This window comes from Peromyscus eremicus, unplaced genomic scaffold (assembly GCF_949786415.1).
Source record: "Peromyscus eremicus unplaced genomic scaffold, PerEre_H2_v1 PerEre#2#unplaced_590, whole genome shotgun sequence".
NCBI lineage: Eukaryota > Metazoa > Chordata > Mammalia > Rodentia > Cricetidae > Peromyscus > Peromyscus eremicus.
This window is the reverse complement of record NW_026734826.1, coordinates 115958-223957: the sequence shown is the minus strand read 5'-3', so window position 1 is coordinate 223957 and position 108000 is coordinate 115958. Positions and strand designations below refer to the sequence as shown.

Here is a 108000-nt window from a genome sequence, read left to right as displayed (position 1 = left end):
TACAGGGTGGTCCTTGACTTCACTATCAGGACAGAAGTCACCAGAGCACAGTGGAGAGTCACCAAGGGCACCGACTGCAGAGGCAGGCAGAACCTGGAGGTATGGGGAGTGCACAGGACTTGGGGTCTCTTTCTGAGTGGAAATAGCCTTGCCAAGAAAATGAGGTGGACATCTGGATTCCATAAATTTTAAAGGATTAAATACAATGATTTAGCTTAATGACTGTCACAAATTATGAAAAGAGTGGTGGCCAGTGGGTACGGGATATCCAAAGACACTAGGAAATAATTTTTAAATTTTGTAGAGTGGAGTAATAACATACTAGATATGCAGAATAAGTGATCTTGATCTTTGCAAGTGGCTGATCTCTGAGTTTTAAGCCAGTCTGGTCTAGAGACCCAGTTTCAGAAGACCCAAGCTTAGGCAGTGAAGGACAGAAAGCCAGGAAAGATTTCAATTGAACAAGTGGGTCATGTTCCAGCTCCAGTAAGCAGCAGATCTTGGCAAATTTGGCCATGTGGCTCTGGCTTTAGAGTTAAGGATAGAAGAAATGGCATGTGTCAGGATGTCCCTGAATGGAGGCCTAGGAGAGAGGCCATTGTGTGAAGCTGGGAAGTTGAAGCCTGGATTTCCTTGGAGAACCCAATGTTAGAGATGCCAGTGTCATGGGATACCTGCAGAGGAGAGCTGCTGATGGAGAATGGAACCAGCTCAGGAGAGAGAGAAATGTGTTGCACTCAACAAAGTTGAACAAAGTTGGGCATCTGAAGAACTTTCTAACATCAGACATTGAAATGCAGCATTTGGAGTTTGTCTGGCTGATTTTCAGTCTTGCTTTGATCCAGTTTTCCTCACTATGCTCCCTTCACTACATTTTGGAATGTTAATGTACATCCTGTGCTATTATATGTTGGAAGTATGTGATCTGGTTGTTTTATTTTGATTTTATAGGGGATTACATTTAAGAGACTTATGAATTTCAGAAAAGTCCTTGAACTTTGGACTTTAAAACATTGTTGAGATTGTGATAGACAATGGAGACTTTTGAAGTTGACTGTATTCATTTTGCATTATGATATTTTTACAAGTTTATGGGTACAGGGGAGTGGAATGTGGTAGTTTGAATGTAACTGACCCCCATAGTTTCATAGGGAGTGACTATTAGGAGGTATGGTTTAGTTGGAGCGGACATGACCTTTTTTGAGCAAATGTGTCACTGTGAGTGTGGGCTTTGAGGTTTCCCATGCTCAGGACACCACTGAGTGTCTTAGTTGACTTCCCACTGCCTGCAAGATATAGGAGGCTCAGCTACTGCTCCAGCACCATGTCTGTCTGCATGCTGCCATGCTCCCCATCATGATGATAATGGAGTGAACTTCTGAAAGTGTAAGGGAGCTCCATCAATTAAATGTTGTCCTTCTAAGAGTTGCTGTGGTCATGGTGTCTCTTTACAGCAATGGAAACCCTAACTAAGGCAAATATGCATGAGGGTGAGGTCTAAAGTGCCATGGACACGCTAGGATGCTGGCGATGCAAGGAATGTGGGATGTATGTAAGCACGCTCACATTTAAAAAGTGGAATGAGCCTGAGAGAGGCCAGATGTACTGCAGGAGTTAAGGCTGAAAAGGGCCTCTCTATGTCCTTTGGAGTTCATTTCTTGTAATCATATTCCCCACTTTCTTGTGCTGGAGCTGCAAGCTTTGGTATTTTTCTCACTTGTATTTGGTCTCGCTCTTTTTAAGATTTTTGTGTACCATTACCTACACTTTCCTTTTAGAATGCTGGTCTTTAATTTGTGACTTTGTATGTTTAAAGACTCAATATTCATTCTGATTTTGCAAAGGATTAAAGCTTTGAGACTCAGAAGAGCCTTTGGATTTCAGACTTTTTTACATTGTTTGAATTGTGAATCATATGGGGACATTCCAAGTTGCAATAAATGCAGTTTACATTATGAGAAATTCATGAGCCTCATGTATGGAATATTCTTATTTATTTGTGAAGTGTCTTCCAGAGAGCCATCCAATAAATTCCTTCCCCAAAAATAGAGGTGCATTTTTTTTAAAGTTGTGGGATCTTTAAAAGTTAAGGAATGCCCTGTACAGTAGATCGCTAGAGCCACCCCTTTGAGGGATTATCCTCAATCTTTAGTTTCAGAAGTGCTCAGCTTATAGGTCAACCATAACCGGAACATCTGCCGCCTCACAGTTCAGCCACCTTCCACTGATTTCCTACACCATGCCTTCTTCATTCACATGGACTTAAACTCTCTAAAGTGATGTGCCAAAACCATGCTTTGTTTCTCAAATGGTGTTTGTCACACGACTTAAAGAAGTAATATAGTATCATGGAACAGACAACATTTCATAGTAAATTTTCTTTCTCCTCCTGTCCTTTTCACCAATGAAAGAATGAATTCTACTGAGCAAACATTGTCCAAAATAAATTCCCATCAGGGCTTGGTTCTGAGGCTTAAAGTATCTTAAAAACAAATATTGACATATCACATATATTTTTTCACATATAAGACTGTTTTTGAAACAGAAAATTCCTGCATTTATATTTATCTCAAACTATAAATAAGGACATAGAAAAGTGTTCCAATGCAGCAGTTTAACTAAAGCAGTGCTTCAGTCTTGATGGACAGGGAAGGAGCTTGGCCCTATCTCAACTTGGCATATCATGCTTTGTTGACTCCCATGGGAGGCTTCATCCTTTCTGAGGAGTGGGTTGGGGAATAGAAATGAGGTTGGAGAGGGAATAGGATGAGAGAGGAAGGGGTGTGTGTGTGAACTGTGGTTGGTATGTAAAATAAACAAAATATTTAATGAAAAAAAAGCAAAAAACAAAGTAACAAGAGAGGGACCAATATTTGCTGATTGCCTTGTATGGGACACTCAACAGTCAACAGAAAAGGCTTCAGTAGGTTTTATTTTACCCAGAATCACTGGAATGGCAGTAAAAAAGACATTGCAAAAGCAATTAGGATAGCTACTATACATAAAAGGAAGAAGTGTCAGAAAGGGTGTGAGAAATTGTAACCTTTGTGCATTGCTGATAGGTATGGAGAGTGATGTAGGAGCTGGGGGATACAGTATGGCGCCTCCTCACAAACCTAAATGGGGAATTACCATATGATTTTTTTATACATATTTATATTTACTTCACATCTATATTTATTCCCCAAAGAATTTCATTTCAGGCCTCAGATACTCATGTACTTCTGAGAAAACACACTTCTGCATTGCTCATTATAATTGCAAGATACCAAGAAGAAATCCATTCATGGGTAAAAGAATAAACAATAGATAAACTAAAAAAACTAAAACAGTGCTCATTTACATAAAGAAGGTATGGATGAACCATCAATGACCATCATCAAATACTGTATAGCTGCATTAGTAACTAGAAGAGCTAAAGGGAAATATAGCAATCAAATGGACTCGAACAACTTTGAATGGGTAATTAAATTATTATTTAATTATTATTAATTATTAATTATTCAATAACTTTGTACATTCAAAAATGATATCTTCTAAAAATATATTACAAAGCACATAAACATATATACATATAAACATATATACATATATACATATATACACATATACATAAACTATTTACATCAAGGGAAGGAAGGTAAATATAAAATAAACACTGAAGATAGCATAGCATATTAACATAATATAACATAATCTAATAAAACAAGATAAACATATGGAAATAAAAACTGAAGATAATATAATAGTGTAATATAGTATAACATAATAAAACAAAATAAATAGGTGAAAATAACACTGAAGATTATGTAATATTATTCTAAAACATAAAATAAAAATATGCTTTTTTTTGAAGCAATTATTGGCGAAGAGACAGATTTTCTCCTGAGTTGTCTTATTGTGGATGGTCGGAGAAGTTGTCAGGCAATTGTCGAGGCTTGTCCAAGTTCTAGGATGAGAATAATTCATTTTAAATGCACAGTGTTCTCTTCTGCTTTATAAACTATATGGTGAAAAGAGCTAGTTAGAGCATTCATAAAATGCATTTCTAGAACATGTGTGCCAACAGAGACGTTTTTGTAAAGTTCACCTTTCATCCATCATGAACATTCCATTGAATACTTCACTTTCACGACAGATCGATATGCTCTATGACATTTGTGAACCTTAATGCTAACACCTAACTCTAACCTTAAATCTACTCTAACTATATAACAGGAAGCCTAATCGTAAAACTCAACCGAGCCTTAAACTCTAAATTGGGTCCTAACTCTAGTATGTAACAACAGTGAGGAAAACATGGAAGATGGTTAGGAATACCTTTTCTTCTTATGAATGAAACCTTTGTGTTAGAAATCGATTTATGTTCTTTTTACATTTTCAACACCATACTATTCCTCTTCTAAAGAATTTATTCTCTCCCTGACCACCAGACACACTGCCCCATTTTCCTCCTCTATGTCCAGTATTTGAAACTGTTCATATTCTTTAGCTCCCAGCTTTCTCTCTTCAGCTTTATTTCCTAATATTCCTGAACATTTGAAATGTGACCAAAACATACACACACACATTCTATCTATCTATCTATCTATCTATCTATCTATCTATCTATCTATCTATCTTACTATCTATATCTATATAATCTATCTAAATAACTGTATATATATATGTATATATATATATATATATATATATATATATATATATATATGCGATTGATGACAATCTTGATTTAGCCAGTTGTTGACTCATGAGATAATCATTCCACTGACAGTTAACTCTTTTTATCCCCCATGCTGCACTGAAATACTTATACTCCTGAGCTGGAAAACTGAGTATATATTTTAGATAAACATTCTTTCTAATACATTTAAAAAATATAACTCTTACCATCACTTTTTTATGTTTTCTCTTCTATTTCTTGTAGTGGGAAGAAGAGCTCCGTTTTTTGGTGAAACATGCACAAAAGCATGCTCTTATAGCATCAATCTGAAAGAGATTATGTAAAATAAGGAGTTTTTAAACTGAAAATTAAAACAATGTCACCAAAGATTTGAACCATCCATTCAACTAAAAATGGCAACTATGGCTGATTGCATATTTTACGTACATTCACAATTTTAGAATAAGTTACAATAGTATGAGAATTAAGTACTAGGACTCCTTCAGAAAGGGAGGGACTCTGAGTTCCAGGCTTAGGCTACCTCTGATGTTCCAGAAACTCCAGAACCAGATGAAAGATTCTGACTTCCCTTTAGGACCACATAAGATACCCATGAACTTTGTCCTGGGGCCTGACTTGCATGATCTCCTACAACAACATAAGGTCCAGGGATTTTCCTCCAGAATCCCAGGCAGTATGACTTCCTACACCAAGTGAGGGACCCTGCCTTCTAGATGTTAGGCCCACTGATGAACTAGGCAAACTCCATGACCAGTTGAGAGGCTCTCACTGCTTTGATTCAACCTATGTATTCTGCTCAGGACCATTCCCACAGGTGACTATGTTTCACCTGCCAGGCACCACCTGTATTGACACATGAACCCTGCTCTAGGCTTAAACAGAGGCTGACTCCCAGAAGAAGGATATCCTTCAAATCACAAACATATTTAAAAATCTCCTTTGAATGTAATTCTAAAATCTAAAAGAAATGGATGTATTTCTAGATTCATTGTATGTAATGAAATTAAGTCAGGAGGAATGATATATATATATATATATATATATATATATATATATATATATATATGCACTATTGAGATTGAAGAAGGAACAAAATACTTTTCAACTAAAAACTGACCAGGACCAGATGGAGTATTTGAAGAATTTTACTGAATACCAAAGAAAAATGAATATCATTGCTACTCAGATCATTTCATGAAATAGTAAAACAAAGGATTTCTCCGAAATTTTTATGATGCCAGTAATACCTTGATACCCAAACTAGAGAAAGATTCATACGAAAAGAATTAAAACCACAGACTGATTTTCATGATGAGAACAGATACAAAACTTCTAAATGTGAGATTGACAAGCTGGGGTTTGAGAAATGCCCCAGCATTGACAAGCAATGCCTATTCTTCCAGAGGACCCACTTTCAATGCCCAGCATCCACACCATATCTCACAGCTGTCTGCAACTCCAGTTCCAGGGAATTGGATGCTCTTTTCTGGCCTCTGAGTATACCAAGCACACATATCATGCACAAGAATACATGTAGGCAAATAACCATATATATAAAATTAAAAATGATATTGGCAAAGAGAATTTAAGACCATAACAAAAAGATTATCCATGATGGCCCTTTTGGTTTCATCCAAGAATGCAGGGTAAGAAAAATGTATGTAAATCAATCAATACAACAAATCAAATAAATGGAATAAAGAAATTCACATGATCATCCCAATATATGCATGAACGACCACTAACACAATTGAACATTTGGACCTTAATGATAAAAGTCAGGAGAGGCTAGGTATGGGTAGAGAATATGTCACAATTATACAAGCAATAAACAACAAGCCTACCATCTACATATTCTAAAATGGAGAAAAAATATTAATCTAACCATAATGATGAGAAAAAAAGGCAATCATTGTTCACTGTCTCTATTCTTTTTAATAAAGAGCTGAAGTTCTAGACAGACCCAATAAGGTAAGAAGGATATTAAAGCATACAAAGTGTGAGAGAACTCAGAATGCCCCTACTTAAGGATGGTAGGATTTTATCAGCTGTAAAAGGGTTGAGGCTCCACAAAAAGTCTTTCAGCTGATAAACACTACAACAAATTAACATTTCACAAATTTAACACCAAATTCAGTGATAACAAACTGAATAAAAAAAATCAATGAAAGAATCCCACTCACCTGCCCTAGGATATAGAATCAACCTTGATAGCCATCAGCAGATGAATGGATAGGGAAAATGTGGTATATACACACAATGGAATATTACTCAATAAAGAAAAATAAAATAGTAAAAATTGCAAGTAAATTAATAGAACTAGAAGAAGTTTTACTCAATGAGGACAGCTAGGATTAAAAAAGCAAATGTGATATGCTGCCCTCATGTGTAGATATTAGACTTTTGTATGTTCAAATAGGATTACACGAGGAAACCTAGAAATTAGACGTGGTCTATTATAGATGGACCCATTGAAAGGGAGGTAGTAAAATATATGTAAAATTAAGTCAGAGAAGGAGAATACTGGATGTTGACAGTTTCAATCACGGAAGGATTGGAGGATAAAGGACAGAATGATGAGTGCCAAATAAAAATGAAGGTCTATGAATAAAGCCTTATAGGAACCAAGATCTTGCAAATTAAGTAAAATATAATTTAAGGGGAGGTAGAACACAGGTGACAAGAAATAACACTGGAGCGATAAGTACTCTGGGCTAAGGTTTAAGTGGCAATGAAGGTAGAAGAGTAAGTCAGAGCAGGGACTAAGGTGTAACTGAACATAAACTAAGGCTGTATGAAGGCTTGTGGAAGCAACTACTTGGTCAAATAGTTTAAAAGACATACTAAAAAGAGTTAGTTCAGAGGTACCTGGAATGTGTTGACTTATCTCATAAGACATGAAATTTATATTGAAACTCCAAAACAAGGGATAGCATACCTCCCTTTGAGTTGTCTGTCAAGTAGGCCTCCATGTCATCTCAAATAACAATCTATTTCTACACATTCTGGTTGTTTGTCATAACTAAATGGTAAGACTCTTTGTTGAAGATACCACACAGTCTGGTTGCAGGGCATTTAGAATTCAATCCCTAGCAGACAAGGAATTTCTGCCTTTCATCATAATAAAAGTTGTAATTCCAGCCACTGGTCATGAAATACATCAAGAGTCTATCCAGTCTTGGACCTTTCCTATGACAACAGTGACCAGCCAGGCAAGCTGTCCACAATGGTTGTGTGGTAGTTATGTAAATAACCAACCTTGTTAGGAATGGATGGGAGACCTGCACCAAGCAATGGATTAAATGTCTGATGCTGTAAACCTTGTCAAAAGCTTATGTCTGGAATAGTCATAAGCTAGTTCAGGAGAATTAACTAGTGCTATTATTATTTACATTTATACTCATAGGTTTGTTCTGCTCTCATTGTTGGTCATATGATATTTTTTTCAGAGGGTAATGGTTAATGTTAATATTAACTAGTTAACATGATAAGGATAAGCCAGTGTGAAGGTTCATCTGCAGATGGGTCATTTGCATTGACCTTCCACTACTGAAAGCTCAAGAAACAATGAGGAAGAATGGTCTGAAAACAATGTAAGAGTTTGAAGTACACTGAAATGTTCTTTTGGGGACATGGCATAACGGATGCACAGATCAACTCAGAACAGTTGTGTCTTATACTAGACTTGCACAAGCTCAAGCCAGTCAAGATGCCAGCATGAGTGAGGAAACATCTCTCAAGGCCCCAGCACTAGATGAGGAGCAATTGGCCATGGCTGGTTGTGAAAGGAGGAGATTAATTTATCTGTGGGCTGTGGCTTAGGACAGATTGCTCATGTCCCAGAAAGTGTCTTCACACACATTCACAGATGGTCAGCCCTACTTGGACTCAGTGGGCTATTAATAGTAATTTTAAGAGCCAGGCAGTGGTGGCACACACCTTTAATCCCAGCACTCAGGAGGCAGAGACAGGCGGATCTCTGTGAGTTCGAGGCCAGCCTGGTTTACAGAGCAAGTTCCAGGATAGGTGCAAAGCTACACAGAGAAACACTGTCTCAGAAAACAAAAACAAAAGTTAATTTTAGGAGACATTAAGCAAAGAAGAGGAAGAAGAAGAAGAAGAAGAAGGAGGAGGAGGAGGAGGAGGAGGAGGAGGAGGAGGAGGAGGAGTAGTTCCACCAGCACAAGATGGAAGGAGTCAGTGGTGAATGTAGTTTTCAAAGAATAAATAATAAGAATACTTAAAAAAAATTACGTTCTATGTATTAATTCTAGAAGACATACTAAATTTAACCTTATTTGGCCTATGGAACATTACTGTGGAAACAGCATAAATGTGCAATGTAAACTGAAGTATATACTTACAAATGGCCGCTTAGTTTTTCTAGCACTGTGCTGCTTCTGCTCTTCTGAGGCATGCTCTTGGTCTTCCATGACAGATGCTGTTAAGAAGCACACATATTTCACTAAGCAAAGTACAATGAACATTTAGGGGAAAAGCTGTCCATTGCTATAATGAAGGCACATTAGGGATGATAAAATATTTATTTTCGTTTTCCCAAGCAATAGTTTGAATTAATTATAAACTGCAGTGGAAATATTTAAATTTTCTTCTCTGCTTAATAAAGGATCTCTCTCCAAAACATGTGTCTGGGTGTGGTTTTTCTCTGAACAGAGGTTTAGGAAGCAGCCCCCACTGAATGGGAGTTCCCTTCACTTATATATTCAGATTGATCTCATATATTTCTGAAGATAAAGCAAATGAAATATGGACACCTGAGAGGTGGGAGCAAGGACTCTGTCTTTGACAAACAAAATCTTATCTGTTGCTCAGATTTGATAATGTGTGTGTTATTACCATTCTACTAATCCTTTTGCTTCCTATATGTGTAGTTGTCTGTCTATTACAGATAGTGTTCTGTTCTATACACAATCATTCTATAGAACAAATATATTTTAAAATGTAGTACTTACTTCTCTCCTGATGCATTATTACATTTTTTTCTGCATCATTGTCCATTTTGGATGAGTTGGGACCTGTTGTAGAAGATTCCTGTGGTCCATTAGGGTCAGACACACTCTATCAAAAGGCGTATTGGTAACATATGTTAGAAAGGTCTTATTTGATTTCTAAGAACATACTTGAATTCCTAATTTTATGACACGTGTACTTGAAATTCTATGTAGTGTATATTGAAGACAAAGACATTTTAATAGCAAATCTATTGCGCACAGTAAAGTTTAAATCTATCCTTCATTTTTCATGGCACTTCACTATGTAAGAGGTACAAAGAAAAAAGGAAACACATTCAGAGGATTTGACCTGATGCACAATATTAACAAAACAAAAGCAACTACTTTTATATAAGAACTGTTAATGCTATTTATATTCCCAAATGAATTTGGAGATATTTATAAAATAAAGAATTGCCTACCCTATTATCAGGAAAATTTCTTTGGACAGTGTGGTACTTTGAATGCAAATGGGCCCCATAAGCTTATAGGAAGTGTCACTATCAGAAGGTTTGGCCTTGTTGGAGGTGGTGTGACCTTGTTGGGGGAAGTTTGTCTCTGTGGGGGCCATTTGAGGTCTCCTGTGCTCAAGTTACACCCAGAGTAGACACAGGCTCTTTTACTGCTTGCTGATCAGGATGAGAACTCTCAGCTCCTTATCCAGGACCATGTCTGCCTGCATGCTGCCATGTCCCACCATGATGATGGTGGACAAAACCTGTGAAACAGGAATCCATCCCAATGAAATGTTTCCCTAATAGGAGTAGCCATGGTCATGGTATCTCTTCCCAGCAATAGAAACCATAACTAATGCAAACAGTATTGATTTCTATTCTCCTATTTCTCTCCCTTTAATTTTGTTCTCCTGATTTATTGCTCCAGCTAATAGATTGAGCACAACATTGAAAAGGATTCAAGATGATAGACAAACCTGTCTCTTATCACCTCAATGCACTCATGTTTTCTTCCATTGAGGATGATGTTGGCTCTGAGTTTCTCCTTATATAATTGTTATTGTGTTGAGGTATTGTCCTTCTTGTCTTACACTCTCTGGACTGTTATCATGATGGTATATTGGATTTTGGCAAGGGCCTTATCTAAATGTATTGAGAAGTTTAGGTGACTTTTTGTCTAAGTCTGTTTCTGTGCTTTGTTAAATCTGTTGACTTGTGTATTTCAAACCATCTCTGCATCTCTGAGATAAAAACAACTTGTTCATGGTGGATCATTGTACCTAGAGTTTTTCTGCCTAGCCCACAGTCAGGACAAATCTCTCTCACCTGCCAGTCATACAGATGCTAAGACCCAACCAAGTAAACACAGAGACTTATGTTGCTTACAAACTGTATGGCCATACCAGGCTTCTTGCTAACTGTCTTACAGCTTAAATTAATCCATTTCTATAAATCTATACCTTGCCACATGGCTCATGGCTTACCGGCATCTTCACATGCTGTTTGCCATCGTGGCGGCTGGCAGTGTCTCTGACTCAGCCTTACCAACCAATCAGAGCAACACATTTGCCATACAGAACATCCCATAGCACTTCCCCTTTTCTTTCTTTTTTTTTTCAAAAAGGGAGGTTTTAACCTTAACAAAATAAAATTACATATATTTTGGGAATTTGGGTGTAGCTTCTCTTACTACTTCCTGCTGGAGGGGGCACTGTATCTTATGGGGACACAAAGAAAATTTTAGGATTATGGAATAGCCCATGATGGTGTATCGTCTGAGCCAGTTGCCTTCAAACCATTCTGGATGTTGGATCATTTGGGCCATGGTGTCATCGGAGACCTTTCAGGGGGTCTTGGCTGGTCAAACCTGATATATCTTAATCTGAAACAAATCCATAGCCTCTGGCTTTCTGTGGGAACAAAAGCAGAGCCTCCTTTCCAAAGCAACACATCCTTACATCCAAATTTTGAAGTCAAGGTATCTTTAAAATATACATATTGGTTTAACTCAACATCTTTTACAATCAAATGTTTTTCTGCAGTTAAAAATCCCAAAGACAACACAATCCAGATTCTCTGTGTAATATTCATCTTTACGTGGCTTATTTTTTATATTAATTTTATTGTCTCTTTAAAGACTTTATTTTTTAAAACTATGTATTTGTTTCTATAACTGTATATATCACCTTTTTTGTCTCTTTCAAGCCTAAGTATATTTTACACACATTGTAAACTATTACATCTGAATCTGTCTTATTGTGAATCTATTGCTTTAAACTGCAGCATTTGTAAGACTGAAACAGTGCTAAATGGCTGCTGGCTCTGCCCACCTCAGTTTCCCAACATGGTGGTGGTACATTTACCGCCAGCTCTGGGAGCTATCGTGGTTCTCTACTTTCATCCAAGCAGCGTGTAGCCCAGAAACCTCTTTTTTTGTTTTGTACTAGCAAAGGCTAAATCCACCATGCAGCTTAGTGTGCCACTTGCAGAGGCCTCATTCCTGCCATACTGCAGGTCGAGTGCGCATGTCAGGAACCCACAAGTAGCTCAAACGGGCAGGTGCTGCTCATTTAAGAGAGACTATTAGGAAGCTATTTTTAGCTCCGTTTTAGAATCTTTTCTCAGGTTTTAGGTGGAAACTCTTGCCAACTTGTTGGGCGCCATTTGTAGCTAGAGTTTTCCTGCCTGGCCCACAGTCAGGACAAATCTGTCTCACCTGCCAGTCCCACTGCCGCTCAGACCCAACCAAGTAAACACAGAGACTTATATTGCTTACAAACTGTATGGCCATACCAGGCTTCTTGCTAACTGTTCTTACAGCTTAAATTAATCCATTTCTATAAATCTATACCTTGCCACGTGGCTCATGGCTTACTGGCATCTTCACATGCTGTTTGTCATCGTGGCGGCTGGCAGTGTCTCTGACTCAGCCTTCCACTTCCCAGCTTTATTCTCCTCCTTGTCCTGCCTATACTTCCTCCTGCCTGACTACTGGCCAATCAGTGTTTTATTTAGCAACCAATCAGAGCAACACATTTGCCATGCAGAACATCCCACAGCAGATCATCATTTTGGTGTGTGTCTATTTTAGCTTTGAAAGTTATTTTATTGAGTATTTTTCAATCTCTATTCAAAGGCTCTTGTAAATTCTGTTGGTTGCTCTCCTGATCTGTAATATCCAGGGCTTAATATCACAGCATATAGTAAATATTCACTACATGTGAATTACAACTTTTTGGTTTTATTTTAAATTTATTTATTTATTTCACATCCCAACCACAGCTTTCCACCCCACCTCTACTTCTTGTGTCTCTCCCTACACTGTCCCCCATGCACTACTCAGTTTCTATTCATAAAAAGGCAGGCTTCCCATGAATATCAACAAAACATGGCATCACAAGTTCCAGTAAGACTAAGCACAAATGCTTGCTTTAAGGCTGGGCAAGGGACCCAAGTATGAAGAATAGATCCCTAAAGCCAGCAAAACAATTAGAGAAAAGTTCTGCTTTCACTTTTAAGAGTACTACAAGAAGGAAGATCTACCCAACTGCCACTTATATGCAGAGGGCCTAGGTCAGTCCATGAAGGCACTCTGGATGTCATTTCAGTCTCAATGAGCTCCTATGAGGCCAGGTTAGTGGATTCTGTGGGTTTTCATGTGATGTCCTTGACCCCTCTGACTCCTATAATCCCTCCTCCCATTATTCAGCAGGATTCCCCCAGGCTAGGCCTAAATTTTGGCTGCAGGTCTCTGTATCTGTTTCCTTCAGGTGTTGGGTGAAGCCTGTCTGATGACAATTGAGCTAGGGCACAATCAAGTTTGTATTCTGGTTCTGGGTACCTCACTCAAGATGATTTTTTCCAGTTCCACACATTTGCCTGCAAATTTCTTTCCTTTTTCTTTTTTTGGTTTGATTTTGGTTTTTGTTTGTTTTCGATTCTTTTATTTATTTGTTTGATGTTTGTTTGTTTTACATCCTAACCACAGTTTCTGCTCTCTCTTCACCTGCCTTTCAGTCCCTCACCTCCATTCACTTTCTGTTCCCACCCCCCCATCAACTCCTCCTCTCTTTCGTTTAAGAAAGGGCAAATTTTCCATGAGTATCAACAAAGCATTGCATATCAACATGACATGCCAGTTTAATGATGTCAGTTTTTTAACAGATGAGTAATACTCCATTATGTAAATGTACCACATTTTCTATATCTTTTCTTGTGTTCTTGGACATCTAGCTTGTATTGAGGTCTGGTCTGTTATGAAAAAATAACTCTGATCACAGTTGTGTAAGAGTCCTTGTGGTATGATTAAGTGTGCCTTGGAATATACCCAAGATTGTTATAGCTGCGTCTGGAGGTAGATAGATTCTCAATTTTTTGAGAAATCTCCATAGTGATGTCCAAAGTGGTTGTACAAGTTTCCACTTCCACCACCAAGAGAGAAGTGTTCCTGTTGCTCCACATCCTTTCCATCACGAGCTGTCACTTTGGTTTTAGGTCTTAGCCATCTTGATAGGTGTAAGATGGACTCTATTGTAACTGTTTCTTGGCCATTTGAGATTCTTCTACAGAGAATTCTCTGATTAGATCTGTGTCCTGTTTTTAATTGAGTTATTTGGTTTATTGATGTGTAATTTCCTGAGTGTTTGTTTATATATTTTGGAACTATTTTCTCTTTTAGAAGTGAGGTTGGTGAAGATCTTATCTCATTCTGTAGGCTGTCATTTTTTTACCACTGATGGTGCCCTTTGCCTTAGAAAAGATTTTCAGTTTCTTGAGGCTCCATTTGTTAATTATTGACCTTTGTGTCTGCTCTACTGGTATTCTATTCAAAAAGTTGTCTCATGTGCCAATGGATTCAAGATTATTTCCCAATTTCTCTTTTATCAGGTTCAGTGTAACTAGATTTATGTTGAGGTCTTTGATCCACCTGGACTTGAGTTTTGTGCAGGATGATACATAGGAATCTATTTGCATTCTTCTACATGTCAACATTCAGTTATAGCAGCACCATTTGTTGAAGATGCTTTCTTTTTTCCATTGTATTATTTTGGCTTCTTGGTTGAAATTCAATATCCATACATTTATGGATTTACCACTGAGTCTTTGAGTCCATTCCAATCAAATACTGGAGCTAAAAGACATTATGACTCACATGGACCCAACAGATCTCCTGAGACCATTTCATCCAAACACAAATGAAGACATTTCTCAGCACCTCATGGAACACTCTCCAAATTGACAACATATTCAGTCACAAAGCAAGTTTTGTCAGATACAAATAAATTGAAACACACTCCCTGCATCCTATCAAACCACATGGATTAAAGTTGAATTTCAACAACAACAGAAACAAGAGAAAGTCTAAAAATTCATGGAAACAGAACAACTCTCCAGTGAATTACCACTGGGTCAAGGCAGAGATAAGAAAGAAATTAAAGACTTCCTCAAATTCAATAAAAGTTAATGCACAACATATTCACATGTATGGAACACATTGCACGGGTTGTTAAAAGGAAAGTTCATAGCACCAACTGCCTTCATAATGAATTTTGAGAGATCTCATTTTAGAGACTTAAGAGAACACCTGAAAGCTCTGCAACAAGCACACCAAGAGGAGTAGACTGCAGGAAATAACTGAACTGAGGGCACAAACCAATAAAATAGGAAGAACTTATCTAATGAATTCAATTTAGAGGATAGCACTTTCACACCATCCATTACAGAAACAGACTCAAGGACAAATAGCACATGATTATGTCATTAGATACAGAAAGGGTCTTTGACAATATTGATTGTCACTTTATGATAAAAATCTCAGAGTCTATTAATGAAAAGGACATATTTCTGCATAATAAAGCCGATGAAAAGCAAACACACAACTAACATATTGTTAACACTCAAATCATTCCTTCTGAAATCAGGAACCTGACAAGGATGACCACGCTTCCTCCTTCTGTTCAATATAGTACTAGAAGTCTTAACTAGAAGAGTAAGACAAGACAAGATACATGAAAGAAACCAAGAGGTGAAAATATTTTCATTTGTAATAATATGATTCTATAAAAAAACATATTTTGCCCAGAAAACTCCAATGGCTGATAAATACATTTAGCAAAGTAACAGGTTTTAATCTGAGCCTCCAAATCAGTAGCCTACCTAAAAATACTGCACATACTGAGAATAAAATCAAGAAAACCATGCTATTCCAAATAATCTCAAAGTGTAATGAATTAGGATAAATGTCACCAAAAAGTGAAACTTCAACAATGAAAGCAGTAAGAAAGTGAAAATAAGAAACTGAAGATATTTCGATAACTTGCAAAGACCTTCTGTGATCATTATTGTAGGGTTAATATTGTGAAACTGGTCATCCTAATAAAAGCGATATATGAACACCACATGGTCCACATAAAATTTCCAGTTCAATGTTCATAGAAAATGAAAAAGAAATTTTAAATCCCAAACGGAAACCCAAAAGACCAAGAATAGCTGAAACAATTTTGAACCATGAAACAAAAACAAAGCAAACTAAAAAGAACAAAAACAAAAACTTATGGAAGCATCACCATTCCAGATTTCAAGTTACGATAACCAATTGAAGTAATAAATAGAGTATGGCAGTGGTCCCCAAACAAACATTGATTGGTGGTAGAAAACTAATGACCCACATATAAGCCCACAGTCCTGCAGTCTCTTAATTTTTGTAAAAGAGGCCAACGATTCACATTGTAGAAAACAAATGGTGCCAGTCACATTGGACAGATTGGACTATAGGTGGATGAATGAAGTTAGAGCCTTATCTCTCACCCTGCATAAAACTCAGCTTCCAATGATCCAGGTATCTCAACACAAGGCCCAAATGTTACAGATTAATGATTAATTCTTTGGTATAGCTAAATACTTTCTGAGCAGGTCACTGGTACAGACACTATAAACAAGTAATTACCAAAGTAATAAATGGGATCCCATGAAACTAAAAATCTTCTGTGCAGCAAAGGACACCATAAAGTGATTGACAAGGCAGCATGGAAGAATGGTTAAAAATCTTTACACATTGTACACATGAGAGAGGGTATGTAGAATATAAAGAATGCATTGTTACTTCAAAAACCAATCCATGATATTCACATTGAGTCTTGTCTTTACGCTGGTGTGTAAATACATTAAAAATAGAGCAATTACAATTATCAGAAACTTACTTACTATACATCAAAGGAAATATTTAGCAATGTCATGGCATTCTAAGAATACTTTGTAATTAAGAATAGATTAAATGTTTTCATTGTATTACTCGATTATTAATTTTTTGACTGAATAACGTGGTTTAAAATGTAGCATGTGAGTCTATGGCAAAGTCATTGAAGCAAACAATAGGAAATGAGAAATTTAAATTTAAATTTTACGTACAAATTCTTGATTTTCTGCACTCTTATCAAAACTTCTCTCATTTTCCACTTTAAATTCTGTTATTTCTTCTTCTAGTTCTTCTGAAAATATTATATCTTTTACATAAAAAATATGAACAACAATTAGGCAAAATAATACTCTATAAAAATAGAAATAATGTAAAGTTAGGGTTTTATTTTTTATATGTTATTTCAATTAACCACATGGTATAGGTGTATATTTACATCCTCAAGAAAACTTGTAATTGTAGACAAATCAACACTTGGACAGGTACTACATATTGGCCAGTTTTGAGTCATATACATGCTTCATATGATTTGTCAGGAAACTCATAAATGACCTATATGCTTACATCCACATATGAAGGAACTGTGGAAAATAACATTTTCATCCTGTAAACTATCCTTGCCTTGCAAGAGTAACTTAAGTAACTCACTGTTCACTTCCCCCAAATGGTACTTGGTTTACCACACATTTTTCTGTGAACAGGATAACATGCTTTTGCTCTGCACTGAAACTGCTCCTTTTTTTTTTTGGTTTTTTGAGACAGGGTTTCTCTGTGTAGCTTTGGAGCCTTTCCTGGAACTCGCTCTGTAGACCAGGCTGGTGTCGAACTCACAGAGATCTGCCTGCCTCTGCCTCCCAAGTGCTGGGATTAAAGGCACCACCGCCCGACAAATTGCTCTTTTATGACTCACTTTATCACATGGAGTCATTTTGTACTGTACATCCTTTTTTTCCCAAGAAAAATGGGTATTGCTGTAGCTACCCTAGCTTAAGATAATGCTTAAACTCTTCTTTTGGACTTCAACTTGAACCCACTTTGTTACGGTTGTATCCGTTTTTCTCCTTGACATGTAGAAACTATATTAAAGGTTATTCTAAGATCGGAAGATCTCATTTGCTTTTGTTTCCTGTTTTCTTTTAATTACTTTGTGTGATTCTGATAGGTTTTGACTTTTAAGTTTTGAAAGTAAGTAAGCCATGGCAGACATGGTTTCTTTACTGATATAAACACAGAGAGATGAGTTTCAGACAATAGAGTACAGAGAAATGAAAAGGTGTAAAAGCAAACAAGATGTGCATATAAGTAATGAGATTTTCAGTGACTGAACTGCCATATGTGAGTGTACCCTAATTTATTGAAATAGATTATAGATATGGTTTGAAAATGCCATTCCTATTCCTTGTAAATCAATTACAGTGCTCTGCAGATGGAGGAAGGCAGTGCACTATGAGTTATAAACAACACAAAAATTGATTTTCTTTTCTGAAGAGGTGGTATATTGCTGTTTGTCCAGCCCAGAACAGAATCTCTGAGCTCAACATGTCTCTGCCCTGACCTTTCAGGGAGCTTTACTATAGGTGTGCGTTTTGAGACCTAGGTGTCCAGAAATGATGTTCAAACTTTAGGGAAGTCACATTAGTCTCATGATTGACTTATAGAAGTCACTAATAAACAGGGAATTTGCACACTGGAAAGGTTAAGGTGAGTGAACCTGGGTATTAAACATTGAAGCTGTGCTTACATTTACTAATAATTCATATTGTCCTTGTGAATGTTTTTGAAGCATGTCTGCCACTAGTAAGATGGCATTGCTTATGTCAAACCCTATCATCACCATCATCAAGATATAATGGGCATCAGGAAGTCTGTGTGCATTTGAAATGTATTAAAATAAACTGATCAGAAGAATATGACATACGAAATTTACCTGGTTGAGATTGGTGTGGTAGAGACTCAGGTTTGGAGATTGGACGTGAATAATCCCTCAGCTGAATGGATTTTCAAATGAGATACTTAATTAATGTTTTGGAATTCAATAAATATTAATCATTTAATATAAATTTTAAAAGTCATTTACCTCTGAGTGAGGACATTTTTCAGCCCACACTAAAAGAAAAAGGATAAATTTATTAATCTCCTACACAATGGGAACTACAAAAGTAACTTTATATAGGCTTTGGATGGCAGTGAGTTCTTATTCCCTTCTTCCTAAATAAACACCTATTAGTTTACTGGTTAGGACAACAGCTGACAGAAATGACTGAAACATTCTAAAAGCAATCTATAGATTTAATGTAATTCTCATCAAAACTACGACATAATTAGTCAGAGAAATTGAAAAAAAAATAACCACACCATCATGAAAAAGCCTTTCAGCTCCACATAGAAATAAAAACAAATGAACAAAGAAAAAACCCTGGAGAGAGGTAAAACAAACCCCAATACAAAAACAGTTGGAGAAACCACCACCCCAGATTTCATGATTTTTACAGGTCTAGAGTAATAAAAACATCTTGGTTTTAGCATCACGGTATATGTGTTGATCAATGAAATCAAACTGAACACCAAACGTAAGTCCACACACCTATGGACACTATTTTTGATAAAGAAACTAGAAAGACACGCTGGAAAAAACCAGCTTCAATACATGGTGCTCACCAAACTTTATGGCTTCAAGAAGAATGCACAGAGAACTGTATTTCTAACCCTGAATAAAACTCAACTCCAAGTGGATCAAGGATCTCAAAATGAGACCAGAGACCCTGAGTAAGACAGAAGACAAAGTGTGTAATAGGCTTGAACTGACTGGTACAGGAAAAACACTTTCTGAATAGGACACCTGTGGCACAGGCACTAAGACCTACATTTAATAAATGGGACCACATGAAGCTAAAAGCTTCTTTATGGCAAGATATGTATACCAGTTATGGGATTTTAAATAATCACTCCATCATATGATAGTGTTATTGAAATAAATTATAGATATGAATTCTAAACACATTTCCTATTTCTTGTTACTAAATTACAGTGCAGTACAGATGAAGGTAAGATATACATTATAAATTCTAGAACAAAACAAAACTTGATTTTATTTTCTGAAGATGTGGTATACTGCTGGCTGTCCAGTGCAGAACAGAATCTCTGAGTTCACATATGTTTTTGCTTTGCCCTTTCTGGTAACTTTGGGTACAACAGGTGTTCATTCTGAGACCCAGGTATCAAGAAATCATAGACATTGGAGAAATCTCATTAGTCTCACGATTGACTTCTATAAGTAACTAATAAACAGAGAGCTTGCACACTGGAAAGGATAAGGCCTTAGATCATGAGTATTAAATATTAAAGCTGAGCTTATTTTGCAAATTTTTTATATTTCCAATGTAATATATTTTCCAGCATGTATGCCACTATCAGATGGCATTGCGTATGTCAAAGTCTACCATCACCATCATCAAGATATAATTGGCATCAGGAAGACTGTGTGCTTTTGAAATTTATTAAAATACCTTGATCAGGAGAATGTGACTTACAAAATTTACCTGCTTGAGATTGCTGTGTTTCAGACTTGGGTTTGGAAATTCGATGAGAATAATCCCTCTGCTGAATGGATTTTGAAATGAGATATTTAATCAATATTTTGGACTTCAATCAAGATGTAATTATTCAATATTACTATTAAAAAGCATTTACCTCTGGGTGTGGACATTTTTCAGCCCAAACTGAAAGAGAAAAATGTAGAGTCAGTCTCATGCACAACGAGATCACCAAAACTACCTTTATGTAGGCTTCAGATGGCAGTGAGATTTCATTCCCTTCTTTCATAATAAACTCCTATTATTTTACTGCTTAGGACAAAAACTGACATAAATATACCGAAACTTAGCAAAGCAACTTAAAGATTCAGTGCAAGAGCCATCAAAATTCTAATATAATTTGTCAGAAAAATTGAAAAAAAGAAAAACCAACCACAACAGCGTCTAAACACCTTTCAGGTTCATATGGAAATCCAAAAAATAAAAATAAAAAAATAAAAAACCAAACAAAAGAATGGAGAGACTCCACCAGCTCAGATTGTCCCCGTTCTCCTAGGCGCAGTTACAGGCCAGCAGGCAACACTCCTGCAGGCAGGTCTGATTCCCACCACCCCATCAGATCCTTTAATCACAAGTCCTACTCTGTCCCTCTAAGCCTACCCACTGCACCAAGACTGCAGCTGCTCCCTGAGACACACACTCTGCTAGCTCCAATTGAACCAAGAGGTGAATCATTGTTCTTCCAGCCAGTCACCCAGCCTCTAGGCCTTAGGCCCAGGGGCACAACCCATGCCCCCATTCCCCCACCCATTGCAGCCCCAATTTCAGGCCAGTTGGAAAGTCTCCTGCAGGCAGAACTAACTACCTCCACTCCACATAAGACTCTGTTATCTACAAGTCCCACTTGCTCTCCCAAATCCACCCATCCCCCAAGACCATAGCTGTTCCCTGAGACACAGACTTGGCTGGCTCCCATTGGACCAAGAGGTGACTTACTGTACTCCCAGCCGGTCACCCTGCTTCAGAGGCACAACCCAAGCCCCCTTACCCCCACCCATTGTAGCCCCAGTTGTAGACCAGCAGGCAAGACTCCTGTGGTGAGGTAACCCAGGCTCAGAAAGACAAACATGATATGTAATCACTCATCAGTGGATACCAGATGTAAAGAAAAAAAAATAATCAGACTACAACCCACAGCTCCAAAGAAGCTAGGAAACGAGGAGCCTAAGAGGGACACATGGATTGCCATGGGAAGGAGAAACAGAGGAGATCTCCATGAGTAAAGTGGGGATGGGGAGCAATAAAGGGGATGGGATAGAGGAAGAGAACATGAGGGGATGATGGGATGGCTGAGCTGGGAGAGGGACAGAGTGGGAGAGCAATGAAAGAGATATCTTGATAGAGGGAGACATTATGGGGTAAGGGAGAAACCTGGTGCTAGGGAAATTTCTAGGAATCCACAAGGATGACCCCAGATTAGAAGACTGGCAATAGTGGATAGGGTGCCTGAACTGGCCTACCCTGGTATTCAGATTGGTGAATTCCCTAACTGTCATCATAGAGCCTTCATCCAGTAATTGATGGAAGCAGATGCAGAGATCCACAACCAAGCACCAGGCTGAACTCTGGGAGTCCAGTAGAGAAGAGGGAAGAGGATTCTATGAGCAAGGGGGGCGGGGTCAAGATTTGTAGGGAAATCTACAGAGACAACTAAACCATGTTTGTAGGAACTCAGGAACTTTAGACCAACAGCTGTGGAACCAGCATGAGACTGGACTAGGCCCTCTGCATATGGGAGACAGTTGTGTAGCTTGGTCTGTTTGAAGGCCCCCTGGTAATGGGATCAGGATCTATACCTGGTGCATGTGCTGGCAATCTGGAGCCCATTACCTATAGTGGGATGCCTAGCTCAGCCTTGTTGCAGTGTGGAGGTGCTTGATCCTGCCTCAACTGAATGTACCAGGATTTGCTGACTCCCCATGGGAGACCTAACACTTTTTTGGAGGAGGGGCTGGGGGTATACTGGAGGGGAGTCGGAAGAGGGATGAGAGGGGGATCTGTGGTTGGTATGTAAAATAAAATTTTAAATTAAAAAAGAACAAAATAATGAAAGACAACACTGAATAGAGATAAAAGGATACTTAATATGAAAAGAGGATGGAGAAACCACTATCTTAGAGTTCATGTTTTGTTACAGAGGTAGACTAATAAAAACAGCATGGTTCTAGCATCACAATAGACATGTTGATCAGTGAAATCAAACTAAACACCAAATGGAGGTCCACACACCAATGGACACATGATTTTTCATATAGAAACCAGAAATATACACTGGGTAAAAAACATCTTCCACACATGGTAATGAACTAATCTTGATTGCTGCATGGAGAAAACTGCACAGAGATCTGTATTTACTACCCTAAATAAAAACTTAATTCCAAATGAATCAAGGATCTCTAAATAAGACCAGAGACACTGAATATAACAGAAGAGAAAGTGTGTAATAGGCTTGAATTCATTGGTACAGGAAAAGACTTTTTGAATAGGACACCTGTAGCACAGGCACTAAGACCCACACTTAATAAATGGGACCACATGAAGCTGAAAGTTTCCTATGGCAAGATATCTATGTAAGCTTTGGGATTGTCAATGACTGCTCCACTATATGATAGTGTATGCTGTGTTATTGAAATAGACTGTAGATAAGAATTCTAAATGCATTTCATATTCCTTGTAATTAAATTACAATGCACTATGAGTGAAGTGAAGCAGTGTACTATGAGTTCTAGAGCAACACAAAAATTGATTTTCTTTCCTGAAGATATTGTACATTGCTGTTTGTCCAGTCCAGATCAGAATCTCTGAGCTCAAATAAGTTTCTGCCTTGTCCTTACAGATAGCTATGTGTGTAGGTGTGCATTCTGAGATCCATCAAGAAATTATGGTCACACACTGGGGCAGTCTCATTAGTCTCATGATTGACTTCTACAAGTCACTAATAAACAGAGATTGCACACTGGAAATGATAAGGCAGTCCAACATGAATATTAAACATTGAAGCTGAGCTGACATTTCTAAATGTTTTATGTTGTCAATGTAATAATTTTGAAGCATGTATGCCACTAGTGAGTTGGCATTGCTTATGACAAAACCTTCCAACATTATAGTCAAGATATAATTGGCATCAGGAAGACTGTGTGTATTTGAAATGTATTAGAATAAATTGATCAGGAGAAAGTGACTTACAAAATTTACCTGTTTGAGACTGCTGTGTTTCAGGCTTGGATCTGGAGACTAGATGACAATCATCCCTCAGCTATTTTGAAAAGAGACATTTAATCAATATTTTGGATTTCAACAATATATAAATATTCAATATAAATATTAAAAGGCATTTACCTCTGGATGTGGACATTTTTCAGCCCAAACTGAAAGAAAAAGAAAGTATAGTCAATCTTATGCACAATAAGAATTCCAAACCTACCTTTATGAAGGCTTCAGAGGGCAATGAGTTCTATTCCCTTCTTTCAAAATAACCATCTATTATTTTATTGGTTAGGAAAGCAGCTGACAAGAAATATATTGAAATATATCAAAAGAAATCTATAGATTCAATTTAATTCCCATCAAAATTCAGAGAAATTTAAAAAACAACCACAACAGCATCAAAAAGCCTTTCAGGTTCATATGGAAATACAAAAAAATCTTGGATAGATTTAAGAAGATTCTCAATACTAAAATACGCTGGAGAAATCACTATCCCAGATTGCATGTTTTGTTACAGAACTAGAGTAATAAAAACATCATGATTCTATCATCAAAATAGACATGTTGATCAATGAAATCAAATTAATGTCAAAACACCTATGAATACATGATTTTTCATAAAGAAACTAGAAATACACACTGGATAAAAAAATAGCCTCCATACATGGAGATTACCAAACTTCATGGATACATGAAGGAGAATACACATACAAAACTCAACTCCAAGTGGATCATGAATCTCAAAATAAGACTAGATACCCTGAATATGACAGAAGAAAAAGTTTTTAACAGGCTTGAACTCACTGGTACAGGAAAGACTTCTGAACAGAACACCTGCAATACAGCACTAAGACCCAAATTTAGTAAATGGGACCACATGAAACCGAAAGCTTCTTTATGGCAAAGGACACCATCATCAGGCTACATAATAGGAAAAGAACTTAATCATTCAAACCTCTAATGTACAGTTAGTATCTAAAATACATAAAGAAGAAAAATTGGACTCCCAGGAAACAACTAACCCAATGATAATGGTGTTCGGGAATACAAAGACAATTTTTAAAAGATAAAACACAAACTGCTGACAAACTTTTAAAGAAATGCTCATCATCTTTCTTTATCAGGAGAATGCAAACCAAAAGTACTTTGAGATTTCATTTTTCTCCTGTCCAAAGGGCAAAGTTCAATTAAGCAAATGACAACTCATGCTTGTGAGGATATGACGAAAATGGAACACTTGCTCATTACTGATGAGAATGTAAACTTTTACAGCCATTAAGGAAATGACTCTGGCATTTTCTCAGGAAGCTGGCTACTAATCCTTCTCTAAAGCCACCTATACATCTATCTGGCATATACCCAAAGGACTCTATATCCTACTACAATAAATACCTGCTCATACATGCTCATTATTGACTATTTACAATAGCCAGATTTAGGGAACAGTTTAGATGTCCTTTAACTGGCAAATATATAATGAAAATATGGTGAACTTACACGATGGGGTGTTTTGCTTCTATCAAAAAAAAGGAAATTTACATATAAGTGTAGGAAGCTAGAAAAAAATCATCACCAATGAGGAGACCCAGATCCAAAAGTCAAATACTGTATAATTTCCCTTATATGTGAGTGTTAGCATTTAAGTCTTCAACATGTGTGCTAAAATCCATAGACTCTGCATCAAGTAAGGGACTGCTTGCGAGGATCGTTCAAGTAAAGGGAAATAGAATATATAATTGTAAAGAGACAGTGGGGGGAAGGGCGATGCAAGTGAGAGGTTAGGGTAGGAATATGGGGATGGACAATTTACTAAAGTCCACGTGAAAAACCATATGGAAACATACTGCTGTAGAATATTTCTAAATACATATGCATATAAAATAAATCCAAATGGAGTCTCCAAATAAAAGAGGAGATAAAGCCCCAATTAGACATCTTTTGCTAAACATGAAACCTTCAGTTATACCTAGTTGAGTCAATGGACAAAAGGGCAATTTAGGTATCTCAGGTAGAAGAGAACTCAGAGATCCTTCTGGGAGTATCTCAATTTTACACATCACTCATGCATATTAACATATGGGGCTTATTACCACTTTTGTTGTCTTTTATTTAAGTGTAAATTTATTCAGTGATTTCTTTTGGTAGCACAACATACCAGCATTTGTCTTACATAAAGTCTCTTCATGATGACTCTTACCTTGAATTATTTCATTTTCTTCTAGACCATTTCCTATGTTGGATGACTGGGCAGCTTTCTGCAGTGGATTAGGGTAAAAGACACTCCGTCACGTGATATTAGTAGTGTAATTTCAAAAGGTCTCATTTTCTATTTCTGAACATATCATGATATTGGACTTTAAGAAAATTGTTCATGAGAATATATGCAGTATATATCAAAAACCATGGTATTTGAATGGAGAATCTTATATACACAGTCAAGTTTAAGTCTTTCATTTCCCAATTACATACAAGAAATATAGAATAGAGGAAAAACATCCATAGACAGAGTAATGCCTGATGTGTATGTATCAATAAAAGTAATTATTTTATATTACAATGCATAAAACTAATTTGTTCTTCTTAGTAAAGTTGGAGAATGTTAATGACACAAATGTTCACATCTTTAGTAAGGCCATTCCTCTAGGACACGATTAATATTAATCATGAGGTGTTATACAATGACATTATTTGTGTGGTTAGGCTTGATAGGAGATATGTATTATGTTAAAAAGCATTCATGTTATATCATGCTGATTGTGTAGTGAAGAAGGCAGAATGTGCTTAATTTCGGTAAAAGTGAACGAACAAAACTGACATATTTCGTTAATTTCTTATAGATGGTAAATCTGGATCAAAATGATAAGCAGACAAGTTATTTCCTATGTTACCTTTAGACAATAACATTAGACCATTATGCAGTTTTAATATTTTGCAAATGTTTCTCAATGAACAGAAATCTTCCCCAAACACCATTTCACATTTTTTGCATGTTTAATAGAATCAACAAATCTTGCTTTCTCGTCATTCAAGAATTTTAAAAGTTATGAGAATATGTTGTCCACTATTCTATATGTACAGTAATGCCATCCTATTTGACAGTTACTGAGTGGACACTCCCTCATCTTCTAAAACATGTTAGGCTTCATACTTTGATCTCTGATATCAAAATACCATTCTCACTCCTACCCTGTATTAACGACAATTTTACCTAAATGTCTCTCTGTACCATATGTTTTCTTTATGACAAAATGCACCTATCTGAACTAAAACAGTTGCTTTTTACTTGTTTTGTGTTCTATTACTATAGCATATTAGGCTTCCCTCTGAAATTCTCAGTTCTTGATTTCTCAACATAGAGTAGATATTGACTATACAGATTTATGTAGGTTTAAAATATTAAAAATGTCTTCAGAACATACTCATACTTCAGTAAGTACCTAACATTGTGTAAAAGGGAAACTATAGTGTCTTGAATCTATTTGAATTCTCTACATTAACTCAACTCCCAATATATATATTAATTAAGCATATTGGACAATAATGTGGAAATAATTAATTTTCTTCATTGAATTGAGCAAAATAATTGAGTTTTTCCTTCACAATGAAGCCTCTTTTATGGAATCAAAAATTCTTTCTGTTGGCAGATTAGTTGATTATATGTCCATATTATCTTCTCAAATGAGGACCTTGAAATAACCCAATGACCATAAGGAAAAAATTTCTCCTTGACATAACTGAGTATAATCATCACATAACAAATTTAGTTTCTGCAGGAAGAATCAACTTTATGAAATAAATCCAACTCTGAAGTCACAATTTTATATCATCCACTATTTTAAATAGAGAGCCATAAGACTCTCCAGCTACGTAAAGAGCTTAACATAAAGCACAAGTAATAATCACATAATTATTTACTAAATTACTTATAAAAGACAATGATTAGCTGTGTGACTGGATTCTAAGAATACCCTGTGTTTTATAATAGGTAAAAGACTTTCACTTCAATGTTAAATCATCATTGATGGACTGAATATAGTAGCCTGAAGTGTAGTTTCTTTTGGCCTATGGTAAGATCATCAAACCAAACAGTAGTAAGTGAGAAATTTAAATTTAAATAGTTACATACCAACTTTTGATAGTCTTCATTCTTATTATAAGCATTTTCATTTTCCAGTTTTAAATCCGGTATTGTTTCTAATTCTAGTTCTTCTGACATATCCACATATTTTATTTAAAAAATAAATATAACAATTAGATACACAATTTTCTATGACAATAGACTGAAATACATTCATAATTAGAATTTAGAAAAAAATTTACTCTTATCAAATATTTCAATTAAATGTACTTTATACATGAATATTTACATGCTTAGATAAATGCCCAAGTTGTAGAAATACCTGTATATCACTTGTACAGAAACTGCATGTTGCCAGCTTCAAGACATCCAAATACTTGACTAATTCATCTAGTAGTAACACACCTCTCATAAATGACCAAGCTCTCTAAAATCTACATTTTCAGACGTCATCCATTTTTCAGAACATTTATCATGTGCTCACACCCACAAGCACATTCAAAAATGTACAAATTAAAGAAATTGGAGAAGGATTATGAAATAATTTTTTTTATTGAAACTGGCAAAATAGTTTTAGTTGTAAGGCCCTATTGCTCAAGACTCCACACTTTAGACACAGAATTTGGAGTAATTTAGCTGGACCTGACATAGAAACCTGCTCTCCTACTATGAGAACATGCTATGCAAAGTGCCAAGGGAGATAAGCAATCAGTAATCCCACCACCAAGATGTTGAAAGGCCTGGCAAGATAACGCTCATGGTAGGATAGCGACACTTTTATTTTTGGGGTAACCAACAGCTGTCCTATCGGTCCGGAGACCCACTCAATGAGAAATTCATTCCTGGTACTGGGAAACTAATCAACTATCCATGGATGGAGAAATCATAAACACTAGGAGTCATCAATTACTCCCGTTTTCTTATAACAGTATACTTACTGTGTTCTAAATATGGTTTTTATAGTCACGGTTATACCACAGAAGAATGTAGCTGTCATTTCTCCTCAAAGAATTTACTTTACACAGTACATAAAAATATTACAGTATATACAATTAATCAGACTCCAAGGAGTGACCATAATATGCCGCAACTCCACTTACAAAGTCCTAAATCTAAAGATCAGGAAAAATAGCAAGAATTGGGTAGATAGATTGTAAAATCAAAGTACCAGCACTCTTGAAGCTACACAGCATCTTCTATGCATGACTTAGATATTGCTACCACGAAATTTCAAAAGTATGATATCTGAAAAGACACCTATATAAGGACAACACTTGATGAAATGCTACTGTGGGTGAAGTGAATCTCACAATGCACAACCCCTAGATGAAGATCTGTAGGCAATCAGTGACTGATAAACAAAGAAAAATCAGGTGATTTTCCAGAGATGAGCTCATCCTAGTAGGATAATAGGTTGTGCAATTCCAGTGATCAGTCCTAAACACATGTACATACAAGCAACACACTAAACAAATACACACAAGCATGCATGCACTTACACACACTCACACACGCACAGAGACACAAACACACATGCACACACATATTCACGCATGTACGCACGCATACACACACACACAAAAAAAAAAATAGTGTGTCTTTACTAATAGTATAGAAGTCACACACATAGTTACTAAGGACTTGAGCACAGGAAAGGTTGTAGGAATAGCCAGACACCTGAAAATGATGTAAATATAGTACACAAGCATGAAATTATCAAAAGCTAAATAAAATAAAAGGCAACTCTTTTACTGACATTCTTATTTCAACCTTTGGATGAAAGTTTTTCTTGTCTACTATTACATTTTTACTTTTGTTTGATTTAATATGTATTACGTGGGTTATTTTATTTGGCTAAGGTATTTGTTGCCATGTTTTAAGCAAACCTCTCTGCCAAGTGATCTTACAAGTTAAGCATGTGCATTACCTTCTTGTTCTTCTACATTTTCATATTGTTTGGAAGCTATTGGTAAGTCATCCACACCACTTTTCAGACTATTCTCAGGAATATCTTGCTAAAATAATGAAAATAATAATGAGGATATAGTTGAATTTCCTATTTTGAATTCAACTAAACTTAAAAATAGGATAAAATATTTTCATAGATAACCTTTTGCATGCTCTTGAGATCAACCTGTCTTTTTACCCCATACAGTCACATATTCTAAAATCAAGCCTTGTAGCAGAAATAGAAAAAGATTATCTGCAGAATTCAATAAAGAACTAAACTCATAATATGAAACTTACATTCCTCACCAAAAATTAAACAGTGAAAGGATACATTTAAGTAATAATAACTGTTAATGTGCTTGCCATATCAAAGTATTTGATTTAAAAATCAATTCCTTGAGAAAATCATTTTAATATTATAATAAGGCCCTTTGGTTAGTATGAAAATACAAACTACGCCAGGTGGAGAAGAATTGAAATATTTTAGAATTAGTTTTGTTTATGAAAAGAAGGATGTACAAAAAATAGTTTTGTTAAAATCTTAGAAAGAGAGAAAATAGTTTCATAAAATTAAAAAGCAATTAGTGATTCTTCTTTGTTTACATAATGCATGTAATCTTTCAATGAAATCTTAAACTCTTTCACAGTAAAAAATGGGTATCATTAGAGCATAACAAGCATTAACATGAAGGGAAGCATCAGAACATTCATTCTATGTCTGGAATGTTCCTGGTGCTTATTTATACTTGAAATAGTAGAGAGGTCCTTATGCAATTACACACTCAGCATTTTTAGTCATTTACTTGTGAGATAGGTAAGAAAATTTAAAGTTCACATAGATTCACTATTCTCTAAATGGCATAACACTAATGGTTATCACTTCATATTTAAGTCATATGAACTGGTAGTTTTAATTCAGAAAGATTCTGTGATGAAACATCAATGTCATTATGTCAGCTGAGGATTTGTAAGTCTTCAAATACTGTTGAAATATATGTCAGTCTGGTCCCAACATTCATAAAACACGTGAAGAAAGGAATAAAAAGCCCTATTGACTATATGCTGAAATCCACATTTGAAGAATTTATGTATAGCTTATCACAATAAGACTTGAAGGACTGGGTGTGTGGTTGAGTGGTAAAGAATTTGCCTTGCATTCACTAATTTCATAGTTGATGTAATAAACGAAAAAAACAAAAAAGAAAACTACAAAACTCTAATCACAAGTGATCTAGGACACCCAGAAACAGGAAGCCTAACCTCAGAGTGATTTTGGAGATTTAAATGAGCAATGAAACCACTGTGTAGACATCCTTTAAAATTTGAAGTGTTACATATGATGCAAAGAATTTCAGGTTACTTTTAAAGATTTTGAGTGCAAAAATAAGATGAAATTGAAATTTTGCCTTTAGCATTGGTTATCAAAGACCTTATTCTAGAACTTTCTACAATTAGGGGGAAACATGTATACCTCAATTATATGAAGAGTTTTTTCTTCCATTTTTGATTTAAAAATTTGCATGTACAATATATTTTGAACATATTTTCCCAACCAAAATACTCCCAGATTATTCCCCATCTACCTACCCCCCAAGTTTATAATCTTTCTCTCTTAAATCTACCCCCAAATTGAAAATACAAACTTACAACCAATAAGACAAACATGCCACAAGAGAACAATCAGCCCCCAACAATACCACAAACACAAAATTGAACACTGCTTCCTTTGTGTTGATCAACTTCCCCTGGTCATAGTGTCTTCTCTGGAGTGCCTTTGATATACCCAGTGATGCTTCAAGTAGAACACTGACTTTTCCTTTTGCCAACAGCTATCAATTACAAACTGTGTCCTGGTTATGGATGGCAGCCTGTGTCTTCTTCTGCCTCTTAGTGCTGGCACCCTGTCTTGTTGGAACCTGGGCAAATCATCTGTGTATGGGCGTAGTCTCTGAGTTCATATGTGCATTGGTCTTGGTCCTGTTGTATCTGGAAGCCAAAGTTTCCTTGACCTTATCCATAAGCACTGGCTCTTATAATCATTCTGCTTCCTTTTCTACATAAACACTGAGCCTTGATGGAGGAGGTTTGATGAAGACATCCAATTTATGACTAGGTAGTCCAAAGTCTCTCACTCTGCATTTTGACCAGTTGTTGATCTCTGTGTTGATTCCCATCTACTGCAAGAGAAAACTTCTATAAGGAGGATCGGGAAAGGTATAGTGACATGTCTCTAGGACTCATTTTCTTGCTGTATTCATTCAGAAGAAGAGTAGCATTGGGTTTATCCATAGGCCCATACCCTACATTATCACGTTATTGGCCCCTTTGGCAGTGTTAGGTTTGTATTCCACCTTATGCAGTCTCTAAGTCCAATGAAAAAGTTATTTGTTATTCCCATAACATTTATGCTACTATGGGACCAGCATATGTTTCCGACAGGTCACTGTTGTAGGTCACAGGGTTGTAGTTGGTGATATCGATGATTACCTTTCTCCTCTGTGAGCAGGAGGTGTATCTTCTAGCACCACGAACATTAGTTAGAAGGTGTAATGATTCTATTTGGGCACAAATCCATCTACTCTATGTTTGGGTATTTAATATGTGGTTTTTTCACCAATAGGATCTTTCTATTTGGTTGTGGAGTGAGACCAAAGGCCTTCACCATAGCCTGTTATGTTTGGATAATTCTATGTGCCTGTAGAATCATCAACAAATGGTTCAGGTCAAACTGGATGGCCACATGCAGAAGAACTAAGTAGATCCATATCTATCACCCTGCATACATCTCAACTATGAATGGATCAAAGACTTCAACATAAGACCATAAACTCTGATTAAGATAGAAGAAAATGTCTGGAAAGGGCTTGAATTCATTGTTACAGTCAATGACTGACTTTCTGAACCAGATACCAATAACACAGGCATTAGAACCAAAACTAGCAAGTGTAACTTCATGAAGATGAAAAGCTTCTCCTTAGAATAGAACAGCATCATGTAAAAATTTATGGCATGGAAAATGAATAAACCATTGCCAATTATACATCTGATAGGGGATTAGCATCTAAACCACAAAGAACTAATAAACTGAATATCAAGAAAACAAATAACATGTTCTAAAAAATGGGGTACAGAACAAAGCAGAGATACACAAATGCCTGAGAAACACTTCAGTAAATGTTCAACATCCTTAGTCATCAACGGAAATGTAAATCAATGCCCCTCTGAGATTTCATTTTACCTAAGTCAAAATGGTCAAGATCAATAAAACAAATGACAGCTCAGCTGGGGAGTATGCAAGGAAAGGGAAACACTTGTTCCTTCCTGAAGGAAGTGCAAACTTATACTAGGATGTGAAGAGCCTTCAAACATTCTTTTTGTATCTCATTATATACCCATTGGCAGCCTGAGACAGAACTCATTAGGAACATCCTTGAACTCTTGGAAAGTTCAACCTGCCTCTGTCATCTGAATTTTAGGATAAAGACTGTGCCATGATGACTGGATCCAATATTTTATGAGAATGAATAATGCAAAGCTACAATTATACTTATTTTGAGAGAAAGATTTTGTATTTGTACATTTTAATCACTTTAAATAATACTTTTTTCTAGATAAAGTACCAAAATGCTGTGGGATGGTCTTTCTGTATGCTGTGAATATATGTTGCTCCCATGGGTTAATAAATAATGCTGTACTGGGCTATGGCAGGTCAGGATGGAGCCAGGCAGGAAAACCAAGAGAGACAGAGAAAGAAGAAGGGTGGAGTCAAGGAAGATGCTGCAAGCTGTCGGGGGGAGCAAGATGTAATAAAATACAGGTAAAGCCACGAGGCACATAGACTAATAGAAATGGGTTAATTTAAGATATAATAGCAATAAGCCTGAGCCATATATCAAACAGTTTATAATTAATATAAACCTCTGTGTTTTTATTTGGGACCAAGTGGCTGCAGGACACAGGAAAACTTCCATCTACACCAGACTTGAAAAATTGTTTTTAAATGTTAGTGTCCTGAGTAAGAGGGTGGTTTTTTTTGATATTTTTATTATTAAGAAATTTTCTATTCAGGTTACATAATAACCACAGATTCCCCTGTCCTCCCTCCTTGCACCCCCAGCCTTCCTCCCCAACCCACCCCCCATTCCCATCTCCTCCAAGGCAAGGTCTCCCATGGGGACTCAGCAGAGCCTGGTATATTTGGTTGAGGCAGGCCTAAGCCCCTCCCTCATGCACCAAGGCTGCTCAGGGTGTCCCACCACAGGCACTGGGTTCCAAAAAACACACTCACACACCAGGGACAGATCCCAATTCCACTGCCTGGGGGTCTGCTAACCAGTTCAAGGCAAACAACTGTCTCACCTATCCAGAGGGCCTAGTCCAGTCCCATGGGCCTCGACAGCTATTGGTGCACACTTCATGAATTTCCACTAGTTTGGCTGGATCTCTCTGTACATTTTCCCATCGTGATCTCAATGTCCCTTGCTCATAGAATTCCTTCTCTCTCTTATCAATTGAACTACTGGAGCTTGGTCTGGTGCTTGGCCATGGATCTCTGCATCTGCTTCCATCAGTTACTGGATGAAGGCTCTATGATGACAGTTACGGTATTCACTAATCTGATTATCAGAGTAGGCCGGATCAGGCACACTCTCAACTATTGCTAGTAGTCTAAGGTGGGGTCATCCTTGTGGATTCCTGGGAACTTCCCTAGCACTCTGTTTCTCCCTGTTCCCATGATGTCTTCATTTATCATGGTATCCCTTTCCTTGCTATCCCATTCTGTCCCTGTTCCAGCTCAAACCTCCCATTGCCTTATGTTCTCATCCCCCATTACTTGCCCTCCATTACTCCCCCTCACCCTCAGTTTGCTCATGTTGATCTCATCTATTTCGCCTTCACTGTTTGATCTATAGGGTCTTCCTTGTTAGCCAGCTTCTTTGGAGTTGTGGGTTGTAGTCTGGTTATTCTTTGCTTTACATTTAATATCCATTTATGAGTGAGTACATACCATATTTTTCCTCTTGAGTCTGGGTTTTCATCCATTTGCCTGCAAATTTAATAATATCATTGTTTTTACTGCTGACTAGTACTCCATTGTGTGTATGTACCACATTTTCTTTATCCATTCTTCACCTGAGGGGCATTTAGATTGTTTCCAGTTTCTGGCTATTATGAATAATGATGCTATGAACATAGTTGAGCTTGTGTCCTTGTGGTATGATTGAGCATTCCTTGGGTATATGCCCAAGAGTGGTATAGCTGGGTATTGAAGAAGACTGACTCCCAATTTTCTAAGAAACCACCATACTGATTTCCAAAGTGGCTGTACCAGTTTGCACTCCCACCAACAGTGGAGGAGTGTTCCCCTTCCTCCACATCCTCTCCAACATAAGCTGTCTTCAGTGTTTTTTATCATAGCCATTCTGACAGGTGTAAGATGGTATCTCAGAGTTATTTTGATTTGTATTTCCCTGATGGCTAAGGATGTTGAGCAATTTCTTAAAAGTCCTTTGGCCATTTGAGATTCTTCTGTTGAGAATTCTCTGTTTAGGCCTGTAGCCCATTTATTTGGATTGTTTGGAATTTTGATGTCTAGTTTATTGAATTCTTTTATATACTTTGGAGATCAGCCCTCTGTCAGATGTCAGGTGGGGTTGGTAAAGATCTTTTCCCATTCTGTAGGCTGTCGTTTTGTCTTATTGACTGTGTCCTTTGCCCTACAAAAGCTTCTCAGTTTCAGGAAGTCCCATTTATTAATTGTTTCTCTCAGTGTCTGTGTTATATTTAGGAAGTGGTCTTCTGTGCCAATGCATTCTAGGCTACTTCCTACTTTCTCTTCTCAAGTTCAGTGTAACTGGATTTATGTTGAGGTCTTGGATCCACTTGGATTTGAGTTCAGTGCATGGCGACAGATAGGGATCTATATGCAGTCTTCTGCATGTTGACATCCAGTTAACATGTAGTTGACATCCCGTTAACAGTTTTTAAAAGTTTGTATCATGAGTAAAAGATTTTTTAAAAGGTACTTTAAAAACTAATGCTAATTTCTGTGCCCTTCAATACATGGGTTGGATATGTAAGCTACCTTAAGTAACATAATGAATAGGTTAGTCTACATATTTAGAGAAGCCTGAAAATTATGTAAGTCATGCTATAAGAAATAAAAATAAAACTACTAATGTTTATTTGTCCAAATATTCCCAAATTTCAAATTCCCTCCACTGTGGTAAAACTATACAAACTAATTTTTCTGTGATTACTTATTTCTTATCTCATTTGTGGCTTTCAGAACCTTAAAGTAATTATTATGTTTTGGTACTTTTCACCATCAATATAGTAATATTGTCATAATTTTATAAAAAAATTCTAGCCAATTTTTCATCTAAAGTGATGACATTTTGACAACTGCTCTATTATACCATTTCAAACTCCACAAAGAAGAAATTCAGCACAAGAATTTACCTCAAGAAGGCATTGATTACCTGAGTTTTCAAATTAGCTGTGTCCTCCATTGTTGCACACACGGAAATCAGTGACTCAGATTCAAAGTGATGTCTTTGAAGCAAAACACACAACAACAAATAAGTGAGTAGTGGACAAAAGCATTTGTCCTGAATGTTTAGTTATTTGAATAGCAGATGGTGTTTCTGTTGTTATTAGACATCTGTTTTATAAAATTTGTTCAGCTGTTAATTTCTGTCTCCACTTCTCCTAATCTCTGCATTTGTCAAGAAAGAGTTCCACATAGTTCCACATCAAATAGTGTCAGTCAATATATTTGTGGAACCTGAAAATCATTTGTTTTGAAAACTGTCCTGATGATTGCATGCAAATTACAATGAATTGCTCACATACTCTTTAATCATTAATTTAAATAAAGGTTATAGCCCCAAATAAAGCAAAACAATAGTGTCCTCATTCTACTCTATTAATAAAGCATAAAACTATATAACTACTAAATGGCAACCTTCATTCTTGAGCATGGAAAATACCCATTGAAAGGAAATCATCACATCCATTCATTGTAAAACAACTAATAAAGTCATGAAAAAGATGTGAAATCCTTGAACATTAAAGTTATAAGTGAACAAACAAATGTGCACATTGAGGTTTGAAATCCTCTTATCATGGGTGTTCAAACATTAAAATGTAATAATTCAGTTATTACATTGGTAGAGGCTGATTCAAAAACTACCAAGCACTTAAAAACCTTCATATGTGCTCGGTTGATGGCAGAGACTTCTGGAAAAGCAGATCCCTGGGACTTTTGCCTCTGTTTCCCTCTATGTTCTCTAGATGTCTTCCTTATATAGGATACCACTCCTCGTTCCCTCTTTTGCAGTCTTCAGTGATGCTCTCTGGCCTTTCAATATTCATCCCAGGAAGGTGCAGATTCCTGAAAGTACAGGCTCAAAGAACCTGAAAGACAGCTAGTTCCCTGGTTCAGGCAAATAAGCTAAATGGAGGGTCAGCAACACACATCCCAAGCCTAGATATGTTACAAAATTCTATGATTATGTTCTGCAATTCCAATCTGAAAAGGACAGGAATTTGGCAAAGGTAACAGGAAAAGAAGCAGTGGCAGTGGATCACAGATATTTTTCATTTCAGCCCTTGGTTCTGAACATTCTCTAGCCCACCCTCTGTGATACCACATTCCCGTTTTCTATAAAGACTTCAGGTTGCTCAAGTAAGTTTCAACAGAAGAATCTATTTGTCATTACTATCAATTAAGCACAAAAGGTAATATAGTTTCCAAATTACGTTCAACCATATCCATTCCCAGATGATTTTCACCATCCTGTGTCTATGTAAATAACTTTATTGTCTTTAAAAAACTAATCACGAGGCCAAACTCTTAGTCCTATTGGCCTCCATGATTTTCCTTTCGAAATTGCCCTTCCCCTGTTAATGTCATTCAAATCATCCACCATTAGGCTACTTTTAATGCCATTCTTGGAACACTTGACTCATTCCCATATTTTCCTACAGAAATTCTCAATCAAATACTGGTCAGTAAGGACTGGTCTTTTAGTGAAGGAATGCATGGGAATCTAAATTGGGCCATTTGTATTTCCACCTCCATAGAATACTGTGTTTTAGTTTTGGCTTCTCCCTCAGAGCAACTGTTTATGTATAACGTTGGATCTAGTTTTCTGTGCTCAGGATATTTTTATTAGTTTTCAAAATTCCTTAAAAACTACAAATTTTTCAGATCTGAGATTTTCTAATAAAACAAGAAGCAGTACCTGGCAGTCAAAAATTCTAAACTATAGGTCAAGAAACATGAGGAAAAATAAATGTACAATAAAAAATTTCAAAATTCTTAGTGTCATGGGGAAACAAAGACTTGATGAAATGAGAAAAAAACTCTCCTGTACCCAGACAGTCCAGTAGTTTGAAGAGAAAACAAAACTGAGTATAAGTTCATAACGTCTCTTAAATAGATGCTCACTTGTATCAACATAACATGGTATATGTGCACATGGACTACCATTCCAATAATGTAATTCCAAGCCTTCTGTCATCTTGCTCATTTCAAACCTATGGCACTACAGACACAATAAAGAGAGGTTTCCCCCTCCAATCTTGATAGCAATGTAGTGTCTAAGAACAACTTTCAAAAGAAAAACTATGGAGGTTTTAGATAGGTTTCTCAGGAAAACTCTAATCCAGAGTTGACACATAAGGAAAACTGGCTTTCTACATGAGATCATCTCAATGTAGTCACAGGAACAAGAGAGTGCACAGGCTGACAGTTCAGTCAAGAGATGGCAACTTGTTACCTATGGGATTCATAGAATTAATCAAACTCTCTGGATGACCTTTGCTAAAGTAGTAAGACACTTAGTCACAAGGATATGAAAGCTTTAAAACATATGATTATATTAATGCATCATGGACACTAAATAAATCAGATGGAATCAGTGAAGAACACAATATTCAATAAACATTAGTTCTTTTCCCTGGTTCTAATTATAAGTTAACATTCATATTCAAAGACCTTAAAATCTTACCCCGATAAAAAGACATCTTCAGGCTGATTTCCTATAATTGAATGAAAAGTAGACATATTTCAGTCGATTATATTAGTCTATAAAATACCGTAGGGTAAATCTTCTAGAGTAAAAAATCTTCTAGGGTAAATAATAACTATGGTACTGGAATATAACAAATGCATCAGGAAATCTTCACTTCCTTTGGATTTATTGAATAAAAGAATGAAAGAAATTATCAGCATTTGATACCTCAAAGTAGGTGACCATGTATACTGACAACAAGTCCAACTAATGGCAAATAGTGCCATTGCCAGAATCAGTGCCTATCATCAATAAATAGCAAAGAGAGTAGTTTTCTGGAAGAATGGTACCAGGATCAATTTGAAGACAGCATAAATATTTTGTTATAACACAACAAATATTCCCCAGATGCACGGCTGCAATCCTTTAGGTAGGGATGAAACAACCTATCAGAGAGAACCTGAGGCAATGATCATTGTACTTATCAATCTCCCCTAAAATTATGGAAACCTATCTGGACAAGGTTTCTCATAAAGACTTGCAAGGTATCAGAAAAGAGAGGTAAGGTGAAATCAATGCTGCCCACCCTCCTGATCTCCTCTGTGGTTAGGTTCTAATGAGCTCTTTTAGATCTGGCTATAGTTTTCATTCTTACCTATGATACAATAAGGTAGAACCACAATTGCTATTGTCACCTTTGGACATAACTACTGGTAAGATCCCCTCCTAAAGAATATATCTATTCTGCACATGGCTAAAATACAGAAAATTAAAAGTATGTACTAGGAAGGCTAGGTCCGAGAAAGTTGCTTTGGAGGTTTGTTTATTATAAAACTATAAATCCATATGTAGGTATCTACATATATATCACTTAATAACTCACTTAAGATCTTTCTACTGGGATAGAAACCTAGTTCCCTATGGTGGTATTTTATTTGTGCTGAAATGCGATTTTATTTGTATGTTAATAAAGATGCCTGGAGGTCAGAAGTAAAACCGAGCCACTAAGCAGAAGTCAGGTGGTGGTGGCACATACCCTTAATCCAATCCCATGGCAGGTAGAGTCTCTGTGTGGTCAAGGACACAGCCAAGGAGTGGTGACCTGAACCTTTAATCCCAGTACCAACCATAGAGACCTGGAGGTCTGTATAGACAGGCAGTGACAGGGAAGTCATGTGGTTGGGTTTAGAGCCAATGAGAAGGCAGAACAGAAAAGCAATAAAAAGACAAGTCACACAGGAAGAAGGTCTCTCTCTCTAGAGAAGAGACAGCAGCCAGGTATTAAGATAAGGCTGTCTGGGCTCTTCACTAGTGCTCTCATCTCTTGGACTTTTAACTCTGTAGTTGGCTCTGTGTTTCTTATTTACTAAGACCATTTAGAATTTTGTCTACAGTTCTCCTTTTATATAAAATAAGAAAGACCACACATGGTGAGATCCTATTGACATTACCCTTGAGAAAGTATCTTCCCATGGAAAATGAAGACTGGAAATGTGCCCAAGTGGCAGAGCACCTGTCTTGCAAAAATAGGGTAAAAGATAAAATGGGATTGTGGATGGATAGTCAAGTATTCTCTGGTGTATGAGTGGCTTCATATTTACTGATAAGCACTATAGATATTAACGACTCACAATAAAAACAGAATTTAAATCTGGAATTAGTAGACTAGTTTCTTCTTTTTTCCCCCAAAGAAGAGGTTCATTATTTACTTCATCTACAGTATTCACATTCTAAAGGTTACTGCATATGGGAAAAAGCCATGTGAAAGACTTGACTACAGTTTGGAAAAGTATGACCTCTGGAGATTGCCTTTTGGCAGTCAAGAGTCAGTTTGGCAACACAAAGCAGGAAGACAAAAATAAACAAAAATAAAAATAAAAATAGGGTCATTGGAGTAGCAAACACATAGAGCACCTCCTTCTTAAAGTATGAAACCTTGAGTTCAACACCTCACAGATAAGAATATTAATTTCTAATTATACATTTAGGAACCAGACCATTGCCATACAGTAGAGCCAGAAGTAATCACCGTGTATATAAACATTTCAGTAACACTATGTGATATATTTGTTTAAATGGAAGAATTTGAATACAAAATTACCATTATTTTAGGTTTTGCGCCACCTTTATTGAATACGTCTCTTTTTGTCTGTCACCCCCCAAAAACTGCCATCAGTAAACTCACACCTGGTCCAGATCCAAGCTGACAACCCTCTTTGTTTGTGAGCCACCATTGTTGGGCAATTCTCTTTTTCCATTTCCCATCCTATTATCCCCTACTACTATCTCCAAACCCACATGCCTTGCTTAAGAAATGCAGCAGGCATGGCCTCCATGTTTCCTAGCTACCTTTGCTAGCTAGGTGGCTACTTCATTTTCTCTGGAAGCCAACAATCCTATTCCAGACCCAAAGCTGTGAACCCTCTGTTGCAGGAATCCTAAATGTTATTTTAATTAAAAAATGGAGCCAGATATTGGGGAAAATGCTGAAAGATCAGAGAGACAAAGAAACAAGTCATAGCCAAGTCTAACCTCGCCAACTCCAGGAATCCTCTGACTGAATGCCTCTGAGTACTCAGCTGAAAGCGCTCCAGCTGAAAAGCCTCTACACAAAAGGGGTTCCAGCCAAAAAGCCTTTAGTTCCTGTCTCCTCATGCCTTATATACCTTTCTCCACCCAGCCATCACTTCCTTCCTAGTGTTGGGATTAAAGGCATGTGACTTCCCAGTAATGGGATTAAGGGTTGGTGCCACCACTGCTTGCCTCTCTTTCTCTCCTAGACTGATTAAATCTCATGTAGTCCAAGGTGGATATAACTCACAGAGATCCAGATGGATCTCTGCCTCCCGAGTGCTAGGATTAAAGATGTGTGGCACCACTGCCTGGCCTCTATATTTAATCTAGTGGCTTGTTCTGTCCTCTTATCTTCAAGCAAATTTTATTAGAGTACACAATATATCACAACCTTTTCTGGGTAAGTCACTTCTTCCCTGTTCTGCCCCCACATTTTTTGTTTGTGGCTGTCACCATACACAGAAGACTAGGTCCAGATCAATGGCTGCAATAGATATAATACTGAAAATTTCAGCATGCCAATTAGAAAGTTCAGAGAAAAACCTTACCAATATAACAAATCAAACAAAAGATAGAATATGAGAATGTAAAGAAAAAGTAGAAAAATCTATAATTAATTAGCAAATAATATAAAAAAAAACCATGCTAGAAGACCAGGAAAGAAATTTGAGATACTATCAAAGGCTCAAATCTTTGAATTCTATTGGCATACATGAGGAAACAGTATTCTCAATCAATAGCATAGACAAGATTAATAGAAAGATCACAGAGGAATTCTTCATCCAAGTAAGGAAATATATACACACACTGATACAAGAATCAAACAAAACCCCAACCAGACAAGATCAGAAAGAAAACTCCAAAGCATATAATAGTAACACCACCAAATATACAGGACTAGGAAAAAATATTGAAAGCTTAAGAAAAGAAAGTATACAAGTCATTTGGAAATGAACGTGCCCAGGGCAACAGCTGAATTATCAAACAAAACTCTGAAAAGCAGAAGAGCCTGAAGCAATGAACTTCAAATACTACAAGTCCATGCATGTCAACCAGGACTCGTGTGCCCAGTGAATCTGTCTGCCATAGCTGAAGAGGAAACACTTCCATGATACAAGCAGCCTGAAACAGTTATAGCAAATAATAAATTCTAAACAGACTACTAAATGTAATACTTCTAACTGAAGAGAGGAGTAAGTGTAAGAGGAGACTTTTAGAAAGAAAACAAGCAACGCTAAAATTTAAGGAAATACAGAGGGCATCTAACAACACAAAACAACAGGAAAATAAAACACTGCAATCTAGGTACAACTTTCAATAACGAATCCAGATATCAATGGCCTCAACACTCCAGTCAAAAGACAAAGGCTACCTAAACAAATTAAGAAACAAAATCCAACTATCTATTGTCTATGAAAAATCTCATCTTAGTTTAAAAGTCAAGCACCCTCTTACAATGAATGGATGCAAAATGTATTCTCAAAATGTATTCTAAGCAAACACTGTCAGGAAGCAAGCAGGTATCGGCATCCTAGTACCTGAAAAATCATTTTCAAACTAAAATGAAGCAGAAGAGACAAAGATGTGCACTTCATACTAATTAAAGTGTCAACAAATACAAAATAGAATACTTACACACACACACACACACACACACACACACATGCAGGTGCACCCAACTTCACAAGAAACCTAATGGAACAAAAGGCACAGATCAACACAGACCCGATAACATTATGTGATTGCAAACACTGATTTTTCCAATTGATTGGTCATCCAGCCCAAGTACATACAATCTCAGAATTAAATGACATCTTCATTCAATTGACCTAACCAATAATTAAATATTCCACCTCAATACCAAAGAATATATATTCCACTCAGCAGCACAAAGAGGCTCCTCTTAAATAGAGCATATGCCTAGAGACAAAGGAAACTTTAAGAAATACAGAAAATTGAAATAATGCCATGTACAGTATGCAACCACTGAGTCATAAAAGTTAAAATTGGCAGCAAAATAAACTCCAGTATGCATATAAACAAATAAATGACCTAATGATCCAAGTCAAGAATTTGAAGAAAAAAGAACAAGAACAAACCAAACCCCCAAACAGTAGATAGTACGAAATAATAAAAAGTAAATGAATTAAATAGAAAAAAAGAAAACTGTACAAAGAACTAATGAATCTAATAGCTATTTTTCTGAGAAGATAAAGATGACTCCTTCATCAAGATTCTCTTGAGTCTCACACCAGAATGTAGACATGAAGCAGAGATCAGCAGAGTCTAGGGATCCCAGTCTCAGTTGATAAATCAACATTACAACTCCAGCATCTCTAGCTCAGGGAACATCACAGAACAGGCAGAGGGAAAGACTGCAAACATCAGGAAGTCTGCTGTGAAACAGTCTCTCATGGAAATGGCTATATTAACAAGATCTGAACAGAGACAATATCAATAGACATGCTAAGGAAGAAGTAGGGAGGAATCTCCGAGGGCCATGCTCCTGGACAAGGAACTGCAGGAAACTAATGACTGCTGAGATAGGGATAGTGAGTCTCTCTCAGACAGGAACCCCTAATTGCTTGACTGATGAAATTGTAGTCAGCACTGAAACCATGTAACTACAAACAAGAAAACTGAACTCAGTAGGTTGTAGTTACACATTTGTGTCTCTGTGTGTGAATGTGTGCATTGAAGAGTAATTATAAGGGAAGAAGAGACTATCAATTTGAGACCTGCGGGGACATGGAAGAAGCGGGAGCGTGGGGAGAGTGCTGGAGGGAAGAAAGGGAAGTGGGAAAGTGATCTAATTGTACTTTAGTTAAAATCTATAGAAAAGAAAACATTCCTTTAATAACATACACAGGAAAGGAAATCATAAAAGGATTGAATATTGTGTCTTGTTTAGCCATACAAATCATGTTTTCTATGATATGTATAACAAAGTAATTGTGTTCACTTACTGCAATGCATTCATTTTTACTGTGAGAAAATAATGTGTTTTTTTTATAATGTGTGTGGATAGCTAAGAAGACAACTTAGAAGTTAACAGCATGCATTGCTCTTCAAGAGGACCTGTTTTCTGCTCTCAGAACCTATGTGGTATTTTACAATCACCTGTAACTCCAGTTCCAAAGAATACAACACCATCTTCTCTCTCCCACAAGCACCAGACATGAACATGATGCACATGCCTGGTGTACATGCAGGCAAAAACACTCACACATGAAATAAAATAAACAAATAAAATGAATTACAATACAGTGTAGTGGAACTATTAATGAAGTAGACACTATGTTAACATTTTTAGAAAAAAAATGTATGAAGTACACTAAAATGTGCTGTGGGCTGGGGAGAGGCTGGCATCTCATCACAGTATGGTAATTAAAAAAATATTTTTACATGCAAGTATGTAATTCCGGTGTAAAACTGAGAAACTTTTTAACAAAGCAGTTTCATACAACTAATTTCTTAAACAATTCAGCCGTCAATAGACACTTGGTTTTTAAAACTGCCTAGGAGGAGCTGGAGAGAGGAATGTAAAGGAGGAAAGGATATTAATTCTATCATAATTTAAATGTATTTTAAAAATAAAAACTGCTCTTTGCGAGTGAAGGGGAAGGGGAACACTCATCCACTCACCCAATGGTAAGGGCAGTACAAACATATAACCACTATGGAAATCTGTTTGGCCATTATTCAAGAAGCTGGTTATGGATCCACCTCAAGATCCAGCTACACTATTCTTGGGTATGTACCCAAATAATATCTAATTACAGAGAATTTAAAAATTCTAAATGCAACATTTTTAATCTAAAGAAGGGCTACAGAGAAGGAAACTTCAAAAGACTTACGTGTGAAGGTATTTTGTTGTCTCCAGAGGAATAAGTCGTGCTGAATAATCACCATTTTTCTGCCAAGTATGGAAATGGTGGTAAACAATGTTATTATTTTCATATGGATGGAAAATCATTTATCAATATATTAAATATTTAAGATATTTCAAAGACAATATAAGATTCCATCAAGTCATCTGGACATACCCTTCAAATTTATTAGTTCTAAAAGATTTTACAAAGTGTCTCATTTTAGAGGGAAAGAACAGAGTGAGATGGTGTAGATTTACTATGGTTCAAATCATCTTGATTATCTTGACAGGATGGAAAGTGCCCTAATATAGGTAGGAGTCCTAAGTATACTCGCTCTGGGAAAGTGTTTCCTTAGGCTCCGACTTAATTTTCCAAAACTCAGGATTTCCCTACTTTAGTTTAAAAGTTTGCTATGAAAATTTCACCACCTAAAAACAGGCACAGAAATAGTAAAGCAGTATCTAACTTGCTTCTCAGTCTTGATCTGATTAGAATCCTAAATGAAAGCACTCTATAATTCATGAATGGACCTATTATCAAATGCTACAGAATTCAGAATTTGATATTACTGAAATAAAGAGTAAGCCCATGGTGAGAACACTAATGAATTCCAAGACATAGGTTGCTCTATTGCTGGTCTTCCTTTAGCCAAGAAGGAAACAATGATCTGAGTTTTGTCATAATGATCCTGAATCGCAAGTGGAGTTGACTAAAATGCTTCCATTCCAAAAGCATTTAAATAATGAAGTCACGCTTGGTTAAAATACAACATTGGTAAATATTTCATGTCTAAATTTAGTTTCAACTAGCATTTTAACTTCTGGACTTACGTTTTGCGTTTCCCCATAATGGCATAATAAAGAGCACTCCATCCAAATGTGTCCTTTAACTGGTGATCAACACCTTTCTTCAGTAAAATTTCAACCATATTTTCACAATCCCATCTAACAGCATACATGAGTGTTGTTCTAGAATGACAGAGGCAATTCAATTACTTAAATGGTGAACTGTATACATTTTACCATATAAGTATAAGGCCTTTGTGTGTAGAATGGACCATTAACTAAGTAGCCTTAAGCATCCTGAAAGCAGAGTTCAGATTCCTAAAATATGTCCAAGGCTAAAACTAGAAAACAAGCAGAAAACTTCTTAGCCCACTATGATACTTTATAGAGTAGAATTTGTATTTTAAATTGTTTATGGTGAATAACTGTTTGGAGAAAATTGACCAGAAGTACAGAAAGCTTTATATGAAAAAGAACACCATTTCCTTCCTATTCTATTAAAATACAATTCACTATTATATATGGAATTGAAATTTGCGTAAAATGATAGTAATAATGTTATCAAATAATTTTAATGTTAAAAATGAATGTTTTCAAATCCTGATACTAATATCATGCCATATATGTAAGTTTACAACTACCATTCATGTATCATCCTTCTCTGCACACCACCAAAAGTATTTGAAGATTAAAGGGTGTTCACAAGGTTGTGTGATTGCAAACTTGAAAACACTGGGACTGACACTGTAAATGTACAATCTAATATAAATGCTATCAATTCATAGAAGATCATATGGCAGTCAAAATAAAAATCAAAATAAAAACCTCTCATTATGAAAGGGAATATGAACCTGACTATCATTCTTTGGCATAACCATTTCATGTAATAGATATTTTTAGATATGTAACTGATGTTTTATTGACTTTTTCTAATCTAGTCCCATAACACATATGAAATGAATGATTTTTACTATTCTAGACTATTTTCAACACAAGTAGTGTTTTAAAAATGCAAAGTGTAGTACCTTAGATATTGATCAGATACGTGAAGATTCGCACCGTGTGTGATTAGGTATGCTGCCATGCGGGGTTTCCTTTCTCGGAGTGCTAGCAGCAGAGGGGTCAACCCATCCTGTAATGATATCAATTAATCATTCGCAATACCGCATATTTCACAACTGAACTGAAAATCATATATGTAGCCCGTGATCGTAATGTTTACCATAGACTTGACCACAGTAGTCTTTTCCTTATTAGCCTAATGCACCTGCTAATGATCCTCAAGATTGCAATATTCTAACCATGGCTGCAGTTGTCACAAAGTCCTCTAGTCCATTACAGAACTCATGTGACACCCATGGACCTGTGGTTCCTGTCACAGAAGTTGTCATGGTACTTTGAAGCCATGGCACTCTCCCCTCAGAGTTTATCTGAAGAGACACACACCGACACACAGTGGCAAAGGTGTTAGATCCTAAGTTGCATGGATGAGCAAAATTGTCTTTTCTATGTCAGAAATTCTCCTGTATTTCAAAAGACAGTTATGTGGCAGATGTAGCATTTCCCAACAGAAAAATTCAATTAAGGACAATGACAAAACTATGGAATTGTCCAGTATTTAAAACCTGATTTCTGAAGTACTGTTTGGCAAATCTTCTGTGGGGCAAATGTCAGCAACAGCAGAAGTTGTTTCACAGGCACAATTCTCAGAGTATTGTAATGATGTGGTATTTGCTGAGGACACAGAGGAAGCTCTTCTTGATTCTCCATTCAGGAAGGGCCAAGGGTAACAATGTCTGCCTCTTGCTCTGAACAGGTCACCAAAGAAATGACCTCAAAATGAGTAAGAAATCAAAGAATCTTTTTTTTTTTTTTGAACTCACAAAGATCCGCCTGTCTCTGCCTCCCGAGTGCTGGAATTAAAGGCGTGTGCCACCACCGCCCAACTCAAAGAATCTTTGATTGCTTACCTTGAAATGTATTCTGTCCTGTTACAAGTTGAAAACTGTCTTAGTGTTTAGAAAATCCAGTACATTTTTAAAATGTTTTTATTTATATTATTTTTAGACAGTTTCCTACATGAGATCTGTATTTACATAGTTTCTACACCCTCACTCCTCCAACTCCCCCTAACTCCCTCTGAAATTCAGGACCTGTTTTTTATTACTGTCACACACACATGTGTATTATGTACAACCTACTGGTTCCATGTAATGTGAGCAGACTCTCTGTGTGCCTCTTTTTTATGTCTCTGCCTCTCCTTTTCTCTTTCCCTCCCCCTCTGTCTCTCTCTCTTCCTGTATGTGTGTTGGTTTGTGTGTGTGTCTGTGTGTGTCTGTGTGTCCATGTGTGCGCATGTGTGCGCATGTGCATGTGTGTAAGTGTGTGTGTTTAAGCATGGCCACTGTGGTTAGATAAACTATTGAGGAGTTTAGAGTGTATCCCTGGAGAAAATTGAATTCTACTCTCAGCAGTTATGGATAATTGGCAACTCTTTATTTACGAGTGTAGTTTTGAAGTTTCCCCTATCAAGTGTTTGCATGTCAACTGGTGTTTTCCTTGTGCATGTCTTATTTAGGCAACCATATTATTGAGATTTCATAGATGAATTATCCCTTTTGTATCTAGAAGACACTTTTCTGCAACAGTCATCCTGGTCACTGGAACTCAGAGTTTGTTTGTTTGTTTGTTTTTTCAGAACTTTCTTTCTCAGTGTCACCCGAAACTTAAGTGTGGGTGTTGTATTGTAGATGTAGGATTGTGGGAGGCACCCATGGTCCTTTGGTCTTTGCATTTTCACTAGTTGTGGATCTCTGTTATACTCTGTATTTGCTGCATTTTAATCATCATTTCATCTAACTCCAATTTACTGAGTGACTGTACTGTACTATAGCTAGTGCATACAGATCTGTGTAATGGAAGTTTTAGAGATGGGCAAGGCATTGCTTTCTTTCTGGTTTATATTTTGCTTAGAAAACAACCTAAGCAGGAATCAAAATAGAGCAATAATTTAAAAGTATTTTAAACATTAGAATTCAGAAATGAAGGCACAACTGTAATCCCATCAATAGAGTGCAGGGTATTATTGCAGGAGGATCGTGACTTCTAGGAGAGTCTGGGCTACATAGTGAAACCCTATCTAAAAAATTAATATTGGAAGTCTATGATGATTTTAGGATTATCAATATCAGTGAGATTAAGACGATGTATTGTAATTTACATGAAGTTATGCAACAAGGGGTGGAAAAGCCTTGCCCAACTCCACAGCTAACAAAATACACAGTGCCAGGCAGGTAAAAATTCCCTAGACTTTTTGGGAGTTCCAGAGATTTCCCAAACAATATGAGCTACTGCCAGTGTTCTTGGTTGCCTCCAGTCACTTAAGTGTAAGATCTTGCTACAGAAGACACCAAATCCTTTGGAGAAAAGACTAGCAGGAATAAAGCTGGAACTAACCCAGTGATTCCTATCCAAGTACTAGCTTCCTGTGGTGCTCTGCAAACTGCCAAGGGAGAAAAGGAATCTTCAGACATCCTAAATTTATATCAAACACTAAGAAATAAGGCTAGTAGACTGAAACACCTGTATCGGCAAAGCAGGTGAAATGGGATTTGTTAGCAAATAAAACACACTTGGAGGTTGGATTGTGGAAGTACCTGCAGGGAACCGTTCCATCATAGGGGCTCAAAAGCAAAATGATTTGATTTGTTATAGTCAGGATGAAGCATAGTTTTTAAAATTCTCTTAGAGATTGAGCATGCACTGCATTCCTGGAGAAAATGGAGGTTATGAATGGACTGCGCTGTTCCATAGCCCTTTGGTTTGTTTACTAAAATTTTAACCTCTGCTGCATGCATACTAATGGATGTGTGGAAATCAAGTGCTTGTAGTGCAATGTACCATGCTTCAGTTGCAAATATTCAGTCTGTGATAGCATTTTGAAGGTGAAGTATCACCCACAGCCTGAAGTGATTTATATCCCAGCACAGCTTGTCAATATTTTGGGTAGGTGTTGAAGCTTTTGGAATTGGATATTTGATGGGTGTGATATTGGTATGTAGGCAGTTTTGTGGTACACCTATTCTGAGTTTTTCAAGAGGCCACTGATTCTGTTTCTGTGGAGATATGAGGAGGAAGGAAGGATTACAAGTTCCTGATACCACAGACAAAGTTATATCCAGCTGCCTATAGGAAGTTATCTTGATGGCTAACCAATGAAGAGAACCCAGCCCCTGGTGGGTGGCACCACAGCCTTGTTTCAGAACATGGCTGTGTAAGACTTTACAGAGATAGCTGCAGAGTAAGCAAACAGGCATCCTGGACTCATTCATTTCTCCCTCTCTTGAGGATAGATGATATGTCAACAGCTTTCTCAAGATCCTGATTCTGTGCTTTTCCCAGTAATACACAGTAACTTGGAAATGTAAGTCAAATAATCCTTTTAGTCCATTATCTATTTTTATAAATATTTTCCATGGCTCCATAAAAGTAAGCTAAATTCTCTAATGTTGATTTCAATAAATTAACATTTACTTCTCCCCCTTTGGAAATAATTTTGAGAGCTATATTCAGTGCAATTTAATCATATTCACCCCTTCCCTTTCACTACTTTCCAAATGCACCCCTCTTCTGTACCCACCCATCTTTCTAACCTTATTGATATAAACCTCCTCTCAAGTCTCTGGGGTCACTGTAGAAGATCAGGTTAAAGCTTGTAAGAGCCAGGTCCACTGGATGACCAAAAGCAAAGAGTGTCTCATGGGCACACCAGCGTAGATGTTCATATGACATCACAGTCACCGTGAAAACATTCAGAAGATGATGGTTGGAAGCTCAAGTGACACAAAATGTCATTATGCAAGCAGGAATTTAGCATGAAGTTCTGCTCTGAGCTGAGAACTTCTTGACAGTTATAGCTGCTAGGACTGGATAGTCATTTTCATTTAAAGGTGTGGCATGCTCCAGTGGATGGTCACATACCCAAGAGTATGTGGGCAGCACGAATTGGACTCAATGGGGTAAAAAACAAACTATAACAACATATCAATACTTAGATGGATACCGATCAAGTTATTTCAAAGTGCCAGTCAAGTAATACTTCAACTTCTAAATGTGAATAAATTGGACCAAGATATGACAACTGTTAAAGCATATAGTTTTCAAATACTTGGGGATTCAATTTAGAAAATTTTTACCTTTGTAGTATCTTCAATGTTTCCCCCAAATTCAAGAAGACTGCTGGCAATATCTGGCCTGTCTACATACACTGCATGGTGAATTGCTACTTCTCCATTGCAATCTTTAATATTGGGATCTGCTCCACGATCAAGTAGGACAGACACGATCTCTGTCTCCCAGCTTTGTACAGCCTGTGGATATCGTTACCAGGAAAACACTGTCAATTTAAAGAACACACAAGAAACTTCCCCCAACTTTCACCATGATTTATATTTAAGTGACTTTAATTTTACTTTCATTCTAAACACTTAGATCAACTTAATTACTGAAATTGAAGTCTTTGAAATACCTTCATTAGTGGTGTGGACATTTGATTGTCAAGGGCATTAATCTCACAGGCCTTAAATCTTAACAGAAAACGAACCAGATTGATATGGCCGTAGAAGCATGCAAAGTGGAGCGCAGTTCTGTGGGAATGAGAGACATTTTGAAGGAAAACTGTAAGGCACTATTATCAACATACACAATCACTCTGGCATTTATAAATATTATATAGTATTTAAGTCCATAGACCCATAAAAATATTTAACTTCATTCAAAATTTATTTTTATTTGCTCTTATAATTTACTGTATTTAAAAATTTATTGCAACTATCATTTATCGCAGTGTGAATAATACACACAGCTGTTGCAGCCTAGATAAGTGCTCTATTAGTGAACTACGTAGTAAAGAGCAGCCTATTTGAGCAAAAAGAACATGACTATTGGGTGAACTCATTTTCAGTTTGAATCCTACTCTAGACACTACCATCAACCAACTACTTCTCAGCCTTCCTGTGTTGTGAATTCTTGTCCAGAAAATGGGTGTTAAAAGGAATACTTCTATCAAATTAGGATGACTCAATTAGATTCTTTGCAACTATTCAGAAAATATTCTTCAACAACAACTTAACAATCTTTTCGGTATTTAAGTTATGAATGTTAACACTGTAATAAACATATTTCAAGTCAATGTTAGTTCCATTATCTCTATTTTGTAAATATATTAAGGAGTATAAATTTTAGAGTCTAAGGATATCTCTTCAAAACTTGAGACAAGTTCCGCAATAAACTTATGCTTCTTCTGCCTCAGCCTGCAAAGAGCTTCGATTGTAGATATGACACACCACTGAGCTTGAGATTTGGTTTTTCACGCATTTTAACTCAGCTAAAATTGAAATGTCATTTACAATTCATAATGTACAACAGTGACTGCCAAAACTTAAAGACAATTTTTAATACATAAGATAGCATGTCATTGTGCCATGCATGGTGTCTCTACTAAGTGAAATGTGATATATAATGTGATATACATATACATACATATATACATATCCATAAATATAAAACATTTCTAGACTTTTACTGGATTTTTTAAAGAAAGCTATGAAATGTACTATTGATAAAAACTGAAAATTATCAACAGCAAAATCTAAATGCACAGCAAACTTGGCTTTGATTTTTAAGGAACTTTAATTCAAAGGAAGTAAGTATGGAACTTCAAGTCAAATACATAGGAATGCCCATTTTTGATAATAGTTAAATTCATAGCATACAGAGAAATTAGATGTATGCTATGTCTAACGTCAGTATCTAATATCAATTTCACGAGGGAGATTTAGGACACTGTGGGCCATCTAGTAAACCCAAAATTGGGAAAGCAAGACAGTTTGTTGATTTGTAAATCATGAAATTCACTGCAAGTTCCATTCACCTCTATCAGAAGTAAGTAAAGATGTCAGAAGTAACTTTCAGAGAACTTGGAGCTTGTCAGCACATTGTGTTATTAAAATGGTGGCTGATCAAGGCCACACTGAATAAACTTTCAGAAACATATGAAGTAATGAGTGAAGGAACTTAAGAGAAATTTACAGAGATGGGAGAGTGATATCCCCAGGAAACTAGTGAGAAACAACAAGAAAATGAAGGAGCAGCAGGAAAAGGAGCACACACCCATCTGTCAAGTTTAGATTATTTCTGTTATTTTCAGTGAGGAATATAAATGTTAGTACACACAGATAAAAGATCCATATTGAATGTTTTTGGGTGATTTTAGGTGGGAGGAAGACATTATGAGGAACACTACTTGATATCTGTAGTTTCTACAGTTTATACAACATTGTGTTTATTAGGTACATTGAAATTAATTCCCATTTCTTTATAGTTTGTTAGATTATTCTATTGTGTATTCGATGCTCCATAAGAAAATGCTCCATAGGGGAATTACGGGGTGACAGTAAACCTGCTGGAGCTTTGGTCTTATGGTTCTCCTCCTCCAGAAGAAGATCTGGACACTGGAACTTTGTGATCACAGGTACCAAGGAGACTGTAGTCCAGAAAGCACAGCTGGTCTCTCCTCACCCCTATTGCCCTCAACAGAGCTAGGAAAGGTAGGTTTCTCCCATCACCCGATTTCCTCAAGGCCCCTCATCCTTATCTTCCAAGTGTTCTTACCGTTTCCCTTCATCCTCATCGTTCACATGAAATTGGTTCTTCCTGAGGAGACGCACCACCACTTTGCGCTTTCCCATGCATACTGCCTCATGAAATTGGTTTTCAGGGTCATAAGGCTGGCGGTACCTGTCTTCAGTTCCACAGTGAAAGCAGGACAAGTATCCCGTTCCCCTGCTTGGGCCGTCACAAAACCCCAAGGGGGTTTTTGGCTCTTTCTTAAAGCAGAAGAGCTTCCTCAGGGTGGACAGCATAGCAGTGACCACCTTTCTATCAACTCAACACTAAGTAATTTTAGGAAATGATGAACTTTTAACCACTGACCGTCTAACAACCAGAGCCTAACTCTGCGACTCTCACAAGTGCGAGGCTATGGTTTGACCAGTCAAACCGAAGCATGCAGTTATAGAACAGTCGTTGCTAAGCAACACTGGTAAACAAAAGCATGCTCGTTCTTCCTTAGGCATAACTGACAGTTTATGGAGCAAATAGTGCTCACTGCGCATGTGCAATATAAGTGTGGCGGTCTCCTGGGCTTTAGTTTGTGTATATCCTGCAAGATCTCAATCTCTTTACTTCTTTATTCCCCACAACAATCTTGCTTGGTACTTACTTTCTTTGTGGGTGTAATTACTCATTATGATATCTTTTTTTGGTTTTGTTCTTGTTTTGCTGAGTGTTTGTTTTTTTATTTCCTTTTTCACTAAGAGGTCAAGGATGGGCTTGTCTTTGTAAGGAAATTTCTCTCTTGAAGCTTCTCCCTGATATTTTTGGTTCAGTGTTCTTTGAATTTTCAGTGTAGTGAAAAGCTGTAAAATTACTATTTTCTGAGCTCAGAAGTGATGGTACACACCTTAATCCCAGCCTTTGGCAGGAGGCAGAGACAAATGGATTTCTGTGAGTTTGAGGTCAGTCTGGTCTAGTGAGCCAGAGCTGCATAGTGAGAACCTCCTTAAGAAAATGAAATGAAAAAATGTTTTTAATTTCACATGATTTCATGGAGAAGTTTTTATCCAGTCATGTCTGTTGTGATTCTAAATGTATTCTGTGTACTTGGGTCTATTTATTTCTCTTGATATGAGGAAATTTCTGCTGTTGTTTCATAGAACATATTTTCTATCCCTGAATATCTCCACACATTATCTGTAGTGTTAGATACATATATTTGCTGTGTGAGGTACTTTTGAAAGAGAATGTACCCACAGGTTTAGATAATTGAACACTTGTTCCCAGAGGGTAGTGCTAATTGGGGAGGATGTGGAACGTCTTGGAGATGGAGCCTTGTTAGATGACATCCATCCCTGGAGACAGGCCTTGAATGGTCATAGTCTCTGCCCATTGTGTTTGCTCTCTGCTTCCTGAGTGTGGTTGGGATGGAACCTCTAAGCTTCCTTTTCCTGCCCCCAGGTTGACCATTTGTGCTAAGTCTCCCCACCATGATAGACTCCTATGCTTCTGGAACTGAAAGCCTAAATACACACTTCCTTCTGTAAGATGCTGCTGGTCATGATGTTTTATCACAGAAACAGAAAATTAACAAATGCAATCTCTGAACAGTAGCATCTCAGAGATCATAAAAGATGTGCTCATTACTTTTAATTTATTAGTGTCTAAATATAATAATACACATACCTTAGTATCCCTGATGTTTTTGTACTGGATTTTCACTCTATTGCTGACTCTTTTGAAAGAATTTCTATGCTTTGTGTATAGAGATATATTTCCATTAAAAAAAAAACCTGTAAAAGTGAAATTCCCAATAGCCAGCCACTCCAGTGAGTACATGAGCAACACAAATTGTACTTGGTGTATTTGGAGCTGGGTCACAAATGTTGGATGGTGGACCTGGGAGAACTGGGAAGCTAGTGTGATTGTTACACATTTTTTGAAATTCCCAATAAGCAATACAAATATTATGTTGGAAAAATTACTGTGATAGTTTTCACATTCTTTCTCCTGAATTTCACATCCAAGTTGTGTATTAATTTTCTTATACATTCAGTTGTTTTATGTGTATCTTCACTGTAGTAATGGATGTTTCATTTCTAATTATTTTAAATTTTATTTATATAGTAGTTATTCTTCCCACAGCTCCAGAGAAGCTAGGAAACAAGGCGAATCCTAAGAGAGACACATGGATCACCTTGAGAAGGGGAAATAAATGAGTTCTCCATGTGTAAACTGGTGATGCGGGGGCAATATAGGGGAGGGGATGGGAGATGAAAACATATGGGAACAGGATAGTCAAGTGGGGGGAGGGATGGAGTGGGAGAGCAATGAAAGAGATATTTTGATAGAGAGAGAAATTATGGGTTTAAGGAGAAACCTGGTGCTAGGGAAATTCCCAGGAATCCACAAAGACAACCTCAGATTAGACTACTAGAAATAGTGGAGAGGATGCCACTGTATTACCCTACCCTAGTAATCAGATTAGTGAATACCATAACTATCATCATTATGATGGAAGCAGATGCAGAGATCCACAGCCAAGCACCAGGCCAACCTCAGGGAGTCCAGTCAAGGAGAGGAAAGAGGGATTATACGAGCAAGAGGGTCAAGATCATGGTGGGGAAATATACAGAGACTACTGAACCAAGCTCATAGGAACTCATAAACTTTAGACAGCTGTGGAACCCACATGGGACTGGACTAGGCCCTCTGCACACAGGAGACAGTTGTGTAGCTGGGCCTACTTGAAGGGACCCTAGCAATGGGATCAGGATCTATTCCTGGTACATGAGCTGGCTTTCTGATCCTATTACCAATGGTGGGACCCCTTGCTCAGCCATGATGCAAGGGGGAGGGGCTTGGTCCTTCCTCAACTGAATGTACCAGGCTTTGCTGATTCCCCATGGAAGGCCTTTCCCTTTCAGAGGAGGGGATGGGGGTTGGGTCAGGGGGAGGAAGGCTGTGGGGGAGTGGAAGGAGGTATGAGAGGAGGATCTGTCACTGGTATGTAAAATGGATAAAAAAAATTCTTAAATTAAAAAAATTAAATTTTTCAAATGGCTGAAAGACATTTAAAGAATTGCTCAACATCCTTAGCCATCAGGGAAATGCAAATGCAAATGACTCTGAGATACCATCTTACACCTGTCCAAACGGCTAAGATCAAAAACACTGAAGACAGCTTATGTTGGAGAGAATGTAGAGCAAGGGGAACACTCTTCCTTTGTTGGTAGGAGTGCAAACTTATACAGCCACTTTGGAAATCAATATGGCAGTTTTTCAGAAAACTGGGAGTCAATCTTCCTCAAGACCCAGCTATACCACTCTTGGGCATATACCCAAGAAATGTTCAATCACACCACAAGGACACATGCTCAACTATATTCACAGCAGCATTATTTGTAATAGCCAGAACCTGGAAACAACCTAAATGCCCCTCAACTGAAAAATGGATTAAGAAAACATGGTACATATACACAGTGGAGTACTACTCAGCAGTGAAAAACAATGACATCATGAAATTTTCAGGCAAATGGATAGAACTAGAAAATATCATCCTAAGTGAGGTAACCCAGACTCAGAAGGATAAACATGATATGTACTCGCTCAAACATGGTATGTACTCACCCAGACTACAACCCACAGCTCCAGAAAAGCTAGCTAACAAGGAGGACCCAAAGAGGGACACATGGATTGTCCTGGAAAGGGGAAATAGATGATCTCCATGAGTAAACTGGGCATGAGGGGTGGGCAATGGAGGGTAGGGGATCGGGGATGGATGAGAACATAAGGGAACTGGATGGTTCAGCTGGAACAAGGGTGGAGTGGGAAAGCAATGAAAGAGATACCATGATAAAGGGAGATATCATGGGGATAGAGAGAAAACTGGTGCTAGGGAAGTTGCCAGGAATCCCCAAGGTTGACCCCAGCTTAGACTACTAGCAATAGTGGAGAGGGTGCCTGAACTGGCTTACCCTGGTAATCAGATCGGTGAATACCCTGTCATCATAGAGCCTTTCTCCAGTAACTGATGGAAGCAGATGCAGAGATCCACAACCATGCATCAGGCCGAGCTCCAGGAGTCCAGTGGAAGAGAGAGAAGAGGGATTGTATGAGCAAGTGCATCAGGATCATGATAGGGAAACCTGCAGAGATGACCAAACCAAACTAGTGGGAACTCATAAAATTTGGATCAACAGCTGTGGAGCCTGCATGGGACTGAACTAGGCCCTCTGCATCATGAGACAGTTGTGTAGCTTGATCTTCTTAAGGGGCCCATAGCAGTAGGATCAGAATCCATCCCAAGTGCATGAGAGGCTTTTTTGGAGAGCACTACCTATGATGGGACACCTTGCATAGCCTTGGTTCAGGGGGTGGGGCTTGGTTGGACCTGCCTCTACTAACTACCTCCCCATGGGAGCCCTTACCTTCTTGTAGGAGGGAATGAAGGGTGGGTTTGGAAGAGGAGGCTGGAGGGGCAGAGGGAGGGAAGAAGAGATCTTTGATTGGTATGTAAAATGAATAAAAAAATTCTAAAGAAAAAAATAAAATAAAATACAAATATATGAAAAAAATAAATTTCTCTGTCTCTGTCTCTCTGTGTATTTCTATGTGTTATGTGTGTGAAGGTGCTTGAGGTGGCTAGAATAAGGTGTTGTCTTCCCTGGAGTTGAAGTAACAGGCAGTTGTGACCCACTTGAACTGCATTCTAAGAACTAAACTTTAGTTCTAATGGAGAGTAAGAAACACTTTAAGCACTACACAGTATCTCCAGTTCTGATTTTTCAATTCCATGTTATATTTTGATTAACATATAAATTATATCACTTTACCTTTTTTCTTTCCTTCCTTGATCTCTTCCAATGTTTTCACCTTCCAAATTATTCTGTTTTTCCATTACCTCTTAAACTGATAGCCTCTTTTTAAAATTATTACTGTTACACACACACACACACACACACACACACACACACACACTCACACACACACAGCGAGAGAGAGAGAGAGAGAGAGAGATTAATGCAACCTGCTGAGTCCACTTCATGTTGCTTTTGTAAATATGTACCACATTTTCATTATCCATCTATCAATTGAACTACATTAAGATTTTTTCCATTTCCTAGCTATTGTTAAAAGAGCAAGAATGGACATGATTGAAAAGGCATGGATGAGGAGAGGGTATGTACATGAAGGGCATGGGAAACTCACTGAGCAAGAGCCTTAGGTTCCTTCCTAAGTTGGAGGTCTGGCTATTTAGAGTGTGTGATTAAATACTGTTACATGACGACTAGGGGACTTACCCCTGGAAAAGACTAATTTTCCCTCTTTCAGTAGTTGTTAGCTGTCTATTGTTCCTTTTAAAAATTATTTTTTTAATGTTTAAAATGTTTCTTTTTTAGATTCATATTTTTAGCAATTACAAGATTACTGGTTTTCAAATTTTCATGCAAGATATTTTGACCATGCTTTCCCTTCCCCCAACTCACTCCAGATCCTCCCTTCCACATTATGAACCTAAGCTTTTGTTTTCTCTTTTCTTTTTCTTTTGCAATAATACCACAAAACAAATGTAAAAACAAAAATGAGAAAACACAAATTCCCCCTGACACATACACAAAGAACCTGGAATTCATTTTTGTTGGCCAACTACTCTTGGCCGTGGGATTTTGTATACACAGAGTCACTCCGTTACAGAAAAAAGGTTTTCCCTTTCTGGCAGGTATAAATTTCAGATACCTTCTTTATTAGGGATGGGAACCCTACTTCATTTTCTACCCTCCTCAATGCTGGAACTCCATGTAGTTGAACCTGTGCAAGTTTTTTGTGTACTGCCACAGTCTTTATGAATTCACTTGTGCATCAGATCCATTGTGTCTAGAAGACATCATTTCCATGGTGTTTTTTTTTTCATTTCATGACAGAAACTCATGTTAAAATTTTGTCACGAATGAATATATTCTTTTTATGTAGCAAGATTCTCTATTCTCATTTTTAAGACATATAACACATGAACAAGAAGCATGATCTAGGTAGATTTGCACTCTGGAGAAATAGTTACCACATTGGATAATGCAGTTACATGATAGAGAAGAAAATGAAACACTGTTCTTTTCCAAAACAAAAGTTTATGAATGGTGCATTCTTCACTATTAATGAAGAAGCTGTGTGAAAAGTATACACTAACTATCGCATTTTTAAATCTTATAGCACTATGGACAAGAAGAATGTTAGAATTTTTTTGAAATTGGTTACATAAAAGTTTGGAAGACACTTCACGTTCATCCAGTATTTGATAATTGAAATGTAGTCTATGAGGCATGATTAACACAGAATGAGTAGATTCTATTTTGTGAGCACATCTTTACAACTGTACAATATTGAGCTACTTGCAAACTTATGCAAAACATGTAGGAGAGCATTTAAATTATGTAACTGGATAAGAATGTGGCTAATTTCTCCAATCCACAATGAAAGTTTTGTCAAATGCTGTGAAGTGGTCTTTCGGAACCCTGTGAATAGGTGTTGCTCTTATGGGTTGATGAATGAAGCTCTTTGGCCTATGGCAAGACAGCTTAGAGCCAGGTGGGAAATCCAAGGAGACATACAGGAAGAAGAAAGACAGAGTCAGGGATGACAATGCATGCCTCTGGAGGAGCAAGATGTAATAGAACACAGATAAACACATGCAATACATAGATTAATAGAAATGGGCTAATTTAAGAGGTAAGAGCTAGCTAGCAATAAGCCTGAGCCATACACAAAACAGTTTGTAATTGATAATAAGCCTCCGACTGATTATTTGGAAATAGGCAGGTGGGAGAGATTCATATGTCTATAGTCAATATTTCTTCTATATCACACAGGTCCCATTTTATAAGCCCACATTTCCTCCAGCTCATTATAGGAATGTAAGTGTTATGGAAAATATCTTTGGCATTACTCCTATTACAATATACAGAAGGAAGAAAATAAGAACTGTCTATTTAATTTGAAAAATTATATTTGAGGATCTATCATCTAGAATAAAGAAATCTATTTTCCAAGAACATACTCTCCCTACATGATTATCAATCAAATGCACTGTTCTGGAAGACTTAGAGATGATTACTAAACAGAAGGTGTAAAGATGTGGCATTCTTTCAGGCCATGAGAGAACTCCTATGATGAATACCTCATAAAGATTCTATTTCAGAGGAAGACATTTTCTCTGGTCATTATAGGTCTATATCATTTTATTATAAATACCTTATTAGAGAACTTGTGAAATGCATTTCTAACCAGGGTGCATGAGAATGTACATTCCGTCCCATTCCTTTAGACAAGCATTTATATAATGCATCACTAACCTGGGAGAAACAGATTCCTTTTATGAGCGCACAAACCCTGTAGCTCTTTTAGACTATTTGGATTAGTGTGAAGAAGAATATGTTTCTCAAATCCAGTAACAGAGAGTGGAGAAATTAGAGTAGAACTTTTCATTTCACATAGGAAATTTTATGATTTGCCCTGGAGAAGATGGGAATGGGGGGTGGGCTGCAGGAAGGCGGGGGTTGGGGGGGCAGGAGGGGGGAGGACAAGGGAATCCGTGGCTGATATGTAAAATTAAATTAAATTATAAAATAAAAGGAAAAAAAGAAGCATAAAAAAAGAAATTTTATGATTAATCTTTCACCTAGAAAAATAAAAATCCGTCTTAAATGCACATATAATGGATAGCTCTTTATAGGTCTGTACACACTGGTATAAGGTTCTAGTTAGAGTACTCATAAATTGCATTTGTATTTACATATTTACAAAATTCGGGCTGAAACATCTACATCACAACTCTTACATCTCCAGATTTCAGGGAACATCACTGAAAAAGAGGTGGAAAGATGATAAGAGTTGGAGTATTAGTATATCTGTTAAAAGATTGTGTCTTCCAGCTATGGCAGGGAAGCTATACCTATGAAATCTCAATAATATGGCTGCTTAAATGAGATCTGAAAAATGAAACGATCAGTTGAAATGCTAGTTTGGATTAGGAAAATCTCATGAGAGCTCATCACTGGATGGTCTGTAAGAAATATTTAATGACCTCTGGCAGAGAAAGAATTAGTCTTTTCCAGAGATGTGTACCAGGAAAGATTATCCCATCCCATGTATTTAGACATAAAACATACACATAAAGAAATATTGAATGTACAGAGCAAGTATATATTTTCAAGTCTAAGGTGATCTCTTCAAAACTTGAGACTTGTTCTGCTGTAAACGTATGGTCCTGCTGCCTCAGCCTCCAGGGAGCCTGGGTTGTAGATATGGCACAGCACTGAGTTTGAGATTTGATTTTTCTCACATTTTAATTAAGCTAAAGTTAAATGTCATTTACAATTCATAATGTACAACAATGATTGGCAACACTTAAAAGCAATTCTTAATACATAAGGTAACATGTCATTGTGCCATGCATGATGTCTCTACTAAGTGAAATGTGATATATGATATATATATATACATATATATTACACACGCATCATTATTAGTCTTTATACTGTTTTTAACATAGTTATGAAGTGTACTATTGAGAAAAAGTGAAAAGTGTCAACAGCAAAATCTAAATGCACAGCAAAATTGGCTTTGCTTTTTAAGGAACTTTAATTCAAAGGAAGTAAGTATGGAACCTCAAGTTAAATATGTAAGAATGGCCATTTTTGACAACAGTTAAATTCACAGCATACATATGAATTAGATGTATGCTATGCCTAACGTCAGTATCTAATATCAATTTCATGAGGATTTAGGACACTGTGGGCCACCTCGAGTAAACCCAAAATTGGGAAAGCAAGATAGTTTGTTGATTTGTAAATCATGAAATTCACAGCAAGCTCCATTCACCTCTATCAGAAATAAGTAAAGATGTCAGAAGTAACTTTCAGAGAACTTGGAGCTTGTCAGCACATTGTGTTATTAAAATGGTGGCTGACCAAGGCCACACTGAATAAACTTTCAGAAACACATGAAGTAATGAGTGAAGGAACTTAAGAGAAATCTACGGAGAAGGGAGAGTGATATCCCCAGGAAACTAGTGAGAAACAACAAGAAAATGAAGGAGCAGCAGGAAGAGGAGCACACACCCATCTATCAAGTTTAGATTATTTCTGTTATTTTCAGTGAGGAATATAAATGTTAGTACACACAGATAAAAGATCCATATTGAATGTTTTTGGGTGATTTTAGGTGGGAGGAAGACATTATGAGGAACAACACTACTTGATCTCTGTAGTTTCTACAGTTTACACAACATTGTGTTTATTAGGTACATTGAAATTAATTCCCATTTCTTTATAATTTGTTAGATTATTCTATTGTGTATTCGATGCTCCATAAGAAAATGCTCCATAGGGGAATTACGGGGTGACAGTAAACCTGCTGGAGCTTTGGTCTTATGGTTCTCCTCCTCCAGAAGAAGATCTGGACACTGGACCTGTGTGATCACGGGTACCAAGGAGACTGTAAGTCCAGAAAGCACAGCTGGTCTCTCCTCACCCCTATTGCCCTCAATAGAGCTAGGAAAGGTAGGTTTCTCCCATCACCCGATTTCCTCAAGGCCCCTCATCCTTATCTTCCAAGTGTTCTTACCGTTTCCCTTCATCCTCATCATTCACATGAAATTGGTTCTTCCTGAGGAGACGCACCATCACTTTGCGCTTTCCCATGCATACTGCCTCATGAAATTGGTTTTCAGGGTCATAAGGCTGGCGGTACCTGTCTTCAGTTCCACAGTGAAAGCAGGACAAGTATCCCGTTCCCCTGCTTGGGCCGTCACAAAACCCCAAGGGGGTTTTCGGCTCCTTCTTAAAGCAGAAGAGCTTCCTCAGGGTGGACAGCATAGCAGTGACCACCTTTCTATCAACTCAACACTAAGTAATTTTAGGAAATGATGAACTTTTAACCACTGACCGTCTAACAACCAGAGCCTAACTCTGCGACTCTCACAAGTGCGAGGCTACGGTTTGACCAGTCAAACCGAAGCAGGCAGTTATAGAACAGTCGTTGCTAAGCAACACTGGTAAACAAAAGCATGCTCCTTCTTCCTCAGGCATAACTGACAGTTTATGGAGCAAATGGTGCTCACTGCGCATGTGTAATGTAAATGTGGCGGTCTCCTGCACTCATTTGCACATATCCTCAATCTCTTCCTCAGGTTTGGTGGATCCTTCCCTCCCCACTGTAATCTTGCTTGGTGCTTCTTTTCTTTTGGGACTGCAATTATTCATTATAAAATTTCTTCTTGGGTTTGTGGCTTGTTTTTATTTACATTTTTACTAAGAAGTCATGGATGGATTGCTTTCGTAAGGACATGGAATTTCTTGAAACTTCTCTCTGGTGTTTTTGGTTCTGTGTTTTTGCAATTTTCAGTGAGGTGAAAAGCTGTAAAATAACGATTTTTGTGTGCTTGGGAGTGATGGTACACACCTTTAATCCCAGTCCTTGGCAGGAGACAGAGACAAATGTATTTCTGTGAGTTTGAGGTCAGCCTGGACAAGTGAGCCAGAGCTGCATAGTGAGAACCTCCTCAAAAATGGCAAATTCTCTTTCTTTCTTTCTTTCTTTCTTTCTTTCTTTCTTTCTTTCTTTCTTTCTTTCTTTCTTTCTTTCTTTCATTAAGAGAATTTTCTATTCATTTTACATATTTACCAGGGATTCCCCTGTCCTCCCTCCTCCCACTCCCCAAGCCTTCCCTCACAACCCCCTCTCCCATTCCCACCTCCTCCAAAGCAAAGTCTCCCCTGGGGAGTCAGTAGAACCTGGTATGTTCAGATGAGGCAGGTCCAAGCTCCTCTTCCCAGCTTAATGTCTTTACAATACAATGTGGAGAAGTTATTATCCAGCCATGGCTGTTGTGGTTCTAAATGTCTTCTGTAGAGCTGGTTCATAAATTTCCTTAGATATGAGGAAATTTCTGCTATTGTTTCACAGAACTTGATTTTTATGCTCTGATTATCTCCACTCTATCTGCAATACCAGATATTTATATTTAGTCTCTGAGGTGTTTTTGAACAAGAATGTCCCCCACAGGTTTAGATAATTGAACATTTGGTCCCAGATGGCGGTACTAATTGGGGAGGATGTGGAACATCTGGGAGATGGAGCCTTAATAGATGACATTTGCCCCTGGAGACAGGCCTTGAATGGTCATACTCTATGCTTTCTGAGTGTGGTTGAGATGGAACCCCTAAGCTTCCTTTTCCTGCCCCCATGTGAGCCATTTGTGCTAAGTCTCCCCACCATGAAAGACTCCTATGCCTTTGGATCTGGAAGCCCAAATACACTCTTCATTCTGTAAGATGCTTCTGGTCATGGTGTTTTATCACAGAAACAGAAAATTAACAAGTACAATATCTGAATAGCAGCATCCCAGAGATCTTGAATGATGTGTCCATTACATTTAATTTATTAATGCCTTAATATAATAATATGCCCACCTTGATTCCCAGCCCTGATGTTCTTCTGCTTGATTCTCCATATTGCTGATGCATTTTAAAGTTTCTACACTTATTACACAGAGATATCCATGCAGAGAGTCCCCCGGTCGCCCCCTCAGCATTCCGAGCTCTGCTAGCACCCGGCTCCCCCGCAGCGTCCTGGACTCTGCCAATCCCCGGTCCCCCCCGCAGCGTCCTGGCCTCTGCCAGTCCCCTGTCCCCCCGAACGTCCTGGGCTCCGCCCGTCCCCGGTCGCCCCGCAGCGTCCCCAGTCCCCCCGCAGCGTCCTGGACTCTGCCAGTCCCAGGTCTCCCAGCCGCGTCCTGGGTTCTGCCAGTCCCCGGTCCCCCCGCAGTGTCCCCGGGCCCCCCGCAGCGTCCTGGGCTCTGCTATTCCCAGGTCTACCCGCAGCGTCCTGGGCTCTGCCAGTCCCCAGTCCCCCCGCAACGTCCTGGGCTCTGCTAGTCCCCGGTTCCCCCTGCAGCTTCCTGGTCCCCCAGCAGCGTCCTGGGCTCTGCCAGTCCCCGGTCCCCCCGCAGCGTCCTGGGCTCTGCCCGTCCCTGGTCCCCCAGCAGCGTCCTGGGTCCAGATAGTCCCCGGTCCCACCGCAGTGTCCTGGGCTCTGCTAGTCCCCGGTCTCCCCGCAGCGTCCTGGGCTCTGCTAGTCCCCGGTGGCCCCACAGCGTCCTGGGCTCTGCCATTCCCGGTCCCCCCGCACCATCCTGGGCCTGGCTAGTCCCCGGTCCCCCTGCAGCGTCCTGGGCTCTGCTAGTCCCTGGTCCCCCTGCAGCGTCCTGGGCTCTGCCATTCGCCGGTCCCCCCCCCCCAGCAGCGTCCTGGGCTCTGCCAGTCCCTGGTCCCCCTGCAGCGTCCTGGGCTCTGCTAGTCCCTGGTCCCCCCGCAGCGTCCTGGGCTCTGCCCGTCCCTGGTCCCCCAGCAGCGTCCTGGGTCCAGATAGTCCCAGGTCCCACCGCAGTGTCCTGGGCTCTGCTAGTCCCCGGTCTCCCTGCAGCGTCCTGGGCTCAGCTAGTCCCCGGTGCCCCCGCAGCGTCCTGGGCTCTGCCAGTCCCCGGTCCCCCCGCACCATCCTGGGCCCGGCTAGTCCCCGGTCCCCCTGCAGCGTCCTGGGCTCTGCTAGTCCCTGGTCCCCCTGCAGCGTCGCTGGTCCCCCAAGAGCTTCCTGGGCTCTGCTAGTCCCCGGTCCCCCCGCAGCGTCCTGTGCTCTGCCATTCGCCGGTCCTCCCCCCCCCCCCGAAGCGTCCTGGGCTCTGCCATTCCCGGTCCCCCCGGAGTGTCCTGGGCTTTGCCAGTCCCTGGTCCCCCCGCAGCGTCCTGGGCCCCGCTAGTCCCCGGTCCCCCCGCAGAGTCCTGGGTTCTGCTAGTCCCCAGTCCCCCCCGCAGCGTCCCCGGACCCCCCGCAGCGTCCTGGGCTCTGCTAGTCCCAGGTCTCCCCACAGCATCCTGGGCTCTGCTAGTCCCCTGTCCCCCTGCAGTGTCCTGGGCCCCGCTAGTCCCTGGTCCCCCCGCAGCGTCCTGGGCTCTGCTAGTCCCCGGTCCCTGGCAGAGTCCTGGGTTCTGCTAGTCCCCAGTCCCCCCCGCAGCGTCCCAGGACCCCCCGCAGCGTCCTGGGCTCTGCTAGTCCCAGGTCTCCCCACAGCGTCCTGGGCTCTGCTAGTCCCCGGTCCCCCCGCAGCGTCCCCGGGCCCCCCGCAGCTTCCTGGGCTCTGCTAGTCCCAGGTCTACCGCAGCGTCCTGGGCTCTGCCAGTCCCCGGTCCCCCCGCAGCGTCCTGGGCTCTGCTAGTCCCCGGTCTCCCCGCAGCGTCCTGGGCTCTGCTAGTCCCTAGTCCCCCTGCAGCTTCGCCGGTCCCTCACAGCTTCCTGGGCTCTGCTAGTCCCTGGTCCCCCCGCAGCGTCCTGGGCTCTGCTAGTCCCAGGTCTCCCCACAGCGTCCTGGGCTCTGCTAGTCCCCTGTCCCCCTGCAGTGTCCTGGGCCCCGCTAGTCCCTGGTCCCCCCGCAGCGTCCTGGGCTCTGCTAGTCCCCGGTCCCTGGCAGAGTCCTGGGTTCTGCTAGTCCCCAGTCCCCCCCGCAGCGTCCCAGGACCCCCCGCAGCGTCCTGGGCTCTGCTAGTCCCAGGTCTCCCCACAGCGTCCTGGGCTCTGCTAGTCCCCGGTCCCCCCGCAGCGTCCCCGGGCCCCCCGCAGCTTCCTGGGCTCTGCTAGTCCCAGGTCTACCGCAGCGTCCTGGGCTCTGCCAGTCCCCGGTCCCCCCGCACCGTCCTGGGATCTGCTAGTCCCGGGTCCCCCTGCAGTGTCGCCGGTCCCCCGCAGCTTCCTGGGCTCTGCTAGTCCCCGGTCCCTCCGCAGCGTCCTGGGCTCTGCCAGTCCCCGGTCCCCCCGCAGCTTCCTGGGCTCTGAGAGTCCACGGTCCCCCCGCAGCGTCCTGGGCTCTGCTAGTCCCTAGTCCCCCTGCAGCTTCGCCGGTCCCTCACAGCTTCCTGGGCTCTGCTAGTCCCTGGTCCCCCCGCAGCGTCCTGGGCTCTGCTAGTCCCAGGTCTCCCCACAGCGTCCTGGGCTCTGCTAGTCCCCTGTCCCCCTGCAGCGTCCTGGGCCTCACTAGTCCCCGGTCCCCCAGCAGCGTCCTGGGCTCTGCTAGTCCCCGGTCCCCGCAGCGTCCTGGGCTCTGCTAGTCCCAGGTCCCCCCGCAGCGTCCTGGGCTTGGCCAGTCCCTGGCACCCCCTGCAACGTCCTGGGCTCTGCCATTCCCCGGTCCCCCTGCAGCGTCCTGGGCTCTGCTAGTCCCCGTTCCCCCGCAGCGTCCCCGGGCCCCCCGCAGCGTCCTGGGCTCTGCTAGTCCCAGGTCTACCGCAGCGTCCTGGGCTCTGCCAGTCCCCGGTCCCCCCGCACCGTCCTGGGCTCTGCTAGTCCCAGGTCCCCCAGCAGTGTCCTGGGCTCTGCTAGTCCCCCGACCCCCCGCAGCGTCCCCAGTACCCCCACCCCCCGCAGCTTCCTGGGCTCTGCAAGTCCCCGGTCCCCCCGCAGCGTCCTGGGCTCTACTAGTCCCCGGTCCCCAGCAGCGTCCTGGGCTCTGCCATTTCCCGGTCCCCCTGCAGCGTCCTGGGCTCTGCCAGTCCCTGGCATCCCCCGCAGCGTCCTGGGCTCTGCTAGTCCCTGATCCCCCTGCAGCGTCGCCGGGCCCCCAGCAGCGTCCTGGGCTCTGCCAGTCCCCGGTCCCCCCGCAGCGTCCTGGGCTCTGCTAGTCCCCGGTCCCCCCGCAGCGTCCCCGGGCCCCCCGCAGCTTCCTGGGCTCTGCTAGTCCCAGGTCTACCGCAGCGTCCTGGGCTCTGCCAGTCCCCGGTCCCCCCGCACCGTCCTGGGCTCTGCTAGTCCCGGGTCCCCCTGCAGTGTCGCCGGTCCCCCGCAGCTTCCTGGGCTCTGCTAGTCCCCGGTCCCTCCGCAGCGTCCTGGGCTCTGCCAGTCCCCGGTCCCCCCGCAGCTTCCTGGGCTCTGAGAGTCCACGGTCCCCCCGCAGCGTCCTGGGCTCTGCTAGTCCCTAGTCCCCCTGCAGCTTCGCCGGTCCCTCACAGCGTCCTGGGCTCTGCTAGTCCCAGGTCTACCGCAGCGTCCTGGGCTCTGCCAGTCCCCGGTCCCCCCGCACCGTCCTGGGCTCTGCTAGTCCCAGGTCCCCCAGCAGTGTCCTGGGCTCTGCTAGTCCCCCGACCCCCCGCAGCGTCCCCAGTACCCCCACCTCCCGCAGCTTCCTGGGCTCTGCAAGTCCCCGGTCCCCCCGCAGCGTCCTGGGCTCTACTAGTCCCCGGTCCCCAGCAGCGTCCTGGGCTCTGCCATTTCCCGGTCCCCCTGCAGCGTCCTGGGCTCTGCCAGTCCCTGGCACCCCCCGCAGCGTCCTGGGCTCTGCTAGTCCCTGATCCCCCTGCAGCGTCGCCGGGCCCCCAGCAGCTTCCTGGGCTCTGCCAGTCCCAGGTCCACCCGCAGCGTCCCCGGGCCCCCCGCAGCGTCCTGGGCTCTGCTAGTCCGAGGTCTACCGCAGCGTCCTGGGCTCTGCCAGTCCCCGGTCCCCCCGCAGCGTCCTGGGCTCTGCTAGTCCCCGGTCTCCCCGCAGCGTCCTGGGCTCTGCTAGTCCCCGGTGCCCCCGCAGCGTCCTGGGCTCTGCCAGTCCCCGGTCCCCCCGCACCATCCTGGGCCCGGCTAGTCCCCGGTCCCCCTGCAGCGTCCTGGGCTCTGCTAGTCCCTGGTCCCCCTGCACCGTCGCCGGTCCCCGGAGAGCTTCCTGGGCTCTGCTAGTCCCCGGTCCCCCCCGCAGCGTCCTGGGCTCTACTAGTCCCCGGTCCCCAGCAGCGTCCTGGGCTCTGCCATTCGCCGGTCCCCCCCCCCCAGCAGCGTCCTGGGCTCTGCCAGTCCCCGGTCCCCCTGCAGCGTCCTGGGCTCTGCTAGTCCCCGGTCCCCCCAGAGCGTCCTGGGCTCTGCCAGTCGCCGGTCCCCCCTGCAGCGTCCTGGGCTCTGCCATTCCCTGGACTCCACGGAGCGTCCTGGGCTCTGCCAGTCCCCGGTCCCCCAGCAGCGTCCTGGGCTCTGCTAGCCCCCGACCCCCCGCAGCGTCCCCGGTCCCCCCGCAGCTTCCTGGGCTCTGCTAGTCCCAGGTCCCCCAGCAGCGTCCTGGGCTCTGCTAGTCCCCGGTCCCCAGCAGCGTCCTGGGCTCTGCTAGTCCCTGGTCCCCCTGCAGCTTCGCCGGTCCCCCAGCAGCTTCCTGGGCTCTGCCAGTCCCCGGTCCCCCCGCAGCGTCCTGGGCTCTGCCAGTCCCTGGACCCCCGCAGCATCCTGGGCTCTGCTAGTCCCCGGTCACCCCGCAGCGCCCCTGGTCCCCCCCAGCAGCGTCCTGGGCTCTGCTAGTCCCCCGACCCCCCGCAGCGTCCCCGGTCCCCCCCGCAGCTTCCTGGGCTCTGCTAGTCCCAGGTCCCCCCGCAGCGTCCTGGGCTCTGCTAGTCCCCGGTCCCCAGCAGCGTCCTGGGCTCTGCTACTCCCTGGTCCCCCTGCAGCTTCGCAGGTCCCCCAGCAGCTTCCTGGGCTCTGCCAGTCCCAGGTCCACCCGCAGCTTCCTTGCCTCTGCTAGTCCCAGGTCCACCCGCAGCGTCCCCGGGCCCCCCGCAGTGTCCTGGGCTCTGCCAGTCCCAGGTCTCCCCGCATCGTCCTGGGCTCTGCTAGTCCCCGGTTCCCCCTGCAGCTTCCCGGTCCCCCAGCAGCGTCCTGGGCTCTGCCAGTCCCCGGTCCCCCTGCAGCATCCTGGGCTCTGCTAGTCCCTGGTCCCCCCGCAGTGTCCTGGGCTCTGCCCGTCCCTGGTCCCCCAGCAGCGTCCTGGGTCCAGATAGTCCCCGGTCCCACCGCAGTGTCCTGGGCTCTGCTAGTCCCCGGTCTCCCCGCAGCGTCCTGGGCTCTGCTAGTCCCCGGTGCATCCGCAGCGTCCTGGGCTCTGCCAGTCCCCGGTCCCCCCGCACCATCCTGGGCCCGGCTAGTCCCAGGTCCCCCTGCAGCGTCCTGGGCTCTGCTAGTCCCTGGTCCCCCTGCAGCGTCGCCGGTCCCCCGAGAGCTTCCTGGGCTCTGCTAGTCCCCGGTCACCCCCGCAGCGTCCTGGGCTCTGCCATTCGCCGGTCCCCCCCCCAGCAGCGTCCTGGGCTCTGCCAGTCCCCGGTCCCCCTGCAGCGTCCTGGGCTCTGCTAGTCCCCGGTCCCCCCGCAGCGTCCTGGGCTCTGCCCGTCCCTGGTTCCCCAGCAGCGTCCTGGGTCCAGATAGTCCCCGGTCCCACCGCAGTGTCCTGGGCTCTGCTAGTCCCCGGTCTCCCTGCAGCGTCCTGGGCTCTGCTAGTCCGCGGTGCCCCCGCAGCGTCCTGGGCTCTGCCAGTCCCTGGTCCCCCCGCACCATCCTGGGCCCGGCTAGTCCCCGGTCCCCCTGCAGCATCCTGGGCTCTGCTAGTCCCTGGTCCCCCTGCAGCGTCGCTGGTCCCCCAAGAGCTTCCTGGGCTCTGCTAGTCCCCGGTCCCCCCGCAGCGTCCTGGGCTCTGCCATTCGCCGGTCCCCCCCCCCCCCCGAAGCGTCCTGGGCTCTGCCATTCCCGGTCCCCCCGGAGCGTCCTGGGCTTTGCCTGTCCCTGGTCCCACCGCAGCGTCCTGGGTCCAGATAGTCCCCGGTCCCACCGCAGTGTCCTGGGCTCTGCTAGTCCCCGGTCTCCCTGCAGCGTCCTGGGCTCTGCTAGTCCGCGGTGCCCCCGCAGCGTCCTGGGCTCTGCCAGTCCCTGGTCCCCCCGCACCATCCTGGGCCCGGCTAGTCCCCGGTCCCCCTGCAGCATCCTGGGCTCTGCTAGTCCCTGGTCCCCCTGCAGCGTCGCTGGTCCCCCAAGAGCTTCCTGGGCTCTGCTAGTCCCCGGTCCCCCCGCAGCGTCCTGGGCTCTGCCATTCGCCGGTCCCCCCCCCCCCCGAAGCGTCCTGGGCTCTGCCATTCCCGGTCCCCCCGGAGCGTCCTGGGCTTTGCCTGTCCCTGGTCCCACCGCAGCGTCCTGGGCCCCGCTAGTCCCCGGTCCCCCCGCAGCGTCCTGGGTTCTGCTAGTCCCCAGTCCCCCGCGCAGCGTCCCCGGACCCCCCGCAGCGTCCTGGGCTCTGCTAGTCCCAGGTCTCCCCACAGCATCCTGGGCTCTGCTAGTCCCCTGTCCCCCTGCAGTGTCCTGGGCCCCGCTATTCCCCGGTCCCCCCGCAGCGTCCTGGGCTCTGCTAGTCCCTGGTCCCTGGCAGAGTCCTGGGTTCTGCTAGTGCCCAGTCCCCCCCGCAGCGTCCCCGGGCCCCCCGCAGCGTCCTGGGCTCTGCTAGTCCCAGGTCTACCGCAGCATCCTGGGCTCTGCCAGTCCCTGTTCCCCCGCACCGTCCTGGGCTCTGCTAGTCCCCATTCCCCCTCAGCGTCCCCGGGCCCCCCGCAGCGTCCTGGGCTCTGCTAGTCCAAGGTCTACCGCAGCGTCCTGGGCTCTGCCAGTCCCCGGTCCCCCGCACCGTCCTGGGCTCTGCTAGTCCCCGGTCCCCCTGCAGTGTCGCCGGTCCCCCGCAGCTTCCTGGGCTCTGCTAGTCCCCGGTCCCCCCGCAGCGTCCTGGGCTCTGCTAGTCCCAGGTCACCCCGCAGCTCCCCTGTCCCCCCCGCAGCTTCCTGGGCTCTGCCAGTCCCCGGTCCCCCCGCAGCGTCCTGGGCTCTGCTAGTCCCCGGTCCCCCTGCAGCGTCCTAGGCTCTGCCAGTCCCTGGTCCCCATCGCAGCGTCCTGGGCTCCCTAGTCCCTGGTTCCCCCTGCACTTTCCCGGTCCCCTGGCAGCATCCTGGGCTCTGCCAGTCCCCGGTACCACGGCAGCGTCCTGGGCTCTGCTAGTCCCTGGTCCCCCTGCAGTGTCGCCGGTCCCCCCGCAGCTTCCTGGGCTCTGCTAGTCTCTGGTCCCCCCGCAGCGTCCTGGGCTCTGCCAGTCGCCGGTCCCCCCCGCAGCGTCCTGGGCTCTGCCATTCCCCGGACTCCACAGAGCGTCCTGGGCTCTGCCAGTCCCTGGTCCCCCGCAGCGTCCTGGGCTCTGCTAGTCCCTGGTCCCCCTGCAGTGTCGCCGGTCCCCCAGCAGATTCCTGGGCTCTGCTAGTAGCCGGTTCCCCAGCATCGTCCTGGGCTCTGCCAGTCCCCGGTCTCGCTGCAGAGTCCTGGGCCCGCTAGTCCCCGCTCCCCCCGCAGCGTCCCCGGTCCCCCCCGGAGCGTCCTGGGCTCTGCTAGTCCCCGGTCCCCCTGCAGCGTCGCCGGTCTCCCTTAGCTTCCTGGGCTCTGCTAGTCCCCGGTACCCCCGCAGCGTCCTCGGCTCTGCCAGTCGCTGGTCCCCCCAGCAGCGTCCTGGGCTCTGCCATTCCCTGGTCTCCACGGAGCGTCCTGGGCTCTGCCAGTCCCCGGTCCCCCCCGCAGCTTCCTGGGCTCTGCTAGTCCCTGGTCCCCCCTCAGCGTCCCGGTTCCCCCCCCCCGCAGCGTCCTGGGCTCTGCTAGTCCCCGGTCCCCCCGCAGCGTCCTGGGCTCTGCCAGTCCCTGGTCCCCATCGCAGCGTCCTGGGCTCGCTAGTCCCTGGTTCCCCCTGCAGCTTTCTGGTCCCCTGGCAGCATCCTGGGCTCTGCCAGTCCCCGGTCCCCCCGCAGGGTCCTGGGCTCTGCTAGTCCCTGGTCCCCCTGCAGTGTCGCCGGTCCCCCTGCAGCTTCCTGGGCTCTGCTAGTCCCAGGTCCCCCTGCAGCGTCCTGGGCTCTGCCAGTCCCCGGTCCCCCTGCAGCTTCCTGGGCTCTGAGAGTCCACGGTCCCCCCCGCAGCGTCCTGGGCTCTGCTAGTCCCTAGTCCCCCTGCAGCCTCGCCGGTCCCTCACAGCTTCCTGGGCTCTGCTAGTCCCAGGTCCCCCTGCAGCATTCTGGGCTCTACCAGTCAACAGTCTCCCTGCAGGGTCCTGGGCTCTGCTAGTCCCTGTTCCCCCGCAGCGTCGCTGGTCCCCCCTGCAGCGTCCTGGGCTCTGCTAGTCCCAAATCCCCAGCAGCTTCCTGGGCTCTGCTAGTCCCCAGTCCCCCCCCCCCCGCAGCGTCCTGGGCCCTGCTAGTCCCTGGTCCCCCTGCAGCGTCGCCGGGCCCCCAGCAGCTTCCTGGGCTCTGCCAGTCCCAGGTCCACCCGCAGCGTCCCCGGGCCCCGCCGCAGCGTCCTGGGCTCTGCTAGTCCGAGGTCTACCGCAGCGTCCTGGGTTCTGCCAGTCCCCGGTCCCCCCGCACCGTCCTGGGCTCTGCTAGTCCCAGGTCTCCCCGCAGCGTCCTGGGCTCTGCCAGTCCCGGGTACCCTTGCAGCGTCCTGGGCTCTGCTAGTCCCCGGTCCCCCCGCAGCGTCCCCGGGCCCCACGCAGCGTCCTGGGCTCTTCTAGTCCCAGGTCTACCCTCAGCGTCCTGGGCTCTGCTAGTCCCCGGTCCCCCCGAAGCGTCCTGAGCTCTGCTATTCCAGGTCCCTCTGGAGCGTCCTGGGCTCTGCTAGTCACTGGTCCCCCTGCAGCGTCGCCAGTCCCCTGTAGCTTCCTGGGCTCTGCTAGTCCCTGGTCCACCCGAAGCGTCCTGGGCTCTGCCAGTCGCCGGTCCCCCCCGCAGCGTCCTGAGCTCTGCCAGTCCCCGGCCTCCACGGAGCGTCCTGGGCTCTGCCAGTTCCTGGTCTCCCCGCAGCGTCCTGGGCTCTGCTAGTCCCCGGTCACCCCGCAGCGCCCCCGTCCCCCCCGCAGCTTCCTGGGCTCTGCTAGTCCCTGGTCCCCCAGCAGGGTCCTGGGCTCTGCTAGTCCCCCGACCCCCCGCAGCGTCCCCGGTCCCCCCATCAGCTTCCTGGGCTCTGCTAGTCCCCAGTCCCCCCCCCCCCCCCGCAGCGTCCTGGGCCCTGCTAGTCCCTGGTCCCCCTGCAGCCTCCTGGGCCCCGCTAGTCCCTGGTCACCCTGCAGCGTCCTGGGCTCTGCTAGTCCCCGGTCCCCCGCAGCGTCCTGGGCTCTGCTAGACCCAGTCCCCCCGCAGCGTCCTGGGCTGTTCTCGTCAGTTTCCTAAGTGGAGTTGAACTAGATATGGCCCATACGTCGGAAGCACAGTTCTTTTGTTCTGAGCAAGCTCACTGTTCTGGCCCTATAGGAAACACAGTAGATTAGAAGAGTGCTCTTTTCTCAAAAGCAGAGTGTGTTTCTTGTAAGGCGAGCTAGTATTTTTTTCCCAGTCCTAAATGGAGTTGAATCACATGCAGTTTCTGGTCCTACGAGCAGGAGTTGTTTTCTGGTAAGAAGAGTCACTATTGAGCTCCCATTGCCATACACAGTGAAAATAGCACTTGTGTCTGTTCCCAGCAAGTACAGTGTATTGGACTGAAGAGAAGCTACTGTTCTCGTCAGTTTCCTAAGTGGAGTTGAACTAGATATGGCCCGTACGTTGGAAGCACAGTTCTTTTGTTCTGAGCAAGCTCAATGTTCTGGCCCTATAGGAAACACAGTAGATTAGAAGAGTGCTCTTTTCTCAAAAGCAGAGTGTGTTTCTTGTAAGGCGAGCTAGTATTTTTTTTCCAGGCAAAAAAGGAGTTGAATCACATGCAGTTTCTGGTCCTACGAGCAGGAGTTGTTTTCTGGTAAGAAGAGTCACTATTGCGCTCCATTTGCCATACACAGTGCAAATAGCACTCGTGTCTGTTCCCAGCAAGTACAGTGTATTGGACTGAAGAGAAGCTACTGTTGTCGTCAGTTTCCTAAGTGGAGTTGAACTAGATATGGCCCATACGTTGGAAGCACAGTTCTTTTGTTCTGAGCAAGCTCACTGTTCTGGCCCTATAGGAAACACAGTAGATTAGAAGAGTGCTCTTTTCTCAAAAGCAGAGTGTGTTTCTTGTAAGGCGAGCTAGTGTTTGTTTCCCAATCAGAAAAGGATTTGAACCACATGCAGTTTCTGGTCCTATGAGCAAGAGTTGTTTTCTGGTAAAAAGAGTCACTATTGCGCTCCATTTGCCATACACAGTGCAAATAGCACTCGCCTCTGTTCCCAGCAAGTACAGTGTATTGGACTGAAGAGAAGCTACTGTTCTCTTCAGTTTCCTAAGTGGAGTTGAACTAGATATGGCCCGTGTGTCGGAAGCACAGTTCTTTTGTTCTGAGCAAGCTCACTGTTCTGGCCCTATAGGAAACACAGTAGATTAGAAGAGTGCTCTTTTCTCAAAAGCAGAGTGTGTTTCTTGTAAGGCGAGCTAGTGTTTGTTTCCCAGTCCTAAATGGAGTTGAATCACATGCAGTTTCTTGTCCTACGAGCAAGAGTTGTTTTCTGGTAAGAAGAGTCACTATTGTGCTCCCATTGCCATACACAGTGCAAATATCACTCGCATCTGTTCCCAGCAAGTACAGTGTATTGGACTGAAGAGAAGCTACTGTTCTCGTCAGTTTCCTAAGCGGAGTTGAACTAGATATGGCCCGTACGTCTGAAGCACAGTTCTTTTGTTCTGAGCAAGCTCAGTGTTCTGGCCCTATAGGAAACACAGTAGATTAGAAGAGTGCTCTTTTCTCAAAAGCAGAGTGTGTTTCTTGTAAGGCGAGCTAGTATTTGTTTCCCAGTCAGAAATGGAGTTGAATCACATGCAGTTTCTGGTCCTACGAGCAGGATTTGTTTTCTGGTAAGAAGAGTCACTATTGCGCTCCCATTGCCATACACAGTGCAAATAGCTCTCCTGTCTTTCCCAGGAAGTACAGTGTATTGGACTGAAGAGAAGCTACTGTTCTTGTCACTCTCCTAAGCAGAGTTGAACTAGATATGGCCCGTGTGTGTAGGAAGCACAGTTCTTTTGTTCTGAGCAAGCTCACTGTTCTGGCCCTATAGGAAACACAGGAGAGTAGAAGAGTGCTCTTCTCAAAAGCATAGTGTGTTTCTTGTAAGGCGAGCTCTTGTTTGTTTCCCAGTCCTAAATGGAGATGAATCACATGCAGTTTCTTGTCCTATAAGCAAGAGTTGTTTTCCGGTAAAAAGAGTCACTATTGTGCTCCCATTGCCATACACAGTGCAAATAGCACTCGCGTCTGTTCCCAGCAAGTACAGTGTATCGGACTGAAGAGAAGCTACTGTTCTTGTCAGGTTCCTAAGCAGAGTTGAACGAGATATGGCCCGTGTGTGTAGAAAGTACAGTTCTTTTGTTCTGAGCAAGCTCACTGTTCTGGCACTATAGGAAACACAGTATAGTAGAAGAGTGCTCTTTTCTCAAAAGCAGAGTGTGTTTCTTGTAAGGCAAGCTAGCACTTCTTTCCCAGTCATAAACGGAGTTGAATCACATGCTGTTTCTGGTCCTAGGAGCAAGAGTTGTTTTCTGCTAAGAAGAGTAACTATTGCGCTCCCATTGCCATACACATTGCAAATAGCACTGGCGTCTATTTCCAGCAAGTATAGTGTATTGGACTGAACAGAAGCTACTGTTCGCGTCAGTTTCCTAAGCGGAGTTAAGGTAGATATGGCCAGTATGTCGGAAGTACAGTTATTTCCTTCTTAGCAAGTTCACTGTTCTGGCCCTATAGGAAACACAGTAGATTAGAAGAGTGCTCTTTTCTCAAAAGCAGAGTGTGTTTCTTGTAAGGCGAGCTAGTATTTGTTTCCCAGTCAGAAATGGAGTTGAATCACAGGCAGTTTCTGGTCCTACGAGCAGGAGTTGTTTTCTGGTAAGAAGAGTCACTATTGTGCTCCATTTGCCATACACATTGCAAATAGCACTCGCTTCTGTTCCCAGCAAGTACAGTGTATTGGACTGAAGAGAAGCTACTGTTCTTGTCAGTTTCCTAAGCAGAGTTGAATTGGTATGGCCTGTGTGTGTAGGAAGCAGAGTTCTTTTGTTCTGAGCAAGCTCACTGTTCTGGCCCTATAGGAAACATAGTATAGTAGAAGAGTGCTCTTCTCAAAAGCAGAGTGTGTTTCTTGTAAGGCGAGCTAGTGTTTGTTTCCCAGTCAGAAATGGAGTTGAATCACATGCAGTTTCTGGTCCTACCAGCAGGAGTTGTTCTCTGGTAAGAAGAGTCACTATTGCGCTCCATTTGCCATACACAGTGCAAAGAGCACTCGCGTCTGATCCCAGCAAGTACAGTGTATTGGACTGAAGAGAAGCTACTGTTCTTGTCAGTTTCCTAAGCAGAGTTGAACTAGATATGGCCCGTGTGTCGGAAGCACTGTGCTTTTGATCTGAGCAAGCTCACTGTTCTGGCCATATTGGAAACACAGTAGATTAGAAGAGTGCTCTTTTCTCAAAAGCATAGTGTGTTTCTTGTAAGGCGAGCTAGTATTTGTTTCCCAGTCAGAAATGGAGTTGAATCACATGCAGTTTCTTGTCCTACGAGCAAGAGTTGTTTTCTGCTAAGAAGTGTCACTATTGCGCTCCCATTGCCATACACAGTGCAAATAGCACTCGCGTCTGTTCCCTGCAAGTAAAGTGTATTGTACTGAAGGGAAGCTACTGTTCTTGTCAGTTTCCTAAGCAGAGTTGAACTAGATATGGGCCGTGTGTCGGAAGAACTGTTCTTTTGTTCTGAGCAAGCTTACTGTTCTGGCCATATAGGAAACACAGTAGAGTAGAAGAATGCTCTTTTCTCAAAAGCAGAGTGTGTTTCTTGTAAGGCGAGCTAGTGTTTGTTTCCCAATCAGAAAAGGATTTGAATCACATACAGTTTCTGGTCCTATGAGCAAGAGTGGTTTTGTGGTAAAAAAGAGTCACTTTTGTGCTCCATTTCCATACACAGTGCAAAGAGCACTCGCTTCTGATCCCAGCAAGTACAGTGTATTGGACTGAAGAGAAGCTACTGTTCTTGTCAGTTTCCTAAGCAGAGTTGAACTAGATATGGCCCGTGTGTCGGAAGCACAGGGCTTTTGTTCTGAGCAAGCTCATTGTTCTGGCCATATAGGAAACACAGTAGATTAGAAGAGTGCTCTTTTCTCAAAAGCAGAATGTGTTTCTTGTAAGGCGAGCTACTATTTTATTCACAGTAAGAAATGGAGTTGAATCACATGCATTTTCTTGTGGTACGAGCAAGAGTTGTTTTCTGCTAAGAAGTGTCACTATTGTGCTCCCATTGCCATACACAGTGCAAATAGCACTCGCGTCTGTTCCCAGCAAGTACAGTGTATTGGACTGAAGGGAAGCTACTGTTCTTGTCAGTTTCCTAAGCAGAGTTGAACTAGATATGGCCCGTGTGTTGGAAGCACAGTTCTTTTGTTCTGAGCAAGCTCACTGTTATGGCCCTATAGGAAACACAGTATAGTAGAAGAGTGCTCTTTTCTCAAAAGCAGAGTGTGTTTCTTGTAAGGCAAGCTACCATTTCTTTCCCAGTCATAAACGGAGTTGAATCACATGCTGTTTCTGGTCCTACGAGCAAGAGTTGTTTTCTGCTAAGAAGAGTAACTATTGTGCTCCCATTGCCATACACATTGCAAATAGCACTCGCGTCTGTTCCCAGAAAGTACAGTGTATTGGACTGAAGAGAAGCTACTGTTCTTTTCAGTTTCCTAAGCAGAGTTGAACTAGATATGGCCCGTGTTTTGGAAGCACAGTTCTTTTGTTCTGAGCAAGCTCACTGTTCTGGCCCTATAGGAAACACAGTAGAGTAGAAGAATGCTCTTTTCTCAAAAGCAGAGTGTGTTTCTTGTAAGGCAAGCTAGTGTTTGTTTCCCAATCAGAAAAGGATTTGAATCACATACAGTTTCTGGTCCTATGAGCAAGAGTAGTTTTGTGGTAAAAACGAGTCACTTTTGTGCTCCATTTGCCATACACAGTGCAAAGAGCACTCGCTTCTGATCCCAGCAAGTACAGTGTATTGGACTGAAGAGAAGCTACTGTTCTTGTCAGTTTCCTAAGCAGAGTTGAACTAGATATGGCCCGTGTGTCGGAAGCACAGTTCTTTTGTTCTGAGCAAGCTCACTGTTCTGGCCATATAGGAAACACAGTAGATTAGAAGAGTGCTCTTTTCTCAAAAGCAGAATGTGTTTCTTGTAAGGCGAGCTACTATTTTTTTCCCAGTCAGAAATGGAGTTGAATCACATGCAGTTTCTTGTCCTACGAGCAAGAGTTGTTTTCTGCTAAGAAGTGTCACTATTGCGCTCCCATTGCCTTACACAGTGCAAATAGCACTGGCGTCTGTTCCCTGCAAGTAAAGTGTATTGGACTGAAGAGAAGCTACTGTTCTCGTCAGTTTCCTATGTGGAGTTGAACTACATATGGACCCTACGTCAGAAGCACAGTTCTTTTGTTCTGAGCAAGCTCATTGTTCTGGCCCTATAGGAAACACAGTAGATTAGAAGAGTGCTCTTTTCTCAAAAGCAGAGTGTGTTTCTTGTAAGGCTAGCTAGTATTTGTTGCGCAGTCAGAAATGGAGTTGAATCACATGCAGTTTCTGGTCCTACGAGAAGGAGTTGTTTTCTGGTAAGAAGAGTCACTATTGCGCTCCATTTGCCATACACAGTGCAAATAGCACTCGCGTCTGTTCCCAGCAAGTACAGTGTATTGGACTGAAGAGAAGCTACTGTTCTTGTCAGTTTCCTAAGCAGAGTTGAACTAGATATGGCCCGTGTGTCGGAAGCACAGTTCTTTTGTTCTGAGCAAGCTCACTGTTCTGGCCCTATAGGAAACACAGGAGAGTAGTAGAGGGCTCTTTTATCAAAAGCAGAGTGTGTTTCTTGTAAGGCGAGCTAGTGTTTGTTTCCCAATCAGAAGAGGATTTGTATCACATGCAGTTTCTGGTCCTATGAGAAAGTGTTGTTTTGTGGTAAAAAGAGTCACTTTTGTGCTCCATTCACCATACAAAGTGCAAAGAACACTCGAGTCTGTTTCCAGCAAGTAGAGTGTATAGGACTGTAGAGAAGCTACTGTTATTGTCAGTTTCGTAAGCAGAGTTGAACTAGATATGGCCCTTGTGTGTAGGAAGCACAGTGCTTTTGTTCTGAGCAAGCTCACTGTTCTGGCCCTATAGCAAACACAATAGATTAGAAGAGTTCTCTTTTCTCAAAAGCAGAGTGTGTTTCTTGTGAGGCGAGCTAGCGTTTGTTACCCAGTCCTAAACCGAGTTGAAACACATGCAGTTTCTGGTCCTACGAGCAAGAGTTGTTTTCTGCTAAGAAGAGTATTGTGCTCCCTTTTCCATATACAGTGCAAATAGCACTCGCGTCTGTTCCCAGCAAGTACAGTGTATTGGACTGAAGAGAAGCTACTGTTCTTGTCAGGTTCCTAAGCAGAGTTGAACTAGATATGGCCCGTGTGTGTAGAAAGCACAGTTCTTTTGTTCTGAGCAAGCTCACTGTTCTGGCCCTATAGGAAACACAGGAGAGTAGAAGAATGCTCTTTTCTCAAAAGCAGAGTGTGTTTCTTGTAAGGCGAGGTAGCATTTGTTTCCCAGTCGTAAACGGAGTTGAATCACATGCAGTTTCTGGTCCTATGAGGAAGAGTTGTTTTGTGTTAAAAAGAGTCACTTTTGTGCTCCATTCGCCATACACAGTACAAAGAGCACTTGCGTCTCATCCCAGCAAGGACAGTGTATTGGACTGAAGAGAAGCTACTGTTCTTGTCAGTTTCCTAAGCAGATTTGAACTAGATATGGCCCGGGTGTTGGAAGCACAGTGCTTTTGTTCTGAGCAAGCTCACTGTTCTGGCCCTATAGGAAACACAGTAGATTAGAAGAGTGCTCTTTTCTCAAAAGCAGAGTGTGTTTCTTGTAAGGCGAGCTAGTATTTGTTTCCCAGTCAGAAATGGAGTTGAATCACATGCAGTTTCTGGTCCTACGAGCAGGAGTTGTTTTCTGGTAAGCAGAGTCACTATTGCGCTCCCAATTACATACACAGTGCAAATAGCACTAGCGTCTGTTCCCAGCAAGTACAGTGTATTGGACTGAAGAGAAGCTACTGTTCTCGTCAGTTTCCTAAGTGGAGTTGAACTAGATATGGCCCGTACATCGGAAGCACAGTTCCTTTGTTCTGAGCAAGCTCACTGTTCTGGCCCTATAGGAAACACAGTAGATTAGAAGAGTGCTCTTTTCTCAAAAGCAGAGTGTGTTTCTTATAAGGCAAGCTAATGTTTGTTTCCCAATCAGAAAAAGATTAGAATCACATGCAGTTTCTTTTTCTATGAGCAAGAGTTGTTTTGTGGTAAAAACAGTCACTTTTGTGCTCCATTCCCTATACACAGTGCAAAGAGCACTCGCGTCTGATCCCAGCAAGTACAGTGTATTGGACTGAAGAGAAGCTACTGTTCTCGTCAGTTTCCTAAGTGGAGTTGAACTAGATATGGCCCCTACGTCGGAAGCACAGTTCTTTTGTTCTGAGCACGCTCATTTTTCTGGCCTTATAGGAAACAGAGGAGATTAGAAGAGTGCTCTTTTCTCAAAAGCAGAGTGTGTTTCTTGTAAGGCGAGCTAGTGTTTTTCCCAATCAGAAAAGGATTTGAATCACATGCAGTTTCTGGTCCTATGAGCAAGAGTTGTTTTGTGGTAAAAAGAGTCACTTTTGTGCTCCATTCGCCATACACAGTGCAAAGAGCACTCGGGTCTGTTTCCAGCAAGTACAGTGTATTGGACTGAAGAGAAGTTACTGTTCTTGTCAGTTTCCTTAGCAGAGTTGAACTAGATATGGCCCCTGTGTGGGAAGCACATTGCTTTTGTTCTGAGCAAGCTCACTGTTCTGGCCATATAGGAAACACAGTAGATTAGAAGAGTGCTATTTTCTCAAAAGCAGAGTGTGTTTATTGTATGGCGAGCTAGTATTTCTTTCCCAGTCAGAAATGGAGTTGAATCACATGGAGTTTCTGGTCCTATGAGCAGGAGTTGTTTTCTGGTAAGAAGAGTCACTATTTGTGCTCCATTTGCCATACACAGTGCAAATAGCACTCGCGTCTGTTCTCAGCAAGTACAGTGTATTGGACTGAAGAGAAGCTGCTGTTCTTGTGAGTTTCCTAAGCAGAGTTGAACTAGATATGGCCCGTGTGTCGGAAGCACAGTTCTTTTGTTCTGAGCAAGCTCACTGTTCTTGCCCTATAGGAAACACAGGAGAGTAGAAGAGTGCTCCTTTCTCAAAAGCTGAGTGTGTTTCTTGTAAGGCGAGCTACTATTTGTTTCACAATCAGGAGAGGATTTGTATCACATGCAGTTTCTGGTCCTATGAGAAAGAGTTGTTTTGTGGTAAAAAGAGTCACTTTTGTGCTCCATTCACCATACACAGTGCAAAGAACACTCGAGTCTGTTTCCAGCAAGTACAATGTTTAGGACTGTAGTGAAGCTACTGTTATTGTCAGTTTCGTAAGCAGAGTTGAACTATATATGGCCCGAGTGTTAGAAGCACAGTGCTTTTGTTCTGAGCAAGCACACTGTTCTGGCCCTATAGGAAACACAGTAGATTAGAAGAGTGCTCTTTTCTCAAAAGCAGAGTGTGTTTCTTGTAAGGCGAGGTAGCATTTGTTACCCAGTCGTAAACGGAGTTGAATCTCATGCAGTTTCTGGTCCTATGAGCAAGAGTTGTTTTGTGGTAAAAAGAGTCACTTTTGTGCTCCATTCGCCATACACAGTGCAAAGAGCACTCGTGTCTGTTCCCAGCAACTACAGTGTATTTGCCTGAAGAGAAGCTACTGTTCTTGTCAGTTTCCTAAGCAGAGTTGAACTAGATATGGCCCGTGTGTTTAGGAAGCACAGTTCTTTTGTTCTGACCACCTCACTGTTCTGGCCCTATAGGAAACACAGGAGAGTAGAAGAGTGCTCTTCTCAAAAGCAGAGTGTGTTTCTTGTAAGTCGAGCTAGTGTTTGTTTCCGAGTCCTAAATGGAGTTGAATCACATGCAGTTTCTTGTCCTACGAGCAAGAGTTGTTTTGTGGTAAAAAAGAGTCACTTTTGTGCTCCATTTGCCATACACAGTGCAAAGAGCACTCGCTTCTGATCCCAGAAAGTACAGTGTATTGGACTGAAGAGAAGCTACTGTTCTTGTCAGTTTCCTAAGCAGAGTTGAACTAGATATGGCCCGTGTGTCAGAAGCACAGGGCTTTTGTTCTGAGCAAGCTCACTGTTCTGGCCATATAGGAAACACAGTAGATTAGAAGAGTGCTCTTTTCTCAAAAGCAGAATGTGTTTCTTGTAAGGCGAGCTACCATTTTTTTCACAGTCAGAAATGGAGTTGAATCACATGCAGTTTCTTGTGGTACGAGCAAGAGTTGTTTTCTGCTAAGAAGTGTCACTATTGCGCTCTCATTGCCATACACAGTGCAAATAGCACTCGCGTCTGTTCCCTGCAAGTAAAGTGTATTGGACTGAAGAGAAGCTACTGTTCTTTTCAGTTTCCTAAGCAGAGTTGAAGTAGATATGGCCCGTGTGTGTAGGAAGCACAGTTCTTTTGTTCTGAGCAAGCTCACTTTTCTGGCCGTATAGGAAACACAGGAGAGTAGAAGAATGCTCTTTTCTCAAAAGCAGAGTGTGTTTCTTGTAAGGCGAGCTAGTATTTGTTTCCCAGTCCTCAATGGAGTTGAATCACATGCAGTTTCTTGTCCTGCAAGCAAGACTTGTTTTCTGGTAAGAAGAGTCACTATTGAGCTCCCATTGCCATACACAGTGCAAATAGCACTCGCGTCTGTTCCCAGCAAGTACAGTGTATTGGACTGAAGGGAAGCTACTGTTCTTGTCAGTTTCCTAAGCAGAGTTGAACTAGATATGGCCCGTGTGTTGGAAGCACAGTTCTTTTGTTCTGAGAAAGCTCACTGTTATGGCCCTATAGGAAACACAGTAGATTAGAAGAGTGCTCTTTTCTCAAAAGCAGAGTGTGTTTCTTGTAAGGCGAGCTAGTATTTGTTTCCCAGTCAGAAATGGAGTTGAATCACATGCAGTTTCTGGTCCTACGAGCAGGAGTTGTTTTCTGGTAAGCAGAGTCACTATTGCGCTCCCAATTTCATACACAGTGCAAAGAGCACTCGGGTCTGTTCCCAGCAAGTACAGTGTATTGGACTGAAGAGAAGCTACTGTTCTCGTCAGTTTCCTAAGTGGAGTTGAACTAGATATGGCCCGTACATCGGAAGCACAGTTCTTTTGTTCTGAGCAAGCTCACTGTTCTGGCCCTATAGGAAACACAGTAGATTAGAAGAGTGCTCTTTTCTCAAAAGCAGAGTGTGTTTCTTATAAGGCAAGCTAGTGTTTGTTTCCCAATCAGATAAAGATTAGAATCACATGCAGTTTCTTTTTCTATGAGCAAGAGTTGTTTTGTGGTAAAAAGAGTCACTTTTGTGCTCCATTCGCCATACACAGTGCAAAGAGCACTCGGGTCTGTTTCCAGCAAGTACAGTGTATTGGACTGAAGAGAAGTTACTGTTCTTGTCAGTTTCCTTAGCAGAGTTGAACTAGATATGGCCCCTGTGTGGGAAGCACATTGCTTTTGTTCTGAGCAAGCTCACTGTTCTGGCCATATAGGAAACACAGTAGATTAGAAGAGTGCTCTTTTCTCAAAAGCAGAGTGTGTTTATTGTATGGCGAGCTAGTATTTCTTTCCCAGTCAGAAATGGAGTTGAATCACATGGAGTTTCTGGTCCTACGAGCAGGAGTTGTTTTCTGGTAAGAAGAGTCACTATTTGTGCTCCATTTGCCATACACAGTGCAAATAGCACTCGCGTCTGTTCTCAGCAAGTACAGTGTATTGGACTGAAGAGAAGCTGCTGTTCTTGTGAGTTTCCTAAGCAGAGTTGAACTAGATATGGCCCGTGTGTCGGAAGCACAGTTCTTTTGTGCTGAGCAAGCTCACTGTTCTGGCCCTATAGGAAACACAGGAGAGTAGAAGAGTGCTCCTTTCTCAAAAGCTGAGTGTGTTTCTTGTAAGGCGAGCTACTATTTGTTTCACAATCAGGAGAGGATTTGTATCACATGCAGTTTCTGGTCCTATGAGAAAGAGTTGTTTTGTGGTAAAAAGAGTCACTTTTGTGCTCCATTCACCATACACAGTGCAAAGAACACTGGAGTCTGTTTCCAGCAAGTACAGTGTTTAGGACTGTAGAGAAGCTACTGTTATTGTCAGTTTCGTAAGCAGAGTTGAACTAGATATGGCCCGAGTGTTAGAAGCACAGAGCTTTTGTTCTGAGCAAGCTCACTGTTCTGGCCCTATAGGAAACACAGTAGATTAGAAGAGTGCTCTTTTCTCAAAAGCAGAGTGTGTTTCTTGTAAGGCGAGGTAGCATTTGTTTCCCAGTCGTAAACGGAGTTGAATCTCATGCAGTTTCTGGTCCTATGAGCAAGAGTTGTTTTGTGGTAAAAAGAGTCACTTTTGTGCTCCATTTGCCATACACAGTGCAAAGAGCACTCGTGTCTGTTCCCAGCAACTACAGTGTATTGGCCTGAAGAGAAGCTACTGTTCTTGTCAGTTTCCTAAGCAGAGTTGAACTAGATATGGCCCGTGTGTTTTGGAAGCACAGTTCTTTTGTTCTGAGCAAGCTCACTGTTCTGGCCTTATAGGAAACACAGGAGAGTAGAAGAGTGCTCTTCTCAAAAGCAGAGTGTGTTTCTTGTAAGGCGAGCTAGTGTTTGTTTCCCAGTCCTAAATGGAGTTGAATCACATGCAGTTTCTTGTCCTACGAGCAAGAGTTGTTTTCTGCTAAGAAGAGTCACTATTGCTCTCCCATTGCCATACACAGTGCAAAGAGCACTCGTTTCTTATCCCTGCAAGTACAGTATATTGGACTGAAGAGAAGCTACTGTTCTTGTCAGTTTCTTAAGCACAGTTGAACTAGATATGGCCCGTGTGTGTAGGAAGCACAGTTCTTTTGTTCTGAGCAAGCTCACTGTTCTGGCCCTATAGGAAACACAGGAGAGTAGAAGAGTGCTCTTTTCTCAAAAGCAGAGTGTGTTTCTTGTAAGGTGACCTAGCATTTGTTTCCCAGTCATAAATGGAGTTGAATCACATGCAGTTTCTGGTCCTATGAGCAAGAGTTGTTTTGTGGTAAAAAGAGTCACTTTTATGTTCCATTCGCCATACACAGTGCAAAGAGCACTCGTGTCTGTTCCCAGAAAGTACAGTGTATTGGACTGAAGAGAAGCTACTGTTCTTGTCAGTATCCTAAGCAGAGTTGAACTAGATATGGCCCGTGTTTTGGAAGCACAGTTCTTTTGTTCTGAGCAAGCTCACTGTTCTGGCCCTATAGGAAACACAGTAGAGTAGAAGAATGCTCTTTTCTCAAAAGCAGAGTGTGTTTCTTGTAAGGCGAGCTAGTATTTGTTTCCCAGTCAGAAATGGAGTTGAATCACTTGCAGTTTCTGGTCCTACGAGCAGGAGTTGTTTTCTGGTAAGAAGAGTCACTATTGCGCTCCATTTGCCATACACAGTGCAAATAGCACTCGCGTCTGTTCCCAGCAGGTACAGTGTATTGGACTGAAGGGAAGCTACTGTTCTTGTCAGTTTCCTAAGCAGAGTTGAACTAGATATGGCCCGTGTGTCGGAAGCACTGTTCTTTTGTTCTGAGCAAGCTTACTGTTCTGGCCATATAGGAAACACAGTAGAGTAGAAGAATGCTCTTTTCTCAAAAGCAGAGTGTGTTTCTTGTAAGGCGAGCTAGTGTTTGTTTCCCAATCAGAAAAGGATTTGAATCACATACAGTTTCTGGTCCTATGAGCAAGAGTGGTTTTGTGGTAAAAAAGAGTCACTTTTGTGCTCCATTTCCATACACAGTGCAAAGAGCACTCGCTTCTGATCCCAGCAAGGACAGTGTATTGGACTGAAAAAAAGCTGCTGTTCTTGTTAGTTTCCTAAGCAGAGTTGAACTAGATATGGCCCGTGTGTCGGAAGCACAGTTCTTTTGTTCTGAGGAAGCTCACTGTTCTGGCCCTATAGGAAACACAGTAGATTAGAAGAGTACTCTTTTCTCAAAAGCAGAGTGTGTTTCTTGTAAGGCGAGCTACTATTTTTTTCCCAGTCAGAAATGGAGTTGAATCACATGCAGTTTCTGGTCCTACGAACAAGAGTTGTTTTCTGGTAAGAAGTGTCACTATTGCGCTCCATTTGCCATACACAGTGCAATAGCACTCGCGTCTGTCCCAGCAAGTACAGAGTATTGGACTGAAGAGAAGCTACTGTTCTTGTCAGTTTCCTAAGCAGAGTTGAACTAGATATGACCTGTGTGTGTAGGATTCAAAATTTTTTTCTTCTGAGCAAGCTCACTGTTCTGGCCCTATAGGAAACACAGGAGAGTAGAAGAGTGCTCTTCTCAAAAGCAGAGTGTGTTTCTTGTAAGGCGAGCTAGTGTTTGTTTCCCAGTCCTAAATGGAGTTGAATCACATGCAGTTTCTTGTCCTACGAGCAAGAGTTGTTTTCTGCTAAGAAGAGTCACTATTGCTCTCCCATTGCCATACACAGTGCAAAGAGCACTCGTTTCTTATCCCTGCAAGTACAGTATATTGGACTGAAGAGAAGCTACTGTTCTTGTCAGTTTCCTAAGCAGAGTTGAACTAGATATGGCCCGTGTGTGTAGGAAGCACAGTTCTTTTGTTCTGAGCAAGCTCACTGTTCTGGCCCTATAGGAAACACAGAAGAGTAGAAGAGTGCTCTTTTCTCAAAAGCAGAGTGTGTTTCTTGTAAGGTGACCTAGCATTTGTTTCCCAGTCGTAAATGGAGTTGAATCACATGCAGTTTCTGGTCCTATGAGCAAGAGTTGTTTTGTGGTAAAAAGAGTCACTTTTATGTTCCATTCGCCATACACAATGCAAAGAGCACTTGCATCTGATCCCAGCAAGGACAGTGTATTGGACTGAAAAAAAGCTACTGTTCTTGTTAGTTTCCTAAGCAGAGTTGAACTAGATATGGCCCGTGTGTGGGAAGCACAGTTCTTTTGTTCTGAGGAAGCTCACTGTTCTGGCCCTATAGGAAACACAGTAGATTAGAAGAGTGCTCTTTTCTCAAAAGCAGAGTGTGTTTCTTGTAAGGCGAGCTACTATTTTTTTCCCAGTCAGAAATGGAGTTGAATCACATGCAGTTTCTGGTCCTACGAGCAAGAGTTGTTTTCTGCTAAGAAGTGTCACTATTGCGCTCCCATTGCCATACACAGTGCAAATAGCACTCGCGTCTGTTCCCTGCAAGTAAAGTGTATTGTACTGAAGGGAAGCTACTGTTCTTGTCAGTTTCCTAAGCAGAGTTGAACTAGATATGGGCCGTGTGTCGGAAGAACTGTTCTTTTGTTCTGAGCAAGCTTACTGTTCTGGCCATATAGGAAACACCGTAGAGTAGAAGAATGCTCTTTTCTCAAAAGCAGAGTGTGTTTCCTGTAAGGCGAGCTAGTATTTGTTTCCCAGTCCTCAATGGAGTTGAATCACATGCTGTTTCTGGTCCTACGAGCAAGAGTTGTTTTCTGCTAAGAAGAGTAACTATTGTGCTCCCATTGCCATACACATTGCAAATAGCACTCGCGTCTGTTCCCAGAAAGTACAGTGTATTGGACTGAAGAGAAGCTACTGTTCTTGTCAGTATCCTAAGCAGAGTTGAACTAGATATGGCCCGTGTTTTGGAAGCACAGTTCTTTTGTTCTGAGCAAGCTCACTGTTCTGGCCCTATAGGAAACACAGTAGAGTAGAAGAACGCTCTTTTCTCAAAAGCAGAGTGTGTTTCTTGTAAGGCGAGCTAGTATTTGTTTCCCAGTCAGAAATGGAGTTGAATCACTTGCAGTTTCTGGTCCTACGAGCAGGAGTTGTTTTCTGGTAAGAAGAGTCACTATTGCGCTCCATTTGCCATACACAGTGCAAATAGCACTCGCGTCTGTTCCCAGCAGGTACAGTGTATTGGACTGAAGGGAAGCTACTGTTCTTGTCAGTTTCCTAAGCAGAGTTGAACTAGATATGGCCCGTGTGTCGGAAGCACTGTTCTTTTGTTCTGAGCAAGCTTACTGTTCTGGCCATATAGGAAACACAGTAGAGTAGAAGAATGCTCTTTTCTCAAAAGCAGAGTGTGTTTCTTGTAAGGCGAGCTAGTGTTTGTTTCCCAATCAGAAAAGGATTTGAATCACATACAGTTTCTGGTCCTATGAGCAAGAGTGGTTTTGTGGTAAAAAAGAGTCACTTTTGTGCTCCATTTCCATACACAGTGCAAAGAGCACTCGCTTCTGATCCCAGCAAGTACAGTGTATTGGACTGAAGAGAAGCTACTGTTCTTGTCAGTTTCCTAAGCAGAGTTGAACTAGATATGGCCCGTGTGTCGGAAGCACAGGGCTTTTGTTCTGAGCAAGCTCACTGTTCTGGCCATATAGGAAACACAGTAGATTAGAAGAGTGCTCTTTTCTCAAAAGCAGAATGTGTTTCTTGTAAGGCGAGCTACTATTTTATTCACAGTAAGAAATGGAGTTGAATCACATGCATTTTCTTGTGGTACGAGCAAGAGTTGTTTTCTGCTAAGAAGTGTCACTATTGTGCTCCCATTGCCATACACAGTGCAAATAGCACTCGCGTCTGTTCCCAGCAAGTACAGTGTATTGGACTGAAGGGAAGCTACTGTTCTTGTCAGTTTCCTAAGCAGAGTTGAACTAGATATGGCCCGTGTGTTGGAAGCACAGTTCTTTTGTTCTGAGCAAGCTCACTGTTATGGCCCTATAGGAAACACAGTATAGTAGAAGAGTGCTCTTTTCTCAAAAGCAGAGTGTGTTTCTTGTAAGGCAAGCTACCATTTCTTTCCCAGTCATAAACGGAGTTGAATCACATGCTGTTTCTGGTCCTACGAGCAAGAGTTGTTTTCTGCTAAGAAGAGTAACTATTGTGCTCCCATTGCCATACACATTGCAAATAGCACTCGCGTCTGTTCCCAGAAAGTACAGTGTATTGGACTGAAGAGAAGCTACTGTTCTTTTCAGTTTCCTAAGCAGAGTTGAACTAGATATGGCCCGTGTTTTGGAAGCACAGTTCTTTTGTTCTGAGCAAGCTCACTGTTCTGGCCCTATAGGAAACACAGTAGAGTAGAAGAATGCTCTTTTCTCAAAAGCAGAGTGTGTTTCTTGTAAGGCAAGCTAGTGTTTGTTTCCCAATCAGAAAAGGATTTGAATCACATACAGTTTCTGGTCCTATGAGCAAGAGTGGTTTTGTGGTAAAAACGAGTCACTTTTGTGCTCCATTTGCCATACACAGTGCAAAGAGCACTCGCTTCTGATCCCAGCAAGTACAGTGTATTGGACTGAAGAGAAGCTACTGTTCTTGTCAGTTTCCTAAGCAGAGTTGAACTAGATATGGCCCGTGTGTCGGAAGCACAGTTCTTTTGTTCTGAGCAAGCTCACTGTTCTGGCCATATAGGAAACACAGTAGATTAGAAGAGTGCTCTTTTCTCAAAAGCAGAATGTGTTTCTTGTAAGGCGAGCTACTATTTTTTTCCCAGTCAGAAATGGAGTTGAATCACATGCAGTTTCTTGTCCTACGAGCAAGAGTTGTTTTCTGTTAAGAAGTGTCACTATTGCGCTCCCATTGCCTTACACAGTGCAAATAGCACTGGCGTCTGTTCCCTGCAAGTAAAGTGTATTGGACTGAAGAGAAGCTACTGTTCTCGTCAGTTTCCTATGTGGAGTTGAACTACATATGGACCCTACGTCGGAAGCACAGTTCTTTTGTTCTGAGCAAGCTCATTGTTCTGGCCCTATAGGAAACACAGTAGATTAGAAGAGTGCTCTTTTCTCAAAAGCAGAGTGTGTTTCTTGTAAGGCTAGCTAGTATTTGTTGCGCAGTCAGAAATGGAGTTGAATCACATGCAGTTTCTGGTCCTACGAGAAGGAGTTGTTTTCTGGTAAGAAGAGTCACTATTGCGCTCCATTTGCCATACACAGTGCAAATAGCACTCGCGTCTGTTCCCAGCAAGTACAGTGTATTGGACTGAAGAGAAGCTACTGTTCTTGTCAGTTTCCTAAGCAGAGTTGAACTAGATATGGCCCGTGTGTCGGAAGCACAGTTCTTTTGTTCTGAGCAAGCTCACTGTTCTGGCCCTATAGGAAACACAGGAGAGTAGTAGAGGGCTCTTTTATCAAAAGCAGAGTGTGTTTCTTGTAAGGCGAGCTAGTGTTTGTTTCCCAATCAGAAGAGGATTTGTATCACATGCAGTTTCTGGTCCTATGAGAAAGTGTTGTTTTGTGGTAAAAAGAGTCACTTTTGTGCTCCATTCACCATACAAAGTGCAAAGAACACTCCAGTCTGTTTCCAGCAATTAGAGTGTATAGGACTGTAGAGAAGCTACTGTTATTGTCAGTTTCGTAAGCAGAGTTGAACTAGATATGGCCCTTGTGTGTAGGAAGCACAGTGCTTTTGTTCTGAGCAAGCTCACTGTTCTGGCCCTATAGCAAACACAATAGATTAGAAGAGTTCTCTTTTCTCAAAAGCAGAGTGTGTTTCTTGTGAGGCGAGCTAGCGTTTGTTACCCAGTCCTAAACCGAGTTGAAACACATGCAGTTTCTGGTCCTACGAGCAAGAGTTGTTTTCTGCTAAGAAGAGTATTGTGCTCCCTTTTCCATATACAGTGCAAATAGCACTCGCGTCTGTTCCCAGCAAGTACAGTGTATTGGACTGAAGAGAAGCTACTGTTCTTGTCAGGTTCCTAAGCAGAGTTGAACTAGATATGGCCCGTGTGTGTAGGAAGCACAGTTCTTTTGTTCTGAGCAAGCTCACTGTTCTGGCCCTATAGGAAACACAGGAGAGTAGAAGAGTGCTCTTTTCTCAAAAGCAGAGTGTGTTTCTTGTAAGGTGACCTAGCATTTGTTTCCCAGTCATAAATGGAGTTGAATCACATGCAGTTTCTGGTCCTATGAGGAAGAGTTGTTTTGTGGTAAAAAGAGTCACTTTTATGTTCCATTCGCCATACACAGTGCAAAGAGCACTCGTGTCTGTTCCCAGAAAGTACAGTGTATTGGACTGAAGAGAAGCTACTGTTCTTGTCAGTATCCTAAGCAGAGTTGAACTAGATATGGCCCGTGTTTTGGAAGCACAGTTCTTTTGTTCTGAGCAAGCTCACTGTTCTGGCCCTATAGGAAACACAGTAGAGTAGAAGAATGCTCTTTTCTCAAAAGCAGAGTGTGTTTCTTGTAAGGCGAGCTAGTATTTGTTTCCCAGTCAGAAATGGAGTTGAATCACTTGCAGTTTCTGGTCCTACGAGCAGGAGTTGTTTTCTGGTAAGAAGAGTCACTATTGCGCTCCATTTGCCATACACAGTGCAAATAGCACTCGCGTCTGTTCCCAGCAGGTACAGTGTATTGGACTGAAGGGAAGCTACTGTTCTTGTCAGTTTCCTAAGCAGAGTTGAACTAGATATGGCCCGTGTGTCGGAAGCACTGTTCTTTTGTTCTGAGCAAGCTTACTGTTCTGGCCATATAGGAAACACAGTAGAGTAGAAGAATGCTCTTTTCTCAAAAGCAGAGTGTGTTTCTTGTAAGGCGAGCTAGTGTTTGTTTCCCAATCAGAAAAGGATTTGAATCACATACAGTTTCTGGTCCTATGAGCAAGAGTGGTTTTGTGGTAAAAAAGAGTCACTTTTGTGCTCCATTTCCATACACAGTGCAAAGAGCACTCGCTTCTGATCCCAGCAAGGACAGTGTATTGGACTGAAAAAAAGCTGCTGTTCTTGTTAGTTTCCTAAGCAGAGTTGAACTAGATATGGCCCGTGTGTCGGAAGCACAGTTCTTTTGTTCTGAGGAAGCTCACTGTTCTGGCCCTATAGGAAACACAGTAGATTAGAAGAGTACTCTTTTCTCAAAAGCAGAGTGTGTTTCTTGTAAGGCGAGCTACTATTTTTTTCCCAGTCAGAAATGGAGTTGAATCACATGCAGTTTCTGGTCCTACGAACAAGAGTTGTTTTCTGGTAAGAAGTGTCACTATTGCGCTCCATTTGCCATACACAGTGCAATAGCACTCGCGTCTGTCCCAGCAAGTACAGAGTATTGGACTGAAGAGAAGCTACTGTTCTTGTCAGTTTCCTAAGCAGAGTTGAACTAGATATGACCTGTGTGTGTAGGATTCAAAATTTTTTTCTTCTGAGCAAGCTCACTGTTCTGGCCCTATAGGAAACACAGGAGAGTAGAAGAGTGCTCTTCTCAAAAGCAGAGTGTGTTTCTTGTAAGGCGAGCTAGTGTTTGTTTCCCAGTCCTAAATGGAGTTGAATCACATGCAGTTTCTTGTCCTACGAGCAAGAGTTGTTTTCTGCTAAGAAGAGTCACTATTGCTCTCCCATTGCCATACACAGTGCAAAGAGCACTCGTTTCTTATCCCTGCAAGTACAGTATATTGGACTGAAGAGAAGCTACTGTTCTTGTCAGTTTCCTAAGCAGAGTTGAACTAGATATGGCCCGTGTGTGTAGGAAGCACAGTTCTTTTGTTCTGAGCAAGCTCACTGTTCTGGCCCTATAGGAAACACAGAAGAGTAGAAGAGTGCTCTTTTCTCAAAAGCAGAGTGTGTTTCTTGTAAGGTGACCTAGCATTTGTTTCCCAGTCGTAAATGGAGTTGAATCACATGCAGTTTCTGGTCCTATGAGCAAGAGTTGTTTTGTGGTAAAAAGAGTCACTTTTATGTTCCATTCGCCATACACAATGCAAAGAGCACTTGCATCTGATCCCAGCAAGGACAGTGTATTGGACTGAAAAAAAGCTACTGTTCTTGTTAGTTTCCTAAGCAGAGTTGAACTAGATATGGCCCGTGTGTGGGAAGCACAGTTCTTTTGTTCTGAGGAAGCTCACTGTTCTGGCCCTATAGGAAACACAGTAGATTAGAAGAGTGCTCTTTTCTCAAAAGCAGAGTGTGTTTCTTGTAAGGCGAGCTACTATTTTTTTCCCAGTCAGAAATGGAGTTGAATCACATGCAGTTTCTGGTCCTACGAGCAAGAGTTGTTTTCTGCTAAGAAGTGTCACTATTGCGCTCCCATTGCCATACACAGTGCAAATAGCACTCGCGTCTGTTCCCTGCAAGTAAAGTGTATTGTACTGAAGGGAAGCTACTGTTCTTGTCAGTTTCCTAAGCAGAGTTGAACTAGATATGGGCCGTGTGTCGGAAGAACTGTTCTTTTGTTCTGAGCAAGCTTACTGTTCTGGCCATATAGGAAACACCGTAGAGTAGAAGAATGCTCTTTTCTCAAAAGCAGAGTGTGTTTCCTGTAAGGCGAGCTAGTATTTGTTTCCCAGTCCTCAATGGAGTTGAATCACATGCTGTTTCTGGTCCTACGAGCAAGAGTTGTTTTCTGCTAAGAAGAGTAACTATTGTGCTCCCATTGCCATACACATTGCAAATAGCACTCGCGTCTGTTCCCAGAAAGTACAGTGTATTGGACTGAAGAGAAGCTACTGTTCTTGTCAGTATCCTAAGCAGAGTTGAACTAGATATGGCCCGTGTTTTGGAAGCACAGTTCTTTTGTTCTGAGCAAGCTCACTGTTCTGGCCCTATAGGAAACACAGTAGAGTAGAAGAACGCTCTTTTCTCAAAAGCAGAGTGTGTTTCTTGTAAGGCGAGCTAGTATTTGTTTCCCAGTCAGAAATGGAGTTGAATCACTTGCAGTTTCTGGTCCTACGAGCAGGAGTTGTTTTCTGGTAAGAAGAGTCACTATTGCGCTCCATTTGCCATACACAGTGCAAATAGCACTCGCGTCTGTTCCCAGCAGGTACAGTGTATTGGACTGAAGGGAAGCTACTGTTCTTGTCAGTTTCCTAAGCAGAGTTGAACTAGATATGGCCCGTGTGTCGGAAGCACTGTTCTTTTGTTCTGAGCAAGCTTACTGTTCTGGCCATATAGGAAACACAGTAGAGTAGAAGAATGCTCTTTTCTCAAAAGCAGAGTGTGTTTCTTGTAAGGCGAGCTAGTGTTTGTTTCCCAATCAGAAAAGGATTTGAATCACATACAGTTTCTGGTCCTATGAGCAAGAGTGGTTTTGTGGTAAAAAAGAGTCACTTTTGTGCTCCATTTCCATACACAGTGCAAAGAGCACTCGCTTCTGATCCCAGCAAGTACAGTGTATTGGACTGAAGAGAAGCTACTGTTCTTGTCAGTTTCCTAAGCAGAGTTGAACTAGATATGGCCCGTGTGTCGGAAGCACAGGGCTTTTGTTCTGAGCAAGCTCACTGTTCTGGCCATATAGGAAACACAGTAGATTAGAAGAGTGCTCTTTTCTCAAAAGCAGAATGTGTTTCTTGTAAGGCGAGCTACTATTTTATTCACAGTAAGAAATGGAGTTGAATCACATGCATTTTCTTGTGGTACGAGCAAGAGTTGTTTTCTGCTAAGAAGTGTCACTATTGTGCTCCCATTGCCATACACAGTGCAAATAGCACTCGCGTCTGTTCCCAGCAAGTACAGTGTATTGGACTGAAGGGAAGCTACTGTTCTTGTCAGTTTCCTAAGCAGAGTTGAACTAGATATGGCCCGTGTGTTGGAAGCACAGTTCTTTTGTTCTGAGCAAGCTCACTGTTATGGCCCTATAGGAAACACAGTATAGTAGAAGAGTGCTCTTTTCTCAAAAGCAGAGTGTGTTTCTTGTAAGGCAAGCTACCATTTCTTTCCCAGTCATAAACGGAGTTGAATCACATGCTGTTTCTGGTCCTACGAGCAAGAGTTGTTTTCTGCTAAGAAGAGTAACTATTGTGCTCCCATTGCCATACACATTGCAAATAGCACTCGCGTCTGTTCCCAGAAAGTACAGTGTATTGGACTGAAGAGAAGCTACTGTTCTTTTCAGTTTCCTAAGCAGAGTTGAACTAGATATGGCCCGTGTTTTGGAAGCACAGTTCTTTTGTTCTGAGCAAGCTCACTGTTCTGGCCCTATAGGAAACACAGTAGAGTAGAAGAATGCTCTTTTCTCAAAAGCAGAGTGTGTTTCTTGTAAGGCAAGCTAGTGTTTGTTTCCCAATCAGAAAAGGATTTGAATCACATACAGTTTCTGGTCCTATGAGCAAGAGTGGTTTTGTGGTAAAAACGAGTCACTTTTGTGCTCCATTTGCCATACACAGTGCAAAGAGCACTCGCTTCTGATCCCAGCAAGTACAGTGTATTGGACTGAAGAGAAGCTACTGTTCTTGTCAGTTTCCTAAGCAGAGTTGAACTAGATATGGCCCGTGTGTCGGAAGCACAGTTCTTTTGTTCTGAGCAAGCTCACTGTTCTGGCCATATAGGAAACACAGTAGATTAGAAGAGTGCTCTTTTCTCAAAAGCAGAATGTGTTTCTTGTAAGGCGAGCTACTATTTTTTTCCCAGTCAGAAATGGAGTTGAATCACATGCAGTTTCTTGTCCTACGAGCAAGAGTTGTTTTCTGTTAAGAAGTGTCACTATTGCGCTCCCATTGCCTTACACAGTGCAAATAGCACTGGCGTCTGTTCCCTGCAAGTAAAGTGTATTGGACTGAAGAGAAGCTACTGTTCTCGTCAGTTTCCTATGTGGAGTTGAACTACATATGGACCCTACGTCGGAAGCACAGTTCTTTTGTTCTGAGCAAGCTCATTGTTCTGGCCCTATAGGAAACACAGTAGATTAGAAGAGTGCTCTTTTCTCAAAAGCAGAGTGTGTTTCTTGTAAGGCTAGCTAGTATTTGTTGCGCAGTCAGAAATGGAGTTGAATCACATGCAGTTTCTGGTCCTACGAGAAGGAGTTGTTTTCTGGTAAGAAGAGTCACTATTGCGCTCCATTTGCCATACACAGTGCAAATAGCACTCGCGTCTGTTCCCAGCAAGTACAGTGTATTGGACTGAAGAGAAGCTACTGTTCTTGTCAGTTTCCTAAGCAGAGTTGAACTAGATATGGCCCGTGTGTCGGAAGCACAGTTCTTTTGTTCTGAGCAAGCTCACTGTTCTGGCCCTATAGGAAACACAGGAGAGTAGTAGAGGGCTCTTTTATCAAAAGCAGAGTGTGTTTCTTGTAAGGCGAGCTAGTGTTTGTTTCCCAATCAGAAGAGGATTTGTATCACATGCAGTTTCTGGTCCTATGAGAAAGTGTTGTTTTGTGGTAAAAAGAGTCACTTTTGTGCTCCATTCACCATACAAAGTGCAAAGAACACTCCAGTCTGTTTCCAGCAATTAGAGTGTATAGGACTGTAGAGAAGCTACTGTTATTGTCAGTTTCGTAAGCAGAGTTGAACTAGATATGGCCCTTGTGTGTAGGAAGCACAGTGCTTTTGTTCTGAGCAAGCTCACTGTTCTGGCCCTATAGCAAACACAATAGATTAGAAGAGTTCTCTTTTCTCAAAAGCAGAGTGTGTTTCTTGTGAGGCGAGCTAGCGTTTGTTACCCAGTCCTAAACCGAGTTGAAACACATGCAGTTTCTGGTCCTACGAGCAAGAGTTGTTTTCTGCTAAGAAGAGTATTGTGCTCCCTTTTCCATATACAGTGCAAATAGCACTCGCGTCTGTTCCCAGCAAGTACAGTGTATTGGACTGAAGAGAAGCTACTGTTCTTGTCAGGTTCCTAAGCAGAGTTGAACTAGATATGGCCCGTGTGTGTAGAAAGCACAGTTCTTTTGTTCTGAGCAAGCTCACTGTTCTGGCCCTATAGGAAACACAGGAGAGTAGAAGAATGCTCTTTTCTCAAAAGCAGAGTGTGTTTCTTGTAAGGCGAGGTAGCATTTGTTTCCCAGTCGTAAACGGAGTTGAATCACATGCAGTTTCTGGTCCTATGAGGAAGAGTTGTTTTGTGTTAAAAAGAGTCACTTTTGTGCTCCATTCGCCATACACAGTACAAAGAGCACTTGCGTCTCATCCCAGCAAGGACAGTGTATTGGACTGAAGAGAAGCTACTGTTCTTGTCAGTTTCCTAAGCAGATTTGAACTAGATATGGCCCGGGTGTTGGAAGCACAGTGCTTTTGTTCTGAGCAAGCTCACTGTTCTGGCCCTATAGGAAACACAGTAGATTAGAAGAGTGCTCTTTTCTCAAAAGCAGAGTGTGTTTCTTGTAAGGCGAGCTAGTATTTGTTTCCCAGTCAGAAATGGAGTTGAATCACATGCAGTTTCTGGTCCTACGAGCAGGAGTTGTTTTCTGGTAAGCAGAGTCACTATTGCGCTCCCAATTACATACACAGTGCAAATAGCACTAGCGTCTGTTCCCAGCAAGTACAGTGTATTGGACTGAAGAGAAGCTACTGTTCTCGTCAGTTTCCTAAGTGGAGTTGAACTAGATATGGCCCGTACATCGGAAGCACAGTTCCTTTGTTCTGAGCAAGCTCACTGTTCTGGCCCTATAGGAAACACAGTAGATTAGAAGAGTGCTCTTTTCTCAAAAGCAGAGTGTGTTTCTTATAAGGCAAGCTAGTGTTTGTTTCCCAATCAGAAAAAGATTAGAATCACATGCAGTTTCTTTTTCTATGAGCAAGAGTTGTTTTGTGGTAAAAACAGTCACTTTTGTGCTCCATTCCCTATACACAGTGCAAAGAGCACTCGCGTCTGATCCCAGCAAGTACAGTGTATTGGACTGAAGAGAAGCTACTGTTCTCGTCAGTTTCCTAAGTGGAGTTGAACTAGATATGGCCCCTACGTCGGAAGCACAGTTCTTTTGTTCTGAGCACGCTCATTTTTCTGGCCTTATAGGAAACAGAGGAGATTAGAAGAGTGCTCTTTTCTCAAAAGCAGAGTGTGTTTCTTGTAAGGCGAGCTAGTGTTTTTCCCAATCAGAAAAGGATTTGAATCACATGCAGTTTCTGGTCCTATGAGCAAGAGTTGTTTTGTGGTAAAAAGAGTCACTTTTGTGCTCCATTCGCCATACACAGTGCAAAGAGCACTCGGGTCTGTTTCCAGCAAGTACAGTGTATTGGACTGAAGAGAAGTTACTGTTCTTGTCAGTTTCCTTAGCAGAGTTGAACTAGATATGGCCCCTGTGTGGGAAGCACATTGCTTTTGTTCTGAGCAAGCTCACTGTTCTGGCCATATAGGAAACACAGTAGATTAGAAGAGTGCTATTTTCTCAAAAGCAGAGTGTGTTTATTGTATGGCGAGCTAGTATTTCTTTCCCAGTCAGAAATGGAGTTGAATCACATGGAGTTTCTGGTCCTACGAGCAGGAGTTATTTTCTGGTAAGAAGAGTCACTATTTGTGCTCCATTTGCCATACACAGTGCAAATAGCACTCGCGTCTGTTCTCAGCAAGTACAGTGTATTGGACTGAAGAGAAGCTGCTGTTCTTGTGAGTTTCCTAAGCAGAGTTGAACTAGATATGGCCCGTGTGTCGGAAGCACAGTTCTTTTGTTCTGAGCAAGCTCACTGTTCTTGCCCTATAGGAAACACAGGAGAGTAGAAGAGTGCTCCTTTCTCAAAAGCTGAGTGTGTTTCTTGTAAGGCGAGCTACTATTTGTTTCACAATCAGGAGAGGATTTGTATCACATGCAGTATCTGGTCCTATGAGAAAGAGTTGTTTTGTGGTAAAAAGAGTCACTTTTGTGCTCCATTCACCATACACAGTGCAAAGAACACTTGAGTCTGTTTCCAGCAAGTACAATGTTTAGGACTGTAGTGAAGCTACTGTTATTGTCAGTTTCGTAAGCAGAGTTGAACTATATATGGCCCGAGTGTTAGAAGCACAGTGCTTTTGTTCTGAGCAAGCACACTGTTCTGGCCCTATAGGAAACACAGTAGATTAGAAGAGTGCTCTTTTCTCAAAAGCAGAGTGTGTTTCTTGTAAGGCGAGGTAGCATTTGTTTCCCAGTCGTAAACGGAGTTGAATCTCATGCAGTTTCTGGTCCTATGAGCAAGAGTTGTTTTGTGGTAAAAAGAGTCACTTTTGTGCTCCATTCGCCATACACAGTGCAAAGAGCACTCGTGTCTGTTCCCAGCAACTACAGTGTATTTGCCTGAAGAGAAGCTACTGTTCTTGTCAGTTTCCTAAGCAGAGTTGAACTAGATATGGCCCGTGTGTTTAGGAAGCACAGTTCTTTTGTTCTGAGCAAGCTCACTGTTCTGGCCCTATAGGAAACACAGGAGAGTAGAAGAGTGCTCTTCTCAAAAGCAGAGTGTGTTTCTTGTAAGGCGAGCTAGTGTTTGTTTCCGAGTCCTAAATGGAGTTGAATCACATGCAGTTTCTTGTCCTACGAGCAAGAGTTGTTTTGTGGTAAAAAAGAGTCACTTTTGTGCTCCATTTGCCATACACAGTGCAAAGAGCACTCGCTTCTGATCCCAGCAAGTACAGTGTATTGGACTGAAGAGAAGCTACTGTTCTTGTCAGTTTCCTAAGCAGAGTTGAACTAGATATGGCCCGTGTGTCGGAAGCACAGGGCTTTTGTTCTGAGCAAGCTCACTGTTCTGGCCATATAGGAAACACAGTAGATTAGAAGAGTGCTCTTTTCTCAAAAGCAGAATGTGTTTCTTGTAAGGCGAGCTACTATTTTTTTCACAGTCAGAAATGGAGTTGAATCACATGCAGTTTCTTGTGGTACGAGCAAGAGTTGTTTTCTGCTAAGAAGTGTCACTATTGCGCTCCCATTGCCATACACAGTGCAAATAGCACTCGCGTCTGTTCCCTGCAAGTAAAGTGTATTGGACTGAAGAGAAGCTACTGTTCTTTTCAGTTTCCTAAGCAGAGTTGAAGTAGATATGGCCCGTGTGTGTAGGAAGCACAGTTCTTTTGTTCTGAGCAAGCTCACTTTTCTGGCCGTATAGGAAACACAGGAGAGTAGAAGAATGCTCTTTTCTCAAAAGCAGAGTGTGTTTCTTGTAAGGCGAGCTAGTATTTGTTTCCCAGTCCTCAATGGAGTTGAATCACATGCAGTTTCTTGTCCTGCAAGCAAGACTTGTTTTCTGGTAAGAAGAGTCACTATTGAGCTCCCATTGCCATACACAGTGCAAATAGCACTCGCGTCTGTTCCCAGCAAGTACAGTGTATTGGACTGAAGGGAAGCTACTGTTCTTGTCAGTTTCCTAAGCAGAGTTGAACTAGATATGGCCCGTGTGTTGGAAGCACAGTTCTTTTGTTCTGAGCAAGCTCACTGTTATGGCCCTATAGGAAACACAGTAGATTAGAAGAGTGCTCTTTTCTCAAAAGCAGAGTGTGTTTCTTGTAAGGCGAGCTAGTGTTTGTTTCCCAATCAGAAAAGGATTTGAATCACATGCAGTTTCTGGTCCTATGAGCAAGAGTTGTTTTGTGGTAAAAAGAGTCACTTTTGTGCTCCATTCGCCATACACAGTGCAAAGAGCACTCGGGTCTGTTTCCAGCAAGTACAGTGTATTGGACTGAAGAGAAGTTACTGTTCTTGTCAGTTTCCTTAGCAGAGTTGAACTAGATATGGCCCCTGTGTGGGAAGCACATTGCTTTTGTTCTGAGCAAGCTCACTGTTCTGGCCATATAGGAAACACAGTAGATTAGAAGAGTGCTATTTTCTCAAAAGCAGAGTGTGTTTATTGTATGGCGAGCTAGTATTTCTTTCCCAGTCAGAAATGGAGTTGAATCACATGGAGTTTCTGGTCCTACGAGCAGGAGTTGTTTTCTGGTAAGAAGAGTCACTATTTGTGCTCCATTTGCCATACACAGTGCAAATAGCACTCGCGTCTGTTCTCAGCAAGTACAGTGTATTGGACTGAAGAGAAGCTGCTGTTCTTGTGAGTTTCCTAAGCAGAGTTGAACTAGATATGGCCCGTGTGTCGGAAGCACAGTTCTTTTGTTCTGAGCAAGCTCACTGTTCTTGCCCTATAGGAAACACAGGAGAGTAGAAGAGTGCTCCTTTCTCAAAAGCTGAGTGTGTTTCTTGTAAGGCGAGCTACTATTTGTTTCACAATCAGGAGAGGATTTGTATCACATGCAGTTTCTGGTCCTATGAGAAAGAGTTGTTTTGTGGTAAAAAGAGTCACTTTTGTGCTCCATTCACCATACACAGTGCAAAGAACACTCGAGTCTGTTTCCAGCAAGTACAATGTTTAGGACTGTAGTGAAGCTACTGTTATTGTCAGTTTCGTAAGCAGAGTTGAACTATATATGGCCCGAGTGTTAGAAGCACAGTGCTTTTGTTCTGAGCAAGCACACTGTTCTGGCCCTATAGGAAACACAGTAGATTAGAAGAGTGCTCTTTTCTCAAAAGCAGAGTGTGTTTCTTGTAAGGCGAGGTAGCATTTGTTTCCCAGTCGTAAACGGAGTTGAATCTCATGCAGTTTCTGGTCCTATGAGCAAGAGTTGTTTTGTGGTAAAAAGAGTCACTTTTGTGCTCCATTCGCCATACACAGTGCAAAGAGCACTCGTGTCTGTTCCCAGCAACTACAGTGTATTTGCCTGAAGAGAAGCTACTGTTCTTGTCAGTTTCCTAAGCAGAGTTGAACTAGATATGGCCCGTGTGTTTAGGAAGCACAGTTCTTTTGTTCTGAGCAAGCTCACTGTTCTGGCCCTATAGGAAACACAGGAGAGTAGAAGAGTGCTCTTCTCAAAAGCAGAGTGTGTTTCTTGTAAGGCGAGCTAGTGTTTGTTTCCGAGTCCTAAATGGAGTTGAATCACATGCAGTTTCTTGTCCTACGAGCAAGAGTTGTTTTGTGGTAAAAAAGAGTCACTTTTGTGCTCCATTTGCCATACACAGTGCAAAGAGCACTCGCTTCTGATCCCAGCAAGTACAGTGTATTGGACTGAAGAGAAGCTACTGTTCTTGTCAGTTTCCTAAGCAGAGTTGAACTAGATATGGCCCGTGTGTCAGAAGCACAGGGCTTTTGTTCTGAGCAAGCTCACTGTTCTGGCCATATAGGAAACACAGTAGATTAGAAGAGTGCTCTTTTCTCAAAAGCAGAATGTGTTTCTTGTAAGGCGAGCTACTATTTTTTTCACAGTCAGAAATGGAGTTGAATCACATGCAGTTTCTTGTGGTACGAGCAAGAGTTGTTTTCTGCTAAGAAGTGTCACTATTGCGCTCTCATTGCCATACACAGTGCAAATAGCACTCGCGTCTGTTCCCTGCAAGTAAAGTGTATTGGACTGAAGAGAAGCTACTGTTCTTTTCAGTTTCCTAAGCAGAGTTGAAGTAGATATGGCCCGTGTGTGTAGGAAGCACAGTTCTTTTGTTCTGAGCAAGCTCACTTTTCTGGCCGTATAGGAAACACAGGAGAGTAGAAGAATGCTCTTTTCTCAAAAGCAGAGTGTGTTTCTTGTAAGGCGAGCTAGTATTTGTTTCCCAGTCCTCAATGGAGTTGAATCACATGCAGTTTCTTGTCCTGCAAGCAAGACTTGTTTTCTGGTAAGAAGAGTCACTATTGAGCTCCCATTGCCATACACAGTGCAAATAGCACTCGCGTCTGTTCCCAGCAAGTACAGTGTATTGGACTGAAGGGAAGCTACTGTTCTTGTCAGTTTCCTAAGCAGAGTTGAACTAGATATGGCCCGTGTGTTGGAAGCACAGTTCTTTTGTTCTGAGAAAGCTCACTGTTATGGCCCTATAGGAAACACAGTAGATTAGAAGAGTGCTCTTTTCTCAAAAGCAGAGTGTGTTTCTTGTAAGGCGAGCTAGTATTTGTTTCCCAGTCAGAAATGGAGTTGAATCACATGCAGTTTCTGGTCCTACGAGCAGGAGTTGTTTTCTGGTAAGCAGAGTCACTATTGCGCTCCCAATTTCATACACAGTGCAAATAGCACTAGCGTCTGTTCCCAGCAAGTACAGTGTATTGGACTGAAGAGAAGCTACTGTTCTCCTCAGTTTCCTAAGTGGAGTTGAACTAGATATGGCCCGTACATCGGAAGCACAGTTCTTTTGTTCTGAGCAAGCTCACTGTTCTGGCCCTATAGGAAACACAGTAGATTAGAAGAGTGCTCTTTTCTCAAAAGCAGAGTGTGTTTCTTATAAGGCAAGCTAGTGTTTGTTTCCCAATCAGATAAAGAGTAGAATCACATGCAGTTTCTTTTTCTATGAGCAAGAGTTGTTTTGTGGTAAAAAGAGTCACTTTTGTGCTCCATTCGCCATACACAGTGCAAAGAGCACTCGGGTCTGTTTCCAGCAAGTACAGTGTATTGGACTGAAGAGAAGTTACTGTTCTTGTCAGTTTCCTTAGCAGAGTTGAACTAGATATGGCCCCTGTGTGGGAAGCACATTGCTTTTGTTCTGAGCAAGCTCACTGTTCTGGCCATATAGGAAACACAGTAGATTAGAAGAGTGCTCTTTTCTCAAAAGCAGAGTGTGTTTATTGTATGGCGAGCTAGTATTTCTTTCCCAGTCAGAAATGGAGTTGAATCACATGGAGTTTCTGGTCCTACGAGCAGGAGTTGTTTTCTGGTAAGAAGAGTCACTATTTGTGCTCCATTTGCCATACACAGTGCAAATAGCACTCGCGTCTGTTCTCAGCAAGTACAGTGTATTGGACTGAAGAGAAGCTGCTGTTCTTGTGAGTTTCCTAAGCAGAGTTGAACTAGATATGGCCCGTGTGTCGGAAGCACAGTTCTTTTGTTCTGAGCAAGCTCACTGTTCTGGCCCTATAGGAAACACAGGAGAGTAGAAGAGTGCTCCTTTCTCAAAAGCTGAGTGTGTTTCTTGTAAGGCGAGCTACTATTTGTTTCACAATCAGGAGAGGATTTGTATCACATGCAGTTTCTGGTCCTATGAGAAAGAGTTGTTTTGTGGTAAAAAGAGTCACTTTTGTGCTCCATTCACCATACACAGTGCAAAGAACACTGGAGTCTGTTTCCAGCAAGTACAGTGTTTAGGACTGTAGAGAAGCTACTGTTATTGTCAGTTTCGTAAGCAGAGTTGAACTAGATATGGCCCGAGTGTTAGAAGCACAGTGCTTTTGTTCTGAGCAAGCTCACTGTTCTGGCCCTATAGGAAACACAGTAGATTAGAAGAGTGCTCTTTTCTCAAAAGCAGAGTGTGTTTCTTGTAAGGCGAGGTAGCATTTGTTTCCCAGTCGTAAACGGAGTTGAATCTCATGCAGTTTCTGGTCCTATGAGCAAGAGTTGTTTTGTGGTAAAAAGAGTCACTTTTGTGCTCCATTTGCCATACACAGTGCAAAGAGCACTCGTGTCTGTTCCCAGCAACTACAGTGTATTGGCCTGAAGAGAAGCTACTGTTCTTGTCAGTTTCCTAAGCAGAGTTGAACTAGATATGGCCCGTGTGTTTAGGAAGCACAGTTCTTTTGTTCTGAGCAAGCTCACTGTTCTGGCCTTATAGGAAACACAGGAGAGTAGAAGAGTGCTCTTCTCAAAAGCAGAGTGTGTTTCTTGTAAGGCGAGCTAGTGTTTGTTTCCCAGTCCTAAATGGAGTTGAATCACATGCAGTTTCTTGTCCTACGAGCAAGAGTTGTTTTCTGCTAAGAAGAGTCACTATTGCTCTCCCATTGCCATACACAGTGCAAAGAGCACTCGTTTCTTATCCCTGCAAGTACAGTATATTGGACTGAAGAGAAGCTACTGTTCTTGTCAGTTTCTTAAGCACAGTTGAACTAGATATGGCCCGTGTGTGTAGGAAGCACAGTTCTTTTGTTCTGAGCAAGCTCACTGTTCTGGCCCTATAGGAAACACAGGAGAGTAGAAGAGTGCTCTTTTCTCAAAAGCAGAGTGTGTTTCTTGTAAGGTGACCTAGCATTTGTTTCCCAGTCGTAAATGGAGTTGAATCACATGCAGTTTCTGGTCCTATGAGCAAGAGTTGTTTTGTGGTAAAAAGAGTCACTTTTATGTTCCATTCGCCATACACAGTGCAAAGAGCACTCGTGTCTGTTCCCAGAAAGTACAGTGTATTGGACTGAAGAGAAGCTACTGTTCTTGTCAGTATCCTAAGCAGAGTTGAACTAGATATGGCCCGTGTTTTGGAAGCACAGTTCTTTTGTTCTGAGCAAGCTCACTGTTCTGGCCCTATAGGAAACACAGTAGAGTAGAAGAATGCTCTTTTCTCAAAAGCAGAGTGTGTTTCTTGTAAGGCGAGCTAGTATTTGTTTCCCAGTCAGAAATGGAGTTGAATCACTTGCAGTTTCTGGTCCTACGAGCAGGAGTTGTTTTCTGGTAAGAAGAGTCACTATCGCGCTCCATTTGCCATACACAGTGCAAATAGCACTCGCGTCTGTTCCCAGCAGGTACAGTGTATTGGACTGAAGGGAAGCTACTGTTCTTGTCAGTTTCCTAAGCAGAGTTGAACTAGATATGGCCCGTGTGTCGGAAGCACTGTTCTTTTGTTCTGAGCAAGCTTACTGTTCTGGCCATATAGGAAACACAGTAGAGTAGAAGAATGCTCTTTTCTCAAAAGCAGAGTGTGTTTCTTGTAAGGCGAGCTAGTGTTTGTTTCCCAATCAGAAAAGGATTTGAATCACATACAGTTTCTGGTCCTATGAGCAAGAGTGGTTTTGTGGTAAAAAAGAGTCACTTTTGTGCTCCATTTCCATACACAGTGCAAAGAGCACTCGCTTCTGATCCCAGCAAGGACAGTGTATTGGACTGAAAAAAAGCTGCTGTTCTTGTTAGTTTCCTAAGCAGAGTTGAACTAGATATGGCCCGGGTGTTGGAAGCACAGTGCTTTTGTTCTGAGCAAGCTCACTGTTCTGGCCATATAGGAAACACAGTAGATTAGAAGAGTGCTCTTTTCTCAAAAGCAGAGTGTGTTTCTTGTAAGGCGAGCTAGTATTTGTTTCCCAGTCAGAAATGGAGTTGAATCACATGCAGTTTCTGGTCCTACGAGCAGGAATTGTTTTCTGGTAAGCAGAGTCACTATTGCGCTCCCAATTACATACACAGTGCAAATAGCACTAGCGTCTGTTCCCAGCAAGTACAGTGTATTGGACTGAAGAGAAGCTACTGTTCTCGTCAGTTTCCTAAGTGGAGTTGAACTAGATATGGCCCGTACATCGGAAGCACAGTTCCTTTGTTCTGAGCAAGCTCACTGTTCTGGCCCTATAGGAAACACAGTAGATTAGAAGAGTGCTCTTTTCTCAAAAGCAGAGTGTGTTTCTTATAAGGCAAGCTAGTGTTTGTTTCCCAATCAGAAAAAGATTAGAATCACATGCAGTTTCTTTTTCTATGAGCAAGAGTTGTTTTGTGGTAAAAACAGTCACTTTTGTGCTCCATTCCCTATACACAGTGCAAAGAGCACTCGCGTCTGATCCCAGCAAGTACAGTGTATTGGACTGAAGAGAAGCTACTGTTCTCGTCAGTTTCCTAAGTGGAGTTGAACTAGATATGGCCCCTTCGTCGGAAGCACAGTTCTTTTGTTCTGAGCACGCTCATTTTTCTGGCCTTATAGGAAACAGAGGAGATTAGAAGAGTGCTCTTTTCTCAAAAGCAGAGTGTGTTTCTTGTAAGGCGAGCTAGTGTTTTTCCCAATCAGAAAAGGATTTGAATCACATGCAGTTTCTGGTCCTATGAGCAAGAGTTGTTTTGTGGTAAAAAGAGTCACTTTTGTGCTCCATTCGCCATACACAGTGCAAAGAGCACTCGGGTCTGTTTCCAGCAAGTACAGTGTATTGGACTGAAGAGAAGTTACTGTTCTTGTCAGTTTCCTTAGCAGAGTTGAACTAGATATGGCCCCTGTGTGGGAAGCACATTGCTTTTGTTCTGAGCAAGCTCACTGTTCTGGCCATATAGGAAACACAGTAGATTA

The 108000-nt window shown here is 42.1% G+C and overlaps 1 protein-coding gene across 5 annotated transcripts; it reads right to left on the bottom strand.

Annotated features, from left to right (window-relative positions):
* Nucleotides 1-3459: 3459 nt before the first annotated feature.
* Nucleotides 3460-63495, bottom strand: LOC131901890 (POTE ankyrin domain family member A-like). 5 transcript variants are annotated; one of them, XM_059252955.1, is made up of 22 exons: nt 63160-63488; nt 51452-51569; nt 51120-51293; nt 46950-47056; nt 45970-46107; nt 45125-45183; nt 38691-38721; nt 36156-36228; nt 29651-29738; nt 27772-27854; nt 25843-25900; nt 23778-23806; nt 23634-23694; nt 20536-20564; nt 20385-20445; nt 18923-18951; nt 18773-18833; nt 17058-17152; nt 9658-9763; nt 9049-9125; nt 4891-4989; nt 3460-4003 (listed from the first exon to the last, which is right to left on the bottom strand). In XM_059252955.1, exons 1-21 carry the CDS (start codon nt 63408-63410, stop codon nt 4915-4917), a joined length of 1803 nt encoding a protein of 600 aa, XP_059108938.1. In that variant the 5' UTR covers nt 63411-63488; the 3' UTR covers nt 3460-4003; nt 4891-4914. The 5 variants fall into 5 exon arrangements, 4 of the variants coding, with proteins under 4 accessions (XP_059108938.1, XP_059108939.1, XP_059108936.1 ...); XM_059252956.1 differs by having other exon boundaries at nt 3460-3949; nt 27772-27851; nt 63160-63487; XM_059252953.1 differs by having other exon boundaries at nt 3460-3949; nt 63160-63486.
* Nucleotides 63496-108000: the final 44505 nt, after the last annotated feature.

Bases quoted from the DNA above. Each gene is read 5' to 3' on its own strand.
- LOC131901890 (XM_059252955.1), bottom strand. From the start codon at position 63,410: ATGCTGTCCACCCTGAGGAAGCTCTTCTGCTTTAAGAAGGAGCCGAAA. The intron at 51,570-63,159 runs GTAAGAACACTT...TCATTCCCACAG, and splicing joins GATGAGGATGAAGGGAAACG to AACTGCGCTCCACTTTGCAT. The intron at 45,184-45,969 runs GTAAGTCCAGAA...CATACTTGGCAG, and splicing joins ATTATGGGGAAACGCAAAAC to AAAAATGGTGATTATTCAGC.